We start from the raw sequence: 144,179 nt of genomic DNA, 5'->3' as shown, positions 1-144,179 counted from the left end.
TTGAGGTGTAACACTTTCAAAAAGAGGTTTCGACTCAAAAAGAGTTTTGCATCTTGAGATATTTGATCCCTTTCATTGCTTGTTATATTAGAGTTAAAGATGGATCTATGCTAACATATATGTATATATCAGGGTGGCGATGGGGTGATATGTTAGAGAAAAATTATTCTCTCTAACATCTCACCCCACTTCCACAACCGTCACCCTCATCTTCATATGTTAGAGAAGATTTACTTAAGTAAGTTTCCTTTAACATCTTCCCCCACCTTCACCACTCTCACCCTCATATGTCAAAGGATATTTGTTTGATAGTTATCTAACATCTCTCCTACCCCTACCATCCTCACCCTCATATGAGGGTGGGGTTAGGGGATTATTTTAGATTAGTTTTTCTCTAACATCTCTTCCCAACCTCACCATCCTCACTCTCATATGAGGGCAAGTTTAAGGGGTGATGTTAAATAAAACTTAGGATGGGCGTGGGACGTGATATTTCGAAAAACTTACTTAGATAAGAAAGTTTTCTACAACATCACCCCACGCTCCCACCCGTAACATTTATTTATCATCAACATTAATTTTTCTGCAACATCACTACCCACCCCCACCCTAATATTTCTCTAACATCAACCCCCTGTTGTACCCTCCTCATAATCCCTTCCATTTTTCACATATAACAAAGGAGGTTTCCTCTTACATAAAAGGAGAGATTGACAACTTCATAAAGCATAACAAGATTTAAAAAGAAAGCAAGGGTGGAGCAGAAAAAAGGAGGAAGTTGGAGGGAGATAATGAAGACTAGTGTAAAGTTGGAGAGCTAAAGGGTGCTTAGGTGGGTCTTTTCCGCACAGCCAAAGTTGGCTTAAGCGCCAAATTTAGAGGTAGGGCTAGAAAAGCATCTACACAAAGTTTCGTACAGACATGGCCAATACGTTAATAGCATAATGTGATTCCATTACCCACAAGTGGAACCCACCTGGTGGACTTTACCTGACGAAGTTACGTTGGTGAAATGTTAAGACTGAAATAAAGTTTAGCATCGGGATGTAAACGAGCAAGAAAGGTCCACCCAACGAATTTACCCTGACCACATGTTAGGAGTGCACGTTATTAAGCACTGGGGGTGGAATACTAGGATGATGTCATCCCAACGATGATTCCCTAGTAGGAGCATCCTGAATGCCCCATGAACAACACAAAATAGAAGACCTAGGATGTAACTAAGTTGGCAGGGTCCACTCAGTTGTGACACCCTAGAGGAAACATAGAGGGAATATAATAGAATTTTGAGATGTAACTATGCAGGTGGGATCCACTTGGAAGCAACACCCTGGATGTATATCCCTGAGGGACAGTGATGGTAACTTAGGAAAAAGGTGAAAAGGTAAAGATAGAGGGAAAGGGGTCCACCTTTTCATTGAATGGAAATGTTAAATGACTAGTAGCTAAGGGGGAGAATAAATGGTTCTCCGACAACCGTTGGACCCAAAAATCATTCTTGTGGGGTAGCTAGTGTGGCGAAAGACAGAGGGAAAGGGGTCCACCTTCGCATTGAATGGAAATGTTAAATGACTAGTAGCTAAGGGGGAGAATCAACAGTTATCTGACAACTGTTGGTCCTAGAAAGCATTCTTGTGGGGTAGCTAGTGTGGTGGATAAGCCAATGCTAGGCCCCAGAATGATCAATGTCAACTATCGAGTGTGGCCTAAAAATGACTAAGATTGATTCCGTGGGGTTCAATTCCTACTCCCAACCTTGTTCATTCACCCTGCCAGAGTAGGGGGACCACATCTTCCACCAACGTGACAACACATCAGTGATGTCAACAAGCGAGCATGATTTTTGTAGGGCTGAGAGCATCCCCCCTCCATTTCCCATCCAACCGGGTGACCCAATGCATCCTTCCCAAAAGCCTCCACACTGTCTCCTCACCCATGCATCAGTCCACCGCATCCCCAGCCTATAAATTCACCACACATTAGCTATTAGAATTCAAATTCATTCCTCTGGCACTTCTCATGTGCTAAAATCCATTTAGCCATCAGCCAGTGCATGGCACCTTCAATGCCTCCATGCCATATTTCTTTTGATTATCAGGTAACCTATAATCTAAACCGTTCAATATTTTCCCTTATGATTAAAATGAATAAGCCAAAACCTAAAACCCCCAAATCCCGTGAAGCAAAACCCTTTGGTCACACTGAACATTTTATGGACATAATGGCTAAAAATCGTGACCCATTTTTCTCTTAGCACATCTCAGACCCCCGTTTTGACTTATATGACTAATACTTGAAAAGTGAAGACCCATTGTGGGTTGTAGAGTCAGGACTGTATCACCAGGTCACATCCACCATGTACCATTTCGCTGAATTTGTCTCATGGCTTGCAACCTACTATATTAAAGAGAATAATTACTTTCTATCCTAGGCTAGAGGGAAAGTATTGGAAGTCACTCCCTAATTAATCCAAAATTCCCTCCTATACGCAAAGTCTTCCCACCATGAAAGATTCACTGAAACTTCCCTCTTCTATGCTAATAATTCACTCTCAGTTGGAGAACAACAAGCCTTCCTCCGGCTAATTTTTTCACTTGGAAATCAAACCCTCCCTTTTGATGATAGGTTCCCTATTTTCATGTTTACTGAAGTAGTACAACCCATTCTGATGACCTTTTCCCTACTTTCTAGGAAGGAAGAAATTGTTAATGTCACCAAAGAAGCCATAAGATTCTTGCAAACAATGATGAAATTGGATATTGTCCTTGACATACCCTCATTTATGGAAGAATCCATCAAATTCTAGTTCAATAATTTTTTGTCACTCATTATTTTAGATACTATTCTTTTTTGGTCTATCTTTTTGTGTTCACTTACATATACAAATTTGAATATTTGGGCCTAAGTATCATAGATTCCCATAAGCAGAGAAAGTCAGTGTTTGATTATGATAGTTCCCTAAAGGAAAAGGAGAATAATGAGGGGTTCTCTCATTTCATTTCCACTTTCATGGCCACTTCCCATACCATTATAAACAATGTTCCACCTCCTAGGATATTTCCCAAGAAAAATCAATCTTGCAACTCAAAAAAGATAAAATGGTGGGTGATTGGTACCTGTTTGAGAAGTACACTGAGATTAGGGTTTATGGGTAAGATCTCCCCCATACCTCTTACCTACTTTCATACCCATGAGAATTTGTTCTCTATAATTCATGAGATAGAGCCTAAATGTGGACCAATTCCACTTCATCCTTTCCAAGAAGGGCTATATGTTTAAGCTGGGTAGGGTGGTAGGTCCTTTTGTTGTTAATGCTAGACAAGAATTTCAAAAGGTATAAGACATGTTGAGGGAGCTCAAATTTGAAATCGAATATGTGTGGCACTATGATACCATTGAAATCATATAAAATAGGAGAAAAGCTGGTAATGCTTCTGATTATGAGCATGAGTATAGGCCCATGCTTGAATAGAAGGCTAATTTTAATTCTTGGCCCATTAATACAGAAATGGAAATTGAAACACCAACTCCAAATGAAAAGACTCAGAAGAAAAGCTTGGACGAAGATGGAGACATAGATATGGAGGAGGCTTCATCTAGCAAGAGGGCCAAGTTGACCGAGGAAGAGGTTGAGGAAGACTTTAAGATGTTGTTGACTGAAAGGAAACTAGACCAGCCAGGCTTCCAGGTATCCCTTGAAGACCCCCAAAAAACTGCAATGTCCACTTCCACAGAGGTGGAAATCTTAGGCTATTTGGGAAGCTCATCCATGATAGGCCTAAAAGGGGAAGAATGGAAAATGACGGAGGAGAGAAACAAAAAAGCTAGAGAAGAAATGTTGCAACATTGTTGCAATAGCTAGCATCACACTAAGTCCCTTATCAGACCAGGTAACTAGCTTCCATGGAATTGGAGAGGAATAATATGAAGCTCTCTTTGCATCACCCTATAACATAGTCCTTCCCATTAGGGTCGCAATTTAGGATTGTAGACCTATATCTAAACATGGGAAGCATCCCTTTGGAGAAAACAATAAATTTGCATAGGCAAGCTCAAGAAATGTTATATAGTGAGTTGAGTGAAAGTTCCCTAACTATCAGGAAGGATGAAAAACTATTAGAAAAGGATGCCATAAGGGTGAAACAAGAGAAGGCCAACTCAAGAGACCTTCACTTGTTTAATGAAGACTACAAATATTTAATCATTAAATTAGAGGTAAAACCATATGAGAGAAATTTTGTGGAGGATATGACTGAGGGCTCATAATATGATATTTAGGAGTTTAGGAAAAGGCTAAAAATGCTTGCATCTGAGCATTTAAAATCCAATGAGCTGAACCAAGTAGACAGTGAAAGGTGTCCTCGCCAATGCATTGATAGATATAAACAATGAGGTGGTAGCCCTCAAATAGAAAGTTTCCAAACTGCAGAAGAAATTCGACTCTCATTTCCTTCTCTTCAGAAAGGCCCGGTTATGCGCTTTAATGCTAATTAAATAAGTTATTTGCTGATCATTAATGAAATAGGGTTTTTTTCTTATCAAGAAGTCATTTCACGTAAGGTGGTATATTTTATACGTCTTCAGCATTTAAGACTTTCCCATCACCTTTCTTATCATTATTTTCACTTCACTTGTAAATTGCAGGAACAAAGAGCAGGGAACGATACAAAGCAATATGCAGAATACTATGGGAAAGAAAAGCAAAACCCTGAGTTCTGAAGAGAAGGAAATGGCACCCTTGTATATAGACACTACCTGTAACAGAGACACTGGTATTGCTACTTGGGAAGGCATGTACAATCTACTTGAGGAAGAAAATCCCAGAGTAATGGAGGTCGAGGCTACTGCAGGCTCACATAGTTCTTCTGAGGCGTCCATCACATAACTTGCTTGTTCATTCTTACACAGGATAGCAGCAAGGCCCATAATTCTTCCATACACAGACATGGTTAAATGGATACTAGACAGCACAGATATCAAAGATAAACAATTTAAGACTCAGGGTCAAGGACTCATTGGCTCATTCACTTCACAAGATTTGAGGCTCATGTACCATTTGTCAGAGCCACAGGTGACCTATAACAAACAGTTTATGGAGAAATTTTCCAAAGAAAATCAAGCCCTGGCAGAAACCATCAAAGATTGGTCAAAGAGAGATGAACCGCTAAAAAAGGACAAACATGGTATGTATAGTACTGGTTCTCTCGCCTCCCCGTATTGCTTTGCTGCTACTATGCTTTGTAGACTTTTGGGAAGCCAGATATTAACAAATTCTCTTCTTAATGGCTACCATTATTGGATGCCGCCACCGATGCTACTATAGTAGACTGGGATAAAATATTGTCTGATAATTTAGTCACAGCCATTGTAAATTACCGGTCTAAAAGAACTATTTCTCAGAGAATCTATCCCCCTTTTTATTTGTCTGCATATGTCATGGATGCGATTTGTTATATTTCCAAGTTTCTTGTGATGGGTTGGAAATGGACAATTCAAGGCCCCTTACCCATTCATGTTTATCACAAAGAGTTGTGGGACTCTAAGTTCACTCCATTCTTTTACAAGATCTGTCATGGAATCATGTTGCCCCTATACAAAATGTTGTATGATAAAGATGTTCCAAGGTTTTCCCCTAGAGCGGAGGTAGATATGCTCCTTGTTGCAAGATGGTTCGGAGAAGAACTGTTTACATATGTTAGGGTATTCGGAAGCCTTGCTCCCTCACATGTCCTACCTTTGTATGTTCCTGACAAACTCTTGGCACGAGAAGTTGCTTATCAAACCTGTGGAGAAGGAGGTTTGAAGAAAGATTTGAAGGACAAAAGGAAGGCTATTTGGCCACAATTTCCTTTAGCCTGTGGGGCCTTCTCACTATTTGATGTAGGCCATGCATTCAACGAAGTAAACAACATAACGTGTCTACAATTATTCAAGTTTCCAGGAAGACCATTCGACCCTCATGATGTTGCTAATAATTTCACTACTGCAGTCAAAATAAAGGCGTTTTCTAAAGAAGAAGATCTTTTTGATGACATGTTCCAACAGAAAAATACACTTGAAGAAGTTCTGCATTCAGCTCAAATGTGATTTCCTCCAGCAGAATTTCAGCAGTTCAAGATATATAGGGAAAGGAGGTTAGCTACTATCCCTGTTGAAAAACTACGCTTGGAACTCGTAAGGGAACCAACTCCAAGTATTAGTCTTAGTGGAAGTTCAGACACAAATAAATCTAAATCTGGGAAAGAAACACCTGAACATTCCAAGAAATTAGAAAGTGAGCATGGTAAAAGTGAGGGGTCAATAAAGGATACTACCTAATCAAAAGAGCTCTCACAGCAACAGGCTTTTACCTCCCCACAAACAGATCCTTCCCCTCTCATCGTTCAGCCATAATCAAACAGAACTGAACTTGATAAAGAATGGGAGACCTTCAATTATTTGATCAATCTAGAGGGACCAAGTACAAAGACACCTGCAAGTGATGTACAGGCAACAGAAGATATAATCATAGGAACAATTAGCAACACCCCAGAGATGGAATATATTCTAGTCACCCCATCCTCTGAACTCATCCTCAAGATAGAAGAAATTCCCCTTCTTGATGTATTTTATAGTCTGCAACACAAGGCAGTAGTGAGAAGACAAAGGAAGAAAAGGAAACTAGAAAACATGCTCCCTCATGAGCCAGAACAATTAGACATCCTATGGCAAGATCCTACTACCAATCCCACTGAAAATCTCACCAAATTATCTCAGATCGCAGGAGCATATGCCTCTACAACCATTGATAAAGCATCTGAGGTACAACAACTACTAAAAGAAAAGGAAGACTAGATACGAATTTTACAACAACAGTTGCAACAAGCCAATGCCAACAACGAAGCACAGAAACAACTTGAAAGACTACAGCAGGACTTCCAACGAATGCAGGTAAGCTATCATAATAGTTTGGCTAAGAAAGAAAAATAGTTGTGGATATACAGGAGATGCACAAGGATGATCCTAAACTTACAGAGTTCATCATAGAATCAATTTCCTTGAATGATCAACTACTGCAGCAATAGGAAGCCTTGTGCCAAATAATATCGCAGTGGAACTCTTATTGTGAAATAAGCGATATTTAATCACTAATCAAGTCATAGATTTATGAAATGATTATGATTTAATTAATAAACGAGCTACTGAATATCTGAATTAGCAAGAAACAGAAGAGGGAAAAAGAGCAGGCGCACTAAGGATCAACGATAATCACAAAGAAATGCTCTTTAATAAATGGGATTCACAACTCAGAAAAGCAGAACAAGTAGCAGAAGAAGCGGCCACAGCAGCAAATAGCGTTATTGACTGTATAAATGAAAATCTGCATAGGGAAAACCTGATCTCAGAAACCACTCCAGGGTATCTACCTAAAGTACAACAATTACAAGCCGATTGGAAACAGAAGGCTCAAGAAAAGGCAGAATCAATCCAAAGGTTAACCAAGTTGAATTGGGATTGTTACTGGATGTACTTGGTAAAGCCACACAGCCAGTGGATGACCCTCAAGTGTATCATCAATTCTGCCAAGAAGATGGCGCCAGCTCTTGCCGATTCTGTTTTCGCAATAGAGCTAAAACTGGAAATAAGTCAGCCAACTCTTCTCAAACAGATGTTGAACACGTGCGACTTCAAGGAGCAGATACAAAAGTAGTTAGTAATTTTAATTTTAGATTCAATTTTAGTTTTAATTTTGTTTTATTTTGCCCAAAGTGAGGACGGTTATTTAAACTGTATCCTACATTTTTGTAATAAGTTATTTTTATATTTATTTAATATTATTTAAACCCTTCTCATGCATTTAGAGAAGGGTCTTGAAATTTGTCAAAAAACTCATCCCCAGAACTTGCACTTTTGTACCCTCTGTGGAGGTTTTGATGAATGAATGGAATAGGATTTATCAATATCTGTATTTAATATCTTCTACTGATGTTGCATTTTTGTACTCTTAGTGGATGTTGGGTTACGAAGAGATAAATCATTATCGCTTGAAGCTCATGAGTAGGACTAGTTATAAATGGTACTTCTATCTCTTAACTATTTTTGCCTTTGTGTTAAAAGTGATATTCAAGTTCAGTTGTTTATATATTGATGTGTGAATGCTTAAGTTATCATTTGGCACTTTTGTACGGTGATATCTATTTATTTATGCTTAATGTATGAATAGCTTATTATGTGATATGCCTTTCACAACTGTTTCATCTAAATTTTTATACGAAGTGGTTTATTTGTATTGAATTCTTTTCTCTTAATAGTTGAATGATCTTTATTACCAATTGTTATTTGAAATCGTTTTATATCACATAACAGAAGGATTACACCCCAGGTTAGTGTAGACTTAGATATTTCTACATATTAGAATACCATTTACATGTTGTTAGATTAGAGTTAGAATTATAGCATCTCACTTAGGAACTTTTAGAAGGGAAATATCAATTCTTCACACACACACACACAAATTGGGAAACTGGTCCCATATCCCCAGTCGGACCCACTATACCAAATGGAAAAGGAGCTGCTAACCAAGGTCCGGACCAGGTGGGTATCCCCCTTGTTGTAGACCTGATTTTTGAGGCTTCAACAGGTCCTCAATGAGTTATAGTTTTCTGTCAGTGAACTCAAGAAGGTGCAGAGTGATATGAAGAATACCAAGCATATCCTCACATAAAAAGAGAGGCAGCTAGAGGCAGTTGTGAAGGCTATCATTCAGGGCTAATAATATCAGATTTAAGAGTTGAGAAAAAGGCTAAAAGTGCCTACATTTGAGCATTTAAAATACAAGGAGTTGTCCCAGGTAGAGAGTGAAGAATAGATCCTCGCCAAGGAGTTGATAGAAAGAAAGAGTGAGGGGGTAGCCCTCAAACAACAAATGGTTGAACTGCAGAAGAAAATTGGCTCTCACATCTGTGCTACCATTTTTTGAGATTGAACTCAATAAGGTGTAGAGTGATTTAGAGAATACCAAGCATACCCTCACATAGAAAGAGAGGAAGCTAGAGGAAGCTAGAGGCAACTGTGAAGACTATCATTGAGGGTTTATAATTTGAGATTTAGGAGTTGAGGCAAAGGCTAAAAATGCCTTCATCTGAGCATTTACAATCCAAGGAGCTGGCCCAAGTAGAGAGTAAAATCCTCATGAAGGAGCTGATAGATAGAATCTGTGAGGTGGTAGCCCTCAAACAACAAGTGGTCGAATTGCAGAAGAAAATTGACTCTCACATTTCTGCTGCCATTATGCCAAAAAAACCACAAAACCCCACTCAAAATTTGACCAAGCCCCTCACTGAGTTATAGTGTCCGAGAGTGAAGTCAAGAAGGTGCATAGTGATTTGGAGAATACCAAGTCTACCCTCACATAGAAATAGAGATAGCTAGATGAAACCACAGGGAATGTTGAATAGATGTGCAGAAATTCTGTACAAATCTCGCTCTGAGACCATGTAGAAAAGCTGCTAGTAGGTTAACCCGATAATGAAATATAAATCAAAGAAGAGTACTATAACCTACTTCTACTATCAATTTGCAGAAGCTTAACGATAGAGCTGAACACATATAACCAGAAGAAGAAGAATCAATGGCACAATACACATGAGAATACTTTAGGGAAAGCCTCAGCTAAAAGCCCCACTATCTGTATGATCATACAAGGTGAAAATACATAGGAATTATACAAAACCTTAGCTCTCATAGCTAGCTAGCTCTTAGTACTATCGTCATAGATTTTCACAGGCAATCCTAGCTTCTCCCAAGCCTTCCTCTCTGCTCTCCAAGCTCCTATTTCCTTGTGTTGTTCCTAGTGGATGATCTTCACCTCACTAAGTGGAACACTACTCTCACACACTTTCAGAACTACACAATCCTCAAGGAATGATTCCTTGACTACATGCATGAGTTTTCTTTATAAGAAAACACATGCAACTAGAGTACACTGTCCTTGAATTTAATCTCAACTGGGTCTTTCTCATAATAGACATGCATGATTTTCTAATGAGGGAATCCTTAGTTAACTAGAGTAGCACTAGTTGGATGCATGCATGCATAAACTAATTGTTAACTCTCTATTAGTTCCTCAAACAGTTTCAAACTAATTTAACTAGACTTAACTCAGTGAAATGAGCTAAATAATTACAACTCAAATATAACTCAATCTTATCTCCTAACTTTTAGGGATAACTCTTGCATGACTTCAGAAAGACTTCTAACTTGAATTTCTCCAACTAATTAATTCGAAACAAATTAACTAATTATTTCCAAGTAGCTGTTAAGATTAAATTCAATTTTAATTCACAATTTAATTCAAGGACATTAAATTGGAATATTATCGTTGCAACATTTCAACACTCTCTCTCAACAAGAAAGGGAATATCTGCCACCCTAATCTTGTCTCTATGGAACTCGAATTTACACTTTGACAATGCCTTTGTCAAAATTTCAGCATCTTGCTCCTCTATCAAAATATACACTGTAGCAACATGGTCCTCCTCGATCTGTGAAAAGCCACGAGCAACAAATATTGCCTTGTGCTTCTCCACACTATCATCAACAACTTGCTTTACCTTGTAAATCCAATGAGAAATCACAACTGACTTGTTCTCTGGTCTTGGAACCACATCCCAAACACTGTTACAAACTATGGAGTCATGCTCCTCCACCATAGCATCAACCCAAATTGGTTGCTGCACTACTTCCTCAAAGAAAGATGACTCGGTCTCAACGCATTCCGAGGCAAGGGCCATGTATCCAATGTACCTCTCAGGTGACCTCCTATGTCTGCACTGAGAAGATAGTGCTCCCACATTCTCTCTCGCATCTTCAACAATCTGTCAGCTTCTCTTGTGTGCTTCCATCCATCTCTAGAGGAATATGCTTTAGTGGATGTCTCCACTTGGAACCTAGACATGCAGTTGCTTTGCATCAGTCTGAGGCTACTCCTCCTTAGGAACCAATAGTTCCTCCACAACCTATAGTTGGAGATCCCTCTCAAGGGAAACTCACATGGCCTTCTGCTCATCAAACTTGACATATCTGCGAACCACTATCCTCTAACTCGTAGGCAAGTACACCTGATAGTTGTGAGGTGTATTAGTGTACCCCACAAGTTTCCCCCACTCTATTTTTAGCTCGAACTTCTTCCATGCATCCTTTGTCACATTGAAATATACTGATGAGCCAAAGATCCTGAATTGAACCACATCTGATCTCTTACTGGAGAAAGCTTCCTATGGTGTCTTCATCCCATGTATGTGATGCGGGCTTCTATTATGCAAATAGACTGTTGTGTTGCATGCCTTAGCCAACAAGTAAAATGGTAGGCCTTGGTCATGCAACATTTCCCGTGATGCCCCTATAATAGTTATGTTCTTCCTCTCAGCCACCCCATTCTGCTACGGGTTATGAGGTGTTGTCAACTCTCATTTAATTCCTTCCACTTCACAAAAGTCCTTAAACTATTGAGAGACATACTCTCAACTGTTGTCACTTCTCAAGGCCTTGATATTCTTCCCTAACTCTTTCTTGACCAAAGATTTGAATTCACAAAACTTTGTGAAGATTTGGTCCTCCTTTTGCATGAAATAAATCTAGCATTTACGATATTAATCATCAATGAAAATCGCATAACACCTTTGCTTCACTTTGGATGCCGTCGAGAATGGTCCACACACATGAGTATGAACTCGCTCTAAGATAGCCTCTGCTCGACTGTCTCGAACATGAAAGGAAGACTTGGTGTACCTTCCCAAGGTACAACCTTTGCATGTGTCAACTTGCTCAAGTTTACCTTTCGGAAGTGCTATAGATATCTGTTGCATTATCTTCAAATCTCCATGACCTAAATGGCCCAAATGCTTGTGCCACAACTCACCAATTTCTTGTCTTTGCACCAATTCTGCTTTCATACTCAATGTTGCACAATCATCTACGTCTAGCTTATAGAGATTCTTCACCTGAATCCCTATCCTCTAGGTATGGCCCATGGCTATGTGTCTTAGGAATGCCTTTGCTTTACTAAAGACAACATCATAACCTTTGTCCGCCAACTTCGCAACCGATACCAAGTTCTTCTTTAGTCCAGGCACATACTTCGCATCTGTCAAGGTGAGAGGAGCTCCATGCTCCCTCTGAAAAGCAACTATTCCCTCTCCTGAAACATTATACCTTCCGTCGTCACCCATATCTATGCACATCTTGAGGTCTTTCTCCTCCAAGGCACTGAATAACATTTATCACTAGTCAGGCTCCACTGTCAGGATACTAGACACAACCCATCATTGATGACACCATGCATACGATGAGGGTAAAGTCCATTTTAAACTGAATGGCTAATGCCTCACCTTCTAGTCCTTCCAAGGATCGCTTCTTGGAGTTCTTTGATGGGAAATTAGTCACATAATGTCCCATCTCATGACAGTTAAAGCATCAAAACTACGCAATCCTCAACGAATTATTCCTTGACTGCATGCATGAGTTTTATTTATAAGAAAACACATGCAAATGATAGTACACTGTCCTTGACTTTAATCTCAACAGGGTCTTTCTTAGAATAGACATGCATGAGTTTCTTATGAGGGAATCTTCAGTTAACTGGAGTAGAACTAGTTGGATACATGCATGCATCAAATGACTGTTAACTCTCTATTAGTTCCTCAAATGGTTTGGAAATAATTTAACTGGACTTAACTCAGTAAATTGAGTTGAATAATTACAACTCAATCTTATCTCCTAAATTTTAGGGATAACTCTTGCATGACTTCAGAAAGACTTCTAACTTGAATTTATCCAACTAATTAATTTGAAAAAAGTTAATTAATTATTTCCAAGTAGTTGTTAAGACTAAATTCGATTTTAATTCACAATTTAATTTAAGGACAAATTAAATTGGAATATTCTTGTTGCCACATTTCAACAAGATCATAAACTTCTTGAAGAGGGAAAATGAGGAGATCACGGAGCTAAAAGACATATTAAAGGGAAAGATGTCCTTCATTCAGGCTATGCAACTACTTTTGGATGAAACTATTTTTGAAATGAAGAATATTTGGGAGCGCTTGACCCTAGTTACAAAATAGAAGATTGCAGTCAAGGGCCTCGAGTTATTTATCACATCAGCTAGAGAGGAGTATGGAAAAAATTCCAGAAAAACAAAGTAAATGATAAAGTGCCTAAAAAAGAATCCAACTAGTGAGTTGAGGACAATGGATATAGTTTATAGGACAAGGGCACTCATCGAAATCTTAAAGACAGTTCAAAAAGAAGAAACCGGGGCCAAGGATGAGGAGTGTTTAAGTGACCTATTAAAATTTGTGGCAACATTAACTTCAAAATTTGACAGAAGGACATAGATGTATTTCCCATTTTTTTGGATGCTTAAGGGAACCTACTCAAATTGGATAAGTACCAATAATTATTGGTGGAGGCAAAGAGTAAAGTAGATTCTTCTCATGAGAATATTTCCACCATCAAAGGAAATATTATAGTCAACTTTCTGAGAAGGGAATTCCAACTACTTTGGCTAGTAAAATCTATGTTCATTGAGAAGAAAAATTACACTAAGCTCAACAACCTCAATATAGTTTATCAAAGCTAATTTCACTCTCCTCTGCCAAATCCAATGTTGTGGGAGAAGTGTGATCATTTTATCAATCCACCTCAGCTTCAAATCATTGATCTAAGCTCCCTTCCAAACCAATGACAAGCCCAAAATGAAGATATTTTGTTGTGTTAATCATGACACCTCACATTTTTTATGATTTTGTAAATATTTTGTTTCAATAATGGAATCAAAATTGTTATGTAATAATTAAGACAATTGTGTTAGTAGAATGCTCGAGCTACTTCATGCGGAGACAATTATGAATTATTTTATGGGAAACATAGTTTGCAAGAGGCTCAAAAATTTGGAGAAATTCCTATAAAAGGCATGAGGAACTCATTTTGAAGGGAAACACATTTGCATCGAAAGGGAAACACAATTCCCAGAGGATTGGTTCCTCTAGAAAGATTGTTTAATGCTAATGATGTAGTTGTTAAACCCACCAAACAAAAGTATGAAGAAGATATATAGGACTGTAAGATTGGCATTCAAGAACATCCTAAAATTGTTAATATGGCTAAAGGGATCTCAAAAGATTACAAGAATAGATATCTTGATCTGTTTAAAAAATATATTGATGCTTTTCCCTGGTCCTATGATGATTTTAATACATTCTATCCCAATATCATCGAACACAAAATTCCTTTGAAGGCTGGAGTGAAGCCCAGAAGAAGCTTAGGAAAGTAAATCTATTATTACTCCAACTGATTGAAAAGGATGTTAGGAAGTTTCTCTAGGCTAAAATAATTGTGCCTATAAGATACTCAGGTTGGGTGGAAAATTTAGTCCTATCAAGAAGAAAATTTGAGAGAGAAAATTATCTGTGGCCTTAAAAAACTTGAATACAGCTTCTCTGAAGGATAATTACCCATTTCCTAAGATGGATTACATTTTGTAGAAAGTGGTGGGATCATCTCGACTGTCCATGGTGAATGGGTTCTCTACATATAATTAGGTTGTTGTACATCAAGGGGATCAGAAGAAAACAACTTTTACCACACCCTGTGGAACCTTCATGTATGCCACGATGCTTTTGGTCTCATAAAGGATGGACCACTTTTCAAAGAGCAATGGACATAGTGTTTGTTGGGGAAAAAGTCAAATTTGTGGTAATTTACCTAGATGAAATAACTATCTTTTCAAGGTTTGATGAGGAACATCTCCAACATTTGCAGGTTACTCTTGAAAAGTGTAAGAAGTACAACTTATCTTTAAATCCAAAGTGTTTGGTAAATTAATTGTCTTCAATTTACTTCATTAATTGTCAACCAGGATTCATGTTCCCATGAAGTGTATGTGCACTATATATGTTAGGATTTATTTTCCAAATCTAGTTATCTAAAAATGAAACTAATTTTAAAGATGAATGAAATTATTTTTATACAAATTGGAGAAAGTCAACACAATTTTTCTTTCAATCTAGAATCCTATATAAGTTGAGCTTTTTGAAAATAAAGAATCTTATCTATATTGCAAAATTCACACTTAATTATAACTATAAAAAGGAAATCCTTGAAGATTAAACATGAAATAAAATGATATAACTTTACAGCTATAGAATTGAATTCATTCTGCACTAATTGCTGAAAATAAATCTGTATGCCAATTGACAAATATGAAAGATATAATAACAAAATTTAAATTGCAAAAAGATAAGTTTGCTTAAAAAATGGAGTGATAATTAAATACAAAATGAGAAACTTTAACTCAATACTGATTACTAATATGTGCCTCCGCCTCTAAATTTACCTTTTCCAGCATATTAGAAGTTAAGTGTAAATGAAGAAACAATTGAGAGAAACTGAAATTGAATGCTGAAACAACTAAGTAACAATGTAAAAAATGCATAGCATAAGTAAACTCCTTTTGGTATTTTTAGCTTCATGAGTACTCTGTAAAAATGAATGAAACTAAATAACTATAATGGAAAGCATTAATAAAAATCTAAAACAAAACCTCTTAGCTCACACGAGGTCCTCCTGGAGTGAAGGGTTAATTTAATAGTCAATGATTCTTCACGCACGCATTTGGAGAATAGAAAGAACTTGTATTAAGAAAGCATAGTATCAGTTTGTATAAAAAAGGATTATAAACATAATAACAATAATTGACACTACTACTGTGGTCGTTTTCTCCTTTATTGCTATCTATATAAATGATAAAAACAACTTGGAAGAGTTTTAAGTCAATAGTCTGTAAGAAAATTTGACACTTATGAGATCAATATCTAAGAGTCCAATCTCTTTATGACTTGCTATTGAAAAAGAAAGTCATATGAGATTTTGTGTTTTAACAACTAAGTGCCTCACTAGCTTCATTATCTACTTAAATGCCTCGCTTGCTTGATTATCTCCTTCCCATGTTTATCTCCAGTACATAGTTTCCAAGCTTGACTTAGTCTTTGACTTCAAGATCTCTGATTTCACTTAGCTTTTCAAGCAATGTCAGTAAGTTGTTATCTATATGGGAGCCTAATGTCATCTTTTGACAATCTTATTTCTTCTTCTGAAATGTTGCAACCTATCTAACAATGGTTTCTGCTACAGAAACATATATTAGTTGTACAATATAAAAATTTGGTAATTGCAATATACTTTTGTCATACTTTCACTAAAATCATAGAATTTAAATATGTAACATTATTACCTTGTAGGTATTGATATTGACCATAATATGATGAGGATTTCTTTGAAAAACAATAGAAAGGTGAAATGTGATGGAAAAAAGGGTGGTCAAAAAGAGACATTTCTAGACTTCAACATTCCCCCACACCAACATTTTTGCGTGTCCTCATGCACCAAAATTTAAAAAATTGGTTATTCTTTCCTTTTTTAGTGAATAATATTTGAGGCTTGTGTAAGTACATCCAAACTAGAATTATATTTCTTATTTCTAATGTCAAACACGATCATTGGTTTCTTCATTAAAAATCTTCTTTGCAATCCTTTGACCCTATTTTAAGAAATGCATTTAGAAATTTAAGTTTCCTATTCTTTTTGTACCAATGATAGAGGTGTAGAAGTATGTTATCATTCTGAGTAATGAGTATGTAATTTTGAACCTTATTTGTTTCCCTTTCTTGAATTAAATGTTTATTACGAACCTCCAATTCATAAATATCTTCTTTAGATTCTATTCAATGTTGTATCCCTGTTATGTTCTTGGTTCTGTTGCTGAGGTCTCACCTTTTTCTCTAGATATTCTACATTCGTAGATCTCTTGTTGAGCTGGATCAATTTTTGGGGTTCGCCTTGTTGGAATGCCTATTGGAATCACTATTTGACTGACTATATGAGGATGTGTATGAAACTCTTCATCTTCAAGATTTATAGTTTACAGTGATTAAGTGTTAGTCAATTTTGAAATTCTTTTACTCCCTCTCAAAGTTATCTCCAAGCTTCCAATGTTTTACTTTTCTACTCTGTTTTCCTCTGTTTTCCTCTGTTTTCTTCTTTTGTTCAGGTACTAGTTGACTCGGGCTAGCTTTCTTCCTTTTAAGGTATTGCTTACTACTTTTTTGTTTACAATTTTCAAGGTATTGATCACATAGTAGAGTATTATCTTCAAATGGGTCATCTATAATTTCAATCATATTTGGCTCTTGGATTTCTTCTTCATCTCTTTTCTTTACAAGGTTTGGGTTTCTTTTACTTCGTTTGACCCTACTATTTGGTTCTTTTTCTGGAGCTTCTATGAAATGATTTCTTACTAAGAAATCCTACCAATTATCCCATTTTTCTTGTAAATGTGTTTCAATCAATATTTTAACAAGTCCATGATGGAAGAGAGAGTTACCTATGGACCTAGATTCTATTTGGATACTAAGGGCCATTTTCTTTAAACTCTAAAGAAGAAAGTAAGGAAGATTTATTTCAAATCCATCAGCAAATTGCATCATAATCCTAGCATGATAGAAAAACATTGTTCTGAATCTTCCTTCACATGTTATAAATTTTTGAATTACAAGACAAAAATTTCACCATTTTCCCTTTAATGATGTCACTAGAATACCTTTCTTGAAAATAGACAAGTCCATACTCAGTTCCCTTAAGAAGTGAACCCACTCATTTTCTTTAATTCTTATATTTTTGAACCAGATATTTCCATTCCATGGTAAATTTGTTGCTTCAGCTACAATTGACTCTGTAAGGATGAGTTTAACATCTTTTATTTCGGCTTCTACTACATAAAATTCTTGAGCGAATGGTTTAGTAATCTTTGTTCCATGCCCATCAAATTTTTCGAAGAACTAGTGCCAGCCCACATGTTGTAGTTGCTCCTTAACCCTTGGATAAGACTGGATGAATTTCACACCATTCGGTTCATAATGCGCAAGAGTACCGATAGCATAGAGAAGTCTTCAACCTAGAATGCTCTTTTTCACTGAGAACTGGAAGGGATGAGGATAATGAAAGGATTTGGAATGGGTATAATGAATATGAAGAGGGGTTGAAATGATGACATGGTAAAGTATTGATGGAGGAACTTGTGTTGGGTCTGCCTTATACTTGCACAACTTCCTAGATCTGATTTCAAAGGATTGGTGTTATATGCTTGATCTTACTAATCAGGCCTTGATGTGACAAACAGTGCAATGATGAGGGTTTAAGGTCATAACAGTTAACACATTTTATAAGATTCTTAAACTTTTGATACTTCATCGATAGTTAAAATCTAAGTTCCTAAATGAAAATACAACTCAAATATTCTTGCATACCATAATGTTTGTTTTGATATCCATCTTCTGTTGAATTTGACTTTGATTAAAAAATTGTGAATTGGCTGTAGAATGATAATAATTTTGTCTCTACTCTTTATTCTCAGACTTACATTATTTCTTAGAAGAAGGCTTCCTTATTGTTGCTTCTGATGATGATGATGATGATGATGACCAATAAAAATATTGATCATAAATGTATTTTTGGCACCTAAAAATAAAGAGAAGGACAAAAGAAATAGGGACAAGAAAAAGGGTTTTTAAAAATCTAAACTACCAAGAAATCTTGGTTTTCAGTTAATATTATCTGCATAAATATGCTAACATAGTTGGTTTTCATATTTATACTTTATTATTTATTACATATATATATATATATATATATATATATATATATATATATATATATATATATATATATATATATATATAGATTCTATTTCTTTTCTCAAAAATTACAATGAAGTTGGAAGGTGAAAAGAAGAATCCTCTTCCTTCACTAGATTAAATTTAGAATTCTCTTTCAAATATTTGGCAAATTCTTCCCTTGTTAGTGGTTTATGATACAATATTAATGTATGACCATTAACAAGGAAATTAATTTGTTCATCATCAATAGTTTTTATCTTGACTGCTCCATTATAAGAAATAATGTCAATCTCATAAGGACCAAGCTAGTGAGTTTGAAATTTTCCTTGAAAATATTTAAACTTGGAGTCAAAGAGAAGAGCTCAATGACCTTGAACTTTTTAGCTTTGATAAACTTATCATTCCACTTATATCTTTGTTGTTGAACTATGTTGGTTCTTTTAATAACACTTGTCGGATTTCATCCAACTCATTCAATTGAACCAACCTTTATTTCTGAGCTTTTAAGAGTTCAAGGCCCAGTTTGTCTATTGTTCTCAGTGCCTCTACTTGGAATTCAATTGTAAGCAATACTTGCTTCCCATAGACAATCTCATAAGGACTATGCCCAGTTGTGTTTCTCCATTTGGTTCGATATGCCACAGTTCTTCTCGAAGCTTTTATGCCCAATCCTTTCTATGAAAATGCACAGTTTTGGTAATAATTTCTTCAAGAACTTTGTTGGTAGATTCCGCTTGTCCATTGGCTTCTGGATGATATGGAGTAGACCTTTGATGCTTGGTTTTGTATTGCTCCATGATCTTTTGCACCAACTTTGATGTGAATTGAGTACCTTGATTTGTTACAATTTCTCTTGGAACACCAAAATGAGTGAATATATCCTCAAAAATAAATGTAACTGCAACATTTTTAGTTGCAAATAAAAGATTTTTTCCTTCTACCCATTTTGTAACATAATCTGTGCAAACAAGTATATACGTTTTATGTTTAGATGGAGGATTTATTGGTCCAAAAAAATCTGGAGCCCATTTTTCAAAGGTTCTACAAGTACCTAAGGTTGTAGAGGCATCTCATCTGATGGAATGAGTTTCCCCTTTGTATGAAAACCATCTCATATTTTAACATATTCTTTGGCATCTTTAAAAATAGATGGCCAATAATATCATAAAAGAATGATTTTGTAAGTAGTTCTTTTACCAACAAAATGTCCTATAGATGGTTAATCATGATAAGATTTCAAGATTTCAGGTACTTCATTTCCTATAACACATCTTCAGATAATAAGATCAGGTCCATTTTTATACAATTCCCCATCTATCTAGGAACAAGGTTTACTGGTTTTGATCACTTTTTGCTTTTCTATAGTTGATAATTGCAGAGGTAATTTTCATGTAGCCAAATAATTAGTAATATACAAACCAAGGTGTTTTCATAGATACTGCAAAAATATATTCATCAGGAAATTTATCTTTTACAGGAACATCCTCATTATTATTCTGCATTCTAGAAAGAAAATAAGCAACTGTATTTTCTTTCCCTGGTATATCAAGAATAGTAATGTTGAATTATTGTAGTAATAACAACCATATTGTAACTCTACCATTAGTAATTGGTTTGTTTATTAGATATATAATGTCATAATGATCTGTATGAATAAAATTTTCATAACCAATAATGTAATGACCAAATTTATTAATGGCATTAACAACAACTAAAAACTCATTTTCTATTACAGTGTGAATTAACTTTGTAGGAGTCAAATTTGTACTTGTATAGTAACTGGCATAAGGAGTTAATTTTTTTTTATCCCAACACAACTCCTAGAGTTGTATCTGAAACATAAGTAGAAATATGGAAAGGAATATCCCAATTAGGTCCTCTTAAAATTGGTGCTTCACTAATCTTTTGTTTCAATGTGTCAAATTCTTTTTGATAGTTAGGATTTCAATAAAATTCACAATATTTTGTAAGAAATTTGTAAAGTGGAGAGGCTATTTTTGTGAAAAATTTCTATGAATCTCTTATAATATCTAGTAAATCCTAAAAAATGTCTTACATACCTTTGGAAAACAGGAATTGAAATTTTAGAAATTACTTCTACTTTATATGTGTCCACTTTAATTCCATCACTAGAAATATGCTGGTGTGAAACAATCCCTTCATTGAACATCATAAAACATTTCTCATGTTTTAATGAAAGGTTTGCCTCCTTACATCTAACAATAACTTCTTCCAAATTTTCCATTGCTTCTTCAACAATGTTAACAATTATAATAAAATCATCCATGTACAGTTTCACACAATCATGAACTAGATCAAAAAAAATACCTAAACCCTGCTCTTTGAAATGTGGCAGATGCATTACATAATAGAAAGGGAAGGACCTTATAGGCATATGCTCCCCATGGACATGTAAAAGTAGTTTTATCTTGATCTCTTGGTGCTATTTGGATTTTATTATATACACTAAAACCATCTAAAAGTGAAAAATACTTTTACCTTGCCAAGGTATCTAATACTTGATCTATAAAAGGTAGTGGAAAATGATCTTTTAAAGTATCTTTGTTTAATTCTCTGTAATCAATGAACACTCTCAATTTTCCATTTTTCTTAGGAACAATCACTAAAGGTGACACCCATTAACTATCTAACATTAGATAAATGAAATTCACATTAAGTAATTTTTGTAATTCCTCAACAATTTCTCTTAGATTAGGATTCATCCTTCTCTGAGGTTGTCTAATTAGTTTCACATTTTCTTCAATATAAATATGATGCATACAAGTTTTATAATCAATCCCTTTCATGTTAGTGTCTTCCCATGCATAAGAAGAGGAGTGTCTTTGTAGCATATAAATCAATTTTCTATTTTGAAATTATTCCAAATTACTGTTAGTATTCAATGTTTTATTTGGAAAAATTTATACTTGAGAATTGCCAAATTTTTCCATAGAATGTAAAGCTATTTGGTGAGATGATAAATATTAAATATTACATTATTCTTAAAAACTTTCATCTTGCTCACAGTATGAAGAAGAATCATTATTATTCACCAAATTTATAAATTGGTCCTCTTCATCTAATTGTGAGAAGGTATAAATTGGTTGGAAATAATCAAAGTCTTCATTATCATCATCTAACCAAATCTCACTCTCTATTTTAGTTATTCTTTTTACAGGAGGATACAAGGTAACTTAGTGGAATTTCCATCAGAGATTTACATATCACTAGATCTACAACTTATGAATGCACCAACTGTTTCTAGGCCAAGGTCTACGAAGGACCAATGGATGACCTCCTAAATTATTCTTGGGATTGAAAATCATGAAAGCTATAAGATATTCCCAAGAACCTAGAGAAGCAAACACATATTATAATACTCCATCTAGTTTGATAATAGATTGGTCTTCTAATTGTAATAATGTAGGAGTATATTGAAGATTATGAAGCTTTGGTTATTCCATTGTTTGCTTACTCATGATATTAATGGTTTCTCCTAGATCAATTAAAGTATTTGGAATCTCAACGCCATTGATATGAATTTTCACAATAGGACTATGAGGATCTAGATATTTTTGAATAATAAGTTTTCCCATCACATATCAATAATTTTTCCTACCAGTTGGACCTTTTATTATATCTTTTCTTTTACTTCCTAGTTTTCTAATGCATAACTCCTTGATATTTTTTGCAAATATTGGTATTTCCTTTATAGCTTGTAATAAAGGAATTTTAATGCAAATATTCATAAGCTTATCTAGCATATCATAATATGGTAAAATAATTTGCCTTTCTATTCCTTTATCAATTTTAAGCCTTTTAGGAAAAGTTGGATCTTGCAAAGAAACAGAAGGTCGTTCTCCTAGAGAAACTATAGGAGCTTGATTTTTTTGTTAATCCTTTGATAATATAGGAACATATTCATTTAGAGAGATGTTTTCTTGATCAAGATTTTCATCTTTCTAAGGAAATTAATTCTTTTTAGTTTTTTGGATGACATTTGTTGGTGACTTCTTTGGTAAAACCCTACCAGATCTAAGTTGAACACCATTTCGACCTAATGGGGTAATCATACAAGCTTGAAAATTTTGTCCTTCGGCATTATAAATAACTTGTTGATTTTTATTGTTTGGATTTAGAAGTGGTTGGGTAGGTATTTGATTGGGTTTTTGAGGAAATGGTAATGAAAGTTATTGATTTGAATTTTGAAATTGAGGAAGTTGAGTTAGTTGAGGAGGATAATTTTTTATTATAAAATAAGGGTATGGTTTCTAGAATTGAGGATATTTTTCGTAAGGATTTTTCCAAACTTGAGCCCAAGATGGATTTTGAGATTATGGGGGCCAAGGTTTACATGGCATGGGTGCAGTCCAGTTGTTTTGTGGTTGTGCATATGATTGAGTATTGAAACCTTGAGACATATTTGATTGTTGATTTTTCCATGGTATTTTAGCACTAAAACAAAGAGATTCATCTTGACTTGTCTTAGCTTCTCCTTGGAAAACATATTTAAGACTAGGTATTGAAGGAAATTCTTTTGTATTATGATTTTCAGCACATATGAAACAAATTTCTATACTATCAAGGGGATATTATCTTAGAGAATGTTTCTTTCTACACTTGAGATAGAAAATAGATAATGTAGCATTTTCAACTTTCTATTTGTTTTGTATCTTAAGGGTATCTAGCCATTCACTAAGACTCTCTAAGATATTTTTTAAAATTATCAAGAAAATTGCCTATTTCAGCTCTACTTACTATTCTAGTTGCAGATTTTTTAATTATGGACATCATGAGATCTCTTGGATTTTTTCCCATCCTAGCTTTACCCCTAGAGATATGTTTACATAAATCACATATTTCTGCAAATGAAATTTGCAACACATATCCCTTGCCCATTAAATTTAGAAGATCAATCCATTCATCTTTAATGGATTTTAACAAAAGATCTTCGAGTGTTCCATGATCCAAATTATATAGTTTAGGTCTTTTGATGTTGTAAGCAAATATTTCAACTAGATCTTCAAGTCTCTCGTCCACTTTTTGCATCATTTTAAAAAATTCATATTTAATGTTATGGGGCATACATTAATCCTTGTATTTTTCTGAGAACACATCTTTAATTTCATCCCATGTTCTAATTGTATTTGTTCCTAATCCCATAAACCATTTAAGTGCTCCATCTTTAAGAGTTGTTGGAAACAATTTCAACTTTTGAGGATCAAGTAAATAATCATAAGTTATACATACAACTTAAACCTCAAAAAGAAACATTTTGGGATCCTCATGTCTCAAACCATGGAAATTAGGGAGAATGGAGGGTGAGATGTTCTTCATTGTAGCGGTGGTATCTTCGTCAAAGATGGGAAATCCATAAGGATTTGGTTCTACCCAACCACATTTACCACCACCTTGACCTCCACCCCCTCCTCTATTTCCTCCTCTACCTCGTCCACCTCCAATCTTAAATTCACCACCATCTACATTATCCACTTCTCCTTCTCGTTCCCCTTCCATTCTGGATTCTCCAGAGTTAATATAAGGTTCTATAATAGGATTATATAACTCTTCTTGTGGTTCCTCTACTAATGGTATATTAAAATAAGGTTCTTCTTCTTCTTCTTCACTAGGCACCTCTAGTTCTTTTCCTGTAAGTTGTTCTCTTGTTGAAGAGAGGAAGATTACTCCTTCTATTGGGGATGTGTGTTTGTCAACTACAACTTTTGTAGAAGAAGTTGGTGAATCTCTAGATTGGATTTATGATCTATGCACCTTAGGAAGTCTTTGTCTACCTGCGAATGATGGGATGTGAGTATTTTTATATGGTGTGGCACTACCATGGGGGCTTCACCCATTGAACCTCTGACATATCACGTGCGTTCGTGGCATACTAAACAATACCCTTAATTTGACTACATATTGGAAAATACCTCAAAAAAGCACATTATTTAACCCCCTACCAATATAAATCTAATACACCTTCCCAATTTATAAAACCCCTATTTTCACTAAATATTGTATGTATCCATTTTTTTATTCACATTTTTTATACCCTTTTATTTTCATATCCCTGGTATAGTGACATGATGCCTCTCTTATGACCCCACATGCATTCTACAATGCACCTTTCATCTTTTGACACACATTGTAAATGCATATTAGTTGCACCTTTTTTCTTTTGATAGACATTGTAAATGCATATTAGTTCTCCCACAATGAAAATTACTTAACCCACACTCAAGCACATCTCACTATCATTTGTGGCATTTAATTGGTCTAATGCACACAAATATCAACCATGTTTTAGGAAGATTGATTATGTGCATGTATATAAAATAACATATAAATTGATCTATATGATTATGAAAAATCAATTGATGAATATTTATGAATAGGTTTGCACCAAATAAGGTGTTCAAGCACAAGTCTAGACCCTCTAGATGCAAGACAACTATATACAACTAAGGTTGGGGCCCAAAATCTCAAATCAAGGGTGCAATTCGAACCTAGAAATTAGAAGAAGAGGATGGAAAAGTACCAACACATGCGCTCTTAAGGGAATAACACGAAAGCATGAAATCATCTTTTGATTCACTATCATCTCACTAATGAGATATGGACTATCACTCATAGAATATGTAAAATGCAACAATGGATTCGAGATAAGAAAAAGGCATTAAATGAATGGACTACAACTAGAACATAAGACAAAATTTTGGTTTTAGAGGTGATCTGCTCCATTTGGATAGCTAAAGCAATGGTGTATTTCAAAATAATCCTCCAAACGTCTACAACATTTTCTACATGTTGAAGGCAAGCATTACCTTATCATGCACCTCATTAAAGGCAAGGCTTCCTTGCACTATCATACCTTTGAAATACAATTCTAAAGGTCACAACCAAGCCAGACCCCACACTAGTGTATGAGAACCCATTACTTGTGGGTCAAGGGACCCACCTCTGCACAGTGATTTGACCATGAAGTCAATGAAGGCATACATACTCTACCGCCCCTGATTTTGAACCTGTTATTAGGACTCCAAATTAACCACTTTTGACCTTGTATTTTTGCTATAATATTACCCTCTTCAGTCCATAAGTTGAAGCTTTTGATTATATAATGACCTAATCATTCCAAGGTATGAAGCAACTCTCCTCATTACTATATGTTTAATCATTCATTACATATTCATGTTATCTTTATAATTAATCTTTGGAGAAGTTAACCAAGTTGCTAAGTAACCGTTGAACTGTCTAAAGTCTGCAGAAATTATAGTTCGTAGTTGCTGCATCACCAGAAACAGCAACTACGCAGTTGCTACAACACCAGCAACAACAACTATCTAAAGCAGGGAAAACGTTATCTTGCAAACAACTGGAATACCGGAAATAACAAACAACAACTATCAGAAGATCGGCAGAGTTCCATGCTGATACAACACGATCAGCAACTGTCTAGAAAGGGTAAAACACAGTCACAGTTGCCGAAACACCAAGAACAACATGAGTTTACTAAATCAACAACAATGGTGAAGCGGCAAAGGATAGTACGAGGATTCCAAAAAGACGATTGAGGATTGTTTACCAGCTGTGTAACAGTAAGAGACCCAGGAAAGAATACACCGTCACATTGTTGTAACGGCATCCTGTAACAAGGATGGATTTCTTATTTTTGACAAAAAGGTTAAACTGAATGAACCATGACAGTTTATTGTAATAGATGTCTCCTCTATAAAGAGGAGACATCTACATTAGAAGGGGGGAGAAAAACAAGCTGTAAGGGAAATTTTGAAAAACAAAAGCAAGTCTGAATCTTCATTGTAACTGGACATTTTGGCAGATGAATAAAATATTGTTCTGAGCATCTAATCTGGCATCTGTGTTCTGGGGAATCTTGTGAGAGGGACAGGGCCCACCTTCTTCACAAGATTCACCCATTTATTTTCTATTAATGTGTGAGTGTGTTTGAATTCTGTAGCATTATCTCTTTTGCTGATGCTCTGTTTGGATTCTGTAGCATTAACTCTGATAATTTCCTTTTGCTGATACTCTGTTTTGTTAATACTTCACTGGTGATTAGAAATTGCAGTGTGTGTTGGCAATTTGCTTACAGGGGCAGGTGCTGAACATCCTTACCCTGATGATAGGGTCCTGATCCTCTGCTAACAGAGCAGCCATTATTTTTCTTTGCAGATTTGTTTTCTTAGTTAACTGCTTTTATTTCATCTGTGCAATATATTTTAACTGCTATAACATAGAGTAAGGAGTTTGACAGAAGATAGAATTGTGTATACTACAGCTTTTAATTCTTTTAGAATTAAGTACATACAGTACGAGGTCACCTTTGAAATAAAAGGACTTTCCCGGGTTGACAAATTAATGTGGTACTCTGACTGTTTAATCAATAAACAATTCAAGTAGCCAACATTTTGGCGCCGTTGCCGGGGAATGCGACTAGAGATTTTAAAAGCATTAATGATTTCTTTTTAAGAATAATAGGTGCATGAGAGGACGCAGGAAACCTAATTTCACAGGCGGTAAAGGCGGGGGAGGAAGAAAGACCTTCATTGACGAAATTATTTCAAAGGCCGAGACATCATAGAGGACGAGTTCCCAGAGACCTCAGATCCAGTATTCCTCACAAACAGATCGACAGACGGAGGAAGTACTAGGACCTGAAAGGAAGCTGGAAGTACCAGGGCACACTGAGGAACCGGTAGAAGAACCTGAAGAGACAAAAGATACTGAAGATAAAGCAAGCGATTCAGGAAAAAGACCAATGGAGGATAACAGAGCAGAAGGAAGGGGGAAAACTCACTCTCTACCCTGGAGTTCCCTATTGGGGAGCTCCCGAGAGGGGCAACCCCTATGAAGAACATTCCACTTTCAGCATTACCCAACTTTCATGGGTTATCCTTTGAAGACCCGGATGAATTCCTCTTTGAATTTGATATACTATGTAGGAGTTATGATTATGTGAGCCCTAATCAGAAACTAAAACTGTTTCCAACAACACTGAAAGGGAATGCGTTAAGGTGGTTTATGAGGTTAGGAGCTCAGGAAATCACTACCTGGGATCAGATGAAAGAAAGTTTTCTGGCCAAATATCAGGATTACTGTCGAACAAGATAAAGGAAGGAAGAGTTGTTTAAAATGGTTCAGAAGGAGGATGAGAATCTGGAGGACTTTGTGGAAAGACTGCAGTATAATCTGCAGTGGTCTGACCACCCTACCATGAGTAAAGATATTCTGAAAACAATACTGTTGAAAGGGTACGAGATGACTGCTTGGACATGTTGAATATGCTTGGAAAAGGGGACATTTCCAAGGAACCATTTGATTAAATTATCAACCTCTGTATGAGATGTTCAAGGGGAGCAGTAAGCAGACCAAAAAGCAGGGACAATGTATATTCAAGAGTCCAGAAGTCAGCAAGTGGAGGAGCAACAAGGGCTGAAATAGGTAATTTGTTGGAAGAATTTAAAACTGAAATGTTAAGCTCTTTTTCTTCACAAATTGATGCTTTGCAGGTAAAAAAGAAACAGGAAGAAGCAGAAGCTGCCCTAGCTATTTTTTGTTCTAAATGCAGAGAAAAACACCCACTCAGGGAATGCCCACTAGATAAGGTACCAGTCTGCACGATCTGTGAAAAGGACCATGAGACCCAGCAATGCCCCTCTCTGCTGGGAATAAAAGCAGCACTGCAGTCAACTGAAGAAGAGGCTGAAGCAGTGTACCTGATGACACAGAGGAGGCAATGGCCACAAAGACAAGGTATGAATTCTAACACAGCATTTAGTCGTTGGAATAATCATTCTCCTTTCCAAACGAACTACCCACCCATGAACCAAATGTAGTACCCACCCTTTAATACGATGAATTTTCTACCCATGCAGCAACCAAGTCTTCCTTTTCCTGATCCTACCATGTGGAATCCTTGGGCTCCCCAGCAATCGTATTTTAATCAATGGAATCCGAACTGGGCAGCCCAGCAGATGCCATTTCCTCAGCATCAACAATCTCTTTCCTTACCATCCAACACTCCTCCGAATAACCAAGCAATTAGACCACAGCTGCCTATGCAACCTAACCCCAACCCAAATAATAATAAAGCTCTACAAGTAATTGATGTTCAAAATCAGCCTGTCTCCCCTATGCAATGTAACGATATCCATCTCCATTCAGGGAGAATTGTTGAACCCATCATTGATGACATTACTGACTCTGATAAAGAGGAAGTTGGAAAAGAAAAACCAACTAACAATAATGCTGAAACAGTTGAATCAGCATCTAACAACAATGCTCAAACAGCAGATTCGCCATTCCCTGAACGTCTAGCTCTCACCAAAACGCTTGAGCAACCTGCTTTTAACCTTTTAGGCGAACTGCAGAATTTATATGTTAAAATTTCATTGTTGCAAGCGCTAAGAGACGTTCCCATTTATGCTAGGACTATTAGAGATATCTGTATAAAAAAACCTGGAAGAAAAGCTAAGGACCCCCTCACAGTTCATGTGATGGGAGAACTGACTGCTTTAATGACAGAAAAAGATCCTCCTGTGAAATATGGTGACCCTGGTCACCCTACAGTAACAGTTCAGGTTGGAAAAACCTTTGTCTCTAAAGTTCTAGTAGATTTGGGTGCTGCAATAAACATTATGACGCTTGAAACAGCACAATTACTGCAGTTAAAAAACTTTATTAGGGAAACTCCAACTATTCTAGAGCTGGCAGATCACTCTACAATTAAACCTGAGGGAGTCATTGAAGACCTAATAATTTTTGTAGAATCCTGGAATTACCCAGCTGACTTTGTGGTGTTATAAACTAAAACAAAGTTTAGGGGTCATCCACTGATTCTAGGAAGACCTTGGCTAGCTACAACAGATGCTTTTATCAACTGTAGATCAGGATCAATGACCATCTCTAATGGGCAGGAAACCAAACAGCTTACCCTTTATCCTCATGCTACACCCATGATTAATAATGACAATTCTGTATGGGTAGATTATGAGGATGAAGAAACTCAACCTATCTTGACTATCGGGCAAGCTTTAACTTTCAAAAATTCTACCGAAGATGAATTAATCAGTAGCTTCATTTCTGAACCTTCTTCGGTCAGCCCAGAAATGTATAATCACTTCACTACAATCTTAGAATCTGAATCTCAGCAGAACCTGAAAACTAAAAATTTATCTCAGACAATAGTAGGCAGCTCCTCCAAAAGTACAACAATAGAAATTGAGCTTGGCAAAACATTAAATATAAATCCTAACTTAACTGATAATGAAAAACAGCAGTTAATAAAGTTACTCCAGGAGAATAAAGAAGCATTTGCATGGGATTATACAGACATGAAGGGGATTTCTCCTGAGCTATGCACCCACCGCATTTATATTAAAGAAGGATCCCGCCTTGTCTATCAACCCCAGCGACGGATGAATCCCAATTTAAGGGAAATTGTGAAGGAAGAACTTCAAAAACTGTTGAATGCAGGATTTATATATCCTATATCTGACAGTGAGTGGGTTTCCCCACTTGTAATTGTACCCAAGAAAAATGGAAAATGGAGAGTATGTGTGGATTACAGAGCCTTAAATAAAGCCACCCAGAAAGACCATTTCCCTTTACCATTTATTGATCAGGTATTAGGTAATTTGGCAGGTAAGAAATTCTTTTCATTTTTGGACAGATTTAGTGGATACAATTAGATTAAGATTGCACCCCAAGACCAGGACAAGACCAAGTTTACTAGCCCATGGGGGACCTTTGCTTACAGGGTTCTTCCATTCGGGCTATGTAATGCTCCAGCAACATTTCAAAGAGCAGTGATAGGGATTTTTTCTGATATGCTAAATGACTCCTTAGAAATATTTATGGATGACTTTACTCCTTATGGAGTGACTTTTGAGGATGCACTGCAGAACCTTGAAAAAGTACTTAAGCTATGTATAGAAGCACACCTTGCCTTAAGCACTGAAAAATGTCATATGATGATGAATCAGGGTATTGTATTGGGTCACTTCATCTCATTCCTAGGAATTCAAGTTGATCCAGCCAAAATACAGGTAATTCAGACCCTCCCTATCCCCAAAACACAAACTGATGTAAGAAGCTTTTTAGGACATGCTGGATACTATAGAAGATTTATCAAGAATTTTTCCAAAATAGTTTCTCCTATATTTGTGCTATTAACAAAAAATGATGAATTTAAGTGGACTGATGGTTGTTAAAAAGCATTTAATGAACTTAAACATCAGTTGTCTACAACTCCCATTTTGAGAGGACCTGATTGGACACTACCCTTTCATATATCCTCTGATGCCTCAGATACTGCAATTGGAGCTGTCTTGGGCCAAGAAGAAAATAGTCTTCCCTATGCTATTTATTTTATCAGTAAGAATATGACACCAGCTGAACTGAATTATACAGTCACTGAGAAGGAATTCTTAGCAGTCATTTATGCTATCAATAAGTTTCGACATTATATTACTGGCTATATTACTTTTGTGCATACTGATCACTCTGCCATTAAATATCTAATGAATAAATCAGTTACAAATGCTCGAGTTACTAGATGGTTATTATTATTACAAGAATTTGACATCACAATTGTAGATAGGCCAGGAAAAGAAAATGTAGTTGCTGATTTCCTTTCTCGATTAAAAAATGATGAAAATATTCCAGTAGATGATTCTCTTCCTGATGAATATTTATTTGCAGTATCTGCTCACTCACCTTGGTATGCAGACATTGCCAACTATTTAGTTGCAGGAAAATTACCATCACACCTATCACACAGGGAAAAAAGAAAGATCATTCAGCAAAGTGCTAGGTACAGCTGGATAAGCGGGTGCCTTTTCCACACAGGACTTGATCAAGAAATCCGGAGATGCATTGGTGAAGATGAAATTTATGATGTGTTAAAAGCTTGTCACGATGGCCCTTGTGGAGGGCATTTTGCAGATAAAAGAACAGCACACAAGGTACTCAGAATGGGTTATTATTGGCCCTCACTCTTCAAAGATGCAAAGAAATATGTGAAGGCCTGTGATAGCTGTCAAAGAATGGGCCAGCCTAACCACAGGGATGAAATGCCACTCAAACCCCAGGTAATTCTCGAACCTTTTGAGAGATGGGCATTAGATTTTATAGGTCCCATTAATCCCCCATCCAATCAAAGAGTGTACATACTAGTGTGCACAGATTATATGACTAAATGGGTAGAAGCTAAGGCACTCCTTAAAGCTAATGAAGAATCAGTACTAACATTTTTATTTGAAGAGATCTTTGTTAAGTTTGGATTGCCTAGAGAACTAGTCACGGATGGAGGACCTCCTTTTAACTCTCATGGCTTCAAGGATACACTTCAGAAATATCATATTAAGCACAAAATGACTACACCTTATCACCCCCAGGCAAATGGGCAGGTAGAAAGCACCAATAAAGTCATAGAAGCTATCTTAACAAAAACAATAAAGGAGAATAGAAGGGACTGGTTTCAAAGGTTGCCTGAGGCATTATGGGCCTATAGAACTATGTGGAGGAATACTACGGGCTTTTCACCCTATGAATTATTTTTTGGAAAAAATGTTGTTTTCCCTGTAGAGTATGAAATCAAAACTTTAAGAACGGCTTTAGCTGTCATCCTTGACTTGACTGATGCACAGACAGCCAGGTTGCAGCAGCTTCAAGAATTGGATGAGAAGAGACTGGATGCCATCCATCAAACAACCATGATATAGCAACAAAGAAGTAGGTGGCATGACAGAACCATCAAGCAAAAGTAGTTCCAGAAAGGTAACTGGGCTCTACTCTATGACTCCCGTTTTGAGAATTTCCAAGGTAAGTTAAGAACAAGGTGGTTAGGGCCTTATGAAGTAGATGTTGTTTTTCCAAATTGGACAGTTAGACTTTTAACGATTGATGATAGCAGAACTCCACTACTAGTGAATGGGTATCGACTCCGTTTGTATCAGCGGCTTGTTTCTAAAGAAGATTTTAAAACTACTTGCATGGCAGATATACACTATGCTTTCCTGTGGGAACTTGTTGTCCCTCAAAGCACTTAAATCTCTGTTCATTTATTTATTTTTAGATTAGATATTCTTTTCAACTAATAATCCCTGCCAAAGGGTTGCCATATTACAATTCATTATTTTGAAAATCTTAGTTTTGGAAAATGGCTGAGAACAAAAACTTCACTTTGTGGACTTGGGAACGTTTTTTGGACCATAAATCAGTATTTCATCATTCCCCGTTGCTGCAACACCAACTCCTGTTGCTGCAACACCATTTCCTGTTGTTGCAACCCAACTCCCCGTTGCTGCAACACCAACTCTTGTTGCTGCAACACCACTTCCTATGGTTGCAACCCACTTCCCGTTGCTGCAACACCAACTCCCGTTGCTGCAACACCACTTTCTGATGCCGTAATACCTTTTTCAAGTATTTCTCTCATTTATACTAAAAAAGCACCAGTTTCTCCACTTCAGTCCCCAAGAAATGAATTATTATTTGCATAAAATATACCATTTCCTACCAAAAGAACCAGCCATACACTATGATGATTACAATCCTCCACTATTACTTCCCGTCAGTAATAAAAACCGCTGGTATTCTCATACTTTTAGACCCGCTTTAATCATTATTAATCCAGCAAAAGACAAGACAAGAATTTTCGACGCAGCAACAAAAAAGGTAAAATATAAAGGTACGCATGATTATGCATGGATATTAAATAAATAGTTAATGTGGAGACATTGATAGGACCGAGTAATCGTACTTCCAATCATATCACTTAGTTGTAGCTTTTGGGGGGGATTACCAAAGCACTGTCATAATTGGATAGCACGCCAACTACCGCCGCCCTTAACTCTCCCGGTAATATGTAAAAGTCACCTCATCGTTTCATGTTACCATTTGCAACGGTTTACTCTGGACTGAACTCAGAAACTCGGCTCTGTACTGAGAATTCTCACTGAAACAGCAGCTATGGGAGGAAATCTCATCACATACGAACCTGGCACAACAACACTTCTTGAGCTCTATCCCTAGGCCTACCAAATCTTCCTGCAAGCAGGATGGCTAGATTATTTTAGGAGACTTCCAGATTTCGATGCACAACAAGTCCTTGAGTTTGCATGCAATTTAACAGAGGGGTTTTCCGTCGTTCAGGGAGTACAAATTCCAGTCACAGAGGAAGTCATAGCCCAAGCTACCGGGCTACCAGCTAATGGCACGCGCTAGTTCAGTAGGAAGCACCTAATCCTCAACGCGCAGCAGGATTTTCTTCAACCAGGCGAGCAGGTGGAACCCAAGGGCAGAGGCGTAGCACTTCAATCACTGCCTCAACCATGGCCGAAAGTTGCTGAGTTTGTAAAGCAATACCTGATGTGCAAAGGTCGGTACCAGGTAATTTACCAGCACTATTTCGTCTTTTGAATCACTTGAGGCATGGTCAGTTGATAAATATGCCATACTATCTATTGGGATGTCTTAAAAATATGTCACGTTATACTGTCAACGCAAAGCATCCGCTCCATTCCTTAAAACACCATCATCTAGCTCAATTATTGATAAATAAAGGCCTTGCCTTAAATAACCCCCCTCCCCTCATTAATCCCCACCAAGAGGAGGAAATCCCTCAGCCAGAGCAGGAAATTTCTCATCAGGAAGAGGAAATCCCTCATCAAGTTGAGGACATACCTCAGCAGGATGAAGAAATTCCTCAGCAAACAGAGGATACTTTAGAGCAAATACCCCAAGAAATTCCCCAGCAAACTGAAAAAACTCCCCCACAAGTTGCTGAAAATGTACAATCAGCAGTAGAAATACCCATGCAAACAACCCCATCCCCCAATAAAACCGACCCATCCACTCCCATACTTGGTATTTCTACCGACGACTCTGATGATAACATCCCTATTACCCTTCTCAAACGGAATAAGCAGCAGAAAAATGAAACCCCACCAAAAAGAAGAAGAACTAGGGCTTCGGTCAAGGCAGCTGCTATTTCTGCCACTACACCTATTTTAAAGAAAGCTAGCCGAAAAAGAAAAATATCTGAATTCCCTGCTTCTCTACCCAAGAAAAGGACTCGGTCGTCTGTAACAGCTAAATCCCCTAGCCCCACTTTCCCTAGCTCTCCACCCATCATGTTAAGGACTCGTACTCCCACCAGCCCTGAAAACTCCCCTTCCTCACCCTCTGGGGCTGAGATGCAGAGTGTTCACAGTTTCGTGACATTATCTTTTGAGGCAGCTGTCACACAAGAACCAACTGCCGACACCCAAGGTAATATTGGCCAAGTGGCTGCAACACAAGAAACAGCCACTACCCCACCAGGTGACACACAAGAACCACCTGTTGGGGGTATAAATGTTCAAATGAATGCTGAAACACAACCTCTGCCTCCACTGGAACCTACAGTTCCACAAGCTCAGCCTACCATATTTGCCCTGCAGGAAGAAATTGAATTTCTGAAATCCCAAATTCAGGATTATCAGGAGGAAATAATAAGGGTCAAAGAAGCTTATCAAAATGAGAGCAACCTGCACATTTTAGCACAGGTAGCATCTGTAGCGGAGAAGAGTAAAGAGAGTGAGTATATGTGCGCCGAGTGTGGTGAGCTCTACACTCAAGTAGGATACAAGATAGTTGCAGTACCAGTGATTGGAGTCATTACAGAACCTTCTGTTGTTGTAGTTGAAATAAAAGAACCTTCTGTTACACAAACGACAGAAGCAAAAACAGAACCACCACAACCCTCTGCTGATATAGAGCAACCTGTTGCAACACAAGAACCAACAGGCTCTCCAAAAACTGTGCAGGAGGAAACAGAGCAACCTGCTGCAACACAAGAACCAGCAGGCTCTCCAAAAACTGTGCAGGAGGAAACAGAGCAACCTGCTGCAACACAAGAACCAGCAGGCTCTCCAAAAACAGTGCAGGTGGAAACAGAGCAACCTGTTGTAACACAAGAACCAGCAGGCTCTCCAAAAACAGTGCAGGTGGAAACAGAGGAACCTGTTGTAACACAAGAACCAGCAGGATCTCCAAAAAGTGTAAAGAAAGAAGAAGAAGAACTTGCTGTAACACAAGAACCAGCAGGCTCCCCAAAAATTACAGAACAAGAAAAAGAAGAAGCATTGGCTGTTACACAGGAATCAACAGGAAATGGAGAAGAAGACATAAAATCACCCCGGCATACCCTAACTGTTATGGATCAAGAAGAAGAAGCATTGGCTGTTACACAGGAATCAGCAGAAAATGGAGAAGAAGACATCGAACCACCCCAGCCTACTCCAATTATCACAGAACAGAAAATTCTTGTTGATGCCTTTACACAAACTGAATCTCCCTCTGTCAGTGATGCATGCATAGAGACCACTAGTTTTTAGGAATTAAAGGGAATATGGTGGAAAGAATATGAGTTGTCACAAGGGAAAGAATTCCAACAGCAAAAGGGAATCTGGTTCAATTATGCATATAAGAATTGGGAAGCACTTGAGCAGTCTAGATCTCAGTACAAAGAAATTAAGGAACTAAAAGCCAGACTGTCTCAGATCTTTGATTTGGTTCAAAGAATACTTGCTACAAGAAAACCTTCCTTCAAATATGCAGCATTTTTAAGGGAATGACTAACATTCTTATAGATAAAGGCAATTAGAGATGGCAGACCTCATTAGGTGATTACATCAGAACAATTTATTGAAACCTTTGCAGAAGCACCCAAGAATGATCAGAATTTGTTGTGTGAGCTTTATCTCCACAACGAAGCTATGTTTGAAGACAGAAAAATGAATATACTCCCTCTTGTTGGCGACATACAACTCAGAGCTTTCATTTCCTTTCTAGCCAACCAACCTACTTGGCAAAACGCTTTCATCTCAGCACAACACAATGAACAGAACTGCCTCCTTTGGATTAGGGCTGAACCCCAAAATGCAGCTACTTTCATTGCACAGCACCAAAGAATGTTAAGTGAACCTGGAATGACTGATCACATTAGGCAACTAAAAGCAGTGGTCTTGCGAGATTGCCAACACTATGTGAAAACAAAGGCACCTTTGGCTATTAAAGCCAACAACCTATTCTGGTAAAACTTTCCCAAGGAAAGACAGGAGTATCATCCCTACAATCCCCCTAATCTACAGGCAGCAATTTCAAGGGTACCTTACTATGTTAGATGTATGGAACAATGTGCTGAGAAATGGATTGGCTATAGATTTAAATTTCCCCTCTTATGGTTATCTGGTCAGCAATACAAGGGTCAGTTTGGATCATCCAAAAATGAAGAGGTGGCAGCATGGAGGCAACTAGAGAATGTCTGTGGGTTCAGAGACAGGTTTGATAACACTTTCCATAGCTACTGTATCAGTAATTTACACTGTTCATCCCAGTACTCGGACTCAGATTCAGAGTAAGCATTGCATGAGGACATGCAACCCTTTCAGTTGGGAGGGATGTTAGGACTCCAAATTAACCACTTTTGACCTTGTATTTTTGCTATAATATTACCCTCTTCAGTCCATAAGTTGAAGCTTTTGATTATATAATGACCTAATCATTCCAAGGTATGAAGCAACTCTCCTCATTACTATATGTTTAATCATTCATTACATATTCATGTTATCTTTATAATTAATCTTTGGAGAAGTTAACCAAGTTGCTAAGTAACCGCTGAACTGTCTAAAGTCTGCAGAAATTATAGTTCGTAGTTGCTGCAACACCAGAAACAGCAACTACGCAGTTGCTGCAACACCAGCAACAACAACTACCTAAAGCAGGGAAAACATTATTTTCCAAACAACTGGAATACCGGAAATAACAAACAACAACTATCAGAAGATCGGCAGAGTTCCATGCTGATACAGCACGATCAACAACTGTCCAGAAAGGGTAAAACACAGTCACAGTTGCCGAAACACCAGGAACAGCATGAGTTTACTAAATCAGCAACAATGGTGAAGCGGCAAAGGATAGTATGAGGATTCCAAGAAGACGGTTGAGGATTGTTTACCAGCTGTGTAACAGTAAGAGACCCAGGAAAGAATACACCGTCACATTGTTGTAACGACATCCTGTAACAAGGATGGATTTCTTATTTTTGACAAAAAGGTTAAACTGAATGAACCATGACGGTCTATTGTAATAGATGTCTCCTCTATAAAGAGGAGACATTTACATTAGAAGGGGGGAGAAAAACAAGTTGTAAGGGAAATTTTGAAAAACAAAAGCAAGTCTGAATCTTCATTATAACTGGACATTTTGGCAGATGAATAAAATATTGTTCTGAGCATCTAATCTGGCATCTGTGTTATGGGGAATCTTATGAGAGGGACAGGGCCCACCTTCTTCACAAGATTCACCTATTTATTTTCTGTTAATGTGTGAGTGTGTTTGAATTCTGTAGCATTATCTCTTTTGTTGATGCTCTGTTTGGATTCTATAGCATTACCTCTAATAATTTCCTTTTGCTGATACTCTGTTTTGTTAATACTTCACCAGTGATTAGAAATTGCAGTGTGTGTTGGCAATTTGGTTACAGGGGCAGGTGCTGAACATCCTTACCCTGAGGATAGGGTCCTGATCCTCTGCTAACAGAGCATCCATTATTTTTCTTTGCAGATTTGTATTCTTAGTTAACTTCTTTTATTTCATCTCTACAATATATTTTAACTGCTATAACATAGAGTAAGGAGTTTGACAAAAGATAGAATTGTGTATACTACAGCTTTTAATGCTTTTAGAATTAAGTACATACAGTACGAGGTCACCTTTGAAATAAAAGGACTTTCCCGGGTTGACAAATTAATGTGGTACTCTGACTGTTTAATCAATAAACAATTCAAGTAGCCAACACTTGTGACCTTTTAGGAGGAAACACATGCTCTTAACCATTAGGCCCACTCAATATAGATATAATGTATTTATTTTTAAGGTATATTTTACATAATGAGTGATTACATTGGAATCACATTGGAACTAACATCATATATGAAATAGAAACGACCTTGGAAACGATATAAAGAAATAATATCACTTCCTTGAAATAGGAATGACCCTGGAATTTCTATAATCAGAGAGTATTTTGAAAATTTAAGCTAAACATTATTAAAGTAATGTCTTGAATACCAAGAACCAAGAGCCTTATCACCCTATAAAGAAGCAACCTATGCAAGATCAAATTTACAAAAAATATCTGCCAAAGAACATCCATGTACACAATCCTGCCAGAGAAAACATTTATAATGCCAAAATCAGTTGAAAAGCATGAGATGGGACTTTCAAATTTGAAAACCAGTTGAGAAGCATGGGATCAGACTTCCAAGATTTTATATATTGATTATCTGAATGGAGGTTCTCGCAAGGCAAGATTAAATGTCCAAGGAGGAAATTATAGGAGAAAATCTTTTCTAAAATTTAAAAATAATCCTTTCACTATTCTTTCACAAGGGATTAAGCTAGTTGTTTCCCATATTCTGTTATTTCATGACTGTTCAAAATTTAAAAAATTGATAGCTTCTGCAAGATATAATCATAGTAGCCAATCAAATTTTAAATGAATTAATACTTGTGGAGAATCTGGAAGCCTACCTAAAATTTCAAAGAAACAGAAAGCATATAATTTTGTTCCATCAAGCAAAAAGTAAATCCACACTTCCCCTAAACTCTACAAGGACGTTGGTTCTTGCCACTAATATAGTGAAGCCCTTTCTATTTTCCATGACCAAAGTTTATAAAGAGATGAGATACAATTCACATAAGTACCAAAAAATTGATAAGTAGTTATAAAAACTACAATAGCCCATAAACATTATTAACAGAATTATATATAAAAATAATACCACCAACTAAAGCAGTATCGTTCCCTTCCTTTCCCACCTCACATCCTACAGGTCATCACATTCACTTCAATAGAATGTTATCCTTACTCCATCACAAAAAATGTTTCATGGTGTACATAAGCTACATCTGTTATAATAGATGAAGAATGCAAAGAAACGTTTGTGGAAGATAAATCTGACACTTCAAATCAAAAAATCATGCACCACTAAATCAAAATCATTCAAGGTTAAACACAAAAAAATAGATTTAGGACCCACTCCAATAGTAAAATAGATATAAAAAATGTGGGAATTGTTTATTTTTAATGTTTAAGATGCTTTAAGGGTTCCCAATAAAATTCCTATAAATCAGCGATCTCATTCAAACAAAGAACACGATCCAACAACTTAAAACTGATACTAAAACAAATATAATGAAGCATGTATTTGTAGAATAATAAAGACAAATGAACCATAATCAAGAAGATATTGGAAACACATCATTCCTAGAAATACTTGCCCCAAACAGATTCTGCATCAATGTTACATTTGGGATTTTCTCCTAAATCCTGCGCTGTTTAGGTCTCAAGCTTCATGAGATGCAACAACATAGAGACCTCGTCTAGTTTAGAAAGCTAAAATCAACAAAATATTTAACAATAAAATTAGAATATTGGGGGTACACCCAAACACCTCTAGGCTTTCAAAGCTACAAATATAATGGACTCTGAGAAATAACATTTTTCATCTCCTTGCTTCTGAGAATGTATAATAGGCAATAAGAACTATAAAGCATCTAAACCTAACCATTTTCCATACTACTAATAAATTGAATATATTGAGAACTAAATATAGCTACATAACAATTCATGGATAATTTATTACATCATAAAGAAAATACTAATAAAATCATATGCAAGAAGCTAAAAACTATACTGGACATTTATAAAAGGAACTAGATAAGTTAAATTTACAAAAAGTATATTGATAAGAAATGCAAGTCAAAGAACCAAAACCATGGCAACTAATCAATGACTATGCAACTGTAGCAAGAGTCACTACAAAAGCCAGGTTCCATTTTCGCTATTATATGTAGGAGAGCAGTAATATATTATTGCAATATTAAAGAAACAATCCTAGAGTTTTCCTCCTCTCTTCAAAATCTAAACCTGGGGCAGAAATCCAAATGAATAATATGTAAATTAAGAAGCTAACCTCCAATAATACACAAATTTAAACCATAGAAGTTCAGTTGGATGCATTAAGTGGGGGCTCAGGGGTCTATTTTACTAAATTGTGGTTGTAAAGTGAACCAATCTTGTCTGCCATTCATCCTTCTTGACCTTCAAGTATTTTTTCCCTTGGGTCATGCAATTCCTTCATTGGCTCTACATGTTTGACCTGGGCACAGTTCTCCACGGTACCTATACCATCAAAACCATTCTCCTTTGTTACATCAATTGAATCTTTCTTGGGTTCCTGAGGCTCTCCCTTACACTCCAAATCCCTATGCTTTTCTTCATTCTCCAACACTGGATCTTTCTTTATGTCACCTTTTGCCCCTTGTGGTGCCATCTCTTCTACCTTCTCATCCATTTTATTTATGTCTTCAGTTTTGGACCCATGTATTTTTTCTGTGTTTTATATTTCCCTTTTTTCATCACTCCTTTCTTCTGCTTCCTTCCTCTTATCAAGATCATCTTCTCCCTTCCCTTCTTCTTCCTTTCTGTGATCAACATCTTCCCCTGTTTCAGCCATATCTTCCCCATGATGGGTATCATGCATTTCCTCTTCCTTACTAGCCTCTACTTGTGATTCTTGTTTCTCTTCATCTTTTGAATCTCCTTTTGATTTTCTAGATCTCTTTGGTTTCTTCTTCGATTCACTTTCTGGTGTTTTCACTGGTGATTCCTTTACTTTTTCACTTATCCTTGAAGATTTCCTTGTTGGTGCTACCTCACATATGGTATAAAGAAGATGTCAAATTATATTTTCTAAAAGATAAATGTCAATATCCTCACAAAAAGGGTATGGATTTCAAATGAAAAAAAAAAAAGCAAAGACATGTAAGAACATAAGTTCAGATTAGGAAAAACCAATAAAATAACAAACTTTACCTATGCTCTGAACATAGTTCAGATCAGGAAAAACCAATAAAATAATAAACTTTACTTGTGATCCAATCAAATTTAGAGATAGATGACCCTCTTAGATTTTCCTTCAAGTACTGCTCTATTGCCTTTTTTTCTTGAATTCTTCACCTATTGGGCTGATAAAAACAACTTCATATTTGTTGGGTGTCCCACCTTTCTTTGGAATAAGCTGGAAAAAGAATTTCCAGAATTTAAACACAATACAAGATATACCATTGAATCTCTACAATTAGTTTAGAAATTCAGAAGAGCAGCTCATAGATGAATCCAAAACCTGTACTGTGCACACTACATGTACATTATAAAAATTCTTAAACAACTGAGAAATAAATAATATTTAGAACATGGATTTATTTGACAGCTAATTAGGGCTTAATATTTTAAATTTTCCACTCAAAATTTAAGTATTTGAATTGGCAAAGCTTAGGGATAAAATATTAACACCATGTTGAAGCACCTGCATTCTCATTGTAACTTGAGAGGCCCACACTAACACCTTATCTATTCATTGTTTTCTTTGGCACTCCTAAAGTATGAAATTGATTTGGTGAAACATGGGGCTTAAAACCTCACTTCATTCTTATTAAGCACCCAGTCCCTATTTATTAGGCATCCACATTCTCCTCTATGTTTTTACCTGCATTTCCAACTTATGTCATTTATGTGAACACTATTGACAATGCCACCAATCATTGTACAAGAGAAATGTGCAGGGTTAGTAGGAATACTCATCATGGATGGATATGACTGACACGTAAGGAAAGGAGATTGGTTGAAGAATATACGCCACTTAGAAAAAAATCATTTTATATGGTGGAATAAACTAGTAACAATTTCATTCTATAGTTCATTATGCATATAAGTGATGGGGGAAGCACAAAAATATTAGGGAAAACGTCTTGCAGTAAGCACAAAAATATCACTTGTTGAAAATCACCTGAAAAAGCAGGTTTGATATCTGACTCATTGTGGGCATTACACTTCCTTCTCCAATTCACTTTTCAACTAATGTTGAAACATCTATAGGATGGTTCTACATTCCACATCCCATCAATACACCTTTTGCCCCAAATAGACTACCATTGGCATTGGTGGACTTCAAGGTTATGATATCCCAGATATAAGGGCCACTGGTGGAGGTGCCATCCAAGTAACCCTATGTTGGAAATAATACTAAGAGGGGGGGTGAATCAGTATTATTAAATCAATATAACTTTTTCATTTCCATATTAAGATTCAAATATGCTACTTCAGTTAAGGCAAACTGCGTGTATATGCAAATGTGTGTAATGCAACAAGCGTATATACAGTAAACTTATGATTCAGTTAGTTGATCCTTAATGAGTGCATCAGAACATTATTAGCCATCTAAAATTTAAACATGAGTAGTAAAATTGAATAGATCATCACACACAAGAAGCACACATGAACACCATGATGTAAGGTGGAAACCCAATGTGGGTGAAAACCACCTGCTGCAAGTCATATCAATCTTCTTTTTAATAAGAAACTTCTTTTACAATGGTTCTGTACTAGTGCAGTCTTGTACCAATATGCAGGCTTCTACCTGCAAAAGGCTACAACCTTCTCTCATTCTCCAAACTCTCCTGGAAGGGAGGTACAACCCCCTTAGCTCTTGTACTCGCCGATCCATTTACTAGTACGTAGGTGCCAACCTACTGAAATGCTACAACCTTTACTCGATTTCCAGCTGCTACTGGAAGGAAGCTATGACCCCCTTAGCTCTTGTACTAGCTAATGTACTAGTACGTAGGTGCCAACCTACAGAAGGCTACAACCTTCTCTTTCTTCCTCCAGGTACCTCGTTTCATAAATTTTCAGACTAGATACTCATGGACCACAACATCATAATTTGAAGGCCACTTTTCATCTAATTTTCATACTAGACCCATCAATATCATTGAAGCACACAATCAATCAACACTAGCATCATCAATCTCTGAATCATCCAATACTGAATCACTGAAACCCTGTCAACAAAATGCAGTCACCAGAACACAGAGCAGAACACTGAACTCTGCAACAATATTCAGAACCAACTATATCATCAAAAATCATGCATTAGAGTGCATACGCTAATTGGAAGTTCCAAACCAGCGTGTATACATAACTTTACCAAGGCGAACCAGCATATATGTCATTAATTACTTACTTATAACTTTGCTCCACTTCCTGACTTTAGACATACCCAGATCATTACATATACAAAGATAATATGTATGTTAGAAACCAGATCTAGTTCATCAGATCACATAAATATAAGTCATTCTGATCCTGATCCATCATCCATCAATACTGAAGCTAAACATAATCAACCAATCTGAATATGCAGAATATTGACACCAGTAAACAATCATCAGAACTCATCAACAACCAGGAACACTTGTAACTTCAAACATCATAGCTCATATGGTATACGCTACTTAGATGTATCTAACCTGCGTATGTACGCTCTTTTATCATAGTCAACTAGCGTATACATCTGTAAATATTAATTCATGATTTGGAACTATTCCAAACTTGAGTTATACCTAGATCATAACATTTACAAAACATTACATGCATCAGTATATAGATCTAGAATAAACAAGATCAAACTGTATAGAGATGATTCATTCCAAGCCATTAGATCCTCATCTATCCTTAGATCTTGTTCTCCATCAACCGTTGAGATTCCTCCTTAGCTTAGATCAAGCAATGCATCATGAACCCATAACCTGCATACTGGATCTCATACTTCATCAGATATTCAAGACTTTCTCAATGCCCTTGCCTAATGATCTTTTTCTCCTTTTATAGTCTTAGGCCTTACTCAATACCATGGTCCAAAACCATTGAGAACCAATACTAGGGACCCAATACCTGGGTTCAACACTTCGAACGCAATACCAAGGACCAAAACCATAGGTCTAAATACCAAGGACCCAAAAATAAGCTTTCCCACATGTACACGCTTTTTCGTGCATGAAAGTGCATGCATACACATACGTGACTTTTGATCAGCAATCCCGTGTGTATACGCGTCTTTGTATATAGTGAACCTACCTGTATAACTCGCGTGTATACCCTACTTGGTATATAGCGAACCTGCATATATTCATGACTTGGTGCATAGTGAACTTGCATATAACATGCATATGTACGTGACTTGGTATATAGTGAACCTACATATATACTCTTCCTTCTTCATTCTTTGTAGTCTAATCATCAACTCTTTGCTACTGTCCTACTGCACTATGATCTGTCATCTGTGTGAGTTGCCATCAAGGACAACACTTGTATCATAATGCCAACAATCTCCCCCTTTGGACTTGATGGCAACAACACCAAATCACTCTCCCCCTTTGACATCAAGGGAAAAGGGTGGACCAAGATATTCTCTTTCCTTGATAAACATTCTGCTATCCATACTCCCCCTGAATCTCTGAATGAGCTCTCCCTTTGTATATGCCAAGGTGTACCAATTTGACCATGCTCCTTCTAAGTACACCCCGACGTCTCTACTTTGCTAAAGTGTGTTGTTCATGCTTCCCCTGACTGTAAGCAAGGTCTGAAAAAAGATGTTCTACAAGAAGAACATGACTCTATCATAAATGACCTTCCTATCACCAGGACTCATACATACATCCATCTCCCAACCTAGTGGGGATATACCAATATTGACTCATCCACCCAACCATGTGGGGATATGCCAGATACCAAATGTTTATACATGATTGAACTATTACATCATCCTTCCCATGCATAGTGGGGGTACAAATTACATCATATGACCAAAAGGGATTCATCAAATGACTACAATAGATAGAGACAAAATATTACATCATGAGTCTTGATGTGACCTTTGCATGACATTTATTACATAGACCAAACATCTAAATAAGATCATGATAGTCATCAGCAACTATCATACAATGTCTGATCTGTTCCATAATCATTTGACAACAGCATCTAGACCAACAACCTGTATATGTTATGTCTGCATGAACTCATCCTTTTGAATAGAATACTACATATGACATACAGAATCATTCACATTATATCATATGTGAAAAACACCATAGCCATCTCATCAACATCAAGATCTGCATGATCCAAGTATCATCACTTGGGAACATCTGCATCAATAAACATATGTAAGTATCAACCTATCATCATATAGGTAGGAACTTATCATCATCATGTATCAAACAATGCAACTTTGAGTAATCATTCATGTATCCAACATATTGAGTATAGCACTATGTATCTTGAGCTCAAGATCTTTAGTCAAGACTTCTTGATATCATCAACAACAACAATCCTCATCCATGTGAGCACCAAGAACTATAGGAATCCTGCATCATAACTGTATTATATGATCTTTATGCATATGAAAACAGCAGCATATGAGTGACTCATCACCAAGTACTTTGTACTTCTCCTTATCCTTATGAAGACCACCATGTAAGCACCATATATGCATCATCAAAGAATCAACCACAAATCTGATTTAAACACCAACTATGTAACCCCAAGAATCATATGAGATGGATAGATCATAACCATATCATAGCAAGATATATCGTTTAACCATACAAGCATCATCACCAAGGACTACTAACCATAATGCCAACAATGCATTATTAAAAGTATATGCTCCCCCTGAACCTGTGTCATCTGTTCACTGTCAGATCTAATCATGCTTATATCAAGAAGTATCAAGGCATCATCATCATTAATTTAGGATCAAAACTCTTTAAAACATCTTACAAGTGTCAAGACATTTCCACACATCATCAGCAAATTGTAACCATTATCAAATAGAGAAAATAATGGACTGAATCATATCATACCCTTTTTCTGAGCCTATCCCTACTACTTTTCCTCAAACTAACATATACGTGACTGTGCAGTAACTAACTTGTGTATATACGCAACTTCCTTTTATGAAACTTGCATATGAGATTTAGGAAACTGAAGTTTTACACTTTCAGCTCCCTATGAGTCTGTTATGTTTGTATATTGTGATGTCCCACATATTTTGACTCTACTTCCTTCTTCTTCCATATCTTCAAGTGTGATGATGTTTTTTGGTATGGTTCCTGTACTTTGTTCCTGCAATCCTTAGCTATATGTCCAAGCTTGTTACATGCATAACATCTCACATGTTTCATATTCCTTCTGTAGCAATCAACAACTCTGTGACCAAACATATTGCAAGCAAAGAAATATCCCTTAAAGTACCTGGAATGTGATGGTCTTTCTGTGTGATGGTCTTGAACCATTCTTCTTCTGCATCTAGTTGCAACATGTCCAAGATTATGACATACATAACATTCAACATTATTTATCGAAGGAGTAAAAGATTTTCTTTGAAGAATTTCTTTCCTTGGTTGTTGATGGGATTGACCTCTCATCTCCTTGTTGAGTATTTCAGATTGTGCATTATAGTTCTTTGTCTTATTATGTGAACTAGATTCACCTTCAACAGATTCATGAAAACCAAGACCAGTTTTGATAGCAGGAGACCTTTGACTACTAAGAATATCATCCAAGATCTTAGTACTATCTTGAAATCGTAAGAGCTTATCCTTTTCTTCTATGTTATCTTTTAGAATATTTACCTCAACTTGAAGTTTCTCTTCCTTTTCATGATACTGCATCTTCATGTTTTCTTCAGCTTTCCTTCCTTCTTCCAACTGATGTCTTAATTCAAGAACTTTGTTTTCTTATTTTTCAAGAGTTTGGACTAGTTCTTTATTCTACTTATTTGATTCTTCAAGATATCCTTTTAGCAAGAGGATCATAGCTTCAAGACTTTCATAGTAACTGGATCTTTCTCTGAGTTTCTTGATTGTTAAACTCCTTTCATTTACTTCATTTCTTAATGATGTTACTTCATCCTGCAACTTTTGACATTTTTCCTTGAATAGCTTCCTTACCTTGTTTCCTTCCTCTAGTTGAGCTTTTAGTTTGGTATCTTCTTCTTTGAAGGCATATTCCCTTTTGTTCAATAGATCCTGTTGATCCCTAATTTTTTCTGTAAGCCTTTTAAATTCTGCCTCTATTTGATATCATTCTTGCTCACCCATAAGAGCAAATGCAGTTGTTTTGCTATCACTTTCATCATCTTCAAATGGATGGATAAATGTATCACCAGAGGATAACAAATTCATACTTGATAGTTCTTTTGTTTGTTCATCTTCATTCTGAAGTGCTTCTTCCACATATTCCCCAATCAATTCTCCCACTGTCATAGCTCTTCTGTGATGTCTTCTTCTTCTTAGGCGCTTTCTTCTTAAGCTTCTTTCCCATTGATCGATAGATCTCCTTCAAGTGATCAAGCTTCTACCAAAGGAACTACTCTGATACCAATTGTTGGAAATAATACTGAGAGGGGGGGTGAATCAGTATTATTAAATCAATATAACTTTTTCATTTCCATATTAAGATTCATATACGCTACTTCAGTTAAGGAAAACCGCGTGTATACGCAACTGTGTGTAATGCAACAAGTATATACAGTAAACTTGTGATCTAGTTAGTTGATCCTTAGTGAGTGCATCAGAACATTATTTACCATATGAATAGTAAACATGAGTAGTAAAATAGAATAGATCATCACACACAAGAAGCACACATGAACGCCATGATGTAAGGTGGAAACCCAATGTGGGTGAAAACCACCTGCTACAAGTCGTCTCAATCTTCTTTTTAATAAGAAACTTATTTTACAATGGTTCTGTAATAGTGCAATCTTATACCAGTACGGAGGCTTCTACCTGCAGAAGGCAACAACCTTCTCTCGTTCTCCAGACTCTCCTGGAAGGGAGCTACAACCTCCTTAGCTCTTGTACTAGCTGATCCATTTACTAGTACGTAGGTGCCGGCCTACTGAAATGCTCCAACATTTACTCGTTTTCAGCTGCTACTAGAAGGGATCTATCACCCCCTTAGCTCTTGTACTAGCTGATGTACTAGTACGTAGGTGCCAACCTATAGAAGGCTACAACCTTCTCTTTCTTCCTCCAGGTACCTCGTTTCATAAATTTTTAGACTGGATACTCATGGACCACAACATCATAATATGAAGGCCAATTTTCATCTAATTTTCATACTAGAACCATCAATATCATTGAAGCACACAATCAATCAACATTAGCATCATCAATCTCTGAATCACCCAATACTGAATCACTGAAACCCTGTCAACAAAATGCAGTCACCAGAACACAGAGCAGAACACTGAACTTTGCAACAATATACAAAACCAACTGTATCATCAAAAATCATGCATCAGAGTGCATATGCTACTTGGAAGTGCCGAACCAGCGTGTATACGCAACTTTACCAATTCAAACCAGCGTATATGTCTTTAATTACTTACTTATAACTTCGCTCCACTTCCTGACTTCAGACATACCCAAATCATTACATATACAAAGATAATATGTATGTTAGCAACCAAATCTAGTTCATCAGATCACATAAAGATAAGTCATTTTGATCCTGATCCATCATCCATCAATACTGAAGCTAAACATAATCAACCAATTTGAATATGCAGAATACTGACACTAGTAAATAGTCTTCAGAACTCATCAACAACCAGAAACACTTGTAACTTCAAAGATCATAGCTCATATGGTATACGCTACCTAGATGTATCTAACCTGCGTATGTACGCTCTTTTATCATAGTCAACTAGCGTATACATCTGTAAATATTCATTCATGATTTGCAGCTATTCCAAAGTTGAGTTATACCTAGATCATAACATTTACAGAACATTACATGCGTCAGTATACAGATCTAGACTAAACAAGATCAAACCATATAGAGATGATTCATTCCAAGCCATTAGATCCCGATCTATCCTTAGATCTTGTTCTCCATCACCCGTTAAGATTCCTCCTTAGCTTAGATCAAGCGATGCATCATAAACCCATAACTTGCATACTGGATCTCATACTTCATCAGATATTCAAGACTTTCTCAATGCCCTTACCTAATGATCTTTTTCTCCTTTTATAGTCTTAGGCCTTACTCAATACCATGGTCCAAAACCATTGAGAACCAATACTAGGGGCCCAATACCTAGGTTCAACACTTCGAACGCAATACCAAGGACCAAAACCATAGGCCTAAATACCACGGACCCAAAAATAAGCTTTCCCACATGTACGCGCTTTTCCATGCATGAAAGTGCGTGCATATGCATACATGAGTTTTGATCAGCAATCCTACATGTATACACGTCTTTGTATATAGTGAACCTGTGTGTATAACCTACGTGTATACCCTACTTGGTATATAGCGAACCTGCGTATATACGCGACTTGGTACATAGTGAACCTGCGTATAACCTGCATATGTACGTGACTTGGTATATAGTGAACCTGTGTATATACTCTTCTTTCTTCATTCTTTGTAGTCTGATCATCAACTCTTTGCTACTGTCTTGCTACACTATGATCTGTCATCTGTGTGAGTTGCCATCAAGGACAACACTTGTGTCATAATGCTAACACCCTAGTTGTATTTGCAGGCCTTTGTGGAACCATAACATGCTATTGATGGGGTTTGGGAAATATCTTTGCAATCTTTGGGATTACAAGGAACACATGCTAAAGATGAGGATTTTCTGGGTCTAAAATTGGGAAGAGGCTTTGTGGTAGAAGATCGGATCTTGGGATTGCAATTCACCCACACAAGATCACTGCCTGTGTCTGGAACCAACAGAACTTGCTGAGGAGGGGTTCCCACATTCACACTCATGAAGTAAAGAGCAACTCCCATGTCTACTGCACCAAAGGCTATTGACATTTCAAAGCTTGAAGTTCCAAGTCTCTTGTGAGGATAAGAATTATTCTTGTATTGCAGGACCCTGTTCTAACGGATTCCACATGTAAAGGTGTTTGTATCACCTCATGTCTGCTTGTCAATTTCTCATGGATCATCTTCATCTCCATCTTCATACTTATGTCTTCACCTCAATTTGCATGTTGCAGCAACAACAAATAGTGCAAGATGAAAAGAAACACAAACAAGCCATGTTTCCCCATTTTCATCTGCATATGAAAGAAAGAAAAATCAGTGTCACCCAGAACATGAACCAATCTTGCTTTGTACATGGGTACTCAATGGTTTTATTTATAGTTTAGATTAATGTTAAAATAATAAATTATAGCTAATTGCAATAAATGGAAACACAATAGACACAGTAGGCATGGTGTTGAAAACAATATTTTCTTAATAATAGATACAGTGCATAAACAGTCAACAAGGTGCTACAAAGGCAAAAGAAAATAGATATAGTTATTGTATTCAATAGCAAGTTATTTTGAGTAATGCTCCAAATAGCCAACCAAAAGATGGCCATTTACAACACATCTACCTTATGTTCCACATCCACCTATAGATAACATGTTTCTGGGATGGAAGTCCCATGCTCTTTGTTGCACCAACATTTACTATGTAAAAATAGTTAAGCAATATGTAAAATATTAGGATATGACTACAAGATAACCTTGAAATAGTCAAACATTGTGGATAAAAAAATATTTAATTCATGGAAGGCAATAGAAAGTAATCAAAATTGTACATAATACACTTTCTAATATAATAATCATTATTGAAAAACATAAAATCAAATTGAAACTTATGAAAATACACCAATACCGGTAGTGAAGAGAGATATTCTCTTGAGATGGCCAATAATAGACTTCTTGTAACTGTTTCAGAAGCAAGGCATGATTTGATTATAGCCATAATTTCCTTACATGCTTCTATCATTTCTTTGAATAAGCCCTTGATCAGTCCTAGATGCAACTCCAGAGAGGTCTAGATATAGCTCAGCAAACCCTTCAAATTTGGCAGAAATGATAAATCTTACAAAAGGTGAGGATAAGGCTACAAACAATCTGCCTTGGAGATATATATATATATATATATATATATATATATATATATATATATATATATATATATATATATATATATATATATATATATATATATATATATATATATATATATATATATATATATATATATATATATATATATATATATATATATATATATATTTCTTTCAAAAGAGCCCAGAACAGAAGCTTAAATGAGCATCATACTATTCTAGAAACCATAGAGAGATAACACAATAATGTGCTCCAACTTCACTATATATATATATTTCTTTCAAAAGAGCCTAGAACAGAGGCTTAAATGAGCATCACATTATTCTAGAAACCATAGAGAGATAACACAATAATGTGCTCCAACTTCACTCAGAATAATCCCACATTTTGTCCACAGAGATGCCATTGAAAATACTTAGGTAAAATACTACTAAGGTCTACCAAGAAGAGGACCCAAATAGGCCCCAAAACAAGCCTGAAATAAATACAAAAATGCCTCAGACAAGGGTGTCTCAGAAAGGTAGAGAAGGGCCTCAAGAAAGGGCTAGTCCATGCCTTAAATGAGCCAAAAGGAAATACAAGATATATATGAATTAACCTCATAAATAAATCATTTCACAATGACCCAAGATCCTTTCTAATTGATTCAGAAGTTCCTAGTAACAAGGATATGAACTACATGATATTTAAAGTGTGATATTCAAATTGATTTAGAAGTGCCCTTTCAAAGTGCTTATGTAGTTAATATCATTTATTGCAATAATTCAAGAATTCTAAAATATTACCATCCATCTTGGAGATTCTGGGATAATGGAGAGACCAATAAGCAATAGAAAATTGGGAACTAGCTCTAGATCACTACCCATTAACAACCTGCCTCGCTCAACAATGCATATTTTTTTCTTCTAGCTGTGTTCCCAAGAGAGATCATAGGTATATTTTGTATGAATTTTTGTGAAAAAGTGGCCACCAAGTGGCCTTATTTTCATTTTTGGAGGTGATATGTCATGTTATAAGCACTTTTCTATGTATTTTCCTTTTCCAAACCATGAAATAGAAACGTATTCACTCTTTCTTTGGAAAAATAAAATCAATTAAAATTTGCATACCATTCACCCTATCAAATTCTTATCAATCCAAAAGTTGCAAAAAATCAGAGACCATTCACCTTAAAATAGCCCTTGGATCATACACACACATTGCAAGGCCCATCAAACACGTATATATCAATGTAGTCAAAAATAAGAAAGCAAAGTACCATCACCCAAACAATCTACCAGAAGCACATATATCAATAAAGTTGCAAACAATTTAAAAACAAACTACCATCACATGTCCAAAATCCTTTACAGATAGTAATTAATGTTAATGTTGTTTAGTGAAAGCACTGAAAGGAAATGCCCAAAATATGATTGAGGACTCAATTGACAATAATAACCAAGTACAATTTAACTGTTGTAGACCCCATGCCTATGACAAAAACATAAATACTTCCAAAAAGAATCTGATGGCACATTTGAACTACAGACTCTGATTTATATGTCCAATTTAAAAAATAGGAAAGCAAACTACTACATAAACATTCAAAATAAAATGCACTTCATGTGCTAGACGTTGCTTTGGTGTAAATCTGTTGACTTGAGTGAGTAAAAACCATCCTGACTGAATCATGTGCCATCAGATCCTTGATATCCTTTCTAGAAATCAAACCATTAATCTAAAAATTCAAGGAAAATGTTAACATTAGTGAGAAGAACCACGTACTTATCCACAAAACATATTCATGGAAAAGGAACCACCTCTTCTTGTTTTTCATGATTAAATGTTAGAGGGACCAAATTAACGTTTGAATGAAACATAACTACAAAAGGATTAATGGCTAGTGAAAGAAACTTACACAAAAAAGAAGGTAGAAAAAAAAGGTTGAGTTATCCCAAACATTCACCATTTGAACTATTCACTAGACCTAAAACTAAAAAGTAGAAAATTAATATCAGATTCATACAAACAAATCGACAAAAATACAATCAATAATTATTTATAAATGATCCAACATATGGAAATACATAAGGAAAGAGAAAGTAGAATGTTTTTAAAATCTACCTTGTTCAAATTTTTCACAAAATCTGAAAAAACTTTGTAATCACATTCTTCTAATTTGTATGTATCATTCCTAGCATTGTATGATAATTTAGTGATTGCTATTACAAATTCAAGTTGTACAAAAGCATGATCTGTCAAATCATACTTATACATGCATTTCCCCTTTATTCTACTAAACCAACATATTTGAAGCTCGATCCCTTCTAATCTATCCAAAAGGTCAATGTCATTATGGTAATAAAACACCCTATTACCATCCTTCCTTATTCTTTAAACCCTTCCAATGTACCACATTCCACAAGAAAAACCTTGTTTTATACTTTGAGGGACACCTTTTCTTACATTATGTTCAGTGGGGGGAATTGAGTTTCTTTCAAACAACACCCCACAATTTGATCCAATTCAAAAGCCAATTGAAAAACCATTTTGTGGAGCCTTCCCATCTTACCTAAAGTAGACCCCATTTCTCACTTTTGTCAACCTATCTTTGGATAATGTCAGATCTCCATTCAACTAACGAACCAAACATGATTTAAACATATCCTTACCATCAAGATCCACAACTGGCTTTCTCATTTTGCTTCCATTTTCATCAATGGAATCTAAAATTTCATCCAGCAATTCATTTTCATTGTGTATCAATGATGTTGAAGATTGGAATATAGAGTTGGAACAACTTGGTGGAGAAGCATCAACTACTTCATCCACAATTTGGAATGTTGGATAATTTTGATCCTCTATCCATGGTTTAACCCACCAAGAAGATTGAGTGTATTTTTCTGGTTTCATTCCAAGAGTTAATAAACTTTCTTGTGCATCCTTCAATTCAATCTTAAGGGCTTCTACAATTTTAGCATCTTTGGATATTGAATCATATTGCGACAATATGTCAATGCTTTTTATTGTTTCTTAGTGAAATCTATTCCAAATGCTTTCTCACTTATGAGATTTATTAAAATGAAGCCCTTGGGGATTTGATTCTTCTTCGGCAACTCTATCAAGGATTCCAACAACATGAAGAAAGTCAGTGAAATCATAGGCCCCCTCCACTCCAACCATCCCACCAACTTTATTAAAGAAGTTCTCACATACATCTGACCCAGTCAAGTGAAAAACACATGGAAAGTTATAGTAATGATCTCAACACAATATCATCAATAAAATTGCAAAATGGAAAGAAATTTTCAGATCTTGATATGCTTCTCTACTGATGAAACTTATGTTGACATTAGTATGAGATTGTTTCTATACCCATCATAACCATAATGTGAAGAAATGATGAACTCGTGAAGCATTTCGCACCCTTTCCCAAAGGCTCAAACTATGAGACATAAAGATGTCAATGTAGTGAGCAACAATCATTAGATAAGTCTCTATAGCTAGTGTCCTCTCTAACTTTCCACTTGGTGTACTTCTCAACTCTTTCAAACACCTCTAAACATGCCTTGAAGCAATGCGTTGTGCGGATCCCCGATTTTGTCGATCGATCCTCTCTATATATTCACCCTTAAGCTTGTGATCATCCACTTTAAAAGTGTGATAAACCATTTTGACATGTCCAAAAATTATGTAATCATTTCCCAAAACCAATTCTCTTCAACCACTAAATAAAGGATTCACTAGCTTTTTGTTGTTCTCCATGTAATATTGGTCATGCAATCCTGTTACATTGCAACCATTATACAACCCAATTAGCCTCCACCCTTCCTAAGGAATTTGATATGAAGACCTGATGTTGAAGAATAATCCTTCAACATAAGTAGTTTTCTTCTGCTATTCCCATCCGACGAATGACCAACAATAGGTCCCAAATTATTTTCCACGTGTTTCTTCCATATAGATTCTACCTTTTCCAATTGTTGATAAACAAAATTTGCATTGAACCTATTTCATGTTGGATGAACAACCACAACCAAACAAGGAAGATTTTCATGTAAATGGTTTGCAATAATAACACGTGCATAATGGTCAATAACATTGTTCTTAAAAGAATCAGGTATAATCTCATAGCCTACATATGTATCACCAACTCTCACCGGGACATGTGATTGGCATTGATGTTCTTCTTTCGTACCAGAAAACCCCACCAGTGTATTGCTTTTTTCTACCCAGCTAACATATTTTTTCACAGTTTTTTCATCTTTAGCGAGCAATATAGGAATTGGACCATCTATACCATGCTTGGCTTTATAAGAAGCATAAATGTTTCTAACTGCCTCAAAAATATGCTAATTCTTCCCTGGGATATATGCTAATCACTTTCTAACTTGCCTTAAAGTCGTAGATATTGAAGGACCATCCAGATTCAAGCTAATAAAGCTATGTAATCTAGGACCTCCTCATAACTTGATCATCTCATAAAGGGATTTTGTGGATGTACTATACCTTCTCCCTGCTTTTGCATGCATCAAGTATGAAAAATATCCATGACAAATTCCCAAACGGCATCTTTACCTTATACTTTTCCTTTCTTATGTGCCTCACACACATCCTTGCAAAACCTAAATACATCCTTCCTTTCTATCGATTCAAACAACTTTTCCTTTAGGGATCTCATTCAAATAGAGAGTGTAGCAACCTTTATCCTTTCCCACCAAAGAGATCACATTTTTGATCTATGGTTAGCGTTTGTAACCCTTGCAACATTCTTCAGTTCGTTTTGAGTCAAATAGTCGAGTCTTCTACCTTTTCCTGTATCTTGTTCACTTCTTTTATTGGTGCACATTGAGTCACGATATAATCGCATCCTGAAGTCATCACATTCTAGAACCAACTTATAAAAGTTTCATGTTAATGAATCAAATGGGATCCTTGTTTCAGAAGCCCTTCGGCAATGAATATGCCTATATGTACCATCAATATGACATTGAATACCCTCATAACATAACATGATATTGGTATGCTTCTCTATGGCCCATAATTTTCCACCCCTTTGATCATCCATTAGGACCTTTGTTTCCAATCTCTCCCCATCTCTATCAATATAAGGAAACTAATACCCCCAACATTGTATTAAATAGGGATATAATTGAGCTGTAATAAGATGACAACAAACAAATAAATTTGAAGTAAGATAAATAAAATAATATGCAAATTCATATTCAAGTTTAGTCTACGATGTTAATTAACACACATGAAGTAGAATGATCTGCACTTGTAGAACCCAGATGTGATATTGATGGTGATAATGGGACCAAGAACCTAGCCAAACATTGTTGGGACTTATCATTGGTAGGATTCTTTGTTCTCCCAACCATGCCACTCCTCAGCCCAATCTCCTCATGTGAACCCTCATTTGTAGTAGTAGCAGTGTGCTTCTTTGATTTCATGTGTTCATTTAGAGAGTTGACAATATTACCATTTTTTGGCACTACACAAAACCATTTATTGCATCGTGTACATTCCTCTCTCACTTTTTTCATGTCCTTATAGTCTGAAAGTGTTGCTTCCACCACATTGAAAAAATTAGGCTCTTGTCTCTTGTTGAAATCATCTAGAATTTTGATTGCTTGATCAATATGAAATTGATCTCCAACCATCACTCTCTGATGTACTTCGTTACATGAAGGAAATTCAATACCACTTGGCATTGATAAGCGTTTTTTATGGGCCCCTATTTTCATATGATGTTTTTTGAAGTTTGTGTGTTGTTCACACTGCCAAGGATACATCACTAGTTCCATAATCAATGCCACAAATTTCACAATGGATCTTTATTTTAGATTCTCCCTTTTCTAAATATACTTTGAGAATAATTTTCTCATTGACAAAATCTTCCATTAAACTTTTAACTTTTTTTTCCCAAGATGCCAATACACTAGGATCAACAAATATGGCTTGTTCCACTGACAAAGACATACTTTCAACTGTTGGTTGTTTATGCATAGTTCCCTCCACATTCACTTCAATGTTTTCAAAGATTGGTATCATCCACTACATTTGAACACTCTTCTTCTGCATCAAATGTGCCTAGTTTCCTCTTGATGCCTACAAGTGTTGTACAAACTTTCCATCTTTTCTCTTGCTTTGGATTTAAACCCGTTCCATCATGGATAAAATCAAAAGGGTATCCAACGATTTCATCATCCACAATTTCATCACGAATTTCAGAAAATGTACGACCTTCTCGACACTTGACCATGCCAATGAAAGAATTCTCTTCACCGGTAGCAATTTTATAAAACAACTCCATCTATTTTTGCACATAAACAAATGAAAAAGTAAGTAAAATTCCACAAGCATATTGGTTATTATAAAAAAATATAAAGGAAGCAAGGTATGAAATTTCAATTCAAAGCTCCAAAAAACATGAAGAAATATTACTATTTGGATGAAACACCTTGATTCAAAATGTACTATCGGTAGATTCCTTAAATGGAACTGAAACCATAAATAAAACATATTACTAAAATAGATTTGAGAGTTGATTTATTGTTGCACCAAAACTCGGCAAAACATTGTACAAGTATTTTTAATTCATAAGCTTAACATGATTTGTAACTAGAATTTCAAATTATTTTCTAAAAATGCCCATTATTAAGTTAGATAGGCCAAAAATATGTGCATCTTGAAATTGTTTCAACTATGTAAATACCTGTTAAAATTGGCAACTAGGGCCAAATTCCACTTTGGACAGCTCCTATGGGGAAGATTATTGTAGCACTATTGTAGCTCCTATGGAAACCAAGTCTTAGCCAACCATGATGCTCAGAGAACTATTTGGAGGAAGTTTAACTCCTATGGTGTACTAAACATTTTCGACATATTTCAGAATTTGCATCAAGAAAAAGGGATTTTTGAAAATTTGATGATATACTTTGGATTTCTAAAATATTTCAAAATCTATGATTGAAAAGAGAATTTTTGAAAATTTGATGGTGTAATTGAAAGTTCTCAAATATTTCACAATATGCACTTTCTAAGATAAATTCCTTCTCCAAAGTTTAAAACCATATTTGGAGTGGCTGACATTTCTTTGAAATAAGAATAAGTCTGTGGTTGATGCCAGGTAACTAAAGGGAGCAAGAATTTGCTTTGCATCTTCTTGATACAAATTCATGAAGGGAAGGGATAGAGGGGCACTCTGCCATTTTCCTGAGTGGGTGGAGTATGCCTAACAATCCCAATTGTTGTCCACATCAACTGTGATGAACCATAGACTTTTGTTCCATTCCTCGTGGAGGGTGCCTAGTTTCCAGATATATTCTGCTAGCACACATGTCAACATCTCTTCAATCAAATAGTCTGGGAACTCAAAAACCTGTGAGAGATCCTCCACCATTTTCAAAGTTCAAAAGTGAAGGTGTACAAGATAAATGTGCCTGAAATTTTATATTAAAGACATTCAGTTACTGCTCTCTTCTTTGACTCTACAAAATTTTTAATTTTTACAGAGTGTCCTTGAGATTATGCTAGATAATAAAAGTGTCGGGCAGGCATAAACGGAAGGATAAGTCTTAACCAGATACAAGATTCAAATATAATATAATATTACGTGACTTTTAGTTTTCTAGTTTTATTCTTTTAAGAGGCCTTTGGGATTCTCAAATACTATTCAAGTTCATTTATCTCTCTTCATATTCCTTGCGGATGAATAATGTAAATTTTCCATAATGTTTAAATATTAGGTTTCAAACCTCTTTTCTTTTATAGTGTATGAGAGTGAAAAACAGAGCCGAAACATGTAAGTAGATAGTATCCAATAGTTAAATATACTCTAGGAAAAAGTATATTTTTGGAATATGATTTTTTAAGGAAGATCACATACAAATTATAGGAGAAGCCAAATTTTTTTGATGAATGGTTGTTTAAGGTTAACTAGCAACTTCAAAACTTAACTTGAAATAGTTCTTAGAATGATTACAAATATAGTTATAAATTGATGTTTTATCCGAAAAGAAAGTGTTATCTAATGGTGTTTCAAATATGACCACAAATTGTTGTGTAGGAGAAGATGCTTTGTTGAGTGTGTTTTTGTTTTTGATAGTAGAGAGTATTAGAGTGTTTGGTAACTCTAATAACTCATCAATTTGAGTCATTTTCTCAATAATTCGAGATAACCAAATTCAGGGTGTTGGGTTCTACCAAAAGGAACCTACTCACTGCAATTCAACTAGCAAGACAATTTGCAAATTACAAGTAAGGTTTGGTAGAATTACCTCTAACAGGTCACAAACTCTTCTTAAAGGCAATAATTTTCAACTTTGGGGTTATTGTTGGATCACCTTTCCTTGTCTCTACTCACAAATTTGTTGCTCTCAAGCATGTCTAGAAACAAATTATGGGAATCTTAGAACTGTGATGGAAATAATAAAATTCATTAAATAATTTATGAATGAAGATAATGAATCAATTCATTGAGGACCATTGTTCATTCTAATTTGATTGATTCTTGAACACAATCATATACCAATATAGATGTGATTGAAAGCTAGGGCTTGCTTGGAACTTAAACAGTGGACATATTTAAGCTTTTAGATGATATTTTTACCTCTATAGAAGAAGAAATTGACTATGTGGAATTTTTCATTAGTAGAAGCTACCAAAACTAGATCAACCGTACCCTGAATATGCAACTAAATTTGGATGAGTTATTATTGGTTCAGTCACACTCAATCTAGAAATGAAATAGGTCCACCTTATGAATGAGGGGGTTCAATATTTTCTTCAACAAATAATTATCCCTTTATAATTTAGATAACCAAATTTGAATCTCCAGATTTTATTGTCTTAAGGTGTATCCTAAGCGTAGGATTACATAACCTTCATGCATAGGATGAATTTTGTTGTTATAAAGACTAAATCCAATGCTAGTTTGTCGCTCTTAAAAAATTTGATGGCATACACATTTGTTCATACTAAGTGTACTTTCCTCATTGCACCTGAACAAATGGAAAACAAAATCATGTGACCAGCACCTCAATCAGTCACTCCAAGTGTCTTCTCTATCTGATCACTGAAGGTCTGGAATGGTACAACCACTTATTATTGATAGCAACATATTTTTGATGCAAGCATGTGTGATGCTACCTTACAAACCCTGACTCTACATCTAGAGATTCCAAACTAGAACACTTACTCTGAAACATGACCAACAAATCCTACGGAAAGGCTCTCTCAACATAACACTCTTGCTGGAATAGGAAAATATCTCCAAAATCAGCATAAAATTTGCATAGTACCCCAAACTTAAGATCAAAGTTTCCCTCAAACTTTCCAATAGTAGCGACAATCATGCTAAAATCACGTCTCGAACGTATTCCAACTATGCTTTTCTGGGGACAAGGTTACTGTGTGGAGACTAGTGAGTCCAAGTGTCTGTGACAGTAGACACAAGATTAGCCTTAGTGAAATACTGGAAGTTCATGCCGCTTCACTCTAAATTCATGCTTCTCATGTCATGACCATATCTCCCAATTGCCAAATACAATATTCCTGATGAACAACACATTTTCGAGGTCTTATTTATGGATATAAACATAAATCTAATTCATCTATGTATATTCTCTACACTTTTGTTCCATATTAACAAATGAATATTTTTGAAATGAATTATTCCTAGTCATCGTGCCTAAAAGAATTTGTGTTTGTTTATTTTGTGTTGGTAATTAAGAGACTAGAAAATTATCTATGAACCCCCAAATCCATCTAAAATCCATATGTATCATGTTGTAGATCGTATCTTGTCTTAAAAATCACAAGAATCACCCTCATGACATATCAGAGTATTTAAAGCCTATGTCACGATAATATTTTAAACATAATTCAAGTCTAAATCTTGAACTAAATATAATAATTGTGCTACGAATTTCACCCTACATCTAGAAACAGAGCACAAGGAATTAGAGGTTAACTTTGACCTGTTGAAGGAATAAGAGTGGCGCGGTGAAAGCAAGGATTAAAGACCTAAAATTGGTCAGATTGCTTGTAAATCTAAAGCATCAGAGAAAGATTTAAAGAGCCATGAGAGAGGATTTATTAAAATTCAAGCAAAGTATTTCTAACAGTCATTACAGGTACCATAATTCTTGCAAGGATAGAGACTTATCATAGAAGTAAAGGCTTCAAGAGAGATGTCAGGGGTTGAAAAGAGCCCTCATTTGACATCATATACTTAGGTTTTGAAATCAATGAAGAATGAATGGTTTCTAAACCAATCACCATACATAAGTTAAAAGAGCTCAATGAGGCAGATTGTTTACATTGATACAATTATCTAAAAATAAAATAGATCGCCCTAGAATTGCATTGTTGAAACACTTTCGTTAGATCTTTTTATCATAGAAACCCTCATTTTTTGTCATAAAGTCCTAAATTTCAAGAAAATATTTCATGTAACTAAGAGGGAGACCACTATCACCTAACCCTATCTCCTTTACACTTTAAGCTACCTCTCCCCGGCTCAAGGGAAGCTTCCCTAGGATAAAATTGTTGAGATTTTAGGTAATGAGAGGAAAAGTGATATGAAGAGTAAATTCGAACCAGATATTTTTCAAAGAATTAAGAAAATAAAATAGGTGGAATAATCAAAATTTAATTTCTTTCTATTGAGAAGTGAAGTTTGCTAAAATAGCTTCCGTAGACAGTGCTAATGGTAATGACTCATGCAAACAGCTCCCACAGAGCTCCCAACACAGTCACCAACAAGAGATTGATTAGATGCAATAGCTTCCCTTGAGATAGAGGAGGATGAAGATGAATCATAAAGAGAGCTTGATATATTCCTCTGTAGAAAAATGGACCTGATTAGGGGCAAAATCCTTGACCCAGATGATGGTAGAGCAGGATGATGCAACTGCTTCTAAAAATGATGATTGTGACTAGAACTGAAGCTGAAACAAAATTCTATGGGAAAATCAAAGAAATCCATTGTGATGTTCCTCCAGCCCAAGGTTAATAATGTTGGTGTTCAAAAAAATGGCTACTACTCTCTCTCTCTCTCTCTCTCTCTGGGTTACCATATTTATCTTGGATGTTGAGTGTTGTTGTTTAAATTATTGGGACAATGTTATCTCCTTTGACCTATGCTGTGTAAATTCTTTGGCAACAGTGAGTTTCTCCTTCTTATCTTTACATTCTCCCTCTAGTGATTATGAAAAAACCCAAGTTGGCGTGCCAATACCATCCCACAAAAACCAATAAAATTAGCATATATAAATCATACATACTAAACTATTTTGTAGCAAGGTAGAGAAACAAATGGAATACATAGAACCATACATGTCAAAGAAAATATGTCCATTGTCTCCCAGGTCCCATACTCTTTCAACTTTATGTTGATGATTTAGAAGATCTCATTTCAAAGTGATATAGGTGATTTCCTTCTCTATGGGATTTCCAAATAGGATGTAAGATCACCTACTTCTCTAGGTGCAATTCTGGTTGAAGTTTCCATCCACAATTTATTAAAGGAATATCTTATACATTGCTCAAGGTAGTTGTAGGTTTCACTATAAATATTTCACCTTTGTAATGAAATTTTCATGGAAGTATGAGAGATTATAGAATAGGAGTTTCATGTGATGGGTTTATACACATCTTAAGTTTCCGGGCATATCTTATTTCTATGTATCATAGAATAATAGGTTGTCACACAAAAAACATGTCTTCCTAGCTATATCAGGGGCCTTCCACAATTTGAGGGAAATATTTTTCTACTGCCCCACATGTCTTGGCATTTATGAAGCATGTATGGGATTGATGGAAAGACATGAAGATTCCATGATAAGGTTATTTATGATTTCTTTAGGAAAAGGGCATGGTGGCTAGCTGAAGCATTCTTGCAGCCCAAAGAACATACGTTCTCTCAAATCTCTAGTTGAAATCTTCCTCAGGAATTGCCACGCAAGGTTTAGAAATTTGATGATACATATCAAGATTTATTGATAGCCCTACAAGAGGAAGGCCTCCTTGGTCTTTTTGAAGGAAATGATAACATTGTTGGGGATGAAAGTGGAGCATCTCTGAAGATGGATTATGCTCAAAATTTGAATATCAAAACACTAGATATTTTAACATGAACAACCTTGCAGCAACAATGACAACAAGGAGGGCCATTTTAGCATCTAAAGTGATTGCTTAACACAAAAATGAGTACCACCATGAAAACTGTGATGGAATTATTACACAACCTTCAAATGATACATGTGTCACTCTTTTTGGTGAGGATTGGCATCACATTGGTGATGTTTTTGTTGGCTGCCCCATAGGAAACAATGCGGCAGATACAAAAGAAGAAAGTAGTAGTAGTTTTGAGATGAATTTGGCATGGGATTTATGCTCGAAACTAAAAACAAGAACACTCCCTTCTCTTATGGCTTATGTACATGATAATCATAATAATGAAAACATAATCCTAGACACTCATAATGATCCTCTCATCAGTATGGATCAATCATCAGACAATATATTTGGGGTTGGGTAGAGGCAAGTCCTATACACTACCTGCATGGACCACCAATGTTTGGTGATCACGAAGAAGAGGGGAAGCCTGATTCTGAGCCCTTCACAAGCATCCATCAGGAGGGTTCTGAGACTGTGGCATGTTATAAAATTGTTGGACTAACCTCCCTAGACTTGTCGCAATAATTGAGGATATAATATCCCTCCGAGGACAAGAGACTTTGCTCCAAATATGATATAAATAATGGTTTTTCACCAAACATTGGCATTTTTGATAATGAGTATCAACATTACACAAGTTATGAAATCCTCGATGATGAATTTGTTTCTCTAGAGGAACACAAGTATTTTTGTTTTGCACACCAATTTCCCCAAGTCTTTAACAATGAAACATAGAAATCAACAAAGTCCTCTTATCTCTACAATCAAGACCGCAAACCTTCTTTAGTAGAGAAAATGCATAAGGACCATAATTGTGAGGAGTCAAAGGAATTATCTAGCAGCATAATAGAAGCCACACCTCTTCACATTGGAGCAAAAAACAAAAAGGTGCCCCCTAGGTCTACATCTTCCAAATCACCAAATTTATGAACATCTATGCAGACTTTTGTATGTACATTAATGATTAGTGAAATTATTAAGAATGGACTGTTCTAGTCTTGCAAGGCACTTAAGGCCCTACTATTGGAAACTATATCAATCCAAGAAAGGAGTAAAACCCTATATCTATAGTTCAAAATTTGTGTATGGTTCTGTGCATAATCCCTAGAAGGACAATCTCCAAAAAATCCACTCCTATGCATTAGTTGAAGGTCTATGTTGGGAATCACTCCTATTTTAAGACCATTGTCAAAGGTTACCAAATTTTTGAAGTTCAAGCTACATGAAGAAAGTTCTGAGCACGTTTTGCAAAGTCAAAATCCAAATTGAAGAAGCTAAAATTCTGAAGTCTCAAGTCTATTAATTTTTCTAAAAGAAGTCAGAATCATGAGCATGTTTGTGAAGGAGCCAAGAGCATTATTTAAGGATGTACCTGTATATTATAGAGATTCACTAGGTAAAATCTAATATAACACTATGAGCGGCAACACTTTGAATCAACTACTAATAGCACTTGTTGCACTCCACAAACTGACTCCTCTGAATCAACTGCTAATACTGATTGTTGCACTCCACAAGATGACTCCTCTTAATCAACTCCTAATACTACTTGTTGCACTCCACAAGTTGACTCCTCGCCTCTTTTTCTGTTTGTGTTGGGTGTTTGTAGAACCTATCATTTTTTAAATCCTTGATCATGAAGGTTACCGTAGTTGGATAGAACACATTAATTTTGGGTTGTGAACTCCCTTTGGAATGAGAACGAGAGAGTAGCTAGGTGGGTGGAAACAAGGTATCTTGGTTGTAGAAGTAAGAAAACTATGCTCAGAGATTCGAATGAAAGAAGTAGGTCTCACTAAAGCTAGAAAGGCAGAAAGGCGGTTAGACAAAACTAAACTCGATGAATCTCACTACTCACCCGGTATGGAAACACATCTCCTTTCGTATCTCTTTCTGTAACCGAGTATCCATTACATTCATCATCCCCATCTCATCCTAATTTTTTGGATCGATCGACAGTGACAAAATCCCTCCTTGCTTTCCTTTCTTAGTAGTATCCTTCCATCCAAGTGCTCATACCTGCTTATTGGGTATCTGCGGTTGCCATAACTTAATTTGTTGCTAGGTCTCGCTCCTGTGCTCGTTGAAGTTGGAGAAGCCCGCTACTATGCCGCAGTTGATGTGGTTGTTAGAGAGAATTAGTCTAAGTGGGTAGTTGGACACGGGTTCGAACAAGTAAGAGGGAGGGCAAGCATTTGAGGAGTGGTCTTGTCTGGTTCAAACTCAAAAATGCAGTTGTCTTAGGGTTCAAACATAGAAATTCTTAGGGTTACAGGTGGGTTGCAGAGAGGCTCGACTCCAAAATGTAACCTTTCCCACCCTTTCCCACCATTTACCTTAGGTTATTTATATTATTGTATGGTATATTAAAACCCTTTAGGCCCTCATTATAACCATAATATATTATTTTGTGATTTTTCCATTTTTAATGCCCTAATATGAATGCATGTAATATAATATTGGTTTGTTAGTGACGCCCCTGTGGGCACTACAAGGTCTAGGTGAAGTGAGTGGTGATGTTGGAATTGAAATTCTACCTCTATTTACAAACCTAACCCTAGAATCTGTTTCTCTATGCATAAATGTTTGTTATCATTTTTTAATTTTATCAAATTAAAAAATCCTAGAATGAAATGCAAAAATGGACTCCTATATACACATCCCCCCCAACGATGCCAAAATGTTTGGTAAAGTAGTTGTCTTTAATTTAATTCATTATTTTTCAACCAGGATTTGTGTTCTTGTGAAGTGTATGTGCACTATATGGTAGGATGTATTTTGCAAATTAATTTATCTAAAAATGAAACTATTTTTTAAAGATGAATGAAATGATTTTTATACAAATTGGAGAGAGTCAACGCACATGTTCTTTCAATCTAGAATCTTATCTAAGATGAGCATTTTGAAAATAAAGAATCTTATCTATATTGCAGAAATCCACACTTAATTCTAACTATCAAAAAGGAAATTCTTGAAGATTAAACATGAAAGAAAATGATATAACTTTATTGCTACGGAATTGAACTCATTTTTCACTAATTGTTGAAAATAAATCTTTATGCTAATTGACAAATATGAAAGATCGGATATCGAAATTTAAATTACAAAAGATAAGGTTCACTTTAAAAGGGGAATGATAATGAAATCCAAAATGAAAAACTTTAACTCAAGACTGATTACTAATGTGTGCATACACCTTGTTATAGACATTTTTGTGCCTTACAGCTCTAAGCATGAAATGTCCATAAACCAAGGGCTCCTAAGTCCCTAAAAGTGTTGTTCTAACTCCTAAAGGAACAAGGTCAACAAAATACAGCTTCTCCCAGAAGTTCTCCACCAGAAACTGCTCAGAATAAGTCAAATCAGGATCATTTCAGCTGCTCCACTAGCCAAGTGCGTTGCATAGCACCTAAGTCCACTAGCTAGGTGCATTGCAACGCACATAAATGCACTACCAGGGTGCGTTGAGCGGGAAATGACAAGTGGCAGAGTCATTCCACAAGGTGGAGAGACAATGGAAGCTTCCAGAATCTTCTCCAATGACACTTGCCTCACTGAATTCGACCAAGGATGAGTAAGAGGCTCTCAGTCTCCAAGTGGAAGCAAGAACTGACAGAGAGAAGCCACTAATCAATTCATGAGCTGACTCATCCTCCTTGCATACATCTATATATGGATCCCTCATCCCAGAGATCCAGAGGCTGGAATTTTGCACATGGTAAGGAATTGCTGTTGGTTTTGAGATACATATCAGAGAATTGGGTGATCTATGCTTTGTTGGGGTTGAAGAAGGGACTTCTTTGCTGGGAGGTTGATGCTGGGTCAGGAATCATCAGTTGTAACTCCTCCTGGATCTTCTTGTATATCAATAAAACTATTTGAGTTTCTTCTCCATGCTTGTGTTTCATTGATGCTTGTTACATTTGTATGGTTAACTTAAATCTGATCCTAAGTTATTTATGAATATAAACCCATGTCTTTGTATAGTTTCCTTCTTCTGTGATCTTACAGGTACTTGGTGAAGCTGGGCAAGTGAGAGAGCAAGTAGCTGGAAGCTGTCAAAGAGGAGAGAGATCGGATCAAAGGACTAGCGCAAGACACAGGTTGGTTCATCCTATTCCTCTTTGTTTATTGTTCATAAAGAAGAATACAAAAGTAGTTTTCTCTGTTTGTTTCTAAGGTAGCTGTCACACCTTAGTGGGATAGAGTAGATCTAAATAGACACTTTTCCTGATAACACACCTCTAAAATGTGCTATGTTCATCATATAAAAAGTTTAGTGCAAATGAAGAAATAACTGAGAGAAACTGAAATTGAATACTGAAACAACTAAGTAACAATGTCAAAAATGCAGAGCATAAGTAAACTCTTTTTGGTATTTTTAGTTTTATGAGTACTCTATAAAAATGACTGAAACAAAATAGTTGTAATGAAACGCATTAATATAAAACTAAAAAAAAACATCACAGCTCACAAGGGGCCCTCCCAGAGTGCAGGGCTAATTTAATAATCAACGATTCTTCATGCACGCATTTGGAGAATAACAAGAACTTGTATTAAGAAAACATAATATCAATTTGTCCACAAAAGGATTATAAACTTAATAACAATAATTTTCTTTGTCTCACTTACTAATATTTATACAAATGATAAAAACAAGTCAGAAGAGTTTTAAGCCGATAATCTATAAGAAAATATGACACCTATGACATCAATATATAAGAGTCCAATCTTTTTATGACTTTCTATTGAGAAATAAATTCATAGGATATTTCATGTTTTAACAACTAACTGCGTCACTTGCTTGATTATCTCCTTAAATTCCTTTCTCGCTTGATTATCTTGTTCCTGTGTTTATTTGCAATACGCAATTTCTAAGTTTGACTTAGGCTTTGACTTCAAGATCTCTAATTTCACTTATCTTTCCAAGTAATGTCAGTAGGTGGCTATCCATCTGGGAGCCAAATTTCATCTTTTGACAACGTTCCTTTTTCTTCTAGAATGGTGCAACCTATCTAACAATGGATTCTATTGTGGAAAAGAATATTAGTTTCAGAATATACAAAATTTGGTAATTGCAACATAGTTTTGTCATAATTTCACTAAAAACATAGAATTTAAATATGGATGATTATTACCTTGTAGGTTTTGATCTTGACCTTAATATGTTGAGGCTTTTGTAGAAAAACAAAAGAAAGGTGAAATGTGATGGAAAAAAGGGGGATAAAAAAGAGACTTTTCTAGACTTCAACACCAAGAAGTCTCAATTTTCTCTAAGCAAAGGTAGGTTTTTAGGTCACATAGTGTCAAGAGAAGGTGTAAACATTGACCCCAAGAGGGTATATGTCATAAAAAATTCTCACCTACGAAGGAATGAAAAGGAGATATAAATCTTCTTAGGTAGAATCAATTTCCTAAGGAGGATTGTACCTAATTATTCTGAGATTGTAAGAGAGATCATAGTTATGTCGAAGAAAGAAAATGAAGTCATGTGGACTCCTGAATCTAGAGAATCATTCTCTAGGATCAAGAAAGCCTTTGCTGAAGCCCCAATTTTAGCCGGACTTGATTACAAAAACCCATTACTTATTTTTTATTTTGTCACTTATAACACGATGGTAGTTGTTTTACTGTAGAAGAATGTTTAAGAGAAGGAGCAACCAATTGAATTTTTCAGAAAGGTGTTAAGGGATGAAAATTTGAAATATAATATCCTAGAAAAATAGGCCTATGCCCTAGTCAAGTCTATAAAATATTTTTGAATATATATTCTGCAATCCTCGATAACTACTTATGTCTCTACAAGTGTTGTTGAAGAAATTAATACACATGGAGACACTGAAGGCAAGAGAGAAAAATGGATTTCCAAGATCCAGGAGTATGACATGGAAATCAATCCCACCAAATTGATAAAGGGACAAGGATTGGCCCGCATTTTATCATAAAACATTTGTCAAGCTTTGAGTATAAAGCTACTAGTTGACGAGGAAGAAGCAAAGAAGCAAGGTTAACAACAAGATATTAACAGAATTAGACAGAAAAATCAAATGAAATACTTAGTATCAAAGTGGTATAAATTTTTGGTTCATTGTTTGCTATTTACGGAATTACCACCTAAATTTGACAAAATAAAATACAAATCTCTAAAGCTACAAGCATAAATGTTTGTCATTTCCAATGGTCAGTTGTATTGGAAGGACCCTATTGGAATCTTACTATTATGTTTGGTAGAAGAAGAAATTCCCAAGCTAATAGATGAGTTTCATAATTGTGCTTGTGGGGGACACTATAGCTAGAAAGTCACAACCCATAAAATTCTAAACAAGGCACTGTCCCCAATTGGAGTAGATGTTGTACCGTACTCATACTCCCTTCTATTTTTGACATATAGAAGAGGTGGTTTGCTGTTAAATACAAGGAGAAATTGAAAAAGTCAGAAAGCATAACAAGATTTAAAAGTAAAGCAACGCTAGGGTAGACCTAAGGGGGGAGTTGGAGGGAGATCAAGAAGACAAGTGCAAATTTCTAGAGCTAAAGGGTGCTTCGGTGAGTGCTTGGAATGTAGAAAAAGTTAGCTTAAGTGCTAAATTCATTTGCACGACTGGAATAACATCTATGGGAAGCTCTACAAAAACGTGGCCAACATTGTAATAGTGGAAAGTCATTCCATTGTCCATAGGTGGAGCCCACCCAACGGGCTTGCCCTAGCATAATGTTAATATTGAAATAAAGTTGAGCGTTAGTATGTAAACAAACGGGTGACGTCCACCCAACGGATTTACCCCAATGACATGTTAGGAGTCCACATTGTTAAGTGTCGGGGGTCGAATACTAAGATGAAGTAATCCTGGTGATGGTTCCCTGGAGGTATCATCCGAGAGGATGCATGAATGACACATAAGAGAAGCCTTTAGATGTAACTGAGTGGGTGAGGTCCACCCAGCTATGACACCCCTAGAGGAAGCATAGAGTGTACATAATAGAAGCATCAGGATTTAACAGAGTGGGAGGGGTTCACTTGGTAGCAACACTCCTGTGGTATATCCTGGAGGGACAACGATGAAAACCTAGGAAAAATGTGAAAAGGTAAAGATAGAGGGAAAGGGATCCACCTTCGCATTAAATGGAAAAGTTAACCAACTAGTAGTTAATGGGGAGGACCATTGTTTACCTAACAACTACTGGGCCTTGTAAGCATTTTAGCATGGTAAGTAGCATGAAGGATAAGCCGATGATATCCCCCATAATGGTCAATGTCAACTGTCGATTTTGGCTGATCAATGGCTAGTATTTATTCTGAGGGATTCGATCCCTAGTCCCAACCTTTTTCATTCACCTTCTAGAGTAGGGGGACCACATTTTCCACCAACATGCCAACACATCAACGACATCACCAAGGGAGCACGATTTTTGCATTGTTGAGGGCCTTCCCCCTCCATTTCCCAGCTACCTTGGTGACACCACATATCCTTCCCAAACTATACACACCATCTCTGCACCCACGTTTCAATCCATGGTGTCCCCAACCTATAAAGAAACACATTTTATCCATTGCAATTCATATTGATTCATTGGTCACTCATGTGCTCGACTCCATTCAGCCGTAAACTAGTGCATACCACCTTCAGCGCCTCTGCACCCGATTTTTTCAGGTCATTAAGTAATTTGCAATCCCCACCATTCAATCTTTCCCTTATGATTAAAATGCATAAGATGGCACCTACAACCCCCAAATATGGGGAAGAGAAACCCTCTGGTCACACAAAACCTTTTATGGACACAAAGGCTGAAATCAGTGACCCATTTTTCTCTTACCACCTATTAGACCTTTGTTTTTACATAAATCACCAATACTTGAAAAGTGAAGACCCTTTCTAGGTTATAGAGTCAGGACTGTATCACTACATCACCCCTATTGTTTACCATTTCCCTGAATTTGTCTCATGGATTACAACCTACTATATTAAAGAGAACAATTGCTTTGTATCCCTGACCAAAGAGAAAATACTGGAAGTCACTCCAGAATTAATACAAAATTACCTCCTATACCCAAATTATTCTCATGCTAAAAGATTCACTGTAACCACCTTGTTATATGCTTATAATGCACTGTCATTTGGATAACAACAAGCCTTCCTATAGCTAATTTTGTCACCTGGCAATTAAACCCTGCATGTCGCTGATAAGTTCTACGTTTCCATGTTTCCTGAAGATGTACAACCCATTTTGACGACCATTTCTCTATTTTTTTGGGAGGAAGAAACTCTTAATGTCACCAAAGCATCCACAGGGTTCCTGTACACAATGATGAAGCCAGATATTGTCCTTAACATACCCTCATTTTTGGCAAGATCCTTCAAGTTCTAGTTCAATGATTTTTATATTACTCATTATTTCAAATATTATCCTTTGTTGGTCTATATTTTTATGTTCACTCATGTAGACAAATTTGAATATTTGGGCCTAAGTATCATAGATTCCCACAAGCATAGAAATCTAGTGTTTGATTGGGGCAGTGCCCTATAGAAAAAGGAGAATAATGAGGGTTTCTCTTAGTTATTTTCTAGTTATATGGCCACTTCCTATACCATTATAAACAACATTCCACCTCCTAGGATCTTGTCCAATTAAAAATAATTCATGTAGCTCAGGAAAGATAAAATAGTGGGTGATTTGTACCTGTTTTGGAACTACACTAATATTAAGGTTTATGGGTCAGAGCTTCCCCCATGCTACTTACCTACTTTCATGCCCATGAGATTTGTTTCCCTAGAATTCATCAAACAGATCCTGTATGTATAGACCCATGCTTGAATGGAAGACTACTTTTGATTCTTGGCCCACTGATACAGAAATGGAAATTGAAATGCGAACTCCAAATGAAAAGACTCAAAAGAGAAGCCTAGACAAAACTGGTGACACAGAGATGGAGGAGGCTTCATCAAGAAATTGGGTGAAGTTGACCAAGTAATAGTTTGAGGAAGAGTTTGAGACCTCATTGACTGAAAGGAAACTAGACTAGCTAGGCTTCTTGGTATCTTTTGAACACCCCCAAAAAATTGCAATGTTGACTTCCATAAAGGTGGAAATATTGGGCACTCTAGGAAGTTCATCCACCACAGGCCTAAAATGGGAAGAAGAGAAAATGATGGAGGATATAAAAAAATAGAGAAAGAATGTTGCAACATCTGGCATCACACTCAGTCCCTGATCAGACCAAGATCCTAGCTACCATGGACTTGGAGAGGAATAAGATGAAGCTCTCTTTACATCACCCTAAAAAGTAGTCCTTCCAATCAGGGTCTCAATTGAGGACTATACACTTGTATTTAGACATGGAAAGCATCCCTTTGGAGGAAAAAATAAATTGGCATAGGCAGGTTGGAGAAATGTTATACTGTGAGCTAACAAAAAGTTCCCTAACTATCAGCAAGGCTGAAAAAATGTTAGAAAAGATTTCCATTAGGGTGAAACAAGAGAAGGAAAAATAAATATCCCTTCACTTATTGAATGAAGGCTACAAATATTTAGTCATTGAATTGGGGGTAAACCCAAAGGACAAAACTAATGTGAAGGCTATCATTGAGGGCTCACAATCTGAGATGCAGAAATTGAGGAAAATGGTAAAAATGCCTGCATCTGAGCATGTACAATCCAAGGAGTTGGCCCAAGTAGAGAGTGAAGAAGATATCATGGCCAAGGAGATGATAGACAGAAATAGTGAGGTGGTATCCCTCCAATAGGAAGTGGTTGAATTGTAGAAGAAAATGGACTCTCACATCTGCATTGCCATTGTGCCAGAAGAACCACAAAACCCCACTGAATAGTTAACCAAGGCCCTCACTAAGTTATAATTGTCTGAGAGTGAACTCAAGAAGGTGTAGAGTGATATGGAGAATACTAAGCATAGCCTCTCATAAAAAGAGAGGAAACTAGAGGTAACTATGGGGGATGTGGAACAGATCAGGAACAACTTGAAGAGGGAAAATAAGGAGATCAAAAAGTTTAGAGACAGATTAAAGGGTAACATGTCCTTCATTCAAGCCAGGAAACTACTTTGGGATGAAATTATTTTTGAAGCGAATAATATCTAGGAGAAATTAACCCTAGTTGTACAATAGAAGATTGCAATCAAGGACCTCGATTTCTTTATCATATCAGCTAGAGAGGAGGATGGAAAAATGACAAGTCACGAGAGAAAATGATTAAGCTCATCAGGAAAAAGTTAACTAGTGATTTGAGGATAATGGGCATGGGTGACAAGACATGGATAATCATTTGAAATATTAAAGATGGTTAAGAAAGAAGAAGTCATGGCCAAAGATGAGCAGTGTTTAAGTGACCTCTTAAAATTTGTACCACTATTTGATTTGAACTTTGACGAAAGGACTAGGGCTGGATTTCCTAGACGCTTGGATTCTCTAGGGAGCCTACTCACATGGGAGAAATACCAGAAATTATTGGTGGAGGAAGAGAGAAAAGTAGATTCTTCTCATGAGAATACTACCACCCTCAAAGGAAGGACTATAGTAAACTTGTTGAGGAGGGAATTCCAACTATTTTAGCTAGTAAAAACTTTGTTTATTGACAAGCCAAATTACACTGAGCTCAAAAACCTCAAGAAAGCTTATCAGAGCAATTTCACTGTCCTCTACCAAATCTAATGTCATGGTAGAAGTGTGATCATTTTATCAATCCACTTCATCTTCGAATCATTGATCCAGACTCCCTTCCAAAGCAACTGACAGGCCCACAATGAAGATATTTTGTTGTGTCAATCATGACAGCTCACATTTTTTATGTTTTTGTAAATATTTTGTTTTAGGAATGGAATCAAAATGTTATGTAATAATTAAGACAATTGTGTTAGTAGCACACTTGATTTATTTCATGGGGAGAGAGTTAAAAGATTTTTTGGGGGAAACATATTTTGTAAGAGGCTCAAACTTTTGGAGAAAATCCTATAAAATGCATGAAGAACTCATTTTGAAGGGTTCTATATTTTATGGTCCAAAGGTGGCTCTAACTCATAAATTTTGGCAATGGTTTGAACAACTTTGATGTGTATGCTCTTTTCGAAGATTAAAAAAGAAGAAATGGTGATTCCAAATGTTGAATGTGTAGTGTGTGATCTTTTGCCTATTATTATTCATATTTCTTTCTTTCCTATTTGAAGGTGTGTAATTGTAGTTCTTGGATATATTCTCAAAGTTATAAATTCATCTATTTCTTGTTGTGATAAATGGTTCCTATGATGTATGAGGTCTAATATCCTTAAAATTCACTCCACACCCTCTGAAATTTCCACTTCCATTAATTTTATTCACATTTTCTACTGGATTTTGATACACAGGATTCTGAAATAAGCCTTGTGTATTTATTTCCCTATTCTCATATTCTTCTTTCCATCCACACAACAATGATCAATATTTCTACATTTTTTAGCAAGTAGGCCACTAGATCTGACTATTAAGTCAAATAAGAGAGTACTGCATATGAATCTTTGTCTAGATAAGATATTTGAATGAGTTGCAATTCATGATATGCTTTAAAACTATTAATACCAAGGATATATTCTTCAGACACTTTAACTTGTCTTGGGCATTGATCTCTACATTGACCCATAGGTTCTCTCTAGGAACCACAACACTCCCAATAGCCAGTGAAGTGTGGGAGTGATGTTATAGGAAACTTAAATTTTCTCCCACATCACCTCCCAACCCCACCCTATGTTTACTCTAACATCACTCCCCACTCCCACTCCCACCCTAAGTATCCTACTTTAGATTTTTTCTAATATCCTCTCCCACCAATACCCTTACCCTCATATATATGAGGGTGGGGCTTCCAAGATGTTAAGAAAACCTTAAATATTTATGTTGATATGTATTATAATTATTTAATCAACCAAACATATAAATGTTATAATTAAATTAAAAAAATGTTTTAAAATTACGCTAAAAACCAATTGTATATATTAATTTCAATTTAGTTTAGATATATATATATATATATATATATATATATATATATATATATATATATATATATATATATATATATATATAGAGAGAGAGAGAGAGAGAGAGAGAGAGAGCTAAATAAAATTTCAAAAAAATTACAGTTAGATTTTAATAGGAATAAAGGAAAATGATGCCCACACAGTGTAGAATAGAAAATTATGGGCTATATTATTAAGGCACTCCTTGAAGTGAAGGTCACCAGTGTGAAACTCCATGGGAAAAAATCAAGTCATGTTGAGGGCTTCTATGCTCGAGGCTAAGTGTGCTACTCGGGTGATTTTGACAACTTATATGCCCATGGGTTGCAATTTCTCAAGCCAAAGGTTAAGCACAATCATCTCAGGACTCAGACAACTTAGCAAACATAAAATAAATAGATAAAGGAAAACGATGATGATGATGATGATGATTAACATCCATCGAGACCAAAATGGTCTATCAAACCTTAAGAAGATAAGAGATTAAATTAGATTCTTTAATATTTATTTTACAAATAATTTGAATGTTTTAATAAAATGCGTGGGAAAAACTAGTAAACTCCAATTAAATATAAAAAAGAATAAAATAATTGTAAATTAATTACTAATGAAATGATAAAATTATTTAAAATTAAATATTTATTTTATTTTATTTTTTTCAATTTCAGAAAAAATAAATAAATTAATTAATTAATTAATTAATTAAATAAATAAATAAAAATAAATTAAACATAAAAATTGAAAAGCACATTTAAAAAATAATTAAAAAATAAACATCAACAATATCATACAATTTCTTGTCTCTTTAAAAGGATCTCATAGTGATGAATTGGAAATGGTAAAGAAATTTTTTTGGTGTGAGTCAGAACAATTCTAGGGTTTACAATGCAAGAATGTTTGGTAAAATGACAAAATATAAGTAGTTTCTGGGATCTGACACGCAATGGCTATATTGTGGATTTCCATAAGATTATATTGATGCCATGTTTCATAAGGGATTCCCTTTTTTAAATGTCTAGAGCATGTTTGGTTGATAGGTTGTTATTTTCTGGTTCAGTTATGGGTAGGGATGATTTGTGGTTGGGTTAATATAGGCTAAATTGGGTCTTTTGTTTCTAGTAGTCATGGAATATGTTGCATTATATCCTTTGAATTTATTCAGTACTTGGGTTTCTGTAGGATCTATGTTGACTCGCTATAGGAATATATTTTCATGTCTTCCATATGTTTGGTTGGAATTTAGTAATTCCCCAAGAAATCTAGATTGCATGCTTTGGACTATCATTTTTCTCCAAACCACCCTTTATCTCGTCAATACTTTCCTTATATTTGTCTAGTGGTATCTTAGGTTTGGGGTGTCTTTCTATGTTTTCATGTATTGGTGGATGCATTGAAGTTCATCTCTCGTAGGTTAGTTTTTATTGCAAGTTGTTTCTAGTGTTAGTTGCCTATTTTTCTCTCGGTCTAGTTCTGACATTAGTTTCTCATTAGGCCATCGTGTTCACATTTACGTGGCTATCAGTTGGAGGTGGGAATTTGGTATATGTCATATTATTCTTCATCACTCTAGATTTGGAAGTACATTTGTGATCTATCTAGGTAGCCTATATGTTTTTGTTTAATTAAGGGGATTTATTATCATATGTCCATCCTTGCTATTATTGGGGTATTTCTCTATATTTTATTTGGATTGGTGGAAGCCAACCTTTAATTATCATTAATGTTATCATGGTGATGTGTTCTTTGTTGTAAATGACTCCTCTCACATTTACCCACTTTCAAAAGCTCACCAAGGAAAGCATGAGGTGAGTGTCACTATAATATGACCCAACCTCCAAGTTCTAATTATGGAAGTGGGGTCTGCAATCCGACAATAAACATACATCCCTTAGAGACTAAAAACCACTCAGGAGGCTTCAAATCACCCCAAGTGGTCAATCCCTAATCTATAACTCTATTTCACTTGGGAAACTCCCAAACCACATGCAAAAGACAACATCAGTGTGGTTATGAGGCCCCAACTGCATGCATAGGCCTACCTCCATGCAATTCCATGATAGAAAATTCGTCAAACATATGGTAAACATGTGAGCTATAGGTCATGAATGTATTTTTTATCATAGGAGTCTGCACTTCATCTGCGAATCACCAAGAAGGTCTAATTCCCTCTAAAAATAACTACAATAGCACTTGTTAGCTCATGCATTCATCAACCATTCAAATACTTACCAAAGCATGACATGAGCCATAGATAGAATACATCATATAACTGGCATAGAAACCATGGAAAATTGGCCATAAAATCACCATCATAATCACTGCAAATTCTCATAGATCAAAATAGAAAAGTATCGCATATTAATATATGAAAATGCCAACCAAGTCAGGGACTCCCACATACCACCTGACCATAGATTGAGCTAAACCAAATCTCGCTTTTAGCCAATAACCCCCATTTCATACTCCAAGCATGAATGTGGGATCATAATGGTTTAAAAAAGACAATAATCCAAGGCTTCCAAAGGCCAAACCACCTCAACCCTCAACCACAGTGTTTTCACCTCTACAGTCCATAAATAACTAACATCAACCAGATTAGTCTTTACCCAAGATTTCTAGGGCAAAAAGAACTATTAACTCAACCCAAAACTAACTCAGGGCTGTAGAATATTTTTTCCAACCCATAACTCCAAGGGCTAGTAAGTCAACTCACAAGGCTCCAAAGTGTTTGTCCCAACCTATAGGCTTTAGGAACTAGTAGCTCAACCCAAGTTGTTTCAGGGCTTGAGAGTGTTTGTCCCAACCCATATCCATACGGAACCTGAGAACCATCTTAGCTAACATATCAGGTCCAATTAGTACCTTGTTCATTGGATCTCTCCAACTGATAAGAGTATTACAACTTCGCCCATAAAATGTCTCAAATGGACTCATCCTCTAGAATTCCTGATACCCTTTACTATAAGAAAACTCCACCAATGGAAGATACTCATCCCACTTTCTCTATTGATGTGTGACATACATCCTCAACATATCCTCAAGAATCATCTTAACCCTCTCTGTCTGTCCATTTGTCTGTGGATGATAAATTGTACTAAAATCCAACTTTGTCCCCAAACCTGCAAACATATCCTTCCAAAACTTAGAAGCGAACTTGGCATCTCTATTTGATATAATCTTCTTGGGAACACCATGCAATCTCACTATCTCCCTGATGAATATCTTAGCTACCTCACTAGTGGAATTAGTAGAATTCACTACAATGAAGTGATAACCTTACTCAACTTGTTAGCCACAACCATGATGGAATCATGCTTCTTTGATGTCCTATGAAAACCTATAATGAATTCCATGGAAATGTCCTCTAATTTCCACTCTAGAATCAAAATAGGCTGCAACAAACTAGTTGGATGCTTACACCCTCCCTTCATCTACTGACAATATAAATATCTAGCGACAAACTCAATGAATTATTTCTTCAAGTTCAGCCAGTGATAGAACTTCTTAACTACTGCCGGAGTCTTCTGATATCTTCAGTGACCTTAATACTACTTTTCATTAAACTCTCTCAAGGTAAGCTTCTTCAACTCACTACTATGTGGCACATAAATTATGTTCTTGAATCTGACCAAACCATTTGTCATGAGGTGATAATCCTCATCCCATTCACCTTCACACTCCCCTACAACTCCTCATGATGGTACTTGTCATCATGTTGCCCTTCATGCAAGATTTTCTCCTTCAAATCTATCCCATAACAGCTCACAACTGAAAAATGATTCACCTCCACTCTCCTAATGAGATTGTTTGCAGCCTTATTCTCCTAACCCTTGATGTACTTGATCTCAAAGTCAAACTCACTAAGGGAAGCCAACCATTTAGCTTGCTTGGAATTTAGATTGGGTTGGTCAAGAAAGTACCTCATCCCACTGTGATCATTCTTCAAGATTAATCTCCCGCTAAGAAGATAGTGTCTCGACATCTTCAATGCATGGATGACAACTACCAACTAAATATCATGAGTTGCACAGTTCCGCTCATGCTCATTCAACTTCATTGAATCATAGAAAACCACCCGTAATTCTTGCATCAGGACTCCACTAAGTCCTTCCTTGCAAGAATATGTACATACCATGAACTCTTTATCAAGATCTGCAATCTCTAAGGCTATAGAATTTGTAAGCAAATGCTTCAACTGCTCAAAGCTAGTTGCACACTCATTCCATTCAAACTCCTTTCCTTTTCTCTATAACAATGTAATAGGATAGTCAATCTGTGAGAAGTTATTGATGAAGTGGCTATAATAACTTGCTAGTCCCATGAATTATCTAACCTCATCTGCATTCATAGGAGTTGGTCGCTTTGTGATAGATTTAATCTTTTTTGGGTCCATTGCTATCCCTTCTTTGGAAACAGGATGTAACAAGTAATGAACTTCAATTTGAAAGGAATTGCACCTATTAAGCTTGGCATACAAATTGTTCTCTCTCAATAACACTACTTCCAAGTGTTCTGCATGCTCTTCCTCTTTCTTCGAATATATCAATATATCATTAATAAAAATGATAACAAACGTGTCCAAATAAGGATGCAACATGTTGTTCATCAAACACATGAAAGTATTTGGAGGATTAGTAAGACCAAAAGGAGCCACCACAAACTCATAATGTATAAACCTTTTATAGAAGGTAGTCTTGTAAATATATTCTTCTTTGGTATGCACCCAATGATATACTAATCTAAAATTAATCTTTGAGAACATTGATTCTCCCTTCAACTGATCAAACAAATCATCAATCCTTGGAAATGGATACCTATTCTTGACAGTCACCTTGTGCAACTACCTGTAATCAATGCACAACTTGAGAGTACAATCATTATTGTTTACAGACAAGAAAGGTGCACCCCAAGGTGACACACTTGGCCTTATGTATCCTTTATCAAGCTTCTCCTTAAGCTACAAATTCAATTCCACCAACTATGGAGTGATTGTCCTGTATGGTTCTTTAGATGTTGATGTTGCTCCCAACATTACCTCAATAGAAAATTCCACTTCCCTATGAGGAGGCAACTTTGAAATATTTGCTGGAGACAAATCTTGAAACTGTTGCAAAACAATATACATATTTAGGACGTCATCATCCTCAAAATCATGACCTTTGTCACTGGAAATATGAGTTGCAAACAATACACATTGTTTCTTGCAATTGTGCTTTTCCTGCATAGTTGTAGCCATTCTAATTGATGTAGGATTATTCGTTCCCTACAAGACTCTTCTTTCCATATCATCATACAGGCACTCAATGGCCTTGTCATAGAAATCTACCTTAGTCCTACGAATGAACAACCAATCCATGCCCAAAAGCATACTGTATGAGCCCAACAGGAAGCACATTTAGATTTGTTGATGTAGGCATACCATTTAGATCCAATACAGATGATCTCACCCAATGATTAACTCTTCTCTTGGTCCCTATAGCCAACTACACCAACTAAGATTCTGTGTGCACTTCTTTATTTAAGCAACACTTATCCACCAGGGAAAGACTGATATAACTATAGCTAGATACAAGGTCAATATCGATAATGGATGTTTGATGATCATCCTACCTATTATCCACTACTACGTAAATCCGAGGAATTCTCTGCCCAACATCTCCAACTATCTGTGCCTCCTAAGCACTGTAAATATGAGGTCTTCCACCCTAATGTGATGGACAATCTCTCTAACAATGCTCTCCACCTAAAGTCAAACACTGAAAAGGATTCCTACCATCACCCTTAGTTTTCTCCTTAGGATGAAATCCATGTCCTTTGTTAACTACATTGAACTTCTTGGAAGCTATTATGTCCTCCTTATCACCTACATCTTGAGGTCTTCCTCGCTTCTTACCGCACTTTCCTTTAGCATTATCATTACCTTTTGTAACCACCACTCCCATATCTACCCACTTTCACTGGTCTGTTAGGTTAAAAATGAGATGAGGGCTACTAAAACATGACTCAACCTCCTATGCACTGTTAAGGAAGTGGAATCGATGAACAAAAGCTTTAATGACCTTCCACAGGAGCTATAGGACCCCCAAGAGTTAAGCCACCCCTCCAGGTGCCAAAATCTTGAGTCAGATTACTTTTTCATTGACCTAAACTCTGAATCACATGCACAAGCCTACATCCAAGTGATTGTAGGCATCCAGTCGCATGCAAAATCCTTCAAGAGAGAGACTACAATCCCAATTTCCTAGTTTTGTGCCTACAATCATGGAATATGTGTCAAGTTTTAAGGGCTAGACTCCATATCACTTCCCAGAACTTGATGAAACTTTCCAAAACAATAAATGACATGAAGACAAAGCCTCTAACACAAAACTTGATGAAGTACATAGCCTAACCAAGGAAAACCATGATAGACATTTTTTCAAACAAATTTAGAACATGTAATCTACATGTCATGAATGCATATTTAAACATATGGGTTTGATACTTATATGAAAATCATCAAGAAGTTATAATTCCTTCTCATAATAGTTGCAATAACATATATTAGGTTATTCATTCAATAAACATTCATTTACCAATCAAAACATGTTAGGAGCCATAACTAAAATCTATCATGAAACCATGCTTATAACTAACATATAACAAAAATAATATCAATGATAGAACAACCATTAAATCCACATAATAACAAGTATAATTACTTATGAAATACAAGAGGAAAATATAACTTATTAACATATCCAAGAGCCAACCAAGTTAGGGACTTCCATGCACCACCTGACCATAGATTGAGCTGAACCAAATATTTATTTTAGCGAATCACCCATATGCCATATACAAAGCATGAATGTGGGACTCTCAACAAAACAACCAGTGCTTCCTAACGATTTACTGCATATCCCTCCATTACTGGTCGAGGTACTTCTAGGCCAAAAACCCTAATCTATACAACCAAAATTTACCACAATCCTTCAATTACTGGTCAAAGTATTCCTAGGCCAAACAATAAACATACACTACCATGATTTACCACAATATCACCAAATCGGTCAAGGGATCACTAGGCCCTAACAATAATGGACACCTCTATATTTCTTCACCAATACCTTGAGGAATTTTCCCATCTCCACCCTCAAGCTTTACCATGTATCCAACTATTAGCAGTCAAGGGATTCCTAGGCCCTTGGGACTTTTCGTGAGACCACCTCACCGGTTCCAAAACCATCCAGTAATCTAGATCAACTAAATGAAAGAACACCATCACACCATGTCTATTTGGAAATGGAAAGGAGAGGTTGAAAACCACCATCAAACATGGAAAACCCCATGCCCATGACAGCATGAGGACCAAATACACACATGCATATAACATGCATGTTAAAACTAGTAAGGAAATCATACATACAACTCGATACCTACAAGTAATCCCACTATATCCACTTGATCCAACTCTTCCTTGATTGATCTTTCCTTTTCTTTGCTTTATTTTTGTTCCTTTTCCTTCCTTTCTCCAATGCTAGAGTTCTCCAAGAATGCTCTAAGTTTGCAAGAGTATGAGAGAATTGGTAGAATAGAGAGAGAGCTCCACCATGGAACTGTCAAAAGCCTGTAAACTGATCCTCATAAGCCTTTTTATAATTAATGGCTATATTTTTCTTTCAATTTCCTCCTCACATGAAAACCTATGACCTTTCATCTTCCTTTTCTCTTATTTTTGTTTATTTCCATAAATAAAATGCCAATTAATTCCTCTTTTCCTTTCCCAATGCCTTTGCCAATTTCCTTTAGCCATAATAAACAAAATGAACACCCACTAAGATGTTTTTCCCAACATTCAGCTTCAAATACGTGTCCCATGACCTTGGTGTTATATTTTCTTTTTACATGGAAATTCAACCAGGGTTGTTGTGGAATCCTCCCCCTTGGGGGAACACCATCCTCAGTGTTCTATGACACTTATGACCAACAATTCATTGAAAACAAAACATATTGCACATGGAGCTTCGTAATGCAACTCGTTGTAGTATTTACAATGGCATCCTGCTAAAAACATGATAATCATACCATTTACTAGAGCTTTATAACATACCTCATTACAGTATTTACAATAGCAACCACATAAACTTATGCACATTTTCTTTAAATAGCAAATAATCATACTATGAATGGATCTTTATAAATGCATCTCGATACAATATTTACAATAATATACATATATAAACATATGCACATTTACTCTAACCAGGAAATAAAAGGATATAATTCCCACATCTACAACAAAGGAATCCATAGGCTCACACTTCCACCTTCAAAGTAATACCAGGATTCACCTCATTCCCAGGAAGTCTAGAATCTACTACCAAATTCAAACCTCCATCCAATGTATGATCCTTGCGCTACTTGTTTCGTTAATGAATAATTACCAACTCATCTTTTCAAGGCACACTCCTAATGTGCATATGATTCCATTAGGGAATTCTAATGAAAAAAGAAAATCTATCCCCTGACCTTCCCTTATCTACTACATAGTCCATTGGGGAATCTAGTCACCCCCTTCTGTGTAGTCACTCACCTTCCAATTTCCCCGACATCCCCTGTCTTTGGAAATCCATCCCTTTGAAAGGCTTCCTCACATTGGAAGGTCCAAAAACCAAAGCATATCCCTACCTCAAAACCATCATACTGATCATAGCATTCTCATGCAATCAATGGAAACTATTGGTTACTAATATCCCATAATGGCCTTACTCTTGAATGCTTTACTAGCATACTGCTACATGTTCCAATTCCTTTCACTGTTTTTGCTAACAGTCTTGCAGTTAGTTCCAACCACCCAGCTGAGAATTTTCATGCTTTCCTGTACCAAGCACATAATTTCCATTAGATTCAAAACGAATTGAAATAAACTCAACTCATACCTCATTGGTATCTCATCATTAAGATACACCTGCAATTTTGTTTACTTCCTATCACAACAAGTCAAACTAGCTCTTCGACTAAATCATCATGTATCAACATATCACATCTAGTTAGCTCAAAATGGAACCATCATAAATCACATGTAATCATCATAAATCAGATTCATAAATCACATGCATAATAAAACTGAAATAAAATATTGATACTTATCCTTCAATCAACCCCTAGCTTCTACCTTTGTTCTTTGTCCTTTCTGTACACACATCAGATCAGCTTCTGAACCTAGCAAGCACCTAGTACCTTCTCTTCTCTTCAATCACATACACGTACATACAATGTACATCATATGCATTCACCCACACATGGTATATCACACAACACAATACATACACCTACACCTAGTGTACAACACAACACATGCACTTACATCTGATTTACAACACAACACATAACCTACACCTAGCATACCACAAAACATAGACACATACACTCGGCGTACAACACAACACATACACCTACATGTAGTGTACACGACAATACAATACATACACCTACACTCGATGTACAACACAATACATACACCTACACTTGATGTACAACACAATACATATATGCACATAGAGTACAATCACAGTGAATGCACATGTCAAGATACCATGACTACATAATGCCCATACACAATACACATGTACACAACACAAAATGTATGACATGCACACAATACCACATGTACAACAGTACCACATGTATAACATGTACACAGTAACACATGTACACAACACCACTTGTACAATATGTACACAAAACCACATGTACACAACACCACATGTACATAACACCACATGCATGACATGTACACAACACCACCTGCACACAACACCCCATTTACAACATGTACAGATCACCACATGCACACATGACCACATGTACAATCATGCACACAACACGACATGTACACCATGCACACAACACCACATATCCAACATACCCACAACACCATATGTGAACAAAATTGCATAGCCAACATGTAAAAACATGAAATCACAGGTACAACATGTACAACATATATGCATTAGCAGTACTCCACATCCAGAAACCACATTGTCTCTACCAAGCAATCTTGATTCTAGTGTCTCTCCACTATTCATATGTGTTCCAACATGTCGTAGATCACACTACTTTCATTCCTCTGATGTATCCCTCAACATTACCAATTGATTCCTCATAAACCAGGAACCTCTTCATGCCATTCACCTGTATAAACAATCATTCTTCCACAAGAATGATTCCTGAAAGCCCTATCAGACAATGACATACATACATACCTATATACATACAAACATTAGCATAAAACAATCATGATCCCTGACAACCTTGTCGGAAAATGGCATACTTAGATACATATATTCATATATAGACATCATCGCAATCATAATCACCACATAATTGCTAGATATCATAAGTTCAGTGTTAAGAGAAATCCCTTTGTCCATGCACAACATGCACAACATTGAGAACAATCATTTCCAACATAGCCAAGGCATCTGATGCATCACATGCATTCACTTCACTTTTCTTGTTACCTTTCTCATGATTATCCTTCCACCATCCATTTATCACAATGGACCCAACCAATCCAATTCGTTATTGTATTCTTACGTTTAGCTTCCCCTTACTTATGAACGCGATTCATCCAAGTCTTACCTTACCTATGGGGTTTCTTTCAGCTCTTCGCGAGCTCCATTAACTTTCCTATTTCCCCAACCAATTCCCAATACCCTGAAAACATACAAGAAAAGAACAAAAAACAAAAAAGAAGAAAAAATGTGAAAAACAAATAGCAATATGACACCACAACAAAGTTTCATGGCCATGCACCAGACATACACAAAAATCAAAATTAGGCACAAAAAAACCACAAAGAACCAAAGCACAAAACTAGCAATGAACACCATGACTCAATCCCCATGGTTACCAATGGTTCCAAGGAAAGATAAGCCCGAGCCTTCTCCAATATTCCATGGCAGTCTCTTTTTCCATCCAATCTCCTGCATCATATTGCTATTAACACATAACTATCAGTGTATAAATAATATAACAATCTATTGATTACCTTACCTTGTTATGCCAAGCAGGTTTCCTTGTAACTAAACATATCCATGCCATTTCTCAAGGGACTCCAGTTCCTTTGATAGATCCAGCTATAAATAGAAACTAGATAATATACCTGTCAAGTACATTATCATAAATATAACACATATCCACATAATGTCAGACGAAATCAAGGTTAAGAAGACTTTCTATATGCAAAGAACTCATTCATTTCGAATTGCAGTTTTGAAACATAGACAAAGGAATTCTCACCCAATTCCTCTATTTTACCTTTTACCTTGATGTAATTGAGTCTTATTATGTGTCATCACATCATTCAACTATTAGTTATATAAACAAATCAATTGTTACCTTGTCATGTGTTGGCGCTTGGATTGTACACGCACTAAGAAAACCACTCAGGGCGGGGGCTGTCACTCTGATCCCCACCCACTCCATTCTAGTTGTCTCCCAACAACGGGTTATGGGGGGTAGTCCCTATGAAATGACGTGAAGGAAAACAAGTTAGAAACCAACTTGTTTGGGAGACAAGAATGAGTGGTCTAGTTACTTTGTTAAATTTAGCAAGATTGATGATTAAATTAGATTTTAAGTATGAGATCAATGCCTTAATGGAGTCACAATTATTGCTTATGGTAAATTGAAACCAAGTGACTAGATGGACACCCATTTCTTGAATGATTAACTAACCTATATGACATGAACATCCTAGGACCTAAGTGAGATGCAATGATCTTGCTTTATTTTATTTATATGCCTAATCTAAATATGGTCTTTTATTAACTATTTTGAAGTTGGGCTCCAAGGTAGGTTGTGGGAAGGAGGCCAATAGAAAGTAGGTTAGAGTCTGATTAACGATACATTATGTTGTGCACCTATCACCCGATGCCTCCAGCACTGTAGAGACTGTGTCTCTGACTATTGTAAGGTCATCGAGTTAACCATCAAAGAGTTTCCAAGCCCCTTAAGCTAGGTGAGAAGGGTTTCCCTAGATTTATATCAACCTAGATTATGCTAGGAGGTAAGTTTTAATGCAAGCAAGATCTAGGATGCTTATGTAAGAGATTACTAGTGAGATTATCTTGAATTAAGATTGTTTGTGTTACTTAAGTACTTAAATGTGAATTAGCTTATAGCGAGATTACTTAAAAACGATGAGATGACAATCTCCAACAAAATAAATTTCTTTAGAGACACAAGTGAAAAACTTCAATAAATTCTCACAAGATGTAGAATGCCAATTTTAAAAAAATGTTTGATACCACTTTAAGATAAATTAATCACCATATAGGATATCCAAATGAAAACTTAGATGCCAAATATTTAGAGTGATTATCAAGACAACGATTCCTATTAGATTCCAATTATAACAAGATCAAATCTAGAGCTTAAATGTAGGAGTGCTTTAGGTGCCAAAGTCTGGAAATTTTATAAACTTAGAGTAAACCACACAAGTGTTAGATCTCAATGGTTAAATTATCAGTAATACTTCAGTGAATTTCTGTGCTTATTAATGTTATGGCACAGTAGAAAAATCACTATAAATTAAAAAATTTGCCCAACATGTGAAGTACAAAACTTTCCAATAACCAACAGAAGTAAATTTATATGTCTAGGTTACTTTATGAAGATGTATTCAGTAATATTTTAGACCTGTTATAAGTTGTTACGATAGTAAATTGACCATATATCAACAATCTAGTGATGTCAGAAAAAATTCCCAATATACCCAAAAATAGTAAAGTTCACCCAACTTGAAAATAAAATAAATTTTAGGGCTTTTAGAGGGTGTGATTTAGAAAATTTCAGATCTGATTTATTTACTACAACAGTGAATAATTGAAAGGTCAACAAACTAATGCGGTTACAATCAATGCCAAAATTTCCTAGAAATAGGAAAATTTATCGGAAAATGAAAATTCCAATATTTACACCCTTATTAAGTGTATGCTTTAGAAATTTCAAATATGAAAACTTCAGTTATGTAGTAAATTTCAACAAGCATTGAATTTAGATCTAGGCTAGATCTAGGATGCCCAAGTAGCCAAAATTTATGAAAATGTAGAATTTGCAATTTTAAACAATTTTTGCCATGTAGCATGTGATTTTAGGGCTCAATTGCTATTTGATTTGACAGTTGTAATAAATTAGAGATAAAACTAGGGTTTAGAGGTCAACCACTAGGCCTAAGGCCTTGATGATCCCTTGGTCAAAATTTGTTGAAACTCTGGGATGAAGCTGCCACCTGAAAAATAGAATTTTTTAGCCTGAAAACCTGCAAAACCACCAAGTATTTAGTGTTAAAGAAGCATAGGAAGGTTTTATGGCATATTAGGGAAAAATAGGCCAAGTGGAGGCAACGCTAGACCAAGGAAGGCCAACATTTGGTTATAAGGAGGCTAGAAAGGTAGATTGGGGATCAACAAGGTGAGATGAGGCAACAAGAAGGGAATGTTGAAGGAGGAGGATCATCGAAGGACAGACATGGGTTTGGTAAATTAGGTCTGAAAAGAGGATGATTTGCCCAAAGGGTAGCCATTAGGGATAAGGAGGGAATTCATGTGGCATAAGACCCATGGATAGGCCTTTTAAGGCCCTAAAGCCCCAACTTTGGGCTAGGAAAGGGAGGTCGAGGCCTCTTGAGGCTACTACCTACCCTAAAGGGCTTAAAAAAGATGACACAAGGCTCCGGAGGCTGACACAAGCCAAGGAGGGTCAACGCTATTGGAAATAATACTGAGAGGGGGGATGAATCAGTATTATCAAGTCAAATATTCCTTTTTCAAAATCAAATGATATACGCTACTTCAGTTAATTAAACTCGTGTATATACACAACTATGCATAAGGAAACCCGCGTATACAAAGCAAACTCTTAATTTACTTTACCTTTCTGATGCTGATTGTTAATCTGAGTTTCAGAATCAAATAACCAGTAACTGGAAACAGTAAAACAGAGCAGAAAGGCAATCACACACAAGAACACAAGATATAAGGTGGAAACCCAATGTGGGTGAAAACCACCTGCTGCAATTCGTCTCTATCTTCCTTTAAATTAGAAACTTCTTTTACAATGTACTGATGTAGTCCTTTACCAGTATGTAGGCTACAACCTGCAGAGAGATACAACCCTCTCTCGTTCTCCAGCTTCTCCTGGAAGGGAGCTACAACCCCCTTAGCTCTTGTACTAGCCAAGATACTAGTACGTAAGTGCTGGCCTACAGAAGGCTACAACCTTCTCTTTCTTCTAGGGACCACGTTTCATAAATTTTTAGACTGGATACATGAACATCAAACAATCATAAACAATTTCTGCATCAAACAACCTCCTTTTCACCAATTAGAACTAAATCAAGTAGATACTTCTCCGACAGTTGTACGCAAAACACAGTAACAGCAACCACACACGAAATTCTGAACCCAAAACACTGCATCAATAAACAGAGGCAGCTAGATCACAACTCAAAAGATATACGCTACTTAAACAACCTGAAACATGCGTGCATACGCTCCTGTGTGTGGAGCAATCTGCGTATACGCAGTTTTACTTTACTAAACTTGCGTGTATACGCACCTTCGCTTCACTGAACCTGTGTATAGATCTATAAAGGGGAATTTACTCTTTCAAACAGTCAAATGATAAATAACCCAGATTATCAAATTTATAGATCAAGTGTGCGCCTCACAGAACAGATCAAAATCATACAAAGATACTATCATTCAAGCTTTAAAGATTATGACCCATCAATAGATCTTATCCTTCTTTATGCGCTTAGGTTCCTCCTTCATTCAGATCCAGATCTGCACCATAACCCCAATCACAAAAGTTTCAGATCTATCACATGTTAGATATTCAATTAATTCCAAAGATACTTTGCCAAATGATCTCCTTCCCCTTTTATAGTCTTAGGCCTTTCTCAATACCACGGTCCAAAACCATAATAACACAATACCACGGGCCCAATACTTGGGATCAACACTTCTGACAAGATACCATGGTCCAAAACCATAGGTTCAAGTACCAAGAACTAACTACCACGGACCAAAGGTAAGTTTTCCAACATATACGCGCTTTTCCTTGCGTGAAAGTGCGTGTATACGCATACACGGCTTTGTAACGTCTAACCCACGTGTATACGCATCTTCGTCTAGATAAACCTGCGTATATGTCTTTTCCTTCATTCTGAAAGCTTGAACTGAGATCTGTTATCAAAGAGAGTTTCCATCAAGGACAACACCTGTGCCATAGCCCCAAAACTGTGCCATAATGCCAATAGACGCTGGCCCTAGGAGGGCTAGATATGGGCTAGGGAGGTATGAAAAAGTGAAACCCTTGTCTCAATTTTTTTTTCCTTCTTTGGATCTGATTTTTTTTAAACCGTCTTTCGTGAATGACCCTAGAAAATTGTCTAAAGACTAGTTCTTATCCTCAAGGACCTAGATCTAGATCTTCTTCCACTTGATTCTTTGATCCAACTTGAAAAAATAAAAATATGAGACCCAAACCCCAAATATATACAAAATACTAAAAATCTCCAAAACCCAAGTTAGAAAAAATAATTTACAAGTTAGATATACAATTATGCAAGGGTTTAAAGTTTTTTATATTTTTGAGAAAAATATTTTTGTGCAGTTTTTTCCTTTGAGGAATGGCTAAAAATACTTTAGAAACCCCAATGTATTATATCCCTAGTGAATATTTAATCCACCATATAAATATTTGGAATCCAAGAAACATTGATTCTTGCCCAAGTTTGTGAACGTGGAGGCGAAGGAATAAAGTACCTGCAAGAACTATCAATTTATCTCAAAATAATTTGTTAGATCACATGGGGAATCAAACCACCTAATTTTAGCCCAAAACTATGAATAACATTGTTTTATCTCCATCTAATGAAAAAACAAATCTTACCAATATTCATTACAACATAGAGATGTCCATAGTGAGCGCATACCACAAATCAATAAGTAAGAACACCTTCAATTGCAACCCAAAGTATTTATTATGATTGAAAAAATAGTTCCGAGTGGGAAAATAGTTACAGAGCTTCTTTAGAAGAAATTTTCTAGCTAGAGATCAAGATGCTAGAGACTGAAACGACTCTCTAATTTATAGATTTATCCTCCAAGTGGAAAAATAATAGCTAGTTTCTTTGACCCTTGTCAAAATAATCTTGGTCATTGATAAACACTTAAAGATCTTTTAATCTTGGTCCTTGATTTTTTAATTTTGAGGAATATTCTAGTTTATCATTTAATTCCATTTTTATTAGCTCAAAATTAATTATTTTGTGCTAATTTCCTAAAAAAATTGAATTTGACTTAACCACCAAGGTCCAAGGGACCAATTTTGTTTGAAATATACAATACTCCCTTGGTGGAGGACCTTCAAAAATTGATTCCTTTAGGAACCACTTATTTTTCCACTTGGATAGTTATTTTTCCTAAGACAATTTAATTTTGACTCTAATTAATTAGTTTCCTTGCTTAGGATTTAATTTTATTTTTCTAGAAAAAATAATTAATTTACACATGAGGAGATTTAATTATTTTTCCACCCTCTAATACATTATATTTTATATTCACAACTCTCAAAGGTTGAATACACATTTCAAGACACATAACCCATTTGCGACACAATATGATCTAGTAGACCAAGTGATTTGTAATAAAATAATCAAGCCAGCTAGCTTAAATTATTCCCATATCACTTTTGCATCAAACTTGACTATAAACACTAGGAATCACCTAAGATTTCGACAATAAATTTTAATCTAGATTTGGGGTTTAAGTTGGAGAGAAAACACTCTTATGATTAGACATGTCTAGAAACATAGGTAATCAGCGAGATTAAAAAACCTCCTAGGATTGAATTCGTCATCAAAATTATAAGCTTACCTAAGTTGTTACATATACTCAAGGTCTCACTAGGATCATTTCAATCATATAAATTTAATAATGGGGATACCATGAGACATGTACTACTGATAGGTGATCTGATCTGGTCGAAAAAATGGTGCTCCTACTTCCTTGGAATTTTTACAATTTGAGTGCAACATCATGCTAATGCCAAGCATGTTTCCCTGCAACTATTCACACATGTCAGTGACATGTTCTAAATATCATGATAACATATATATTAATTTGAAATAAGCATTTACCAATATTAACAACCATGTCATAATAAACTCATCGTCATTAGTCATAATACTACAATTAGCACCCACTTGCATTCAAAAGCATATAAGTTGTCTCAACACATATTGTGTTAGTACAACCATATTAAAATAAGATCATTCCTTCATGTAATCTTATAGACACATACTCATATCATGTAGTTAACCAAACATTAAAATAACATATAAATTACATAATAGACACCAAACACTCAAACACTAAAAAGACGACATAATCAAACTCATACCTCAATGTATCTCAAGGGAGGTTATCACTTCTAAACAAGTCATTCCATATTAGTACAGCACAATATCACAAATATATCAACTCATACCTAAAAATCATAACTATAACCATTTGTACAGGCTTATCTAGATTAGCACAATATATATATATATATATATATATATATATATATATATATATATATATATATATATATATATATATATATATATATATATATATATATATATATATATATATATATATATATAACATCAAGATCTTAAATGCAATGACCATAATCATAATTCATATATCCACACCGATCAACTAGCATGTATCCTACATGTAGCCAAAAAAACTATAGAATGACAAGCATGTAAGTAACCATAATGCAAATAATAATTACTAACCATCATACCTATGTGACAAACATATAAACCTATATGACTATATGCTCTTACCCTGAGGTTGAGTGCTTCAACCTTGCTCTAATAATATGCTTCTCCTGCTCTATCTCAACCAACACATTAGCATCATGACATACCAACAACACTGTGATGAAAAAAAATGCAACAATGACTATCACAATGTATGCATAACAATAACATAAACAAATAACATGCATGCATGACAAACGCATTGTGCCCATCTAGTCGAAATGTTTGAACCCGAGACCCCTGATACCACCATGTAGTATCATATATCACCCAAAGAGAATGGAACCCACTATTATAGCACCATGTAACAACTCATCCCATATCTAGCCACTTTAACTAGCCTTCCACTATAAACATAAGATGAGGGCTACTATAACATGATTCAAACTCCTAAGTACAACTAAGTAAATGGAATCGAAAAACCGAAACTTTAATGATCTTCGTCAAGAGTTACAAGACCCCCAAGAGCTAAAACACCCCACTAGGTGCCCAAATACTGAGTAACATTTCATTTTCACTGACCTAAACTCCTAGTTGCATGCATAGCCTTCATCCATGTGATTGTATGCCTCCAGTCGCATTCACAAGCCTTCATCCATGCGATTGTAGGCCTCCAGTCGCATGCAAAAGCCATCAAAGGAGTGACTACAATCCCAATTTCCCAATTCTGTGCTTGCAACCTTGGAATATGTGCCACCTGTACAAGGCTAGACTCCATATCATTGCCCATAAATTGATAAAACTTTCCAAAATAATAAATGACACAAAGACAAAGTGTGAAACACAAAACTTGATCAAGGACTTGGCTCAACCATGCCTAACCATGATAGAAATTTCATCAAACACATTGAGAACATGCAATTTTTTTCCCACGGAAAAAGTGTAATTTTATTAATATAGAAAAACAAAATTACATGTTGTAAGTTGTAGATAGACCAGCATCACCCAGCCAAAGGACGGTGGTAAATAGAAACATTCAATAAAAGAAACTAATATACAAAGGACGGAAAACTAAGTTTTCCTCCATTTTTTCTTCTCAACCTTGCGCCAACATCCCTGCTGCTGAGTGCCAACAAGAGCGAGGATGGGCTCATCAAGTCAAAGAATGTCTTTATCTGAATCTGAATTGTTTGATGAGTGTATTCTCTTGCACCTACTTAGATCCATTGATTCTGGTACTTTCTCCCCCTGGGAATCTGATGCCTGGTTGTCTTGAGTTCCCCTGGGAACTTGAGCTAAGCCCACTTGTTTTTTTGGTGCTTGTACTACCTAGATGTTCCCAAGAGGTGGGATTTCCTCCAGAGCTTCATCTTCCTCCATTTCCTGTTGGGTAGAAAACCAGTTCCATGTGGACTCCTTCTCAGCTTCTTCTTCCTCCATATCCTATGGGGATGGATGGAAATTCCACCCTTTTTGCAACTTCCCCTCTCTCTTCCTTCTGATGTTGTCCTTTTTGGCTTCTGAACATAGATTTTTAAGGTGCCCTATTTGTCTACAGATTCTACATCTGAAGGCTATGTTTTCATAGTCCAGTGTCAAAGTCCAATTCATTTTCTTATGGATTAGATGAATGCGGTCCGACAAGCCTTTGCTAAGATCCACGTCCACACAAATCCTGGCATGTGTATAGATCCTTTCCTCCAATATTTGGGTATCCATCTTTAGGTATTTCCCAATGTTGTCCCCAATACCTGAAAGAATTCGCTCATCCTAGAAATGAAGAGGGATGTTGTGTAGGCGAATCCACACCGGCATTCTTGAGATGACCATGGTGTTTGCATCAAAATCTAGGAACCACAGAGTAATAAAGAGACCCTTTATTCCCCAGAACCATGTCCCTTCCTATAGTATACAATCTCTAGCGGTAGGGGAAGGGAATTTAACTATGAAAAAACCTTTAGAACATAAATGTATTTCACAGTCAATGGACCAGTTGGTCAAAATCTAGTGAAATAGTTCCTCTCGATTTGGCCAAAAACAATTAAATCGACAAATTACAGCTTGTGATTTGAAGGGGGCACATTGCATATATGCTTCTGTGTCCTCTGTGTTAAGTTTTATGATTGAGTTCATAAGTCCCACTATATATGCACTAGAGGCAGAGCTACCCTGTTGTTTCTTTTTTTAGTTGTTGAGTTTTTCCCTTGAAGAATGTTCTTGAATGAGATGCCTCTATTCATTTGGTTCTTAGATGCTTCAGGGTTTTTTGAATAATTAAACCCTATTCCTTTACCTACATTGGAGGTTGTTTTGAAAGGCTTTCCCCCCCTCTTAACCTCAGATTAAGGACTATTGTGGATGTTGTTTGTATGTTGTAATCCTATAAGAAATGCCAGTCCTGTAATACTCTGCCACCATAAATTAAGCTTTGCATGTTTGCTGGATAACCAGCTTTCTACATATTGGAGTGCTTCAGAAGGGAAACCCTTTCTGCCTGTCTAACCCAGATCAATATAGAATTCCCTTCTAGAAGTTTTATAAAAATTTTGATGCTAGAAGGTTTTACCAAAAACTGAGTATCTTCCTCCTGCAGAAAAACCCCAGGCTGCACAATAGAGGGAATTTCCAAAGCCACCATGGGCCGGTCTAGAAGGACCTGGGGCAACTCTTCAACAACCTTATCAAAGGAAGGAGTCTATGTCAACATACGAATCCAATACCTGGTGGGAAGAAACGAAAAATCGAGGGGCTGCTCCAGAGAGAGGCAGAGCACCACCATCACTATTAGCTGGGATACCAGAGCCAGTTGGGGGAGGTACCCCAAAGCACCAGCAAACTAGGGCCGCCACGACATTCGGTCAGCTCACATTGTGGAGTCAATAGAGACATCAAGAGGCATCCGTTGGACCTCCTACATCCTGTATTGAGTAGCAGAGATCCAATGAGATCTCAGACCACCACCAGCCATTAAAAAATCATGGCAGGTGTCCAGAAAGCCTAGCTAATTAGGGAGGGTAGCCCACATCATCTACCAAATCACTAGAACCTTTTGAAATGGCCTATAAGAACGGACCACCGAGAGCACATGGGGAGTTAGGGAACCAGGTAGCTAGTCCCAAAGTAGTGAGAATGCATGGGTCGAAATCTCGTGGCTCCACCTTGGAGCCAGTCCCCCAAGGCCGCCCATCGAGCCTTCCCAAGTGCATAGCATAGTGGCCACATCTAAGCCCTGGTTGTTGCGGAAAAACCAAGATTCTTGTCAAGTGTCTCAGTGAACTAGTTTAAGGCTAGAGGATCCTTCAAGTGCTACTTCAATACCCACCATTGCATCTGGATGTGTATGAAATTTAGCCATTTTATGAATCTATGCAAAGCTTGCTTTGGCGGTAGAGCTCCTCCAATCCCCAAATTCTTGGGCCGCTTCTCAAACACTGGATTTAAAACCTTTAGGACCTTCTTCTTTGTAGCGACTGGAGCTGATAGATGTAGTAGCGTATCATATGTCAAACAGGAAAGGTGGAGCTTGGGAGGGAGACTACGGGCGTGCTACAAGGGTTCGAAGGCAGGTCTGGTTCCTCATTTTTCCATCAGGAGTCTTCAACTCATTCCTTATCACAAGGATTATCAATAAACTCATGTATAGGAATTAATGAGCTCATTGAGAACATGTAATATATAGGTCATGAATTCATATTTAAACATAGGGTTCTGATACTTATCTGAAAATAATTAATAAGGTCTAATGCCTTCTCATAATAGTTGAAATAACATATATTAGGTCATTCAATAACCATTCATTTACCAATAAAAACATGTTAATATCCATAACTAAATTTTTTCATGAAACCGTGCTTATAACCAACATATAGCCAAAATAATAACAGTGATAGAACAACCATTAAAGACACATAATAAAAAGTATAATAACTCTTGAAATACAAGAGGAAAAGAGATCTTTTTAAAATATGCAAGAGAAAACCAAGTGAGGGACTTCCATGTACCACCCGACCATAGATTGAGTTGAACCAAATATTTCTTTCATCCTATCACCCCCATGCCATATTCCAACCATGAATGTGGAAGTCACAACAAAACAACTAAGGCTTCCAAAGGCTTTAATGCATATCCATCCATTACTAGTCAAGGGATTTCTAGGCTCGAAACCGTCATCTATACAACCAAGCTTTACAACAATCCCATCATTACCAGTCAAGGGATTCCTAAGCCAAATAATAAACATACACTACTAGGATTTAGTGCAATCCCACCAAAATCGGTCAAGGGATCACTAGGTCCTAACAAGAATGGATGCCTCCAGATTTCTTCACCAATACCTTGAGGAATTTTCCTGTCTCCACCTTCAATATTTACTATGTATCCCACATTACCAGTCAAGGGATTCCTAGGCCCGTGGGAATTTTCCTAAGACCACCTCACTTAGTTACAAAACCATCTAGTAGCTCAACCAAATGAAAAAAACTCATCACACCATGGCTATCCTGAAATGGCAAGGCAAGGATGAAAATCACTATCACACCTAGAAACACCCATGCCCATCATAGCAAGGAAATCATACATGAAACTTGATACCTACAAGTAATCCCACTGTAGTCAATTGCTCCAACTCTTCCTTGCTTCATCTTTTCTTTCCTTTTTCTTTCTTATCCTTCCTTTTCCTTCCTTTCTCTAATGATATAGTTATCCAATAATGGTTTAAGTGTGAAAGCGTATGATAGAATAGGGAGAAAGAGAGAGAACTCCACCATAGAACTATCAAAATCCTGTGAAATTATCCTTAGAATCCTTTTTATCATTGAGGCCTCTATTTTCTTTATTTTCCTCTATTTTCCCTTAAATTTCCTCCTCACATGCAAACCTGTGACCTGTGACCTTCCTTTTCTCCCATTTTCATTTATTTCCATAAATAAAAAGAAACTTAATGCATCTTTCCTTTCCCAATTTCCTTTAGCCATAATAATAAAAATGAACACCCACTACGATGTTTTTCCCAACATTCATCTTGGAATACGTGTCCCATGACCTTGGTCTTATATTGGTTTTTACATGGAAATTCGACTAGGGTTATTAGACCTTTCCAATCCAGCTTAAGCTCATACTTATGCTTAGACTACTCATACCAATGCTTTAGCTTCCCAATGACTTCCTCTAATTACCGAGGCTCATCATACTCAATTCGATCTTTAAATGCTAAATTCAATCCACTAATGAAACTTTTAGCCTTTGTCTTCTCAGCCTTAAGACATGCCACATACCTCAACAACTACATAAACTTAGTTGAGTACTCTTCTTCTATCATAGAACCCATCTTCAGCTCATAAAAATCCTTTGCCTTTCTCTCATAATATCTCTCAGACAAGTACTTCTTCTTGAAGAGTCCTTTAAACTAATGCCAACTCAACTCCTCCATCCTGATGCCTCTAACATGATTTACATATTCCCACTAGATATTTTCTCTTCCATTGGGACTAAAGATTGTTATCTTGGATTTCATATTCTCTGAATAATAATTCAATTTCAATAATTTCTTCATCCTAAGTAGCAATGCTTCTGCATCTTCTGGTTTCTTCATATCCCCATCAAAAGTAGGAGGCTTGTCTTTCTTTAAATCCTCTGGAAAACATTGCTTCTCACTTCTCTTATAAGGATGCTAACATTAATGAGGATGATGTCTCTCATAACCAAAACAAGAATAGAATCCATGAGTGCTAGCTCATCTTTCAAGTTTATCCAAATATATTCCACCTCTGACTGTGTCATCCCTATCCAACTTGTAACCTGATCAAGACCTGCTACCATATGCCCCATTCATATTTTCCTCTTGTCCATGATTGATCCTTGAATGTTCCTACTTTTGCAACTCTAAAAGGCTCTGAAGGATGATTGCATTAACCTCTACTTTCTTTTCTTGAGCTCTAGCACGTATTTCCTCTGCCTCAACCAACCTGCTATTATCTCCCTTACCACTTTTAATTTTTTCCTTCAAACTTCTTAGTGTATCTGCTATATTAGGAGAGTACTTATATTCTTGCTGCTCGACTAATATATAAGGAGAGTGACATGAATTGTAATCCACCATATTTCTCATCATCTATGATATTTTATCTCTTGCAAACATGCCATGTTAGATAAACCAGATATATACATAATCAAAATCATACCTTAGTGTGTTTTAGGGGAGGCTATCTCATCTCCACAATCAATCTAGATTAGCACTATATATATCTACTATATATATATATATATATATATATATATATAATGACACCAACATGTCAACATCATACATAAATATCATGATCATGACAAGAAGCAACCTACATGCATGATGAATGCATAAACAAATGAAATGCATTCATAACCATACACATTTAGTCCATCGAGTCCAAGTGTTTGAACCTGGATGATATGATAAGACCCTGTAAACTCTTCCTTCCACATTTACCCACTTTTATAATCTCACTAGGGTAAACATGGGACAAGTTTCATTATGATATGACTTGACCTCCAAGTTATAGTTGTGGAAGTGGGGCTTGCAATCTGAACAGAAACTGACATCCTCGAGACACCATAAACCACTCAAGATGCTACAAACTAGCCTAGGTGGTCAATCCCTAAGCTAGAACTCTATTTCACTAGGGAAACTCCCCAACTCCATGCACAAGACAACATCAATGTAGTTATGAGGTCCCAACTGCATGCATAGGCCTTCTTCCATGTGATTATGGCCAAAATTCATGAGTTTAGTACTAGCGGTTCTGAGATCTTAGCCACGTTTTCAAGCTAGCCTCTAGACCACTGCCCATAGCTTCCTATAACTTTAAAGAATTCTTTCAAAGGTAATGACAATGTTAACTAGTGAAAACGCAAACAATAACTTGACTTAGACATGCCTAATCCGTGATAGACATTTCATCAAACATATGGTAAACATGTTAGCTACAAGTCATGAATGCATATATGATCAGAGGATTCTTCACTTCATCTTAGAATCACCAAGAATGTCTAATACCCTCTTAAGATAGTTGCAATAACTCTTGTTATCGCATGCATTCATCAATGATTGAAATACTTATCAAAGCATCACAAGAGCCATAGATAGAATAAATCATATAACCATCATATAACCAACATAAAAACCATGGAAAATCAACCGTAACATCACCACCATAATCAATACAATGGTTGATATACCACAATAGGAAAATATCTCATATTAACTTATGAAAATTCTAACCAAGTCAGGGAATTCCACATACCACCCAACCATAGATTGGGCTAAACAAAATCTCTCTTTTAGCCAATCATCATTGTTCCATATTCTAATCATGAATGAGGGATCATATGGGTTAAGACAAAATACAATCATACATGGCTTCCAGAGGCTAGAATCTAAACCCTCAACCATAATAATTTCACATCTATAGTCCAGAAATCGCTAACATCAACCAAATTAGTTTCTACGTAAGTTGTCGAGGAATTCAAGAACTAATAAATCAACCCATAGCTAACTCGGGGCTCTAGAGTGTTTTTTATAACCCATGTCTCCAAGGACTAGTAACTCAAAACACAAGGCTCCAGATCGTTTGTCCTAACCTACATGCTTTAGGAACTAGTAACTCAACCCAGGTTGTTTCATGCCTTTAGAGCACTTGTCCCAAACCAAAGCCATAGTGAACCAAATAACCAATGAGGAAAAAAAAAATTGGGAAACCAAAAACACCATGGTTATTGAGGAAATGCAAAGGAAAGGCTAAAACCGCTATCAATCTAGGAAAATATCCATGCCAATGAAAACACATAACCAAGGAACTGCATGCATAGACCATACATCCAAAAAATAGCAAGGATATAATGCATGCAACCAATTACTTGCAAAGTAAGCCTGGTGTAGTTGTTGATCCAACTATCCCCTTGCGCTTCCTTGCTTTCCTTTTCCTTCTTTCTCCAAATCAGAGTGAATGATAGAATACTCCAAGAATGCTCTGTGTGCAAGAGTGTATGAGATAGTGTAGAAATATGGTGATAGGATTGCAAATTCTCAAGAAATTTAATCTAAATCAAGAGACACAATTATACTCTACTAATATGTGCAAATTAATTCACAATTTAGAACAACCTTCACAAACATGCATCAATCACATACACAAGTACACAAATTTATGTATGGGAAACCAACTAGTAAAAACCCCTTAATACTTCTTGCATAATCAGATGAATAAAGAATGTATTACAATTTCTTACTCACTATGAGCACAACCTACAAGTGAATAACCTTTGTCTCTCCTTAATGAGAAGCTTTGACCCAAAATTTTTCAATTTCTTCCTCTGGTTGAGGTCCTCTTTCCTTGCACAAATCCCAAGGAATTAGGCCCCTATGTTCTTACGAATTTTTGTCCAATTGATTGTGCAATTCCCAAGGTTGGATCTCTGACTGCATGAAACACCTATACACTCAAAACTAGCCTACAATTGGTGCCACAGTTTCTTGCAATCTCCACCACAATTGAGAAATTTGAATACCTTGCATGCATGAACTATTTTTAGTTGATTGATCAGTTAACTAGATGAACACTTAGTTAGAGTGTTGTCCCATTGTACAACTGACCTCCAACTAGTTCTATCAACAGTTAGAACTAGTTTAACTAAATACAACTAGAAATAACTGAACTAGATTAATATAAATTAGAAATCACAAATACATAACTGAATTGCAACCCCTTCAACTCGAATTTACTGAGCTAACTAAGTGATAAGAGACATGTCACCTCAACTAAATACCTCCAAGTTGTCTTCTGATGTGGAAATTTCGAATTTTCTCAATTTAACCAAGGCTAAGTCAAATTGAGACTTTATCGCTAAACTTCTCAGAAAGAGAGACTTAAAAGATAGCTCAACTCCAAAATTGTAAAAAATCTAGAACTAAAAGATGTTGTGCATTGATTCTCTAAAGCCTTTTTATCATTGATGCCTCTATTTTCTTCATTTTTCCTCTAATTTCCTTTGCATGCAATTTTGTGTCTCTTCACCTTCCTTTTCTCTTATTTTCCTTTATTTTCACATGTAAATTCCATTTAATACCTCTTTTCCTTTGTCAATGCCTTTGCTAATTTCCTTAGCCATTAAAAATCCACAAGTGATGCCAACTATAAGTTTTTACCCAACATTCAGCTTGGAATATGTGTCCGATGACCTTGGTCTTATTTTATTTACATGGAAAAATCAGCCAGGAGATGTTACATTTCTATTGTGTGTAGGTCCATTGTATTTTCCACATCATACCCATTGGTCCTATTATGGTAGTTTTTTGCGCTAATGGGGTGTGATTGATGTGTTTTTCTCTTAAGGGTCAACATGGATGTGGGGCACTATCACATCGTTATTCACCTTTCATTCTAGTGGGTGGAAATGATGGCACTTTTATAATAGTTTGTATCCATTCCTTAGTGGATGATTAGGTCATATCATTTTTGGGTTGTCAACTACAATTGGTATTATGTTGATTTTGATTTTTCATTCTCATTATATGCATGTTTTCCATTTGGATTCAATATCTCTTGGCTAGTCTTGTTGTGTTTCCAGACTTTTAATGTGTGTTTTATGAGCTACAGACACTTTGTACTTCATTTTTGTGTTTCTCTAGGGATCATGTTGCATATTGTGACACTTGGACTCCATTGAGGGTGGTTAGTTAGTGACTATGGTTCCAGTTGAATTGGATATGCACAACCTTGATTCCCTAGGTGATGAGGCACTGATTAAGGTGGCAGTTGTGGTAGAGGAAATGCTCCCATGGACTTCTATTGTGAATTCAAATATTGATGTTTTTGAAGTGGAAATGGAAACAAATCTTATCTCCATTTTAAATTCACTTGTTACTATACCTCCTATTTTCAATTTTCGTACATTTTCACATTATTCCCATGGACATAAGACCAGACTTGTTAAAGCGGTTGAGTCCATTCAAACCCTGATTTTTGGCCATGACGTTTTGTAAGAGTAGGTTTCCAGTTTCCATCACCGTGCTCTAATCGAGAGGTTAGAATTTAATAGGATGAAATATTGTGAGATGTGTGGGTGTTTGGATGAACATTGGGAGCCTACCCTTCACTACATACCAAAGTTTAGCATGTTGATGAATAGTTGGTATTGTTTTCATTTTTTTAATGTGAAGGATGTTGGAGAAATTCTCGATATCTCTTGGGTTTGTGGGAGGAGTTTTTATCTCTTCAGCCATGGTTCATGGGTTTTAACCTCTTTTCCACTAATGGAAGTTGAATTAGGTGAAACTTCCTTGACTTCTATTGGAATTATGGACTAGGTAGGCACTAGTAATGATTGGGAATTTGATTGGAGGATTTATATATGTGGAGAAGTGAAACATTGTGGGTTTGGATAAAAGGATAGTTTGGACATTGGTTGAGGTGGATTTCTCTTGTGGTCTATTGGATGTGATTGATTTATAATGGGGGGAGAAATATTTTCACCTATTTATCAACTACTGGGGGATACCCTTCCATTGCTTGGGGTGCCATGGGACTGGTCACTTGATTGAACATTGCCATTGTCTATTAGGGGCTCCAAAGAGGCATTATGGTTCAATGAATGGCTCATTTCTTCAGAGGCAGGAGGTTATCCTAAATCCAATACTTGTTACAGATGTGATTTATCCACCTAAATCATGAACCTCTCTAGGTATGGACTAACACACTGAAAATATTTTAACCTCTGAATATGCACTTGATTCTGGTTTCGCTGATCTCGGAACTTTGTTAAGGATGGTAAATTAGGGGTCAATTTTGTGTTTGCAAATTCTTTCTTTATTGATACATTTGTTAGGCTCAGATTATTAGGTTTGTCAACCATTTAAAAAAAATCCAAATTTGAAGCATTATTCATCTGAATTGGCTACTTCATTATCCAAGATTCCTCAGTTGGGCTTGGTTTTGGGCCACAAAGGTGAATTTTTTATATCCCCTTCTGACTTTAAGTCTCTATTATAGATCTGATCCAAAAATATAAGATAATACAAATAAACCCAATAAATGACAAGATTTGAATATAGAAATGCTTCACTTTATTGATCAAACCCTTAAGGTAGGGCAACACCATACATTCACTCCTTAAGGAAGGAGAACACTCCATAAGCCATATGCATGTTCATACAATATTCCTTGACATCTCTCCATGTGGAGTCTCTAGCCTCTATATAGGCTTCATACATACAATACCATGGGTCATTACCATGGTTCCCTCATACCATCGAACTAATACCATGGGCCCATTACATTATTACTAACTACTTGTGGTCTCTTACATGATATGGGTTAACCACCTTATTTATTACTATGGCCCATCCCATTATTATGTTATTCCCTTGGGTACCTCCCTTTGTACCCCATATTATCCCCATAGGTATATAACATTCCACCCCCCTTAGCATGTTTCGTCCCTGAAACATGGGAAGAACACAAATAATAAGATCTACTCAAAAGAGTAGTCCACTAGTACCATGCACGTGCATCTAGCCATCCAAGAGAAAGGTGAACCCTCGATCTCACTGATGCCTCGCTCGCTTGAGATGGAAGTTGACCGTGGCCACTCTTCTATGTTGATGTGTAGTAGGTGGATCTTCGGTCTTCCCTATCTGTCCTGCGGGGGTTGTTTTCCTTGTGGCTAATTGGTTGCCATCTTGTTGGTTGTTGTCTTGTGGGGTGATGTGAGTGATGATATGTTGAAGTTTAAACCCACTATGTCTTTTTCTTTAATTCACCCCTTACTGGAGCCTGACTGTTATCTGGTGCATGTTGTGGTGCCTGTTGTGGTGTCTTATCTTTTAATATTACTTCAACCACTGAGCCCACATCTGATGTATCAGCACCTGTAACCTTTTCTGCTTCAGCCTCTATTTATGTTTGATTGTCGATCATCACTGACTCATCATATGATATGTCAGTCCCTGGAATATCTTCTCCTTCAGCCTCCTTGGACTCTACCTGTTTATTAAATGAAATATCATGTAATGTAATTTTCTTCCTTTAATACCAGAGCTTCATGAATTTCTTCTGTAGATTAATATTGATAGTAGCCACTGATTCCATCCAAGGGTATCCCAAAACAACATCCATGTTATCCATATCTGAAGTATAAAAATCACCATGCAACACATACTTATCCACAGAAAGCTTCAAATCCTTATAAACTTGAACATCCTCAACATCAACCTGTGTGTTTTCAATGTGTTTGGCTAGAACTTGCAATATTTTTGCCAAATTAACATTCATAAAATTATGCTCGCAGCTACGATTTATAGACACAATGATCTTCTCCTTCTGAATTAAGCCATGAACCTGTAATAAGGAGACCCTTGTAGCAAATAACCCCTTTATGTGTCTCATTCTCCTTTTTTCTAGCCCAAGACCATTTGTACAAAAGGAGTTTTTCAAATTCTGCATCTGAAAGTTTGGGCAATTGCTTGTGGTCAAGTGATAACCACTATTTTTACGCCTCATATTTCATATTAAACACCATTGAAATCTTCCAAAGTGTCCCATGTGTGGACTTTTTTTCTGTATGAATTCTTCAATAGTAGGACCATCATCTTTTCCTGTAAAATATAGAATCGCCATGAAGGGTGTTTCCTTGGCGAAAATTGAAATTGTCACAGTTTAGTCAATATTGCTCAGAATCCCTATGTTTTCAGAAATGGAACAACCATTCTGCATCTGCCCATGTGATAAAAATCCTGATCCAGACACTGGAATTTCAGATCTGTGCTGCAACTTTCCAGTCGTCACCAAAAATTCTGAAAAAAGAGTTGATTTAAATCAGTAATATCTCCCTCATTTGGACTCCGATTCAACTGATTTTTTTTTGAAATGGGGTATTTTTTCACAAAGAATCCAGATCTGCAATTAGATTTTACATATCTTGCACCAAGACATCCAGATCTGCGCCGCAAAATCACTGCCTCGAAAAATTGTCTACAACACCATTGATTTTTAGATCAGCGATATTTCCTTCATCCAGACTCCGATTTGACCGATTTGTTTTTGAAATTGGGTATTTTTTCACAAATAATTCAGATATGCAATTAGATTTTGTAGATCTTGCACCAAAATGTATAGATCTGATTTGCAAACTATCTGACCCAAAAAATTCCTGCAAAACATAAAAATAAATAAATAAATCTCCACTTTTGCCCAAGAAAGTGCTCTGATACCACTTGTTATAGATCTGATCCAAAAATATAAGAGAATACAAATAAACCCAATAAATGACAAGATTTGAATATAGAAATGCTTCACTTTATTGATCAAGCCCTTAAGGTAGGGCAACACCATACATTAACTCCTTAAGGAAGGAGAACACTCCACAAGCCATATGCATGTTCATACAATATTCCTTGACATCTCTGCATGTGGAGTCTCTAGCATCTATATAGGCCTCATACATACAATGCCATGGGTCATTACCATGGTTCCCTCCTACCATCGAACTAATACCATGGGCCCATTACATTATTACTAACTACTTGTGGTCCCTTACATGATACGGGTTAACCACCTTATTTATTACTATGGCCCATCCCATTATTACATTATTCCCTTGGGTACCTCCCTTTGTACCCCATATTATCCCCCCTAGGTATATAACAGTCTCCAAATATTAGATTTCATTCATTCTTGGGGGTTTTTTCTCCAACCAATTCATTTGGCAGTGATATTTCCGTCTTAGGTCACAATTCAGTTCCATATATTGATCCATTTCAATTGTATTCATCTATCACTTCTCTATGGCATCCTATTATCAGTCCAAAATCTTGACACAATGTTACCATCCGCTTGAAGCAGAATGACAAATAGAAAAGACTAAATAATGTGTCTCCACCAAATTCTTGGTTGTCTAGAAAGTTTGATGAATGTATTGATCCTCTATTACCAATTTCCCATTTTGTTAATGAAGCTCGGGCTCTTAGAGATGATATGCATGTAATGAATGTTGGATGGCGTTATCATTGATGTCAACACTGGGGTTTGACTTTGGCTAAAATAATAGTAACTGATGTCAAATAGTTAATGAACACTTTTTATAGTTGTATTGATTACATCAAGTTGGAATGTTCACTATTAGATGGTTGAAAACTAAAGTTCTAGGGCTTGGTTTCCCTGGAGTAAGGAGATGCCCCACACTTGTTGATGGTTTTTGAACAATCAAATAATTGAATTTTTCTTGCATATCCTTGCTAATTTATTCTCCTCATAAATATGATTCTAATGGTATATGGCACACCTTGAGATGCCTCGTAGTTTGAGAGATATTCACGTCTGAAGTTAAAGCCCCTAACTTTTGGGCTAAACCATATAGGGTGACCATATGGTTCCTTCATCATTGGTCAATTCAAAAGTTTAAATTATAGGATCTCTCACCTTAGATTAAAATAATTATTCTTATAGCAAAATATCACTTATAATTTAACATTTTCCAAGATCAAGGGTACATGTGGGCTTTGGGTTTATTAAGTCAAGAGAAATTTAATTTTTAAAATACCCTTAAATGCTTCCCTCATGTCAATAATCCATAACTAGATTTAAATTTAATTATATTTCCTCATTAAGACCCTCCAAGAAACATATTTGGAATCCCTCTCTCATGTCAATGGAAGCTATATAAGAAAATTAATTAGTCCTTTTCATATTGCACCAACAAACTATCTATTATGAGTTTACTCTGAAATATTTTGACCTATGTAAGACAATGAATTTCTAAGAAAGGGTTTATGTTTTCTTTTTGTCTTTGGGTGTAGGGATTTGTATGAGAGAAGTATTCTAAATAGCTTGATCCTCATTGACCATAGGTCATCTCTATACAAAGTGTGGATTCCTATACAAAATCACATATCAATGAAATTTCTTGTGTTTGAATTGTTTGGGCCTCTTACAAAGTTTTAAAGACAAGCACATTCTTACTCGTAGTCTTCATCCCCTTTAACTATGAATCTAATACCACAATAAAACCTAAGTTTATTTGAGTAAACCAAGGTTTGTTCAATCCTTAAGCTTGTACTTCTATGCCTCTATCTCACTTTAGAAAAGGAGCAATTTTTTTTGGAGTTTTAGAGGCTCAAACTATGATCTTCACTCATTTGGTCATACCCCATCAAATCAACTGAATGACCAAAGAAGTAGGAAATCCTTTCATTTTGGCTCTTTGTCTTTGTTAAGGGCTGTGGATCTCCTACACAAGATGTTTCTCATTATAGGGCATCAAAACTTCATAAGATTTTTTCATCTCAGAGGTTGAATGACAATGATTTTGAGTGTTGTTTTAGGCTTATTCCTCTAGATTTCAGATTTTTAAGGGCTTCATTCTAACACAAATTTTAGGGACCAAAAGTGTTTGTATTCAGCTATTGAGACCTTCAAATTCTGTGAACTCTTGAAGCTTGGAATAGCGATGCATCTATTGGACAATTGTTTGTTATAGATCTTACTCTTGCTCACTACTTGCAAACAAAAAAAAGTCCCCCTTGTCAGTATATGACAGTGATTGTCACAACAATATAAGACAATGGCAGTGTTCTCATTGTATATCAGTGAACAACTTCAAGGACCAAATGCACTAAGCCAATCATTGATTTTGAATTTTGTCATGATTTTGTTGAGAGGTATTTTGTGATGGTCGTACTTGTAGACATCATTTATTACTCATTTCTTGAGTAGTTCATAGGAGTTTAAGAGCTCATTAACAATAATACGATTGTCGAAATAATAAGTAGGTTTTTTTAGTATAGTAAATATAGACTTACAAGACAACTGAGTTTGAGGTATGAATATAACTTGATTGATCCTAAGCATCCAAACAAGACATCATAAGTTAGTACAATTTACATGACACTTAAGAGTTTCATCATTAAATGAATTGTTGAAATAAGCATTTAATTTGTATTTGAAGTAGTACATAAAAAGTATGGTATTGAGACTAGGTCTGCACATCATTAAAGGATCATGAGACAAGAATTAGTTCATTTTTAATATTTGAAATATATATTCTTGAAGCTAACATCTCTTATCAAAATCTTGTCCCCAATTTATATTTTCAACATTAGAGATGAGTCTTGGGACAGGATGCAATTCTGATATTGGGACTTAGGAGGAAAAGGTAAAAATTGAGGCTTTAGTGGAATATGGGGCCCACATGAAGTATGCACTTGGGGAAGAATGAATTCAAATTCCTTGAGGAAAATCGAATTGGTGGAGGGACTCATAAGGAATTCATGGCCAACAATTATAAAAGGAAGGAATGAGGGAGCAATAGGGGTCTTTTATCTATTTGGAAATCGAGTTTGCCTTAGTTGTTTAGTTGAGCCAACATTGTGTTGTTTAGAACAAGAGCTTCCCAAGGAGAGGAGCTCAGCCTTTCTTCGGTGGACTCTGAGTGCCACCCGAGGAAGGCTTTCCTTAACCACCGAGACCAAAAGCAGCATCAGCTGCAGATCATATGCATATCTGGAGCATAACATGCAGTTGAGGAGCCACCAATGCGCAAACGAAGAATTCACTAGTCTTTTGTAGAGTACAGTTGTAGGGAAATTGGCCGAAGAAGCTACATGAGCATCTTTTCACCATTTTCAAGAGTGCAGATGGAATATATATACAATATTTCCATCCCATACGTAGCTCTCATTTCATCACATGCAGGACTATGTCATCTCTTCCATGATTGCGTAGTGATTGGAGTGACTTTTGTTGGGGTAACATTATCCCGAGGATTTTGGAGATGGGAAAATGGAATACCATTTGGAGGGAAATTTGAGGAGGATTGTTGGAGTTGGGAGTGCATAGATTGACAAGATTAGTCACAACATCAAAATTCGTATTTGGAGGGCCAAACTATGAAGGGTCAATTTTTGAAGGTTGGAAGCAAGGGAAAGTATTTTTGGGTTTTCCTGGGCTTTGGGCAGGGATCACAATCCAAAATTCCTAGAATTTTCTTGACACTCTACAGTGGGAAATGAGGGGGTGAATTCAGGTAGTAGTTTAGTTTTGGAGCAACAACGCAGTTTTTGGAGCAGCTGGTTATTACAGTCATTGGGCTTTCTTGTACTCATCACCTGGTGCTTGTAGCTTGCCTTGTGCAAGTCCAGGTGCACTTTATCCAACTCATTTGTAGCACAACATATATTATTAATAAAATTTGGCTAGTTTCAGGATTTGCAGAAATTCTTGTGCTTATGTGTATGTATTTATGAACTTTTTTGTCTTATTTATTTTTGCATGTCTTTGTTATCATTGTAAAATTTGCACTAGGAATATTATAGTGGTATCAGAACATGATCTTGGTCAGTTGTGGGGAATCCAACAACATCACGGGAGATTTGGTTTTGTATACATTATGATGGGTGAACCATAGACAAACCCATGGCTCAAGGGAGAGTGAGTAGAATTGAGGGAAAAATGACCCTCACCCACATTGATGGCATAAATAGGAGTTATGTCAGAAAATGGGTGCAAGAACTAGACACATATTTCAGGCTAAACCTGATGAGGAAGTTAGATGCTATTAGACATGCCATTTTGCACTTGGATGGAGATGTTATGGAGTGGTGGTACTGAGGGTTGATCCCTTTGGGTCATGCACGTATCACATCCTACACAGAGTTCACAGAAAGGCTCGTGGAGAAATTTGATCGAAAGGACACCAAATCTCCTCAAAAGGAGCAGGCAAGATAGGGCCAGTTAGAGGATGAGACCATGGGGCATTTATGCTAGTGGAGACCGAGCTTTAAATGTCAGAAGCTCGAGGAGGAGGTTGAACAGGAGGACATGCAGGATGGTGAGGGGAACATTGATGTACCTAGTATGGCATAGGAGTCACCATTATTAGAGACCTCTCTGATAGCACTAGTTGACACATTGAGGAAGAGACTGAATCATACACCTATAGAGACATTTGATGATGTGGTGGCCATCATTGATGAGGTGGCATCCATTGTTGAGGTATCCATTGATGAGGTGTGTTAGGGCCTAAATCTACCTCATGCTGAGAAAGGTAGGATCTAGGGTAACATTTAAACCATGCTTAACCTGGTAGCTAGCCCTACCAGGTCAGGAGAGGGCTCTATCCTTGTCAATCTCAGCAAAATATGATCAATGAGGGCTTGAGATGACTAATATGAATACTAATCTTAGGCTACGTATGTTTGAAAAAGAGTTTGATTGAATTTAAAGATGTTTTGTTGGCTCAAATGGGAAGGAAAATTTTTGGTCTTGGGAATGAGGCTCAGTTTTGCAGAGGTCTCAATGGGGCAAGGTAGGAAAGTGATTTGATACTTCAAATTGAATGAAATGGAGATATTTAGATAGGTGAGGAGTTGAAGAGGGCAAGAAAACCTCAAGGATCCTCTTCAAACAATTGAAAACATCAATAACTAAGCAAACCCTAGGTAGAGCACTGCAATTTTAGTGGATTTTACCTTTATCCTTGTTTGTTTTAGTTAAGAAGAAGAAATAGAGATAATGGCATACATAAAACACATATAAACTTACATTTACAAAAGGAAACACAATATCAAAGCAACATGCCACATGAATCCCATAGAGTGCTGCAAACCCTAGTCTATTCCTTAGCCAAAACTGCTGAGAAAATGTATACAATGAAGCTCCAAGCTTTCTCAAAAGTCCAACCATGCTAATGACTGAAAAAACATAAGATATATGCAAACAACAAATCATCATAGTCTCTACAGGTTGAGCTCATGAGTTTAGGAGCTTTTTCCAACTAATTCTAAACTAAGAACTACAAATTAGGCAGTGGAACAGCTTGCCTCTAGAAACTAGGGAATTGATTCATTCAGTTGTAAACTACTTTTTGATAGATGAATCTACCTCCATGAGTGAAAATTTGACATAGTTACATCAAGATCCATAAATTTACATTAAATTGCATCATAATTTTGACATTAATAAAGATAAAATTCAAACTGTCAAGGAACTAGGCGAAAAACATAGTATACTTGGTCAAACTGAGCAAAATTTTCCCAATGCACTACGCTGATTTCTCTATGTGTAGCACCTGTTTGCATCCACTTTTGGAGGCCTTCCCGGTGTCCAAATTTTCTCCAAGTGTGCTTGTTGGAAAGGTCTACCTATCTAATTTCCAGAACAAGTCAAATTTTTGAATTTTGCCTCCATTTGCCACTAAAAACTTGAATTCTCCCAACACTGCTTCCTATGTGTCAAAATAGGGGCGGTAAGGTCATTTTTTTGGTTGGTTTTGACATTTTTGGGGGGTCAAAGCCTATCAAAATTTCTTGGCCATTGCTACACATGCATATATTTCCAAGAAAAATCCAAAGATGCTAAGTTTTTGTCATTTGGAGGCCTCCATGAAAAGAGCATGCCAGGTGGCATGGCACATTGGGCAGAAAGTTCTGCATTTTAGCCCAAAAATTCCAAAAATTTCAAAAATGTCCCAAATTTTTTTAAATTTGGGTAGAGTGTTCTCCATCAAGTGTTGTGTTGGGCCAAGGAAGACTTAGCCAATATTTGAAGTTTATCTTGCACTTTTTGCCTCCTCAATCTCTTCTTCAACTTGGCCATCAAGCTCATGATTCTAGCTTGGCACACCATATTCCTTGACAAATAGTGATATGCCATGTTTCTCAACACATTTTTCTCACTGATGGCCTTCTCCAGCATCCTCTCCAAGTGGAAATTAGTTCTCTCCAACCAAGACTCACGATCAACATTGATTTCTTGCTCAAGTGTTGTGAACATGACTTTCCTCCTTTCGGTAGCTTGTCGGTTTTCTCGTATGTTTCTTAGCTCCATTATGGTTTTCTAATCCTCTAGTTGCTTGTTTCTTTGCTCTAGGTAATTTATTATCCAATCAGCTCTTTCCAAGTTGAGGGAAAAATAATTGATGTCCGCCTATTGCTCTTGGATGACCTCCTTGAGCTTTGAGCTTTGTGGACCCAAATCTGTGTTATCGTCCTGAATGAGAATGAAATCAGTCTCCTGCTCACCTGAAATCCCCTCATCATGTAATGGCCTCTTTCCCTTGTCCTGAAATTGTTGTTCTGATGAAGGAAGCGAGACCCCTTCCACCTCAGGTGGAGATAATACTCACTTTGCTGCTGCAAACAATCATCTAGTGCCCTTTTGATAGGTGACAAACACTGGCACACTAGCAGTCTGTATCTCATGACCCTCCTGCCAATGAGAAGGTCCACCTGTCTCATGAAAAATCTCTGGAGGTACCTGACGAGCTGTGAAGAAGTCATGAGAAATGAAATCCTCCCATGAGATGCCCTGCAAACCAAGCTGATGCATGACCACAATTTTGATGAGTGCAAAATGATATATACTATTAAACTGATGCTAAGGAGTCTTCTGTTGTACTAGGGTGGTCATCTTCTCAATATTACGACACATGAAGTAGGGGAGATTCATCATTCTCACCCTAGTAAAGTGCATCAACAATCTGATATGATAAGCATATAGGCGAGAAAACTGGCCCTCCCAGCTGAAATACTTCATTATGAGTTTCATCAAGGGAGCATATGAGTCTTTCAGGTACCGAAAGGGAAAAAATCTGTTGAGTTGTCTCAAATAACTGTGCTTGATGTATGGTTCATAATGTTCCCTGTCAATCTGCTTCCTTTTATTCCACTGCTCTCCGACATTAGGAATGTCAGTGGCTAGAGAAATAGACTTCGGTGTCAAGGTGAATGTCACACCAGCTAGAGTGGTTTGGCCATTATGTAGATGAAGCACAAATAACCGGGCTAACTCATGATGGTACTGGACTCTAGCAATCATCTCACAGAATTGATAACAGGATTGGTGTTGGAACCATGTGATAGCAAGAGGGCAGGCCTGCAGCTTAGCAAGTGAAGTAGGCTCCTCTCGTATATGTTTGCCACCCTTGTGAGGTCTCCTTGGTGCATGCATTTCTATAGGAGAGTCATTGTGTGTCTCTTCATCTCGATCACATGAAGGATCAAATTCCATGCTTGCTAATGTGTGAGTTTTCTTGATGAGTATGAAGAGATTTTAGGTGTCTTTGATGTTTTTCTACCAAATGTTTGAAGATGTATTAGGGACTGTGAAGGGAGAGCCTAAGAGGGGTTTTAGAAATGTTGCTGACTGGAATTTGGGGAATAGAAGGGTTTTAGGGACAATTTTTAGATTTTGGGATAGCAATTAGGCTTTAGGAATGTGTAGCTAGGGTTTGGGATAGTGGGAGTTAGGAATATGGGGTTAGTAAATTTAGGGATATGGGAATTAGCGATATGGGGATGAAACTAGAAAATGGACATGGGAAACAAAGAGTGTGGGAGTGAGGGGATGGAATTTGGCAATAAAAACACAAACTACAAACCCTAAGTACTTGTTTTTTAGCAAAATTGCAAGGAGGTAGGGTTTCAAGCTTATCTCTTTAAATCACCATAAACTCTTTAAGAAAAACTCATTCACCGGCAATGGAAGAATGATGACTTACTTGAGCAGGTGGCAATTTAGCAAATTTGGCAGTTTGAACGAATTTGTGGGTGAAATTGGGCTTGAAGCCCTGTGCGTCGTGCCACAAACCCAACGTGCTGCACCTCCTATATGCACCGTGCCAATGTAAATTTAACACTATGGAGGGCGACCCAATGTGCCACGCCACTTGTATGCACCGCGCCTCTCACCCAATGTGCCGCACCCACGAATTTGCACAGTTTTTCTCCAAGCTTGCTTCCTTTGCTCAACACGGCCTTCACTTTGCTCAATCTTTCTTTTTTAAGTGCCAATGAGATTTTTGAATTGTAAAAATGATTTATATACAAGAGCTTTAAATTTTTTCATTCATAAAACCCACTTTTATAATGTTTGCAATGTGACTTACTTTTCAACTCTGTTTTTGGGCAGTTTACTTTATTTGTGCCTTTGATGAACTAAATGACTTGATTTTCTAATTTCCTTGCAGGGGATGGAGCTACTAATGCTTGGTAACGTGACCAGGGTTGCCACTAAAGTGATTTACATATAAGAGAACTGAAATTACATGAATTCATACAACAAAGACCTAAAATACAATGTTTTTCCTCAAAACAAGGTTTTGAGGAAAAATACATTTTTGAGCATGAGATTGTGAATTTTATTGGTATTGGAACTTTATTCAACCTCCTCATGTGGCTGTTGGCTGTTGAAGACCTTTTTTGATGAAGCTCTAGACCTAATGAAACTGAAACCCTAGAAATGACTCTTGCAAATTTAAAGACAGAAAGTGACTGCAGATGATCTTGATGGATGGAAATAGGCTAGCAGGTAAAGGACATGACGAAAAATGTACAAAAAACCACTACCGTCAAATGATCCATGCTCCTAATTGAATGCAGTTGACTGAGCGAGACACCTAATATGCAATGCAACAAGAGAATTTGTTCTCTGACAGAGGGATGAAGATACCGACACTACAAGGTGTCTAGGACCATGTCTGAATTTTCAAGTGAGGGAAATCCACAATAGATTAAAGAGGTGCACTGAGACACATCAATTAGTGAGGTGATGATAGGAATAGAGGTACCTAGAGACATGATAGAGTTCTCAAATGACAACTACCTATAGCAGCATGGAGAGCACCTCGAGGAGCATGAGCTAGATGACGATGTTATGCTCAATGAGCTACTTGTGTAGGGAAAACTCGAGACTCTTCTTATGCCCATGTTAGAGGAGGATGGGAAATAATTTTTCAAACCTGCCATCAATGGGGAGTAGATATATGCCCGAGCAGCCAATAGAGCTGTAGTACTTCCAGTCACTAGCCCTCTTTGGGCTTATGTAGATGGGGCCTGCGGTATTTCTAGGTTACCTCTGCATGTTGGATGGAGATTGGCTAGGTTACCTAGACAGGTTGTATATGATGACTGATCTAGTGAGACAAGGTGACATGAGTTATGTAGGGTGCAACACTTGCATGATGGACTTGCTATGTACTTGGGGACTCTTGCATTTGACCCCTCTCAAGGGGTTGGGTGGCATGAGGTATTGGTTTGGCACATGATAGGGCTGACTATGTTTTTGGATACATCCATGCTTAGGAGAATAGCTTAGTAGGAGTCATGGTTTTCCAAAGCAGCTCAAGGGTTCAATCATCATTGGGACCTAGGTGGTACTCCCCACCACTCCACGGATTGGTTTAGTCAAGGTAATAGCAAGATGGTGGATCTAGGGATTAGACTCACCCCCATTTTCATATTCTCACTAGAGTTTTGGACAACACCCATGATAAGTCGAGCTAACAGAGGAGTACACAAACTCCATGAGATTTATTGGCATGTTGGCCATGTGTGGGAGCATAGGATGATCAGTGTACCTTGGGAGGAGGTTGTCAGAGGAGGTGGCATCGACAGGCCATCGAATAGTTCCTTGTATGGAGAGGAGGATTTCCCATGGATGTATGGGGTACACTAGTCACTGAAAAGCAACACCTTAGGGACACCCCCACAGGTACTTAGCGAGATTCAGATGTTATATCTCTCGGGGAGGATGTTGAAAATGCAACAAGATGATGGAGCTTAGTGAAAAGAAGCTGCCTTCACTAAGTGGGCCCGTAGGCTATTTTTGGAGCAAAGTCTATTTTTAGACTATGTCTATTTTTAGACATATGGATCATGGTCTATGAGTTGTAGGATGCCATTTATGGATGATTGGTCATGTTGGTAAAAATAGATGGAATTCTATTTTTAGACATATGGGTAGAGTCTATTTTTAGATTGCCAGTCTAAAAATGGAACAGTCGAATATTATTAGCTCTTAATAATATTTGGACTATAAACATTATCTTATCCTCTTGCAGCACTTCAGTTCAAGCTACGGATGTGGCACATGCAACTGCTAGAAGGAAATACGCTTTTCTTATGGGTTAGTTGAGATATTGCATGATGGACTTCAGTTAGAACTCAAGTGATTGAGTTTGGTGGAGTTGATTGAGGAGTTGATGGAGTTGTGTTTAGTTTGACTTAGTTGAACTAGTTGTATTTAGTCTAACTTCCAAATACGCTAGTGATGAGTGATGTGAATTAATTATTAATTAATTCACTAATTATTAACTCATAAATCAACTAAAGAATACATCGGTTAACTCAGTGCATGGACAGTTTAGTGGAGACAAGTGTTAGAGGTGGGTGAAAGGGTGTGTCTACTATCAATTGTGACTATAGTTGTGCATGAGATTTGCACAATCATTGTTTGAGATTTCCAATGAGGATTGAACAGTACAAGCCAAGGGAAAACGAGCTTGGATCATATCTATTCTCACATTGTATTTCCCAGTAGAGGCAAGCAAACAGTGGATGAGATTTGAACCTGTGACTTGATTCATATCTGAGCTAGTTTTTGTGTAACAGGTGGAGATAGTACTGAGTACTTGTGAGGAGTATTGTACTATGTATTGTTACATGTTCTCAATCATTATAATATAGAGATAGTGTGGGGTTTTTAGCTATATGCTTTCCCCGGGTTACATACTGTGTTGATATGTGTTATTGATGTGTTTCAATGTGCGCATGTGAATGTTTTGATTCTGCAAATTGATGATCAACGTAGAGGAGGTTATGTATTATACATGCATTCCGTAATAGTGTATAACCAGGATAATATCTATGAATAAGTGTCATATTATTCAAAATTTCTACATGGTATCAGAGCAGTGTTGATCATCATATGTATTATTCATAAAGTGATTACATTTTATTTCTTCAAGCAGAGTCTGTAATCGGGCCAGGTAGCCTCTGGATTCATCCTTCTTTTGGAAGGTGAGATATCTGGTGAATGCCCATACAATCAATCTCTGTACGATAAATACTTTGTTCTCACGAATTTTAGATCAGAAGCAGTTGAGTTTTGAGCTGGTGGAATTTGAATTTGCAGCAGTCTTTTCTTGGTGTCAAAGTTGAAATGTCTTTCAATGGATTACGATTGGAGTATGTCCTTGAAGGCAGCCCGAATTATATTGCATGGAAAGACAGGATGGATGCAGTGTTAGATGACAATGGGTTGAAGGAGTTCATAGATGCTGAGGTCCCAAAGCCTCCTAATGCTGCTCACGTTGGGGCTTGGCAAAAGAAGACAGCAAAGTGTCGAAGGATTCTGTTGGAGGGCGTGAAGGATCACATTGTATCCAGCCCACATGGAAAGGCTTCTCCATACTTGATGTGGAAAGCGTTGACAGATTTATTCCAAAGCAAGAGTGACCAGAGGAAGTTGGCGCTCAAGGATAAACTCAGAAACATTAAGTGTGAGAATGGAGACAGTATTCCCAAGTATCTCGCGAAGTTCACCCAATGCTGGGATGAGCTGGGAAGTGTGGGGGTGATTGTCGATGATGAGGACTTGGTGAGCTTGGCTCTCCTTGGTCTTCTGAAGAATTGGCATTCCTATCAGGACCCTGTCAATGGTCGGGAGAAATTGCCAGGATGGGAGAGACTTTGGTCGGATCTTGTGCAAGAAGAGATCAGGCGGAATACCAAGGAAGGATCTTCATCAAAGGCATCTGATGAAGAAAATTGCGCTTTGGCTACCAAAGCAAAGAAGATGAAGGAGAAGGGTTCTCTTTCTGAATCTAGTTCTTCCAATGATGGGAAGAAGGTTGAAAAATCGAAAGTGTGATGCTTTCGTTGTCATGAGGTGGGTCATTATGCTGCAAATTGTCCACGGAGGAAATCCAAGAAGGGATCTGGGGGAGGATCTGATGGTGAGGCACTTGCTTCACAGTTTGAGTTGGATTTCACACTCTTTGCATGCATGGTTTCATCCATGGTGGGAAGTGGTTGGTTTCTTGACAGTGGAGCTCCTTTCCACATGACCGGTGTCAAGAGTTTATTTAGTACTTTAGAGGAGAAAGATCTCCAGATACTCATAGCGATGGGTAATGATGAGAAGTATAGTGTCTCAGGTGTAGGCATGGTTATTTTTCAAAGGGAGCATGGAGCTCGCCTTACCTTGACCGATCTCAAGTATGTACGAGCACTGAAGAGAAACTTGGTGTCGATCGCGATGGTGGAGGATAGAGGCTATGATGTAGTCTTCAGTAAGGGAAAGGTTTTCCTTAGACACATCATCACTAGACAGGTGAAGCATATTGGTTCACAGGTCAAGAACCTATATGCTCTTGAGGTTCAAGATGCATGCAAAGCCTTGAGCAGTGAGGAAACTGATGGAGACTTGGTGGTTCAGAGGGAGCGTATATTACCTCTCAACATGCAGAGCTAGAAGAAGACTCAGACGACTTTGGAGGAGCCACGATTGGTGCAACGGCTTCAGGAGGTTGTGGAGCAGCCACAACAAGGGAAGCTAAGAGGAGATCGAGTAGATACATATACTAATGCAAAGACCTCCAGTAGGGGGAAACTTCGAGCCAGGTGGGCTGAGGGATCACATGCAGCCATACCTCTAGGTAGGAGGTGGGGTGATATAGAGTGATCGTCCCAAGGAGGAGGGGAAGGATCCTTGAGGTACCCAACATCTTGGATGAGACCTTGCTACGGGAGCCCCGATGTGGAGTAGCAGGAACTGACTGATTGGGTAGAGACAGATGCGGATGGAGCAGTAGAGAGAGCGACAGTGTAGGGAATCCTAGGATAGGATATAGCTAGCAGGCTACAACAATGCGAGAGGCACAAGTGTTTTGCATAGTGCTAGGTGGCACAGAGAAGTGTGCAATGGTGTGAGATGCATGGAGATGTTGCCGTAGCGCAGATGTCAGAGAGGGAGCACTTGTCAGTAGCAGGTAGAGCTTCAGCATCAGAGTATGTTCCCAGCCCAACAGAGTGGTCAGTTGGGAGTGTTTTTGTTCCAAGTGTTGTTGGAGCAAGTGGACCGGGCAAATGTGTTGCATGCAGAACATTCTAGAGTTGCAGGATAAGGGTTTCAGATAATCCATATCTTGTTGAGAAGGAGTGTTGAAAACGCAACAAGATGATGGAGCTTAGTGAAAAGAAGTCGCCTTCACTAAGTGGGCCCGCAGGCTATTTTTGGTGTAAAGTCTATTTTTAGACTATGTCTATTTTTAGACATATAGATCATGGTCTATGAGTTGCAGAATGCTATTTATGGATGACTGGTAATGTTGGTAAAAATAGATGGACTTCTATTTTTAGACATATGGGCATAGTCTATTTCTAGACTGCCAGTCTAAACATAGAACAATCGAATATTATTAGCTCTTAATAATTATTATTTGGACTATAAACATTATCTTATCCTCTTGCAGCACTTCAGTTCGAGCTACAGATGTGGCACATGCAACTGCCAGAAGGAAATATGCTTTTCTTATGGGTTAGTTGAGCTATTGCATGATGCACTTCAGTTAGAACTCAAGTGATTGAGTTTGGTGGAGCTAGTTGAGGAGTTGATGGAGTTGTGTTCAGTTTGACTTAGTTGAACTAGTTGTATTTAGTATAACTTCCAAATACACTAGTGATGAGTGATGTGAATTAATTAATAATTAATTCACTAATTATTAACTCATAAATCAACTAAAGAATACATCAGTTAACTCAATGCATGGACAGTTCAATGGAGACAAGTGTTAGAGGTGGGTGAAAGGGTGAGTCTACTATCAGTTGTGACTATAGTTGTGCATGAGATTTGCACAATCATTGATTGAGATTTCCAATGAGGATTGCACAGTACAAGCCAAGGGAAAATGAGCCTGGATCAGATCTATTCTCACATTGGATTGTGCAATAGAGGTAGGAAAACCGTGGAGGAGATTTGAACCTATGACTTGATTCATATCTGAGCTAGTTTGTGTGTAACAGGTGGAGATAGTACTGACTACTTGTGAGGAGTATTGTACTATGTATTGTTACATGTTCTCAATCATTATAATATACAAATAGTGTGGGGTTTTCAGCTGTATGCTTTCCCCGGGTTACATACTGTGTTGATATGTGTTATTGATGTGTTTCAATGTGAGCATGTGAATGTTTTGATTCTGCAAATTGATGATCAACATAGAGGAGGTTATGTATTATGCATGCATTCTGCAATAGTGTATAATCAGGATAATATCTGTGAATAAGTGTCATATCATTCAAAATTTCTACAGAGGATTGGGAGGGAGGGTCCACTTACCCAAGATTATGGAGTTCCATTCACTGGAGGATATATTGATGTGACAGTGGACATGATGATGTCAGTTGGATGTAGGCCAAAACACACTATCATACATTTAGGCCATCACATTTAGGGATGTGTAGGAGCATCTAGCGTTGAGCAGTGCTTGGCAGGTGGACATGGAGGTGCATTGTGGTGTGTCATAGTGTTTTGGATTTCACTGTGGAGTATGAGGAGTGGATCACATCACATTGGGTACATGGATACTTGGTGGTATGCAGTATAATATGGTCTATCACCATGGGCTTTTGGGGCATTGCCTCTAAGGAGACTTATGGGTAGGAAAATTAGATGTACCATTAGGAGCAACTCACCTTGGATGGATGGGGATGTTATTGATCATATGGGCACGACATGTTTAGTAGAGACAAGTTTTCAATTGGGTTATCAGCAGATCCAAGGTGAAGAGAGGGACATCCATAGGATTACTCTTCAGTATCCCAACAGATTCTTGATCATAGCCTTGGGGACCTACCCACCAATCACTCTCCCATATTTCTTACAATCACGAAGCATATGGTTGCTGCCCTTTGATACTCTCAATACAGGAAATAGGACATGGGAGGCTCACCCTTGGCAGTTAGATGAGACATAGTGTGTCACAGGCAAGAGGTAAAATCTCCAGTTGAGACATTTGGAGGGGGAATGGGCTACCTTATATAGGATTAGGGGTGGCATGGTTTACTTCTAAGGTAGCATATGTTCTACCCTTGGGCTCACACTTGGGGAGGCAATTGTGAGGGAGCTGCATGATAACCTTTTAGAAAGACATTCTGAGGAATTATATGGGCATGATGTGCAGTGGATGATAGACCTCATCTATAGGCAGATTTTTATACTCCAAGTGGTATGAGGATCCACTTTCTAGAGGTAGGATCATAGAATTAACGATGTGGTTTGGTGAGGTAGATTTACCCTATTATTTCTTAGGAAAGAGATTGGAAGTGGATGGGTAGGCATTGGCATCTTGGAGATGCCTGGGTAGGATGAGCTTGGCCTTCACATATTTTTCACCATCAGGTTTCAGGAGAGGAAGATACAACCTATGCATGATGGGAACCATGCCCTAATCAAAGTGGCGCAACGTCAGCATGGTGGCACCCTTCTGAGACCAGTTGAGGACCCAAGCATCACAGTACTTCACATCTCAATGACCTTTAAGTATGGGATGATTTTTACTGGGGGGATCATTCAGATCTTCCATTGGGTCTTAGAGAGTCATTGATGGTATGGATGACTTCATTGGCATCACAGGCTAGTCAGCAAGATGATATCTGGAGAAGCTCTTGTGAGTGATACTTTATCTTCTCAACGATTGGTGGTATCTTCGAGATTTTATTCTTGGAGTGTATGACAAGGACTACTTGGTAGGACAAATTCATGAGGAGTTGTACATAGTCCACATTATCATGATTCCCTACTCATTGATGGTATGCGGAGGGATTCTGGTACTTATACCTACCAAGATAGTGAGTGGAGAAAGGGTAGCTTCATGTTGGACAGGATGGCTTGGGATCCTGGTATTATGAGATTCCTTCATGACAGGATAGTATAGAGGTTAAGGACAATTCAGTGGTGCATCTCAGACCTTGGCATATTTTGTAATGGCAGTGGGGGATCAATAACTAGAGAGGATGCTTGCTCAGGAATTTCTTGCGGACAGGAAATTTTTTGGTAGGGATGATTTTAATATCCCCTATTTTTATTTTCATCATTAGAGATGAGTCTTGGGAGAGGATGAAATTCAAGAATTGGGACTTAGGAGGAAAAGGTAAAAATTGCAATTCTAGTGCAATATGGGGCCCACATGAAGTACGCACTTGGAGAAGAAGGACTTTGAATTCCTTGAGGAAAATCAAATTGGTGGAGGGAACCACAAGGAATGCATGGCCATCAATTATAAAAGGAATGATTGAGGGAGGAATACGGGTCTTTTATCTATTTGAAAATCAAATTTTCCTTAGTTGTTCAGCTGAGCCAACATTGCGTTGTTTAGCATAAGATCTTCCCAAGGAGAAAAGCTAAACCTTTCTTCTGTGGAATTTGAGTGCCACCCAAACAAGGATTTCCTTCACCATCGAGACTGGAAGAAGCATCAGTTGTAGGTCATACACATTTCTGGAGCATAACACGCAGTCGAGGAGCCACTACTGCACAGAGGGAGAATTCACTGGTCATTTGTAGAGCAGGTTTGTAGGGAAAATTTTCGGAGAAGCTACAAAAGAATCCTTTCACCATTTTCAGGAGTGTAGAGGGAAACTATAGACAAGAGGCCCATCCCATACATAACTCTCACTTCATCACACACAGAACTACGTCATCTCTTCCATGACTAGGCAATCATTGGGGTGAGATTTGTTGGGGCAACATTATCCCAGAGATTTTGGAGTTGGGGAGCTGTGAGATCATTTGGAGGGCCATTTGAGGAGGATTGTTGGATTTGGGGGTGCATAGATTGACAGGATAAGTCACAGCAACAAAATTCATATTTGGAGGAGGGCCAAGCTATGAAGGGTCAATTTTTGAAGGTTGGAACGAAGGGAAAAAATTTCTAGGTTTTTTTGAGTTGTGGGAAAGGATCGAAGTCCCAAATTCCTAGAATTTTCTGGGCTCTCTAGAGTGGGAAAAGTAGGGGGCAAAGTCAGGAAACAATGTAGTTTTGGAGCAGCAACACAATTTTCTAGAGGATATTGTTATTGTAGTCATTGGGATTTCTTGTACTCATCACCTGGTGCATGTAGCTTGCCTTGTGCAAGCCCAGGTGCACTTTCTGCAACTTATTGTACCACAACAGATATTATTAATAAAATTTGTCTATTTTGGGTATTTGTAGAAAGTTTTGGTTTATGTGTATGAATTTCTCAAATTTTGTGTTATTTATTTTTGCATGTATTTGTTATCATTGTAAAATTTCCAACCGGAATATTACAGATCCTAAACATCCAAAAAAGATATCATAAGTTAGTACAATTTGCATGACACTTAAGGGTTTCATCATTAAATGAATTATTGAAATAGGTGTTTAATTTGTATTTGAAGTAGTACATAAATAGTCCGGTATTGAGACTAGGTCTACACATTAGTAAAGGATCAAGAGACAAGAATTAGAGTATTTTAATCTTTGATATATATATTCTTGAACCTAACATCTTTGATCAAAAGCATGTTCATGCCTAAGATATTAGGTATTATTTTAAGGCATCATCCCTATCAAATTACATTCTTTGTCCTTCATCTAGAAGTGTCATATAGTTTTTCCTATCTCAAGTGTCGTCCTTCTATACTAATCTATTTGGAGAATAAGGTATCCTAGCATAACAAGAAAATCCTTATGTCATCCCTCATCATATATGGTCAGGTGGCTTGCGATTTGTTAAAGTATTGTTCTTTATTTACTAAAAAATAGGATGGATTGGTCCGTCAACACCACTCTAATGACCTATTAGCATAAGTCAAGTGAATAAATATACAAACAACAGCTACAAGTGTAGATAGATAACATCATTGGAAAATCTTTGAGAATTTGTTGAATCCTTAGTGTCATAGGCACTTGCTCTCTTGGAAGCACATCAACATCTGAGTTTTAAATTAGGAGATAATTGGTATCAAAGCAGGCTCCTTTAGTAGGAACTTAACAACTAGAAGGTAGATCTTAGATTGAAGAGATGGGAAAATTAAAGAAAAAGGATGTTAATCATTCAAACAAAGTTCTAGGTATTGAAATAATTTCAAATCCTATTATTACATATATCAAGAAGGAATCTCCTAAAGAATAATATGAAGATGAGTGAGATCGAATTTCAAAACGAAATTGTCATAGTTACAAAGGAACTTAAGAGTGAAAAAGAATGTGTCAAATTTCTAAAAGACAAATTGAAGATAGAAAAAGGATGTGCTAGAAGTATTAATAAGAGGAATGAAGAATCCGAGGAAATCATCAACAACCTTAGAATGTAGATGAAAGGAGCCAAAAAATTTGAAGAGCCAGAATGGAAGAACACAAAGAAAGTAAATCAGACAATCAAAGAAGAATTTTCTCTATTGAAATTCCAAGTGCAGAAATATACAGATTTAGGAAATAAAATGAGAAGAAAAAATAATATATGTAGTTCCTCGACAGAGAAGGAGAAAAGGTCACTCTTCTAAAGCTACAAATAGAAGAGGCATAAATAAGAAGACAAATATTGAAAAGTCAGTTTCAAGAAGACCTTTCTCAAATGAAAGAACTTGGCACAACCATTATTGAAATAAAAAAGTTTAAGGATTGGAAAAGGGAACAATTACAAATTATTGATAGGAAAGATCAAGAATTCGCTCAGTTGAAGATGGAGATAGAAAAACCAAGTAAATATCCATGTGAAAAAGGCACAATCTCCAAGACTTTGCAAGGCTAGATTGATGAAAATACTGATCAAGAATAAATACTCAAAAAGATTTAAAATGTTGCAACTCCAAAGAATGGTTCTAAAGCAATCAAGGACGAATGGAAATACACCATCACCTACAAAAAAGAATAAATACAGAAGACCATCCAGACAAGATAACTCATCTAGGAATGCTAATTAATTTAATGGTTATTATTTTTCATGTACTAACTTTTGATGTATGTCTAGGGATTGTAAGTTTTTTGACAGCTACAAATATCGAGGGTATTTTCAAAACCCTAGAAGTAGATTTAAAGGATCAGAGATAGGTTTCATGATGACTTTGACAATGGAAAGGATATGTGATTTTCCCCATTATTCAAGCCCAGCATTGAATGTTACAAATACCATAATTATGGGCACATAACTCATGAATGCGAGTACAATATGAAATCAACCATGAATGACAAGCTTGACATCAAGTACAAGAAAGTATGAAGAAATAAAAAGGTACAAGAATATCAAGTAGATAAGAAAGTTTTAGAAGTCATGTTTTCAGGTTTCGTAAAGGCAAATGGTCATGAGGAATCAATAGGTACATTGGACGACGACATGGTTAAGGAATATCCAGCTGAAGAGCTAGGTGATATATTATTTTGAAGAATCTAGCTTGTTGAATTCCTCAATTTTGAAGAGGGGACGTATATGTAGTTATGTGGCATGTTTTGAAGATAGGTCTACAATTGACAAATAGGAAACATTATGGGAAAAATAATAGCTTCAAGTTAGATATGTGAAGTCCATAACATGACAGGCAGAGACATGTCCTTTCAACAAGTATTGAGGAAGGAATTTCGAAATAGACAAGTAATTTGTAGGAAGATAAAGGAATGATTTTCATTAGGGGAAGCACAAGTAGATTATAAAATCCACTTGAAGTAGGTAGATTGTCAAATGGCGTCACCCTTTTCCATTGATGTCAAACGAGGAGAGAAATCATGAGAAGGAAATTGAAGCATGAAATCAAGGGGAGTTTTACTCACAAAAGGAGTACGTTTATTGTCATCAATCACAAAAGGGGATATTTTTGGTTGGTGTTATCATTGATGTCAACCCTGAGGTTTGACTTTGACTAAAACATTAGTCATTGATATCAAACAGTTAATGAATGCTTCTTCTATTTGTCTAGATTACATCAATTTGGAAGCTCCATTGTTGGATGGTTGAAAACTGTAGTTCTAAGGTTTCAATTCCATGGACTAAGGACATACCCCATACTTGTCCAGGGATTTTGAAGAAGCTAATCATTGAATTTGTCCTAGAGATCCTTGATAATGGATTATTCTCATAAAGATCATCCTGGTGCTATAAAGCACACCCCGAGAGGCCTCCTGATTTGAAAGATATTCAAGATTGAAGTTAAAGCCACTAGCTTCTGGGCTAAAATCCTAGAGGGTGACCATATTGTTCCTTTATGATTTGTCAAGTAAAAAAATTTACATTATAGGATCTCTCACCTTAGATTAAAATAATTATTCTTGTGGATAAAGATCACTTATAATTTAACATTTTCCAAGATCAAGAGTACATGTGGGTTTTGATTTTATTAAGTCAAGTGAATTTTAATTTTTAGAAAACCCTTAAAGGCTTCCATCATGTCAATAATCCATAGCTAAATTTAAATTTAATTATATTTCCTCAAGATCCTCCAATGATCATGTTTGTAAGCCCTCTCTCGTGTCAAAAGAAACTATAGAAGAAAATTAAACAGTCCTCTTCATATTGCATCAATGAACTATCTATTATGAGTTTACTCTGAAATATTTCAACTTGTATAACATAGAAAATTTCTGAGAAAAGATTTATTTTTTCATTTTCTTTTGGTTATAGGGATTCGTATGAGAGAAGTCTTCTAAATAGCTCAATCCTCTTTAACCATAGGTCATCTTTGTACAAAGTGTAGATTCCTGTAAAAATCAAAGATCAATGAAATTTCTTGTGTTTGAATTGTTTGGGCCTATCGAAAAGTTTTAAAGACAAACACATCTCTTACTTGTAGTATTTGGCCCCTTTAAATCTTAAGCTAATACCAAAATAAGACCAAATTTTATTTGAGTAAACCAAATTTTGTTCAATCCTTAAGCTTGTACTTTTATGCCTCAACCTCTCTTTAGAAAAGGAGAAAAGTTTGTTGGAGTTTTAGAGGCTCGAAATTTGGTGTTCACTCCTGCGATCATACCCTAGTAAATCAATTGAAGGAGCAGTGAAGTAGGAAAATATTTCCTTTTAGCTCTTTCTTTTTGTTAAGGGCCACAGATCTCCTACACAAGGTGTTTTTCATTATAGGGCATCAAAACATCACAAGAGTTTTTCATCTTAGAGGTTGAAGGGTAGTGATTTTGAGTGTTGTTTTGGGATTATTCATCTATATTTCATCCTTTTTAGGGCTTCATTTTGACACAAATTTAGGGGATCGAAAGTGTTTGGAGTCATTTGCTGAGACCTTTAAATTTTCTATACTCTAAAGCTTGGAATAGCCATATGTATCTTGGTCAGTTGTGTGTTTTAGATCTTACTGTTGCTTATTACTTGTAAAAAAAAATAAGGCCCCCTTGTCAATATATGACAGTGATTCTCGCAACAATATAAGATAGGGGTAGTAATCTCATTATGTATTAATGAACAAATTCAAGGACCAAATTCACTAAGCCAATCTTTCATTTCGATTTTTTTTAGATTTGGTTCAGAGGCATGTTGTGATTGTTGTACTTGTAGACATCATTTATTAGACATTTGTTGAGTATTTCATAGGCATTTAAGAGCTCATTACCAATAATAACATTGTCCAAATAATAAGAGAGTTATTTTCGTACAGTAAATAAAGACTCACAAGACATAATTGAGTTTGATGTACGACTCTAACTTGACTGATACCAAGCATCTAAGCAAGATATCATAAGTTAGTACAATTTTCATGACACTTAAGGGTTTGATCATTTAATGAATTGTTAAAATAAGAGTTTAATTTGTATTTGAAGTAGTACATAAATAGTTTGGTATTGAGACTAGGTTTGCACATCAGTAAAGGATCAAGAGACAAGAATAAGTTCATTTTTAATCTCTGATATATAGATTATTAAAGCTAACATCTTTGATCAAAAGCGTCTTCTTACCCTAGTTAGTAGTAATTATTTTAGGGAATCATCTCTATCAAAATACATTCTCTATTCATTCATCTAAAATTTTCATATAGTTTTTGTCATCTCAAGTGAGGTCCTTCAGTCCTAATCTATTTGGAGAATAAGATATCCTAGTGTAATAATAAAATCCTCGTGTCATCCCTAGTCATATATGGTCAGGAAGTTTGCGAGCTCTTGAAGTTTCGTTCTTTCTTTACTAAAAAATATGATGGAATGGATCGTCAACATCACTCTAAGGGACTATTAGCATAATTCAAAGGAATATATATATACAAACGCTAGGTAAAAGGGTAAATACATTAACATGGTTGGAAAATCTTTGAAAATTTGTTGATACCCTAGCATCAAAGGCACTTTTCTCTTGGAAGCACATCAACGTTTGAGTTTGAAATTAGGAAATAATTGGTATCAAAGTAGGTTCGTTCAATAGCACATTAACAACTGGAAGGAAAATCTTAAAGTGAAGAGACGGGAAAATAAAAGAAGCAAGTTGCCAAGCTTTCAAAAGAAGCTCCAAGTATTGAAATAATTTCATATCCTATTATTATAGATAAAAAGAAGCAATCTCTTGAATAATAATATGAAGGGATGAGCAAGATTGAATTTTAAAATGGAATTGGCAGATTTATAAAGGAACTTAAGAGTGAAAAAGAACATGTCAAATTTCTGAAATAAGAATTGAAGGTAGAAAAAGGATGTGCCAAAAGTCTTAATAAGAAGAATGAATAATCTGAGGAAATCATCATCATCCTTAGAAATCAACTAAACAAAGCTAGAAAATTTGAAGAGCCTGAATGGAAGAAGATGGAGGAAGTAAATCACACACTCAAAAAGAAGTTGCTCTATTGAAACTCCAAGTGGAGGAAGTATATAGGAAAGAGACGGATATGGAAAGGAAACTAAAAGAATATGATCAAAGGTATGTGTATAAGATAAAGGTTGGATATAGCTATTGTAAAAATAAACAGGCATAGGAAAGAAAATCTGAAGCTAAAAGAACAGATACAGATCCCTGGTAGAGAAGAAAAAAAGGCCACTCTTCTAAAGTCGCAAATAGAAGATGTATAAAGAAGATGAAAATTCCTCAAATTTCATTTCCAATAAGACATGATTAAAAGAAAGAAGAACATGACATATCTTATCGAAATCAACATGTTCAAGGATTAGAAAAAGGAAAACTTACATGTTATTGATAGGAAAGATTAAGAATTTTCTCAGTTAAAGATGAAGGAAGAAAACACAAGTAAATATCCATGTGACAAAGAAATAAGCTCCAAGACTTTACAAGGTCAAATTGATGAAAAGATTGATCAAGAAGATTAAAATTTTTGTGGTTATAAAGAATGATGCTAAAGTAATCAAGGATGAGTAACAACAAAAGAATACACCACCATCTCCAAAGAAGAATAAATACAGAAAATCATCCAGATAAGATAACTCTTCCTAGTACACTAATTCATTTAATGGTTATTATTTTCCATGTACTAACTTTAGACATATGGCTTGGGATTGTAAATCTTTTGATAGGTACAAATATTCAGGGTATTTTCAAAACCATATGTTATCACTCTAAGATTTCCCTAGGGTTGTTATCTTGTGTCAAAAGAAATATTAGAGGTAACCACAAACCTACTTTTGAGATCATGATCTAGCCTTCCTAATGCTCAGAGAGGGCTTTCTCTTTATTATTTAACTTTGTTGAGTTAATTGATTTTAGGCTAGTTATCTAAGCTTGATTAGGTTTTGACTTTGATTTGGTGGTGGAATTACTGACTTAGATGGATAAAGGTATGTCCTTTACCATTGGGCTATGCAGTCAAGTGTCAAGAAAACGAGACTGAATCAGGTTCTAAAGATAATGTTCATAGGGCAAGGTAGCTGAGTAAATTCAGATCTTTTAGGCTGGATGGTGAAGTGGTTTTCAATTGGGTTCAAGGAGCAATTAAGAATTCCTCAAACCAGATAATGAGGTAAAGGATAGAATTCAATCGAAACAGGGAGCAATGAAGGATTCCCTACTATGGCTATCAGAATAAAACATGAAAATGAATAATTGTTCAAGACAAAGTGTACTTAAACAAATTCTGTAATAATATTCTAGTTATTTCATTCAATTTAGATAACATGCAAGTATGTTAAAAATTTAAGAAGATAATAGTTTGACAAACATAAAATACCTTCACTGAAGTGGACCAACACATGAATCATGTAATGCAATGCCTTTACTACTCAGTCCAGTCTATTGGCTTGAAAAATGATACAACGAACCTTTAGGTTTCAGATCAATACAACTATAGAAATGTTTAGCAATCCACACTCTATACTTCGAATTATGAAGTATTTATACAAAAACTTATTACTAAATATCCTAAACTGTTTTAGGAATTATTCAAGGATAAAGAAAAATCTTCATGCAAGAAGATAGGGACAGATATGTAACTGCTACAAGATGTCCCTATTTATTTGGCTCTACTGTCAGATATTTTTCTGCTTTTTCTCCTTTGATGTTTGTCTTCCATGTTGGCTATTCTTTTACTTTACCTTTTGACTGATACTCTTTCATCTGATACTCTTTGACTTAGTTGATCTACTACTTTTCTTTCACTACTCTGTAATCATTGTTTACCTTACATTTTCATAGTAAATCATTTAATTTTTCCCAAGTCTCTGTATTTGGTAATTTAATGTTTACCATTCTCCTGTAGACTTCATCGGCTTCTGTGTATTTTGCAAAGGTGTGCTTGTTTACAAAAAGAGGTTTCACCTCATGCTAGAGGTAAAAGAGGTTCTCAAAAGTATGGTAAAGACCTTTCTTGTAGGCATCCCTTTCATAGAGGAATTATTGGCTTGATCCTTTTCCACTTCTTTGATTCTCTTTTCATAGTCTTCATGTAGCATTAACCTGTCATTTACTACCAATGGATTACGTAGACCTTTTTGCCTCAACATAAAATTTGAGCAGAACCTACATATAGTTATCTCCATGGTTTGGCATTTGTCCTCAAGCTGCATCATTAAGTTCCTGTTGGTGATTACCTTCTTGACCTCTAGTATAGTGCCAGTTTTGTCAGCTATGCCAAGTTCCTGCAATTCATATTTTTTCTTTGAGTTAAGGAATTGGATTATCCTTAGAGCTTCTTTTCGCATATTTCCAAGTTTTCCCTTAACTCTTTAAATTGCTTCACCAGCCTCTTTGACTAAATCATTTTGTTCAAAGATAACTTGTATAGATGGCCAAATATCATTGACAGAGTCAATGATATTTGCCCATAGTTGCTCTTTTGCTTGGGAAAGTGGCTCCTTCAGTGTTAATTTGTTTTCTAAGTTCTTTATCCTCTCAGTCAACCTGTTTGAATTATGTACTTCATTTTTATGCATGATTTGAGCCGGTTTCTTCTCATCCTCTAGAATTTCTATATGTTCTTTAAGTCTATTTATTTAAGTGGTCTGAATGGATATGTCCTCCATGGGTTTGACCAGTTTACTTGCTTCATCACTTGGCTGAGTTGCTGTTGTTGTTGAACCTATTGCTGATGTAGTTACTATTGCAGCTGGAAGTGTTATAGCTAGTGGAGTTGTTAGGGCCAATGAAGCTGCCAAAGTTGAAGGAACTGTTGTAGTAACTGTAGGAATAGCAGTGGCGGTGGCTATCTCAAGACTAGCTTGTTTCAGTTGTATTAACTCATCCAATTCCTTCTCCATTTCTTTCAATTGAGCATTTAGCTAGAGAATGAGGTCCATCATTTCCTCCTACTGGATTTGACTCTCTAAGACATCCTTGGTATGTGGATGTTCTGAATGAGGTAGTGTTAGTTGCTTCTTCAAAGCAACAATATCCTCATTTTTCTTCTTTATCAGTTTTTTCTGCTGCCTTGATGTCACCTGGATTATATCCAATTTCAATTACCAAGTCTTCTAATGACTTGATTCTATTATCCTTTGCCTATGATGATTCTTTCTCTAGCTTAAAATGTGTTGTGATGTTGTCTACAGAGTTTTGAAGCTTATGAACACTCATGGCCTTGTTGGTCATTGTTGAGTATATCATTTCACCTGCCTACTTATGGAATTCAATTTGATCAATAGGTTGAAAAACCCTAGCCAAAACTTCAAACTTTGTCTTCTTGTAGTCTGCTGATGATTTAGTCTGCTGGACTATAGGTTGCAAAAAGGTCATTTTCGTTTTACTTGTTTTAATTTCAAAGGCTGACATTAATCTATTCTAATTGCCAGGAGTCTGTTTAAAGTACTGGCATATGTTTCAGCCTTCAATGCCTCATTTATCAACTTTATTTCCTTATACTTCTCTCTTATATCTTCCTCTTTATCCATTGATTTGCTAGATGAAGAGACTTCAATACTAAGTTGTTTTTCAATAATTTGAGTTTTTGAGGTGGAAGGTTAATGAGTTTCCTTTGAAACTGATAGAGCTTTACTCTTTTCAACCATTGTGTTAGTATCAATGATTTCAACTGTCTCAATGGTGTCTTCTCACTCAGTTTCAGGATTAGGCTTCGGCTTCTTCTTGTAACTGATTTCAAAATTGTCATCTGTATTTTTCCTTTTTAGAGCTAGAACCTTCTTCGTTGGTTCTTTTTACATTTCTGTCCTGCATTTCTGGAGTATGTGGAATGGGACTAATACTCATCTGTTCCTATAGGGTGGAAATTGCATAAAGGAACTAGTATCTATTTGCTTTTCCATATCTAATAAGGTATTTTCCACATCTATTAAGGTACTTTCCAACCACTCTGACTGGTTAGCATATCTTTCAATGTCTAGCCTGGACTCATGCATAAAAGGGTTTAATTTGAACTTGAGTCTTAACTTGTTTATGACTCCATTAGGGTCATACTTCCACATAAAATTGCTATTGAACTTCATTTGATATAAAATCTTATCTGCTTCTTCTCCAGCTTCCCTATTATTACAAATAAAAGGGCCCAATTAGTTTTTGATTTTGAACTATGTTTTCTTCCTAGCTGACAAAAAATTAACCTCATTTGAGTTTATGATCTTCCTGAAATACTCTAATGCAAATATTCTCATGGGGAGATATATAGGTAGCTTGTATGGAATGAGCTGGCATCCATATATCCTGATTTTTGTGTGGTGCTGGTATAGATACCAGTCTCTTGCTCTACTTTTCTTAGATAACTGCAAAACTCTTTTTATCTCATCACTGATCCTGGGTTTATTGCTACTAGTTAGCATATTTACAAGTGCATGCACAAAGGAATCAATGAACTCTTTGTAACTAAAAATGGTGGAATACTTTTGGATTAAGGGTGTCCAAAAGATCACTGATCTGGGATGGCCCTTAGTATCCAACTTCTGGATATTGACTAGAAACCTATCTGACTGAAAATATAAAAACATGTGGAACAACACTGAAGAGTATTTAAATACTCTTTCATTTGGCAACCTGATCAATTGATCATGGATTTTGTCTACCAAGAACTGGGCAAAATTGAAGACTGTTGCTAGAGGCTTGCCTGGGAAAAAAATAGAAAGGAAAGAAAGTATAGGTTCATCTACAAATTCATTGGTAGTATACCCAAGGATACAAGACAACATGGTTATAATTTGTTTGGCCTTTTCAAACAAAATGGTGGCAAAGTATGGAGGATTATCTGTAGGAGTATGAGACTCCTATAGGATGAAATTCTAAAAGATTTGAGCCCTCTTGGGAAGGTCCAGTTTGATATAAAGTTCAAGTAAGGCTTCAATGGAAAATGGGGTCTCAGTTGGGCTTGGTTGGATCTACAAAATTTGATTTATGGACTCATTAGTGATTGTAAATAAAATATGTTGGTCATGAGAGATTATGGCTCTTTGACTTGGGATATAGCAAGCTTGGCAGAAGTGGATGATTTCTAGGAACAAGTATACCTGTGGGAACAAGTATTTGGGAAAATTTGATTCCCATAGATGAATGTCATCATTCTGGTTCAGGAATTTATCTTTACTCTAGTAGTGGAGCTTTAATAGGTGGCTAGAGGTAGATGTGTCTTTAATTTGGAAATATCTATCTAAAATGGGAGGTGGTCAATGTCCAAGTGAGCGGTTTGTAGGGTTTTTTCACTTAGAATGCTTTGGGAAGCCATAATTTGGTTTATTCTATTAAATTATTCTTTTTGTGGCTTAGGAGTAAGCTTAGGGGCTCTGGAATAGTAGGAAGGGTGAATATAATCTATATAAAAAGGGCCTTTGGATGCATAGCGGGTTTATTCTAGTTTGGTAGGGTCTTTTAATTAATTTAATCAATTAACCTTTCATTAATTACTGTGCAAAGCTTTAAATAGAGGGTTGTTCTGGTTATGTTGATGGGCTAGAATTTATCACCAACAGTCAAGGGGGATCTCTCTGGTGTAGGTTACCAACTAGAGCCTGCACTGAGTGTGTTGGAGATCCCTTCCGGTATGTAGGCACAATTGTCATTCAGTTTTGTGGAGCTAGATTCGGATGGAGGTGTGATATAAACTTAGTAGATTGTATGAGCTTTAATAAACACAAGAGAATAATTGACAAATATCCTATACCATATATATACCACGAATAGAAAAAGGTACACCACACAATCTGACATTAAGTTATTGTTAGCAGGACTTTGGATAAGACTTGTGCATACTAGATAAATAATGCTTAACGATTGTAAAATCAGTTTACAACAATCAACCATTTATCAGTGTACATAACTGTGTAGTCAAAAAACAGATTATACTAATACCTAAAGAAATAGTTCATTGGCATGAGTATAGAGTGAGTAAACCAAATACCATTCATACATAGCAAAACCAGATTTGGAGTACAAAACAACATGTGGGGAGACCACACATCAAATAGCTTTCGGGAACATTCGATCTGTTAAGTGAAAAAAATACTCATGGCACAAGCACATAGATATTTGAAGAATTCAATAGTGAAAACGTACAATTAACTCTTGTATTGACTAGAAGGACAACAATTCTCTCAAGCAATATGTCTATGAATCTCCAAAATAGTCCTCAGCAAAAAGCCCTTACAAATGAGGCATGAGGTTACATTTATAGGATAAGAGAGACCTTTGGTCTACTCTTGACTCTTGGACTTCCTCATGACCTCTCACCTACCAAATGACTCTTGGCATTCTATGTGACCTTTCACGCTCATAGGGTATTTTGTGCTATCGTAGTACACAAAAAGAAAAATGACTACCATCCTAATTGGCTAATCTACAGATGGCGAGTTCTGGAATGTTGAGCCTGAGCTTTTCTGTCAGGTAAGCATGCCATATGTTGTATTCTTCTAGGATGGAAGAGATCTATGGCTTGCCTTCATCATGCCAGTGTAAGCACTCCAGTGTGTCCGAGATAAGGGTATTTCGTTTGGCACGTATATGATTATTCAAGGTACCCAACTTGGTGTAGAGCCTCACTGGTTCTACGATGTAACGCTTGATATTTTCTCTTGAGATTGGCATATCTCCTATGTGGGTGACTTGTCTATATGTTTCCATGAATGCCTGCACCTCATTGTTGATCTCCTCCTGATTTCTTACCTGTCAAATCTCTCCTATAGAGGGGGACCAATGCAGTTGGATCACTAATTCCAGATTTCTGAATAATAGTCTGTAGGAAGCCAACACCCTCTCCACATCTTTGGCCAATTTTTCTCTGGACTGCACTTTGATACAATGCTGGACCCAAATATTTTGCATAGCAATCCAATCTTTCTTGGGATCTGCTATCAGGGCTTCGGGGTACTCTTTAGACCACTCATGTAATTTATCTAAAGCATTCATGGCATATTTGAGCATGGAAACCCTTTTTTTGAGTGAGTTTGAATGGTCACTATGGGTGCTATAGTGTGGTGCAGTTTTTCCATTTCTTCATACACTACCACCATAGTCTCCCCTGGGATCTTTGTCTCTGATGTGATTACCACTTCGAATTCAACTAATCCTGTGTGTAATAAGCGGAGTGTTGCAATTTCCTCCTCCATCCTTTTCCTCCCTTGTTCTGTGACAGTGGCCCTTTGCTCAGATGCATATAGGATATTTTGCAAATCTACAATTTGCTTACTCATCCGGGCTCCGCTGTGTTATGTGGCAGCCACAAATGTTGTTTCGGCGGTGGCGATCATTTGAGGATTTTACGTGATATTTAGCACAATATCCATTGCCATAGTTACTGACAATGTGTCAGATGGGTTTCTGCTACAATATCTTTTCCTCTCCAGTATAATTTTAAGGTTTACTTCATCAAATGTGACTTTAGTTAGATCTGGAACCTCTTCATCTTGATCTTTTGAGATGCCAAGCTCTCGGAGGGGAAGGTGTCAACCAGTGAGGGGAGTAACGGGAGGTATATCCAAAGGAGGAAGCTCACTTTGTCCCGAGCCTGAGTTGACCACCCTACTTGTATCTAGTTCATTTACTACAACTTCCTTTTCCCTGTTTGTCCTACAATCCTCCTCCTGTTGCCTCTTTTGTCTTTCTGTTAGTGCCCATTGTCTTTCTAGGTCTTCCTCCATGTTTTTCAGTTCCCATTCAAATCTTTGTCGTTCCTTTTGTTTTTCTTTGCAACTTCTTCTGCTTGTCTCTGTTTTTTAGATTCTTCTTGCTTTTTCCTCTCTATCTCATCATGTGCTCTATTTTCTTCTTACTGCCACCTTTTCTCATCTTCTTGCCTTTTCTTCTCTACCACATCCTAGCCTTGGTCGCCAGATTCCTGTGATTGTTTGCTTTCCAGTTCTCTTCACCTCTTTAGCTCTCACTTCTTTCTTGCCAGTTTGGCATTTCTTTGTATGAGCATAACTTCTTCTTCCTCGCTGTCACTTAGAGGGTCTTCAACCTCTTTTCCTTTTTGCCTCCCTGTTTCCTCAGCTCCCTTCGGTGTTCTTTCTTTGAGGCTTACATCATCCTGGAAATCATCAAGGAGCTCATCTTCTATAGCCTACTACTCATTGGGTCTGATCTCTCTTGTGGAGTTATACTAGTTCCTAATCCCATCCTCGAGATCCTTCCTAGTGTGGGCGTCAGACCAACTAAATTTCACCTTCTTACAGTGAGTAGCTATGAATTTCTCAAGGTCATATGTTCTATAATTTAGGGTCATGAAATGGCTCCTCCCTATTTCTTCAGCTTCTGCTTCTATCTATTTGAATTTTTCTACTATGTACGCTTCAATAGTGAGATGAAAAGGCTACCAAGGTTTCTTATTACCTTTGTTCAATACCTTCGAGAAACCCTGTGTCATCTGGTAACATACCTCTCATAGAAGAGTCCTATCTATGATGAACTTGGGCAAAGTGTGAGGAGATTTATGAGTACCAAACACCCTGACGATCGTTCCTTCATCGATGGGTAACCAATGAGATACTTTAACCACAGTCCTCATGGCTCTCTGTGACATGCAAGGTGGCTCTTCCCCAAACAACAGTTGGTATAATGGGATGATAAATGTTTCAGATATTATATCCAACATGGCTCTATAAGTTGTGTACCAGAAGACCTTGCAGTAGCAGTGGACGGGTTGGGCTACTGATGTGTCCCAATTGTAGCTCTAGTGCTCAAAGTGGCACCTTGAACAGACAACATCAAGGAGGTATGAAGACACATAGAATTCTGGAGGTTTCTTGAGGCGTGGGCTTTGGGCATCGGCTATATTTTTCCTCAAGGATGATGACAAGATGCTCACCCAATTAAAAATAATTCCCAGAGTGGTGACAACATACATGAGTTGGACCCACGTGCCATAAAACACATCACAGTCTGCCTTGCCATGTATCTGGTGCATCATTGCAGCGATTAACTAATATATTTTGTGTAGCCCTTCTGTCTTGTAGGCCTGGTCTGTCCTAACTTAGAATTTCACAGGTTCTTGCCACCAATCCCTTAAGATGTCTTTCGTTGGGATGGTGAATCTAGCGAGCCACTTGGTGTTAAAAATCTGTTGCTTCTCTGACAATTTGTAGTAGGTGCTGATGCTTATCGAAGAAATGGTGAATATAGATGCTCCATCATGACCCCTAATCATCCTGTCATCTATGCTTGTACACTGCAAGGTCCATTCGATAGTTTCAGCGCACGGGAGTACTGGTGGATGAGCCGCTACTTTATGTAATCTTGACCTTTTGATGTTGATATATACTTGGAAGTCCTCCTATGTTTCTGGGATATCCCTCTTCACAAATTCCTCATAGATCTCATACCAGGAGATCCTGGTGATTTTATTTATCTTTGTAAGTCGTGTCTATGAAGATAACTGGTTGTTCGTCTGGATCAGTTCCCACACCCCCCTTGCTGAGGTGCCTTGAGTTGTTTTAGTAGTTGGGTGGCCCATCTCGTCTTCAAAAGAAGAAATGGATATGCACTCAAGCTCGACGTCACCTGGCATGTCAAAAACGCAATCCCACGATGAGAGAGAGGGAATGATAATAAATTGAAAAAAGATAAGAGGGAAACTAGCTGGTGAAAGGAATGTCATGGGGATGAGTGAGTCTCACAGTCTCAAATGTTAAGAACATGACTATGTGATTGAGGTCAAAGGTCGGGAGTGATTGCAAGGTCATGATGCGAAAAATTTGGTCACAAAACGGGAGTGATTGCAAGGTCATGATGCAAAAAATTTGGTCACAAATCGCATAGTGGGTGATGGTCGCAGGTCACAAACGGTAGGAGGTCACGAGAATGAGGAGTTGCGAAGTCATGAGGGGAAGGGTATCACAGCTGGGGGGTGCGCGATTATGGCTCAGAATGGATCAGAGAAGGCCTTAAATGACTTTGGGAGACTAGGATCACTTTCAGAAGGATGGAGCTTCGGCTTCTTGATCCAAATGAGGGGAATCAGATGCAAGGAAAACCTGAAACTCTGAGTGGAGGAATGGGGAAAGGCTAGGGCAACCTATGAAGCATGAAACAGAAACGAAAGCTAAGTAAGAGGTTAAACACTAGGGCAAAAGGTAAGCCGGAGGTTAGCAGGTGCAATTAATGACATTTGGAAGAAAATAATCATTGTAGGAGGGAAGACCATTACTTACTGGAGTCAGATGCGCTTGCGAAGTTGGGTCAGAGGGATTTCTAGCTTCTAGTGCGACTAAGAGAGCCTTGCCAAATGCGACTAGGTGCCCTCCTATTTATAGAATAATTTCATGTGCAGAGGTCCCAAGGGTCGAGAATGCAGTTGTTGCGAACTTGTGACTCACAAGTCACGAAGTCGCATGAGTCGCATGGTCATGTTGGAAGATGTGAATAGGTAGTATGACCTTGCGACTTTGCGACCTTGCAAGTCGTAGAGTCACATAGTCGCATAGTCGCACATGTGACTGATGGGTATTAAGGCAACTTTATGACTCGGAAGGTCGCGGAGTCAGGGGATCATAGGATAGTTGAGTGGTTAGAGGTGCGACTATGCAACCTTGCGACCCATGAGTCACTGTGGTCGCAATGGTGTCCATGGTCATGATTACAGGCGATAGTCATGTTCCAACTATGCAACTCGATCTATCAAGGTGTGAACTAGAAACTTTGGCTTGACTTAGCCAAAACTTTTATTTCTTTTTAGGTTTACCGATACTGACGAACCTTCAGGCAAGACCTGGCAAGGCCGAAGCTTGGGCTTGATATAGGGGCTCCAAAAATTTAATTGTTACCAAGATTTTGGGAGGTGTTGTCACAACATCTACAACAATTGGCAATTCCCTAGGAGAACCTAGGATCTCTGACATTTACGGGCCTCGCTTAAAGGGACTTGAGTAAATATTTTTTTATTGGGCTGCAGGTCCCACTAATGGTATTCTAGGTCCCCCTTTCAAACTTGGTCAGTTCTCCTGACTGTGCTGACATGATCTTTGCACATGAAATAGGGTGCTACCTCTTGTCTTCTTGGGCCCAAAAAGGGAAACTGAAGTGACAGTATGAGTTTTGAAGTATTCCCATTATAATATTCATGGTACTCTGGTGTTGCTCCGCTGCCAGCGAGCCTGAACAGTACCCCGACGGAGTCACTACCTAGAAATCATCTACATTGCTCCACTGGTAGCAAGCCTTGTCAGTACCTTGGCAGAGTCGTTGCTTCGCCTCTTTGCATAGGAAGCCTTTCTCAGTCCTTTAGTCGTTATTATGAGAAGGTGTAGGTGCTCATGGGCACTTATTTTGCCTGTGCATATATGCACTTATTTAATGAAGGCTTAAAACCTGGGTGGATGAGGGAACCCGACTTATTTGAATTGGAAATAGGCTATTTCTAGCTTTTCAGAGTCCTTATTATTTTCCCGAGATATATTTATACTCATTTCTAGTTTCTTTAGTTTCTCTTTCATTCCTAGGACTATAGGTGAGCTAGAACGACTTCAAGAATTTTGACCATGTAAGTAGTGGGGATAAACCAACATGGGTGCGAATGAGGACATGTGTATGCCATTGAGTTCCCTTCGTTACCAATCTATCTTACTATACTCTTGTCACGACTTAAGCTTTGGTCCATTAACGAATCCAGAGAACATTTGAGGGATCCAAAGTGTAGGGTTGTTTTAACTTTAACCTGCCATCTCTACTTTATTCCAAAAGACAACAATTAAACTAGAAATTGAAACTAATTGACAGTAAATGACAACTATCTATGAAAGCAATGGTAGACTATAGTAAAAGGTGGGGCTAGCAACTTTAGGGTTGCTAGGTGAAGTAACATTTGAGGTCATGGTCGTTCATTGGGAGGGGTTCCACCGGCCCTTCCAGGGTTTGTAATTTGAAAGTGTGATGAACAATTTTTTCTAGAATCTGGAATGGACCTACCCACAAAGCTTGAAATTTTGTGTGTTTGCCTTTGTCCTCATGAGCCCGGTCCCATTTGAGAATGAGGTCCCCTACCTCAAATTTGTGGGACCCTGTGGATTTCCTATCAAACCATATTTTGATCTAAGCTTGGTGGATGGTGAAATTTTCCTTAGTTTTGGACCTTTCTTCCTCTAGTTTTATGACGGTATCGATCTGACTTAGTATACATGGGCACAGGGTGCCTTGCGACTCTTGAGCTAGCCTAAGGACAAGGAGATATAGATTGGGGGGCAGGATGGCTTCTTTCCTGCAGACTAAGAAATATGGAGATGTGCTTATTGAGGTTTTGGGAGTGATCCAATCAGCCCAAAGAGCATTAATGAGGGCATTGTGGAAATTTTTCTACTGTGAGGGCATGGTTTTCTTGATAATATGAATGAGGTTCTTGTTGGTTGATTCTTCCAAGCCATTTCCTTGGGGATAGTAATTAGTTGAATGTTTTAACACTATGCTATTTTCTAGAGCAAAATCATATAATTTCAAAGATGAGAAGTAAGTAGCGTTATCAAAAACAAGGGAGGTTGGAACGATAATCCTAGCCATGATGTATTGCTTGATAAAAGATATTACCTCATCGTCGTTAGCCTTTCGTAATGGGATTTCTTCTACCCATCTGGTGAAATAGTTGGGGGCCATGAGTATGTACCTATGCTACTTTGACATGTTAGGGATGATCTTGCCTATGATGTCTAGACCCCATTGTTGAAAAGGTTCCTCGACTACTATGGGTTGTAAAGGAGCAGATGACCTTGCTTGTCTGCCTGCATGCTTTTGGCAGATTAGAAACTTTCGTACATAGGCATGAGCATATTTGAATAGAGTGGGCCAGTAAAAACGTGCCTGCATGACCTTGTGCGTCATGGTGTCACCTACATAATGACCTCCTTTTGGTCGTTCATATATATCTTTCGGCACCTGTTGGGCTTCATCGTATTCTAGACATCTTAGTAACACATTGAGGTGATGCTTCCTAAAAAGGTTCCCTTGGACCATCTGATATGAGGCGGATTTAAGTCTGATGGCTCTCTGTTTAGCAGACATTTCTTCGGGTAAAGACCCCTGTATTAGGTATTTTTTTAAATTGGCATACCATGATGAGGAGTCATGTGAGCTGAGGAGTTCATTGTGGTACATTTTGATCTCATGCTCCCATCCTTCTGTTTCCTGGGCTAATCGATCAGATTCCATGTCCTGATGATCCATGGCCTCGGTGGCTAGTTTACAAAGACCATGCCCTTTTACAGTGTGGGAGGGCTTAAATTCTAAATCATATTCTTGGAGGGATGTCATCCAGTTGGCTCTTCTCTCCCCCAACTCTTGTTGTACAAAGAGGGATCTGATGGCAGGATGGGGAACCATCACGGTGACGTGATTCTTTAGGATGTAGGGCCTGAAGTGTTTCACTGCTTTGTAAATAGCATAAGCCTACTTATCGATGTCTAGGTAATTTAGCTCTACCCCTTGGAGTCCTGTACTCATGAATGATATAGGACATTCATCATGATTGCAGTCCTCTTGGGTAAGGACCACGACCAGTGATGAATATAAAGCGAAAGTGTACAAGATAAAATATTTGTTGAAATTGCCTGTGCGATAGTTTCCTTAATGCGATCAAAAGATTGCTTTTCTTCCCCATCCCATTTGAAAACTGTCTGTTTCTTTATCATGTTCTGTAGAGGTTTGACAATTTGTGAAAAATCTGAAATAAACTTGCACAAGAAATTAATTTTGCTAAGGAAAGATTGCATACCTTTCTTGTTGTTCGGCTGAGGGATTTTTGCTATGGCTTTCACGCAATTGGGGTTGACAGTGATTCCTTTCTTGGTGATGATGTGGCCCAGCAAGTTGCCTTTTGAAACAACAAATATGCTCTTCCTAGTGTTGAGGGAGATCCCATATTTCTGACCTCTTTCGAAAATCTGTTTCAAGTGTTGGAGATGGTCAGTTCTTCTTTTTGAAAAAAAAGTGGCATCGTCTAGATAGACCACCACACTCTGACCCATTAGCCCTCAAAAG

Source organism: Pinus tabuliformis, chromosome 6 (assembly GCF_031772625.1).
Source record: "Pinus tabuliformis cultivar Carrire ecotype Pingquan chromosome 6, CPIR1, whole genome shotgun sequence".
Taxonomy (NCBI): Eukaryota; Viridiplantae; Streptophyta; class Pinopsida; order Pinales; family Pinaceae; genus Pinus; species Pinus tabuliformis.
This window is presented reverse-complemented; position numbering follows the sequence as displayed.